Here is a 144,179-nt window from a genome sequence, read left to right as displayed (position 1 = left end):
TATCACTTATATATGGAATCTACAAAAAAAAAAAAAAAAAGTCAAACTCATAGAAACAGAGAGTACAACGGTGATTGCCTGGAGATGGGAGATGTGGGAAATGGAGAGATACGGGTAAAAGGGTACAAACTTTCAGTTACAAGATGGATAAGGTCTGCGGATCCAATGTATAACTTGGGGACTGTAGTTAATAATACTGTATTGTATAAATGAAATTTGTCAAGAAGGGGGATAAAGAAGAGAGGAAAGAGAGGGAGAGGGAGAGAAGAGGGGAGAGAAACCAGGCCACAGTGAGATAAGGAGGGAGTAGAGGTAAAAGAGTAGCAACAGTGTGTAAAAGTGAAAACTTAACTGCATGTGAATGAAACCCAATTGAATTAGCTTAGGAAAGAAGAGTAGATTTCCCAGCCCAGTTACCAAACTTGGGAGATGACTAGCAAATGGAACCAGAACCTCAAGACTTTGTCTGTGTCTCTAGTTTCTGTATCTCCTTTTATTTTGCTTAATTCTCTCCTGAATATTTAAAATTTTATTTTGGAGTAGTTCTAGATTTATAGAAAAGTTGCAAAGATAGTACTGAGAGTTCCATGTATCTGTCACCTAGTTTTCTCTGATAATAACATCTTAAATAATTATGATACATTTGTCAAAAATAAAAGGTTAACGTTGGTACATCACTATTAACTACACTAGACTTTGTTCAGATTTCACCAGCTTTTTTGGTAATGTCTTTTTTCTATTCTAGGATTCAATGCAGGAGACCATTTAGTTCTCATGTTTCATTAGTCTCCTCTGGTCTGTGACAGCTTCTCTGTCTTTGTCTTTTCATGATCTTGACAGTTTTGAAGAAAACTGGCCAGGCATGTTGTTGAATGTCCCTCTGTTTGGTTTTCTCTGACGTTTTCCTTATGAGTTGACTGGGAAGAAGGAGCACCACAAAGGTGAGGTGAAGTGCCCTTTTCATCACATTGTATCAGGGGGTACATGTCATCAACATGAAGTCCCACTGGTGGTGTTAACTTTGATTATTTGGTTACGGTTGTGTCTGCCAGGTCTTTCCACTGTAAAGCTACTTTTTCTCTTTTTCCATATTCTGTTCTTTAGAAGTGAGTTACGAAGTTCCATACTCAGGGAGGGAGTTCTATCTCCAGGAGGGGGAAACATATATATATTGTAATATGTAGTATATTATTAGGAATTCTTCTGTTTGGACGATCTGTCTCTTATCTTCTCTCCTGAGGTGTTAAACTAATTTTAAAATCAATATAATATATATTAAAAATAGTTCAAAAATAGGCTTTATAACAATACCAGCAATTTCAGAAATCCCGAGGAAAGACTCCAGATGGCCTGGGTTGACTCATGTGCCCATCTAGGTCAATTTTGGGAGTAGAGGGCAAGGTCATTTAAGAAGATGGCAGATCCCATTCAGACTGACTGTTAAGAACGCTGTGGCATAAAATTGTCCTGCTCAGGGCATGCTTTGGTTCTTTCCTCCGTTAAGTGGCCTCTCATTTAACTTTCAGTTCTCAAGTGAAGCATCACTTCATTACATCCCTGACCTCTCTAGGTCTGACTTTTCTTGTTTTGTTTTGTCTTTGTTTCCTTGTTTGACCTGACTAGGTCAAATCCCCAGATGATGGGCCCTCCTAGTGCCTGGTATTTCTCCTTTGTAACAGGTGTCACAGTTGCAAGTTTCTGGTGTGTAAATATTTGATTAAATGTCTGTATACTCCACTCAGCAGTAAACCTGGTTTGCTCACCATTGAAGCCTGCCCATAGGTGATGTTCAGTCAATATTTGCTAAGCAAATGACTGACATGAGGGGGTTTCTATTCCAGAAGTAAGAAAGGATGTTAGTGAGATAGCAGGATCAAGGACCACTACTCAGTGAGTTTAGCAAGGAGAGAAAGAATAGGTAACAGGAGGCTGAGAGGGGGAGTGGGGAAGGGAAAGACTGAGGGATGTTTGCTTGGACGTGAGCAGCAGGACCATGTTTAACACCGCAGATAAGGAGCTGATGGAGAGGCAATGGCTAGTGGAGAAAGGTCCCAGAGTAGAGAGGACGGTCTGAAGAATTAAGCATGGCTACAGGAAGGAATTGGTTTTTAACCTAGAGAGGTACCTCCTCCTTCAAGACTAAAAGGGAAAATGGGTGAGATGCAGGTAAGTGCATGTATGAGGGTATGATGGCAGTGCAGGGGGGAGGTGGACAGGGTGGAAAATTGAGGCCATCATATCTGGTGATCGCATTCTTTCTGGAGAGGACTTGGAGTTCGTGAAAATGGTCATAAGGGAGGCAGTAAGTTAGGGAACTTGAGGAAGGTGTTAAAGGAGTGGAGATACTGTTAAGAGGAATGATGGTTGGTGGCCTTGTAGACCTAAAGGACCATGGAGATGAGGATGCTGGTGAGAGAACAAAGGATATAGGCACAGCTACAGTAAAATCCTTGATAAAAAAGAGGAGAGATCATTTCATGACAGCACTGAGGAAGGCAGAGTCTCAAATAACAAGATGGTATGAGTCTCAAAGATTAGGGGGAAGGTGTGGAGAAGTACTTGTGTTTGGGCTTCAGGGAATCCTGAGTGTGGAGACTACTTCCCTCTCCTCCTCAGACATGTGGGAAAATGTGGAAATGATGTACTTAAGCAAAGCCAGCTCTCTTACATAGGATTTAGAGGCTCAGAGGCATATAAAGGGGCTGAGAATTCAGGGGGTTGTCACCACGAAATGGAGATTTCAGAGCAGGAAAGATTGGGAGGGAGGGTCCATGATGGGAAGGGCTAGAAGTCAGGGGTGTAGTGGAAGGGCAAATTAACTAGGGGCAAGGAAGGACAGACAAGTGTGGGGATGACCAAATGAGAAAGGAAAGATGACCCAAAAGACCTACCTTGGAACGATGATCCTGAATGACGTGACGGGAGGCTGACAATCCTCGCTGGCTCCGTTATTCATTTGTTCCTTCTTAGTGCAGGAGGAGGCACTGGGTCGGGTAAGTGCTTGGTTTTAGACTGCTCAAGACTTAGCCCCCCATTCAAATGCTCACGAGAAGCCACAGTCATTAGCGCTCTTCAGTAGAGCACAGCCCTGGAGAAAGTGAGCATGAGTATTTAAAAAATGGCCAGAGTCCAGCACAGTTTGAGTTGAGATCTTCCAAGAGCAAGCATGTTTTCCAGGCTCTGATGGATTTCAATTCCCTGTAGTGACTCTAGGAAAGGAAAAAGGAGACTCCCAATCCTCTCCCACAGAGCGGGAGCCAGAGAAGGCAGAACCAGATGGGATCTAGAACACAGGTGGAAGGATTAAATGTGGAGAAGAGGAAGGACTCCCATCCTCTGGGATGGGAAGTAAGAAGAGCCAGTTCTCAGAATTTCAATTCAGAGTGATCAATTTACTGAAATTCACCAATTTTGTCAATTTTCCAAAATTTTGTTTCTTCTATGTGTAAAGTTTACAACAATTTGCATGGTTGTATGGATTTTAACTACTCTTGAAAGTTTCTACAAAGTATCAGTTATTAATTTTGAAGTGCAGTTTAGCTCAGTTTAGTTTAGTTTTAACTTATTTGCAGCTGTTTCACTGAAGTCATTTTGCCATGGCTGGCCAAAGTTCAGTGTAGTCTAAGTTTTTCCTTGTTTTGAATCTATGACTTTTGAAAATGAGAATTTCTTGTGTATTTTGTTCTACAAGTATTGTGCAATGACTCAAATGTCAAATATTTTATAAACAATCTTGGGGGGGGGTCCCTCTCTTCCAAAGCATTTTCAATCCAATAATTTGCCTTTTTTAAAACTTGTTTTTTTGTGCATTTGTAATTTTAATAGGTTATATGGGCTGAAATGTGGCCACACTGTGTTTCCACACTGGTTGGTAAATGGTATAAATAGTTACTATGGTATGTGATAAAATTAATTATATCAATTCTATTATAAACTCATTAGTTCAAGATAGTTGTTCTAAAATCTCACGATGACCATTCATAAATGGGCCTCCTGCCATAGTAACATCAAAGCAATTATTTGTAGAATTTCTACCAGTCCCATTCATACCACAATAGGAAGACTGTACTTTAGGAAGATCTCTGCTTAGCCTTATCCTTGATTATGTAGTTGTTGCTATTTCTAAATACAGTTTTTACTTTTATTTTTATTTGTTTAAGCAACAGTTTTATTGAGTTACAATTTATATACCATAAAGTTCATCCTTGTGAAGTATACAATTCACAGTGGTTTTTAGTATATTCACAGAGTTGTGTATCCATCACCAAAATCAAATTCCACAATATTTTCATTGTTCCAAAAGAAACCCCATACCTACTAGCAGTTACTCCCCATTTTCTCCTCCCTTCAGCCCCTGACATAATCTACGTTCTGTTTCTGTGGATTTGCCTATTCTGAATATTTCACATAAATGAAATCATACAATATGTAGCTTTTTTGTGTCTGGCTTCTTTCACTTAGACTATTTTTGAGGTTCATCTATGTTGTAGCATACATTAGCATTTCATTCCTTTTTATGGAGGAATAATATTCTATTCTATGGCTATATCACATTCTGTTTATTCATTCATCAGTTGAGGGACATTTGGAATTTCTTTCTTTCTTTCTTTCTTTCTTTTTTTTGCCCTTTTGGGTTATTACGAATAATGCTGCTGTGAACATTGTATACAAGTTTTTGTGTGGACATGCCTTTTCAATTCCCTTGGGTACATACCTAGGAGTGGAATTGCTGGTATGATACATATTGTAACTACGTACTATAAACTGTTTACCATTTTGAGGAAATATTTGAGGAAATGTTGTCAAACTTTTCTACAGCAGCTTCACCATTTCACCTTTCTACGAGGAGTGTATAGGGTTCCAGTTTCTCTACGTCCTTGCCAACATTTGCTATTGCTTATCTTTTTGATTATAATCATCTTAGTGAGTATGAAGTGGTATCTCATTGTGGTTTTGATTTGTCTTTCTATAAAGGCTAATGATGTTCAGCATATTTTTAGACGAGATCGGGTGTGTTATGGCCGTAGACTCAGCATCTTTTTATATGCTGATTCACCATTGCATATTTTCTTCTCTGGATTCTTTCAAGGTTTTCTCTTTGTCTTTGATATTCTGTAGTTTGAATATTTTGCAGTTCTCTATACCCAGGTGAAGATTTTTTCAGTATCTACCCTGATGTCTTCTGAGCTTCCTAGATCTGTGGTTTAAATGGTGTCTGCCATTAATTTCAGAAAATTCTCTGTAGTTATTACTTCAAATATTTCTTCTGTTCCTTTCTCTCCATTGTATGTATTTTCTTATTGTCCCACAGTTCTTGTATATTCTATTCTTTAAATAATTAACTTATTTTCCTTTTGTTGTTTGTGCTTTCGGCATTGTATCTAAGAAACTGTTGTCTATTCCAAGGTGAAGATTAACTGCCATTTTTTTCTAACAGTTTTATGGTTTTAGCTCTTACATTTAGGTCTGTGACTCATTTGAGATAATTTTTGTACGTGGTGTGAGGTGGGGGTGTAACTTTAGTTTTTTACATATGGATAGCTAGCCCTGGCATTATTTATTGAAAATACTTGTCTTTCTTTTTCTTGCCATCCCTGTTAAAAAAATTGACCATAACTGTGAATGTTTATTTCTGATCTCTCGTTTCTTTTCCATTGATCTACAGGTCTATCCTTATGTCAGTACTACACAGTCTTGATTACTTTATAAAAGTTTTAAAGTCAGGAACTATGAGTCTTCCAACTTTGTTATTTTTCAAGATTATTTTGGCTATTCTGGGTCCCTTGAATTTCCATGATTTTCAGTATTTCTGCAAAAAAATGCAATGTGATTTTGATAAGGATGATACTGAATTTCAAATCAATTTGGGGAGTATTTCTATCTTAACAATATTATGTCTTCAAATCCATGAACATATGATATCTTTACATTTATGAAGGCATTTTCACATGTTCTCAATAATCTTTTGTAGTTTTCAGTGTGTAAGTCTTGTACTTTACTTAAATTTATTCCCAAGCATTTTATTCTTTTTGATGCTATTGTAAATGGAATTGTTTTCTTAATTTCTTTTTTGGATTGTTACTTGCTAGTGTGTAGAAATACAATTGATTTTTGAATACTGATTTTGTATCCTGTAACCTTGTTGAATTCATTTATTAGTTTTAATAGTTTTTTGGTGGATTCCTCAGGGTTTTCTATATATAAGACCATATCATCTGCGAATAGAGATAATTTTACTTCTTCCTTTCCCATACAGATGTCTTTTTTTTTTCTTGTCTAACTGCCTTAGTGGAACCTTTAAAACAATGTTAAATAAAAGTAGCAAGAATGGACATCCTTGTCCTGTTCCTGATTTTAGAAAGAAAGTGTCCAGTGTTTTAATATTAACTATGATATAAGCTGTGGGTTTTTCATGTCCTTTATTTGTTGAGAAAATTCCTTTTATTCCTAATTTATTGAGTGCTTATATAATGAAAATGTGTCAGGTATTGTCAAATGCTTTTTGTGTGTCTACTGAGATAATCCTGTGGTTTTGCTTTTTATTCTATTGAGATGATATGGAATATTACATTACTTGAGTTCAGAATGGTAACCAACCTTGTATTTCTAGGATAAAGCCCACTTGTTCCTAGTATATAAATCTTTTTCTGTGTTGTTGGATACAGTTTAGTATTTTGTTGGGTAATTTGTATCTATATTCATAAGGGATATTGATCTTTTCTTGCAATGGGGAAGGTGTAGCTCAGTGGTAAATGGCATGCTTAGCATGCATGAGGTCCTGGGTTCAATCTTCAGTACTGCCATTAAATAAATAAGTAAATAAACATGTAAGTTTAAAAAGCTAAAGCTCTAATCTGTTCTTAGAAACAATGATCAGTACACATGTGAACTAAAAAAAAAATGTGCTTTGCAGAATGAGTTAGAAAGTACTGTTTTAAACTTTTTTTAATTCCTAGATTTGTTTATCAGCTTGATTAAATGAGTATTATCCACTTCTTTAGGCATCTGACTCCTAAATTTCTATGAGTTTCACACACAAAAGTGACATCACATAGTTTGATTGAAATCTAGTATACAACAGATCTAATGAGAAGATTTTGGTAAAACTAAAACTAAACTAAGTCAAACTGAAATTAATTGAAAATTAAAAAAAAACCCACGAATCCATAAACTTATTAAACCTTTTCATGCAACACAATTTATAAATTTTAAAAGTTATTGTTTGAAACAAGTTTTTGGTGAATTGATAACTTTGCCAAATTGGAATTTGGTGCTCAAAACCAACAATTTTTAAAGTTGATAACTTTGGAAAATTTGGTGAATTGAGCTTTTGGGAGCCTGGTCATTGGGTGAATTGTCTTCAGTAAATAGATTTTCACCTAAATGCCTAGTTCCTGGATGTAGGTAAGGATCAGGAAGATAGGAAATTGAGAAGACCATGCCTACAGCTTCCCTTTTGTTGCTGTTATCATTGTTGAGAGTAGGAGGTGAGGTTAAGTGCTCATAATAGGAGATGATAGATGATACAAAGAATTTAAGTGGAGAAAGTTTGCAGGAGTCAAAGAGATGGTAGGATCAAGCAATCCAGGCTTGTTGAGTTGTGCTCAGGGTCCAGTTTTGTTGATCCCAATGCCAGGGGTTGTGTGATAATTTTTATTCCTAGGAGCTCTCTATGATAAGGTCACAGAAGAGAAATCTGGTGATTAAAAGGTAGATAGAAGAGAAAGATATGGCGCTGAATAGGGGCTGCCATGAGAACAGATGAAGTGTTGGATCATGACATCCACACTGGGTTGAAAAGAAAGAAAGGCCTGATGCACACAGGGAGAAAAGAGAGTTCAGAAGATTAGGGTTTCTAGAGTTTGAAAATTTGATATATGTGTGCAAAGGGATGAGCCATCCAGAGGCAAGAAGCTGGGTTTTAAGAGTAAGATTCTAGAGGGAAAAACTTCAGGGGAAAAGTAGATCTGGTCATGAAAGGTTCAAAGGCCTGGCAAACTAAGTGGGCTGGATAAATGGGCTTCAGGAGGCGAGAACAATAAAGAACTATGGGGCCAGAGTCTTGGATGGGGCATTCAAGGTTGGGATGATAAGACTCTGGGCCTAAGACTTGAATGAATGTGTGAGTGATCAGAAGCTGTCTTCCCCCACCTCCACCCTCAATCAGCCTGGCACGAATGGCCCAGTCTATTATAAAAAGTGGGTTTGGGGGAGGAGTGGTTCTTAGTGTTACAAAACTCCTCCAGAGTTTTGCCCTTCCTGTGCTTGCTTCTATCTCTGTGAGCTCCATGTTGACTTCTCATTCATGATATTTTGTCTATTTGCTCCAGCCTATTGTGTTAGGTCTCTGACTGAATTTAATGATTCATTTTGTGACTAGCTCTGGGCGATATAATGTGTGTATAAAGGCAGATATGCTTAAACTGAAAGCTTGCCAACTGACTTCATGTGCTTTGGGCCAGCAGGTGCTCTGGGCACCCCTTAGCAGCTAAGGCCAAGAACATCAGGAGGACGTGGTACAACAAAGTCTTGAGTCTCCAAAGAGAAGAGGCTTTACATAAGGTGGAGGAGCCATGAAAGCCACCGTGGGGAATGGGAAAGCTCTCCTCCATTACTTTTGTCCTCAACATGAGAGGATTTTCCCTCAAACCTATACAAACCCTTAAGTGTCTGTCGCCACAAATAAGGTCTGGCAAAAGTACTGGTTATTAAAATTGTCTTAGTCTATTTGGGCTGTTATAACCAAATACTATAGACTGGATAGTTTATAAACAACAGAAATTTATTTCTCATAGTTCTGGAGGATGGGAAGTCCAAGACTGAGGCACCAGCATGGTCAAGTTCTGGTGAGGACCTTTTCCAGGTTCACAGCCAGCGCCTTCTCACTGTGCCCTCCCAGGATGGAAGAGGTGAGGGATCTCTGTGCGATCTCTTTTACAAGAACAATAGTCTCATTCATGAGGCTTCCACCCTCATGACCTAGGCATCTCCCAAAGGCTCCACCTCCCAATACCATCAAATTGGGCATTAGGATTTCAACATATGAATTGGCATGAGGGGGATACGAACATTCAGATCATAGCAAAAATGAATATATTCATCTTCAAAATTCACTTTTAAATCTGCTTTCCTCTCAAGTTGCTCCCATATCTCTGCCCTATCTTCCCTTTTCCTTGTCTCCAAACTTCTCTAGTTGTCTTGATGGTTTCTACTTTCGTTCCTCTCAAGAGATCGCTCCATCAGACGTCAACAGTGAATATCCTAATTTTAAAGTCTAATGGCCAAAGATATTCATTGAACCACTACTCTGGAGCCTGGCCAACATCAGGTTGTAAGAATACAAAGATTATCTAGTGTCTGTCCCCAAGAACTCAGAATCTACTGAGGGAGATAACCACAAATAGATGCTTTTGGCCCCCTTTCCCCTGGATTTTGAGACACACAGTACTGCAGCTAGTGTTCCAGCTGTAGCACTTTTCACCCTCCTCAGAGGGCTTCCCTTTTACCGGTTGACCTTTGAATGTTGGCTCTATCCTAGGCCTTCTTTTTCTCTTACTCTATATTTTTCATCTGGAAAATCTCATCTAGTCCAATTGCTTCAATTCCCTCATTTATGTGTGATTCTCACATCTGTATTGCTAGCTTACATATATCCTCTGAGCTCCAGAACAACTGTTAATTAAGACATATCCTTAACTCTAATATGTTTACAACAAAGCTCATCACAGAATCTCAGATCTGCTTCTCCTCTGCCATCCTCATTCTCTGTGAACGGAATTACTCCATCCAGCTGCCCAAGTCGAAACTTGGTATCACGCTTGACTCTTAGCTTCTTTCTCTACCTCATCTTATCACACACGATGCCTAGTCTATCCTATCTCCTCTATACCTGTCCGATCTGTCAGTCTCTCTCCACCCCTCCTTCTTCTGGCCCAGTCCAGTCTTCCCTCAGCTCCCTCTGGATTCCTTAACTAGCCTCCTATTTGGTTTCCTTGCTTCTAGTCTTGACCCCTAGCCCATCTTCCTGTCAGATGCAAGAATGACCTTTCTGAAATGTAAATCTGATTCCTTTTCTCTCCATTTAAAAGTCCGCAGTGGCTTCCCCTAGTCTTCAGGATAAAATCCAAGCACTTTATCATGTCTTGCATGGCCCTTTGTAACTTGATCTTGCCTGGCTTTCCTGCTTCATTTCCTCCACTTCTTCCTCAAATACCAAATCCCAGCTGTACCAAATTACTTATTTGGAATTTCTCAAACACTCTGCTCTGTTTCATAATTCAGTGCACTTCTACCTGCAGATCTTGCTGCCTGCAATGCCCTCCCAGAGGACCTCCCCCCATGCTTGATGAATGCCTATTCATTCTTCAAGATTCAGCTGTCACATTGTTTTCTCCGAGGAGTTCCTCATTGACCTTCTTTGTTGGTACTCCAGTACGCCTTGTACATGCCACTTTTAGCTACTTGTGTTACTGTGTTGTACTCGTTCATGATCTGTCCTTCCAACTGGCCTGATGGACCCTTGAGGAGTTATCCCTGTATTCTCTACACTAGCACAGAGCTTTGAATGAAGAAGCACTTTCCTTGCTAAATCATTTGATAATTATTTTTTGAGTGTCTCCTATGCAAACACACTGTACTGGGTACTGTGATGAATTTTGCAGGTTCTCTTTCCTATCTGAAAGACAATTTCTCAGTCTCCTTCATAGATTCTGTATCCTGTCTGTCCCCTAATGTCTGACCTCAGCCTCCTTTCCCTCTGCGTACACACTCTGAGTCATCCCATCCATTTCCTTCGCTTTCATTGCCAAGAACTTCCAAATCGCTTTTCCCAGTGAAGAACTCTTTCCTAAACTCTACATGCTCCCAGGCATCTCAAACTCAGCACATACAAAACTGAACTATTTTTCCTTTCTTTTGTTCCTTCTGGGAGAAAAGGAAAAGCTAATTGTAGGAAAGCTTCTGAGACCATTTTAAGGAGAAGATATTAGAAATTAAGTCAGGACAATAGTATTGAGTTTTCAGGAACTTCTCTAGGTACAGCTTTTGTATTTTCATCTCCTTGAAGCGAATGGCAGTAAAACTTTAATGCTGTGTGTCCCATGCTTGGCTACATGGAGATGTGCCAAGGTATATGTGAAGCCACAGTGTAAACAAGGCTCATCTTCCTAGAGCATCAATTTTTACAGGTGTGTGTGTGTGTGTGTGTGTGTGTGCAATGTACGATATTAAACTTGTAAGAACTAAAAACATTAATTTAATATTAAACAGATATTGTGGAACAGAATGACAAAATGACAGAACAGTTGAAATTCCTTTCCTCAAAATACAAGCATATAGACCATTTTTATTATTAGGGCATCTCAAACTTAACTACCAAATTCACGTCTCTAATATCAGAGAGCTACAGTATGCCTCTGCATTTAAGGGCATAGAGAGGAAAGCCTTAAGGGTACTGTTGCCCAGTAGCGAACAATGGGGAATCAGCGTTGCAGGAAGTTCATTTTCAGATGAAGTAAGAGGAGACTGGGGAAGGGAGGAGTTAGTAAACCTAAAATGCAGAGCTAGGCTGAAGAACTTGGTGCAATGCATTGATTCAGTTGACCTATACAGATGCCTATTACATCTCATGTCTTTTACTGGGCAGCACAAGGTTTTATTTAGTATGTCCTCTACCCTCAAGGAATTCACCAGCTAGTGAAGGGTGTTGAACAATGTAACTGTGGGACTGCTGCAATGAAAGATGTATCCTGTGAAACTGGATCACTGGAAAAGTCTCTAACTTATGCAGAATTCAGTGAATACTTCAGAGAAGAGGTTTCAGACCAGCTTTTGGCTACGTCTTGGAAAATGTAGAGCTATTTTCTGTCTGCAGGTTGATTAGAAATATTTCAGAAAATTGAAATATGAAATGTGTGGGAAATGAATTAGACATATGCTTACATTCTTGACTGTCATTATTAACACTTAAGTCCCTGGAAAGGAAGGAACCCATTTCTTCAGCCTTGGTATACTCTGCAGTGTAGCGTAGCTCTGTCCCTGCAGAGTACCATGTTGATGGTTTTGTAAAGCTCAGCCACAGAGCTGACTCTGTTGTAGACAACATGCAGCTTACTCCTCATTTAATAAACATATATTGAGCATATACTCAATCAGGTCCCATGGTAGGAAAAGAGTTATCCAGAAGAAATGAGTCCCATTTCCTAGTTTTGGGAGCTCAGTTCAGTGAAGGAGTCAGTGAAGCAGCCAGGCAATTGGTAGTATGGTGTGATGAATGCTTTGACAGGCATATGCCGTGAGGAGTATCACCGCACCCAGGAACGGACCTAGCCCCATTTGAAGGGTGATGCAGAGTTTGCAGAAGGCCTCAAAAAAGTGACCCTGAGTAGAGATCTGAATAACCTGTAGAAGGTAACTTGAAACAGGGCAAGCACTACAGTAGAGGCAACATCATGCACAAAGGTAGATATATTCAGAGAATAACAAGTTAGTTTCCTACGAAGGCTGGTAGCAAATATCTGTAGATGAGCCCGAGGGGTGGCTGAGAACAGGCCATAGCAGGTCTTTCTGCCACGACAGAAGCCAGGATTTTATCCAGCAAAGGCAACTGCGAATCTGTAATGCTGACTGAGATCAGTGTTTTTCAAAAGCAGGTTGTAAAACATTAGTGAGTTGTAAAATCAATCTACTGGATTGGGACTATCATTTTAAAAAACTGAACTAGAAAATAGTAGACAATATTAGTGCACATGATATCTGTACAAGTAAATGCTCTGTGCTGCTTTTGTTTCATTACACCTATTTATGTCAATGTTATGTTCCAATGTAAAATGTTTTTTGACCTGTGGGTCATAGTAAAAGAATTTGGGGAAAACACTACCCTAAAGATTCAACAGTAGAAAATAAGATTACCTTTGGTAGCAATTAACAGAAAACCCAGGCATAAATGGGAATAATCACTAAAGATTATTACTGTATAGTACCTTTCAGTTGTTCTGACCTGCCACTCTCAGTGTCCTCTTTAGTCTAGAGCCAGTTCCCTGTGCTTATCAGAATAACATGTAATCTTACTCTTACTCAGCAGAGTAGAGCATGGATTCTCATGGCCTCAAATTAGTTAAGGCTTGTCCATCCCTGAACCCACCAACAGCAAGGGAATGGAAGTACCATGACTGCCTTAAACTTATCTGGGGTGGATGTTTGGGAATCAATCCACTGCAGGGAATTGTAACGCAACATGGTAAATCCAGTGTATTATGGAAATACTGTAGCCGCACCTAGGGTTACAAAGTAATGAACTTAGGTGTAGAAATGGTTACAGCAATCACCCCGGAGATGCTGAAAGTTTGTACACAAGGCAGGTAGGTAAAGGGGAGAGGGTTCTCTGGGTGATAGATGAATAAAAGGTGGTAAGGGGAGCTGTGCATAGGGAAACAGTCAAAATAAAGCCCTTCAAGGTTCTGGAGCATAGAACTAGAGGCAAAGGAAGAAGCTGGAACAATGAGCAGATGCCTACTCACTGAGGGGAGACATGGTAAGGAATGTGGATTCTTTCCCCATAGGAAAAGAGCCACTGGAGATCAGCAAGCAGAGAATTAAGATAGCAGATTCCTATCACTATGGCTGCAGTGTGGAGGGAGGCAAGTTAGGAGGCTGTTGCAGTAATCTAGGATCGAGATGTCTAGGACTTCAGACTGGGAGAGAGGTGACTACAGATTTGAGAAACATTATGGAAATAAAATCAATATGACCTGCTGATTTGACTGCAGAAGATGAGTGTAAGGAAACAGTCCCTGACTTTTGTAGTTGTATCTCCTCTGGATATTGGGCTTACACTGTGTCACTGATCTGTTGAGGCTAGACTAAGTTTGTTATCTTTTGAGGGGAGTGGGCATAACTGTGAACCTTGGAGTGAAAAACTGGAACTTGAGACAAAGAACTTTTTTTTCCCCTTAATGGAGGCCCTGGGGATTGAACCTAGGACCTCATGTATGCCAAACATGCCTTCTACCACTGAGCTATGTACAACCCCTTAAGACAGAGAACTTCTCAAAGGAGGAATTCTAGTGTATCTGGACTCCTGTCTTGGGTGTTTGGAGTTTATTAAAGAGATGCATGCCTAGATGAACTCGAGGGTATGTTTCACCCATTTAGGTGAAAAAGCTACCATTTATAGGCCAGATTAGTAAAACTGTTATATTCTTATTTCCCTTGTGTCATCCCTGAGCCTTTATTAAATTTTATAGGATTCATGTACTCCTTTTTTAATTCAAAAATTTTTTTCATTTAAGAAATATGGAACGCTTGACGAATCTGTGGGTCATCCTTGCACAGGGGCCATGCTAATCTTTTCTGTATCATTCCAATTTTGGTATATGTGCTGTAAAAGAGATGAGAACCCTATTGGGAGATTAATCTCAGACTAGGGGAGCTGTCTGAAAATAGCACTGAAATAGCACAAGAATAGCTCTGTCACTGAAGCTAGTATCTACCTGCTAGACCAGTGACCCTCTCCACCCCAACTCTTATTATCTGAGATAATGGATCAAACACCCTCTGAAGGTCTGGCCTAAGATAAACCTCTTTTTCCCACTGTACTAGAGATATGGATCTGTCAGGCCCTGCTATCAAGTGTTCAGGCAGGCATGATAGCTCTAAGTCTTCCCATGACTACCACCTTAGTCAAGCCTCTGAGTGTGAGGGATGGGCAGCCTGGCTGGGCCAAGTCTGGCTTCAAAGTAACTAGTGCATGTAAAGGAGCTTCCTACTTCTCATATGCTCTGACCATTCTGAAGCCGGATTTCCCTTTTCCAAGTTCTCAGAGAGGCCCAGATTTGCCAACAATGAAAACTTCCAGGAAATCCCCAGAGGTTTAACTTCCTAATCTTCCTCCCACTTCAAGCCTCTCCTTCACCCCTCCAAGCCCACCCCTAGAGGAAGGAGCTTATCCTGGAGTCAACATCCTCTGCTGAATGCTTCCACTCCTCTGGCCAGTGTGATGGTACATCTGAGTTCCAGGTCCTCTCCTCTGAGGCCCATTCAGGGCTCGAGGGGAGCACATGAGGGTAATATGTGATCCTGCCTAGAAACAGAGGAATGGAACTTTGAAGGTTCCTAGGGTACCCGATTATTGCAGAAAGTTCACTTCTAGATGTTCACTCTCCCACCTCCCGTTAGGAAGTAATCCTTCTCTAAGAAACCCTAGGGGCTTAGTCTCTATGTAGACATCAAAACACTTTTGGGGGCCAGTTTGGAATTTTAGGATACATGCCCCATATAATGTGGCATTAAGAAAAACAAAACTGTGCTAACCCAACCCAACCCAGATTTAAGAGCCAGAAACACACAACATGGATTTACTGTCTTACAGAGACTGAATACTTGGATAGTTCTCATTCTCCAGAAATCCTCAGAGGAGAAAAAAAAAATCAGTTTACATATACTCATACAATGAATTTATCTATTATGCAAAGAGGGTTATCTGACTCCCAGAAGGTTCTGGGCTCCAACAAGATGGTCCATCTTACAACTCCTGCTCCAGTTCTTCTTAGAGATTAAAAAAGCTCCCAAGGCCTGTGATCATGGGCACTGATGAGGGCCACACACTCTTGGCTCCCGTTAAATCCCCTGTGTTTGAGTTGTGTGGGTGCTTGCTTCCTGGTCCTGCTGCAGTCCCTGAAGCAGCTGGTTTAGGAGTGTAAGGTTGCTGTCTCTGCGAGGCAGGGGCAGGGGTGGCAGACAGTTCCCTTTATACTCAATCACTGCCATTTTGGCCCGATCCTGCTGACTCCGATTTGGGATCTGCAGCATTCTTGTGTAGCCCCCATTCTGACCTTGGTACCGAGGGGCCAGTACTTGAAACAGCTTTGGGATCAAGTCTTTCTCCTAGAAGGGGAGAGTTATCCAGGAGAGAGAAGTCAGGCACCACCACAGAAACATTTAACTTTCAGCGCTCCCAAAGGCAGGGTGTACACACACACACACGCACGCACGCACACAACTCTGTCACCCACTGATATGGTAGAGTCAAAGTTGCAGAAGGGTTCATTTTACAGGCAGTTGTGCGGATTCAGATTCATATCGAATTCAACTAACTTAGGAAACACATTTCTAATTTAGTTCACAACATGTGTCCATAAGTGAGTGCCTTACAGCTTAATTCTGCCTAGTTACCCTTCCTCTAACAATCCCCTCCTACTTAGAGAGCAAAGGATGAGATTTGGGAGGAAGACAGGATGCACTCACCGTGAGCCAGAAGTCAGCCATGCGCATGGCTCGTTCGTTGGTGTCTCCCAGCTTCCCATAGTCGATGAGCTGTGAAGACATAACATTACTGATCCAACCCGAGCAAAAAAGGAGGCGCCAATCCTACTCCTCTAATGCCTCACTGCAACCCATGCATTCCACTGGGAAAGCATCTCGTTAATTCAGGCCACCTCTAACTCCACAGCCCTAACCAGGCTTCCATTTGAAGGGCCGGAGGAGTGGGCTCAGCTCACGGTACCAGGGGAATCAGACTTCGGCTTACCAGGACAGCTCCAATTCTTGCCCCAATCCGGCCGGATCTCGCCCCCGTCAAGCCAGACTCGTGCAAGGAACCAGAGGGCCCCGACCCTCACCTTCTCGGCGTAGCCCCTCAGCTCGTCCACGCGCGCCCATGACGCCTCGATGCGTTCGTGTCGCACCAGTGCCGTAAGCAAGTTCTGCAACAGGTGGATGCGGGACTCGGGACCAAGGCCCAGGCGGCGGAATACGCGGCCGTGGGAGATGGCGGCGGCGACCGACAGCCGCATATTCTCGGTTACCTCCCGCCCCTACGAGGCCGGAACTGGAAACTCCAGGGAAAACGCAGCAGAGAGGCGGAGCTGAGAGGACGCATGCGCCGTAGGTAGGCGCGTGGTGGACGTGTTTGCGCATGTGTAACAGAGCCTGCCTCGTTGGCAGCCTGGGGGAGGGCGGAGCCGGGGCATCGACTTCTTCCAGCCGAGGCGAGCGGGGCGGGCTTTAGGCCTGCGAGCGCTCCCTGTCGGCTCGGGAGCCAGGCGCCCCCTGGTGTAGGGTGAGCCGGCCGTCGGCTTTCTCTGCTGCTGCGTCAGTCGTCCTGTGGCCTGAGGGCGCTGGGAAGCTCTGCCCGCAGCGGGCTCGGAAAGTGAGTACCTACCTGAGGGGAAAGGCGCCTGAGGGGTCGCGCTCCCACAGGCCCTGCCGCGCCCTGAGCCGCGGCCAGCCGGCGGGGGTGACACCCTGAGCCTGTCATTTTCTAACAAAATTATTTTCGGTAGTAATGGTGAAATGAATGGAATAACAATGATGAACAGAAAAGAAACGCAGATGGTGAGAATTTTCTTTCGTTGAAGTACATCCCAGTTCACGAAAAATTAGTTTACTCAGAGGAAAAGTAATGGATTAATACTTTAAAATTACATCACTGGTTTTTGTTTTAAAAGGGAAAAACGTACCTATGTATTTATGTGTTAAAGTCATGAACCTTATAGTTTCTGGTTTCGAGCCTTCGTGTCTGTCGATTTGCAATGACTTTGACAAAATTGATCCTTGTTCCAGATTTAAGTTGTCCCCCATTCCAAAAAAGATATGCTAAGCCCCCTCCTCCTCATGCACGCATACACCCCACACCAAACTGGACTTTATTTGATAGAGGCCTTGCAGGTGTAATTAATTAAGATGAGATCATACTGAACTAGGGTGGGCGCCTAATCCAAAATGACTGGTGTCCTTAGGAAAAGAACACCTGTGGACAGACAGAGACACACAGGGAGAACGACATGTGACTGAGAAGGCAGAGATCAGAGTTGTCCAGTTGCAAGCCAAGGATGGCCAAGGATTTTTGGCAAACATCGGAAGCTAAGAGCAAGATATGGAACAGATTCTTTCCTAGATCCTTCAGAGAATGCATGACCTAGCTGACAGGCTGATTTTGGATTTCTAGCCTTAAGAACTATGAAACAAATTTCTTTTGTTTTAAGCTGTGCAGTTTGTGACATTTGGTTACCGAAGCCCTAGGCGTATACCCATGTCCCTTAGATACCATATTTAGGTTTGTCATTCTGTCTTCCTCTTAGGTGACCAGAGAACACTTATTGTTAATTTTAATTTTGAAAAGTTTCTTTTGTCTGGAGCAACATACATGCAAATAAGAAAAGTCTTAAACACATGGAAAAGTTGACAGAGATTTATACAAACCACACTTCACAGTAAATTTCAGAAGTTACAGTACTGTTCGTGTCTTGTTTCTTTGGGATCAATTCTTGCAGCTTTCAGTTATCTACACATTTCACTATAACATTGTCATCAGATAATTCTGTTGATATTTCTGTTGATAAAAACTTGGGAAAATGATCATTGACACTGGTGTTATTTGATTCATTATTTTAGAAGGAATGTCCACTTGGTGAAAACTTATATCAAGCATCATCTTTTTAAATTTTGTTGGCTATATGAGATTGTCATCTCTTGTCTCTTCTGACAGTATTCAAACTCTGATTCTTTTTTCTATGTCAATTTCTTTACATTTTTGTTGTTGCATAGTTAATGGCTTTCTCTACAATTTCAGTGGTTTGGTGTTCAAAGATCAATTTAGAAACTTGGTATCTTACTGTATGTTGTTCTGTTACAGAAACAACAGGCCAGCCAAGAAACAAGCACCACTTGGAGGGTTGGAGTACTCAGATGTATTATGCTGGCAGGCTCAGAGCGGCTTCTGCTCCGAAGCTCTGAGCACCTCCAAGACGTGCGCATGAGGTTTTATAGGGTAAAGTACAAGCTTGGGGTATTCGGCCAATAGGCATGGAACAGCTTTAGCAGCATCATTATCACAAAAGTGGAGGCAGGGAGGCAGCAAACCAACATTCCAAAGCCAGATATATCTCTTTGAAAATCCAGCTGGCTAGTAAAAAAGATGAACAGCAAATCACCACTAATTAACTTAGATTTACAAGTTAGTCCAGCAGAACTCAGATCAGTATTCCATACTTAGATTTGTGAATTACCTTGTTAGCCCAGCCCAGCTTTTCTTTCACATTCTTAGACTTGTGAGTTATCTTGTTAGCCCAGCCCAGCTTTTCCTTCACAGTTCAAGGCTAATTCTGGCTAGCAAAATTATTTGCAGATTTTTTTTGTATGATTGACCTTCATCATCATCGTCGTCGTCGTCGTCATCATCATCATCATCATCATCAAAACCCACAGAAAAGAACAACCACAAACAACTAGCATTGTTTATTTTATATGAACAGTTTAAAAGCAGGGCTATGTTCTACCACAAGGGTTAAAATCATAAAATATACCTGAAGTGAGCTTGAAAAGTCAGAAATTCTTATGAATTTACTATGGAAAGTAATATATGTGGCTGAATCTGACAGTTAACTGATAGTTTTTCAAATTAACTTGCATGTAGAATAAAATATGTTAAGGTGGATTAGTTTTAAAAATTGAATTTGCTTACCCTTGTGTATTTAGATGTGTGTGGAATACCTGTATCTGTTAGTGAAAGTTATTTACTGTGATGGAGGGAGAAACAATATTACTGCTTATGGGCCCTTGACCCCAGTTAGTTATTCTTCCCATTGCATGCATCTGTCCACATGGCTAACTTTTAATATGTATATTTTTACATTATGCAAATTCTTAATCAGCCTGTCTTGTTTAGATGTATACATCATTATCTCTGACATTATTGTAACTACTGCATGATCAATAAGATTCCTAAAAGAAATTCTGCTTTTTAAAGAAAAATACCAGGCTCAGAGGGGTGACTTGTATCCCAGATTAGTAGATGGTCACTCTATTTAAAGGATCTTTAAAACAAGTACATTTTTAATGAACTAAGGCGAATAAAGGCACAACTAAAAACTGTTGGAAAAAAGTGATAATTTGAAGCTAATGTATATTTTGTCATAACTCAACAGTAACCATATCAATTGTTTAGAACTTCGACTAACAAAAGATTCTTGTTTGAGGGTTATTGTATCACTAACACTATTTAGCATAGTCATGCAATGTGATAAAGATCAGACTGACTTTTATTTAGTTTTATTACTATTTAAATTTTTTTTTTTACAGACAATTCACCTCCTTATGCTTGTATAGGGCCGGCTACTTCTACCTCCCAACTCTTGGTACCCACTGGCTCTGAGTGTCCAGCTGAGCCCCGAGGGAAGGTGCTCAGCCAGATCTGAGTGTTCTTGGTGGGTCAGGACTGGGAGTAACTCTGATAAGAGCCTGGGTTGAGCTTCTGAGATGTTGGTAGTGACTAAAGTTAGTTTGGCAGAGGTGAGGAAAGTGATCCCAAGCAATGTTTTGGAAAGCAGCTAAAGAAGAAAGAACCCTGTCTGTAGAGAAGTGTTGTACATAAGATTTGATAGCTTCTGTTGGGAGAAGGGAGTTGGACCTGCCCACCTGCAGAGAACCCCTGTGTGATGTTGTGATATAATAAGAAATGCATATTTGATCTTCAGTCCCAGTTCTTGACACAAAGTTCCTAAAGTCCTTGGAATTTCCTCAGTAATAGGGATGAAGGGGCATCTTTTGTTATTCATAAGTCCCTTACAGCCACGCCTGAGTTTATGCTCACAAGGTGACTCTTGGAGGATGGAGGCTAGTTACTAGAGGAACTAACCATGGGAATAGTGATTGGAGGGTTGAAGTTTTCAGCACCTCTCCCTCCCCCTCCTCTAGGGAAAGGAGAGTTTGGAGATTGACATAGTCACCAACAACTAATGATTTAATCAATCATGCCTTTATTAAAACCCCTAAATTGTAGGGTTTGGAGAGCTTCTGGGTTGGTGAACACATGGTGGTACTAGGAGGTTTAGCATGCCCAGGGAGGAGCTCTGCACCCCATACGCTGCCCTATGCATCTCATACATTTGGCCGTTCCTGAGTTGTGTCTTTGTATAAAGTGAAGAGCATGAACTCAGATCAGTATTTATAGCCAGTTGTTTGGAAGTACAGGTGACAACTTGGGTCTTGCAATTGGCATCTGAAGTAGGGGACTGAGCCCTTAATCTGTGGGGTCTGCACTATTACTAGGCAGTCAGTATCAGAATTGAATTGTAGGACACCCAGTTGGTGTCCACAGAGAATAGGAGAATTGCTTTGCTGTCAGAAGCATTGTAAATGGAGAAACAAGCTTTTCCCTTTACTATGAATGACTGCATCCTATTTTAGCTGATTCCTCCATGAGCAATGTCTGGGAGCCAGTACAGGGATCTCAGCAAGTATTCAATCAGGGATTTACTGATGATGGTGAGAAACAATTGTTGATTGGACCCCACGCCAACTTTTGGTTTGATCCCTAGAATCCTGAATATCCAGAAATATCATAGGGACTTTTTCATTCTTTAATTTTTTTGTTTTGTTTTTTACTCTGAGGTCAGGGTCTTAACACTTCTCTGGATCCAGTATTCTGGGAAACATACTGGACAAAGACATAGCCTCTCTCAGTATCAAGTGGAATTGTGATCATATTGGGCTCAGTTAAAATGCGCTTCCCACATTTGAATCATTAGGATATTGAAGAAAACAATCAAACACATCCCAAATAGAAACAAGGAACCTTATAAGCAGTTGAATTTAGGAAAATAAGTTCCTTATCTATATGCAAGTAAAGTTGAGGTGGTCCAGGGCTGTAGAGGGACATGGTGTTTAGGTTGAAATCAGCATAACCCTTTATGGTGATATTTTCCTCTGGAAACAATGATTAGCTAATTCCAACTTGGCTTACTCTCTTCATGGGTGTTCTTTTCCCTCCCTGCTTCATTTCCTTGTATTATTAGTGAAATACACTGCCTGCTGCTGAAATTATAAGGTCTTTCAAGGTCAGAGAGTGCCTCTGATTTATGCATCCTATCTCGTCTTGCTCTCCTCTACCTCCAACGTAGTACTCTGCTTTTTTTCCTTAAAGTCTTTCAATACAAGTTTGTAAAAAAGAGAACTTTGATTATGTATATATGTATGTATGTATGTATGTATGTATGTATATATGTATGTATGTATGTATTTTGGTTTTGTGTCCTTTGATGATTTCACCTTTGTCATCTTTACTTGGAACAATTGTTTGTCCTCCCCTTTCTCTTTCATTTGATAGATATTTGTTGAGAATTTACTATATGACTAGGTACATTGCTTATTAGCTACCTTTCATGACACATCAACACAAAATATCTCACTAATTGTGCCTCTGCACAATACATCCCTTTCTCTGTGACGTTTTGGTACTGACTCTGAATTATTAAAAAGATTTCTCTATCCTATTTCTTCTTATAAACCTGAACTCAGACATGTCACTAACAGTACTGTTTTCAAAGCATCTGACTTGCTTTTGCTTTGGGTCTTTCTCTCACCCTAGCTGACATATTTCTTCATCACTGGGAACTGGTTCATTGTTTTATTCCCTATCTACTTATCTTAGAAACTCTTGAATCAGGTAAAAGTTGGACAATTGACCCATTAGAGGAGACAGTGGGTGTAAACTTGATCAGTTTGGAAGGAGTCTTGCTGAGTATCCAGTCCAAGGGTTTTTAACCTTTCTGTGCCTTTTGACCAAGACTGACGAATCCCATACTTCTGAAAATGTTTTTAAATGTGTAAAATAAATTAAAAAGTACTACAAAGGAAGTTAATTATAGTGAAACACATCAAAATATTTTAAAAATGCTCCAAATTGGTGACATTGTAATATGTGTTTTAAACTGATGTTAGCAGATAGAGGGACCCCTAAATTAGGAGGACCACCGAAGCGTGGGTCCTTGCTACCGACTGTGAAAGTGATACAGGAAAATGGGGTGCGAGATGATGATCGTGTCCCAGGTCTTGGTTGAGTCCCTGGGACATGCCCTACCAAGTGAGGGTCCTTGGCATCCCCACAGGAAAGAATTGAACAGCAATCCATAGTTGAGTAAAAGCAGATTTATTCAGAGAGATGTACACTCCATAGACAGAGTGCAGGCCATCTCAGAAGGCAAGAGAAAGGCCATGAGGTTCGGTGTTGCTAGTTTTTATGGGCTCAGTAACTTCATATGCTAAAAAGAGAAAAGATTATTCCAACTACTTTGGGGAGGGTCTGGGATTCCCAGGAATTGGGCCACTGCCCACTTTTTGACTTTTCATGGTTAGCGTTGGAACTGCCATGGCGCCTGTGGGAATGCCATTTACCATGCTGATGTATTACTGTGAACATACAATGAAGCTCCAGGTCTACTGGAAGTCAATCTCCTGCCATCTTGGGCCTCAAGATCTACTGGGAGTTGAATTTTCCAACCATCTTTGTGCTAATCGCTGTGTCATTCCTTTAATGGCTGTGCCCTGCCCCCTTCCCTCCTGTCTCAAAAAAATTCACACAGCAGAGGCAGAAGGATGAAGTAAATAGCTGCTTTATTGCTCAGAAGGGGAAATGGAAGGAAAATGCTTGAGGAGAGAGAAGGAAAGAAAGGCAGTCAAGCTGGGAAAGGAAGCACTGGAGTGGGGACCTGTCAGCCAGGATGGCTGATAGAGACAGCTCCAGCTCCCCATCCGGCTGCGGGGTCTTTTGTTAGAAAACTCTGCTGTTGTTATCTTCATTTCAGTGGTGGTGTTAATAATTTTCTGCTACAGGCTCCTTCCTCCCTCTGAGAACAAAGGAAGAGATACTGAGGTATGTCCCTGGATTTTAAGGAGCCAGCTGTGGGGTAGGAGAAATGTCCTGCCTTTTTATCAGTTGAACAGTTTTAACCAGAATGCCTGCAATCTAGTGGATCCAGCATCCCCCACCCCTCTAAAAAACAAAACAGACACCCCCTCAAACGAAAAACTGTCTCTAAAGATTTTGTTCAGCCATGAAAGTTTTAAAGGGAAATAGGAAAGTAATCTCAGTTAATCGTGGAGATGGGTGGTCAGAGTTGTTGCCATCCCCCAATGCTTGCAGGCTTGTCCTAAGCAACTGCCTGAGCCTACTCCTCTATGACTTAGAGAGGCTTGGGAGACTTCAGCTTTTCTATAAACAAGAGGCAGGGGTTGGGTAGGAGCACAGGGTCCTGTTCAGTATCACTAATACATTAAATAAGAAAATCTAGTGGTAGGTTTAATAAGTATCATAATTTTCAAAGTAGTGATGAATATACATGATATTTTGAGGTGTTTACAACACTTGTAATGTGATATGAAAATACCTGTATTTTCTGCTAATACTACTGGGGTTTTCTGCCTACATACAAGTTGAAAAAAATTGCTACATTTCAGTAATAGTTCAGTGAAAATAAAGGCATTTTTTCCCCCATCCAAGTTCATGGACCCCCTTAATTTTATTCATTGATCCCTTGGGTGTCTGTGGCCTTCAGCTTAAGAACACTTGATTTATTCTGCAGGTGAGGAAGCTGAGGAGGGCCTCTGTGAAAAAAGTGAGGAGATTTCTACTCTTGGAAAAAGAAGAACAACATTTGAATTCCAGTGTAGCTCTGAAATGAGTATCAAGTCAGTACTTCCATTCCGACCCTCAGTTTCTTTCCTTATTCAGTTAGTATGTCTTGAAACTTACTATGTACCAAGCACTGGCCTAGGCTCTAGGGACTCACTGGTTAACCTTACAAGGATAGTAGATGTCCTTATAAGGTATATAATCTGGTGAGGAGTTAAACATCAAACAAACACAAAGAAGTGTGTTTACATGTTTACAAAGGGACAGTATGGGTTTTTGTGGTAATCTATAATAGTAGAAATTCAAATTAGCTTGGTAGGTCAGGGAGGATGTTTGTATAAGCTGGGACCTGAAAGATACCAGGAGCCTGTGTCAACTGAAATAAAATGCACAACCTAGAAGATGAGAGTTACATTTAATTCGGCAGACTTCCTGAAGATTCGAGCCTGGGACATAGCCTCAGATTGCTCTAAGAGACTGTTGGACTCAGGCAAGGGAGAAGCCAGGATATATAGGAGTTTTTTTGCAATGAAGACCAGGTAGTCAGAACATAAAAATATTACTCTTAATTAAAGAAAATCAAATATCTCAAGTTACGGAATTTAGCACTTTTCTGTATATGGGAAGGTGCAAAGGTCTGGGCTCATTGAAATCATTCCTTTGATATGCATGTATCTATCTAGGGCAAGTATCCTGTTCTTCTGCACCCTGAGTTCCCTCAAGTGCACAGTTGGGGGTAGCTGCAGAGGTCAGGCAGCCTGCTTCTCTGCATCTTGAGTTCCCTCTGCTCACTGTGAGAGGTAGGTGGCAGTAGTGGCTGATGACTTGATGGCCACAGCATTCTTTGTTTACTGATATGTTGGCAATATTTTTCATTCACACTATCTAGCTGAAAAAGTAGAGGAAGGGTGTTCTGAGTGAAAGGAATGGCATATTTGAAGACTCAGAGGAAAAAGAGCATGGGGCATTTCTGAGATGGAGGCATTCACTGTGGTGGAGAAGAAAGAGTGCATGGAAAGTAGGGAGCGTTGAGTCTGGAATGACGCACAGGACTGATTGTGAATGGGTATATGATTCATTTAAATAATTTTAGGTTTTGCGTTAAAATGCAGTAGGAAGCCACTGTAATGTTTTAGGTAATGACAAGATCAGATTTGCATTTTAAATAGATCTCTTTAGCTTAGTTTGTGGAAAATGGATGGAAGGAGCAAGAGCAGATTCAGAGAAATCAGTTAAGAAGCTCTTGTGGTAGCATAGGTAAGAAGATGGTGGTTTGGAAGAGGTGGGGATTCATGTATTCCCTCAACAAATATTTATTGAATATTTGCAAGATCTTGACAGAAAACGTCTGGCACATTCAAATTATGAAAGATGTTGGTTGGATTTACAAAAATGAACAAATGACATCAGGGCTAGCAATACTTGTGCCATTACCACATTTAGGCTTGAAGGGGCAAGGGTGGAGAGCAATTCCTGGAAGCTGGAGAGGGGAGCTGTGTGGTGGGATTGATACGCGGGGAGGGAGAGATATGAGGAGAGGAGGGTTGATGCACAGGAAAGACCTGGGGAACCAGTAACCAAACTAACTCTCCTTTCTCCTTAACACAAGAAATGAACAAAACCATACCAAGTCCTGGATTCATAGAGTTTATATTCTAGGAAAGCTATTTTAAATAAGGTAGGCACACCCCTGATGATATACAGTGACTTTGCAGGAGATACACATGTATATATAATTTTAAGGTAGTTTCGGCCAGGTCCCGAACTTCCATGTGTCTCTTTTCTAAAATTGATCTGGCAAGAACATGTCTGTAGTAGAAATAGCATATTGCTGCTTCTTCTCCACATCACTTTCACATTGACTTTTCTCTCATTTAAAAAAATTTATCTATTTCTCTATTTATTTATTTTTGAATTAGAGTTTTATTTATTTTTTATTGAAATATAGCTGATATGCAATATTATGTTAATTTTAGATATACAGCATAGTGATTTGACATTTAAAAACATTATGAAGTGATCACCATGATAATTCTAGTAATCATATGTTCACATACAAAGTTATGTACTATTGACAATATTGTTATAGTACTATTGACGATACTGTTTATGCTGTATAATACTTCCCTGTTACTTATTTACTTTCTAACTGGAAGTTTATACTTCTTAATTCCTTTTACCTATTTTTACATCCCCCACCCCCTCCTGTCTGGCAACCAGCCATTTGTTCTCTGTATCTATGAGTGGTTTTGTTTTGTTTCATAGTTTTTTTTTTAGGTTCCGCATGTAAGTGAGCTCATATGATACTTGTTTTTCTTTGTCTAACTTACTTCACTTAGCATAATACCCTCTAGATTCATCCCTATTTTTGCAATGGCAAGGTTTCATTCATTTTTATGGCTAATATTCCATTATATATATAAATATCACATTTTCTTTATACATTCATCTGTCATTTAGATTGCTTCCATATCTTGGCTGTTATAAATAATGCTGCAGTGAATATAGAGATGTATATATATTTAAAATTTTTTGTTTTTGTTTTCTTTGATAAATAACCAGAAGTAAAATTGCTGGATTGTACGGTAGTTTTATTTTAAATTTTTTGAGTCCATACTGTGGCTGTACCAGTTTACAGTTTCACCAACAGTACACAAGCGTTCTTTTTTCTCCGTTTCCTTACTGATACTTGTTATTTGTTGTTTTTTTGGTGATAGCTATTCCAGCAGGTGTGAGGTGATATCTCATTATGGCTTTGATTTTTATTTCCCTGATGATTAGTGATGTCTACATGTACTCTTTGGAAAAATACCTATTGAAGTCCTCTGCCAATTTTTAAATTGGGTTTTTTAATATTGAGTGGTATGAGTTCTTCATATATTTTGGATATTAACTCCTTATCAGATATGTTATATGCAAATATCTTCTCCTACCTAATAGGCTGCCTTTTTGATTGTTGATGGCTTCTTTCACTGTGCAAAAGCTTTATTTTGATGTGGTCCCATTTATTTATTTTTGCTTTTGTCTCCCTTTTCCTGGAGAGACAGATCCAAAAAAATATATTGCTAAGAGCATACTACCTGTGTTTCCTTCTAGAAGTTTCATTTCTTACATTTAAGTCTTAAATCTATTTTGAGTTTATTTTTGTATATACTACAAGAAACAGATCTAGATTCATTCTTTTGTATGTAGCTGTCCAGTTTTCCCAACACTGTTTATTGAAAGGACTTTCTTTTTTTATTGTGTATTCTTGCTTCCTTTGTTATAGATTAATGGACTACATCAGCATGGGTTATTTTTTGGGCTGACCACAGTTGATGCCTGACCAATGTGGGATTGAGGGGCACTGACCCTCCACACAGTCAAAAGTTTGTTTATAAATTATAATCAGCCCTCTGAAACTTGATGCCTCTGTATCTGTAGTTCCACATCCATAGATTTAACCAATACAAGATTGCATAGTACTGTACTATTTATAATTGAAAAAATATGCACATAAGTAGACCCAAACGGTTCAAACCCACATTGTTCAAAGGTCAGCTGTATTCTGTTCCATTGATCTATGTGTGTTTTTGTGCCAATACCATACCGTTTTGATCACTGTAGCTTCATAGTATAGTTTGAAATCAGGGAGGATGATATCTCTAGCTTTGTTCTTCTTTCTTAAGATTGTTTTGGCTTTTTTGGGTCTTTTGTGGTTCCATACACATTTTGGGATTATTTGTTCTGGTCCTGTGAAATATACCATTAGTATTTTAATAGGGATTGCATTGAATCTGTAGATTGCCTTGCTTAGTATGGACATTTTAACAATATTAATTCTTCCAACCCATGTGATTGATATGTCTTTCTATTTGTTTGTGTTATCTTCAATTTCTTTTACCGGTGTTTTATAGTTTTCAGAGTACAGGTCTTTTATCTCTTTGGTTAGAATTATTCCTAGTACGTTATTCTTATGATTCAGTTGTAAAGGGGATTGTGTTCTTAATTTCTCTTTGTGATAGTTCCTTATTAGTGTATAGAAGTGCAGCAGATTTCTGTATATTAATATTGCAACTTATTTATTTATTAGTTCAAACAGTCTGTTGCTGGAGTCTTTAGCATTGTATGTGTATAGTGGAATGCAGTTAGCATACAATGACAGTTTCATGTCTTCCTTTCCTACTTGGATGCCTTTTATTTCTTTTTCTTGTCTGATTGCTGTGGTCTGAAGTTTCAATACTATGTTGAATAAAAGTGGTGAGAGTGAGCATCTTTGTCTTGTTCCTGATCTCAGAGGAAACACTTTCAGCTTTTCACCACTGAGAATGATGTTGACTGTGGATTTGTCATATATAGCGTTTATTATACCGAGTTATGTTCCTCTGTGCCCACTTGGTGGAATTTGTTTTTTTTTAAATAAGTGGACATTAAGTATTGTTAAAAGTGTTTTTTGTATCTATTGAGATGATCCTATGATACTGATTCTTTGTTAATTGGTGTATCCCATTGACTGATTTGTGGATATTCAACCATCCTTGCATTCCTGGTATAAATTTCACTTGATTGTCGTGCATGATCCTTTCAATGCATTGTTGGGTTTAGTTTGCTAATATTTTTTGAGGGTTTTTTTTTTTTTCATTTATGTTCATCACTGATACTGGCCTGTAATTTTCCTTTTTTGTGGTGTCATTGGTTTTGGTATCAGTGTGATGCTGACTTTATAGAATGATTTAGGGAGCATTCCTTCAGTTCTTTGGAGTAACTTGAGAAGAAGAGGTGTTGAATTTTCTTTAAACGTTTGGTGGAATTCACCTGTGTGGTCCTGGAATTTTGTTTGTTGGGTGTTTTTGATTACTGATTTAATTTCAGATCTAGTAACTGGTCTCTTTATATTTTCTATTTCTTTCTGATTCAGTCTTGGAAGATTTTACATTTCTAGGAATTTATCCATTTTCCTATGTTATCCAAATTTTTAGCATATAATTGTTTGTAGTCTTCTCTTATGATACTTTTTATATCTGTGATGTTATTATAACTTCCTTCATTACTGATTTTATTTATTTGGGCTTTCTTTTTTTTTTTCTTGATGAGTTTGGCTAGAGATGATCAATTTTATCTTTTCAAAAAAACCCAGCCCTTAGTTTCATTGATCTTTTCTGTTGTTTTTTAGTTTGTATTTCATTTATTTCTACTCTGAGGTTATGATTTTTTTCCTTCTACATACTTTGAGTTTTATTTGTACTTCTTTTTCTAGTTCCTGTAGGTGTAAGTTTAGATTGTTTATTTGAGATTTTTCTTATTTCCTTAGGTAGGCCTGTTTTGCTATAGACCTCTCTCTTAAAACCCCTTTTGCTACATTTCAGGTTTGGAATGTTGTGTTTCCACTTTCAATTGTCTTAAGATATTTTAAAAATTTCTTCTGATTTCTTCAGTAGCTGCTGGTTGTTTAGTAAAATATTATTTAGACAACATGTTTATATTTCTCCTAGTTTTTTTTTTTTTTTTTGTAGTTATTTTGTAGTATTGTTCTGTTATGGCTGGAAAAAGATGTTTGATATAATTTCAGTTTTCTTAAATTTGATGAGACTTCTTTTGTGGCATAGCATGTGATCTATCCTCAAGAATGTTTCTTGGGCACTTGAAAAAAATGTGTATTCTGCTATATTTGAATGGAGTGTTCTTTATATACTTCTTAAGACAATCTTATTTAATGTGTTGTTTAAGGCCTATGTTTCCTTATTGACTTTTTACCTGGATGATCTATCCATTGATTTAAGTGGAGTTTTAAAGTCCCCTACTATTATTGTATTACTGTCATTTTCCCCTTTATGTCAGTTAAAATTTGCCTTATGTATTTAGAGACTCCTGTGTTGGGTGCATATATATTTACAAGTGTTACATCATCTTGTTCTATTGATCCATTTATCATTAAGTTTAATTAGGTCCCATTTGTTTATTTTTGCTTTTATTTCTATTTCTTGGATAGACTGCCCTAGGAGAATACTGCTCAAATGTATGTGAGATAATGTTTTGCCTATATTTTCTTCTAGGAGTTTTATTGTGTTTTGTCTTATGTTTAAGTCTTTAATCCATTTTGAGTTTACTTTTGTGTATGGTGTCAGGGAGTATTCTAGCTTCATTGATCTACATGCTACTGTCCAGTTTTCCCAGCACCATTTGCTGAAGAGACTGTCTTTATTCTATTGTACGTTCTTGCCTCCTTTGTCAAAGATTAATTGACCAAAAGTTTGTGGGTTCATTTCTGGGCTACCTATTCTGTTCCATTGATCCATTTGTCTGTTTTCGTACCAATAGCTGGGTAGAGTATTCTTAGTTGTAGGTTTTTTTCCTTTCACCACTTTGAATAGATCATGCCACTCTCTCCTGTCCTGCAGAGTTTCTGCTGAAAGTCAGCTGACAGTCTAATGGGAGTTATTTTTTGTGTAACTAGTTGATTTTCTCTTGCTTTTAAGAGTCTCTCTCTACGTATAATTTTTGCTATTTTTATTGTAATGTGTCTTGGTGTGGGCTTCTTTGGGTTAATCTTGTTTGGGATTCTCTGTGCTTCCTGGACCTGGATGTCTATTTCCTTCTCAGGATATGGAAGTTTTCAGCTATTATTTTTTTCAGTTATGTTCTCTACTTCTTTCTCTTTATTATCCTTCTTTGACCCCTATAATGCAAATATTAGTATGTTTGATGTTGTCCTAGAGGTCTCTTAAAGTATCTTTATTAAACATTTTTTTCCTTTTTCCTGTTCAGCTTCACTGATTTCCACTACTGTGTCTTCCAGATTGCTGGTCCATTCTTTTGTATCATCTGATCTACCTTTGATTCCCTTTAGTGTATTTTTATTTTAGTTTTGTGTTCTTTTCTTCTCATTGTTTCCTTCCCCCCCTAACTTTTGTTGACATTCTCACTGTGTTGATCTGTTCTTTTCTTCAGATTGTTGAGCATCTTTACGATCATTATTTTGAACTCTTTATTGGGAATGTTGCTTATTTTCATTTTGTTTAACGGCTTCATTAGTGGGCCTGCCTGACTCCCTGCATGGCTGCTGTTGCCTGCTGGTGCTCTGGATAGTGCTAATAGGCTAGAGGGAGGATTCCAAAGTGGAACTTGCCAGCACTGATGTCAATGCAGTGGAAAAAGATCCCCCAAATTGCTGCCACCAGCACCTCAGTCTCCAGAGGCATCCCAACTGCCTCCTGCCTTTCTGGGAAGCTCTGCAAAATCAAGTGTGTCTTACATAAGCACCTTTTAAACTACTGCCTCTATGCTAGAACTTGGAACATGTGAAATTTTGCACATATTCTTTAAGAACAGAGTCTCTGTTTTTCTATAGCCATCTGTCTTTCCCACATCCCTGCTGGTTTTTACAGCTTGACTTTCTGGGGGTTTGTCTTCGCAGTGCAGGAACCCCAGGCTGGGTGGCTTGATGTGTGGCTCAGACCCCTCACTCCTTGGGGATGACCTCTATAGTTATGATTTCTCTCCCATTTGTGGATTGATGACCTGGGAGTGTGGGTCCTGGCTATACCATGTCTCTGCCTTACCTACCTGTCTTATTGTGGCTCCTTTATTTCTTTAGTTGTGGAAAATCTTTCTGCTAATATTTAGGTCATTGTCACAAATCATTCCTCTGTAAATAGTTGTAACTTCTGTTTGTCTGTGGGAAGAGATGACTTAAGGGTCTTCCTACTCTGCCATCTTGATCTTCTGACCATTCTCCCATTTTGAAAAAGAAATCCATTTATTTTACCCATCATAAATCTTATTATGGTATATTAATCCCAGAGGGAAAAATGCTGTTTAAATCTCTTTTAGAAATTGAATATTTAATATTTAGAAAAATTATGCTGGGAAATAATCTTTTACAACATGTGCTCTCTCAGGATTTTCATTAATATCAGTAATAAGAAAAAGCTTAAAGTTCTTTCATTATAAAGTTCTTTCATTAGCTTTTGATCAAGATTTGACTACTGTACTTACATTTCATTTTTTACTTTGCTGAAGTGTTTTACTTATTGTTGCTTTCAATGAATTTTGTGGTCATATTTTTCATTCCTACCATCTATTTAAAAGATTACTTTCCTTGGATATGGTTTCAGTTCTCCTGTAAGTCATGTCTTATACAGCAATAATCAGTACAGTCTTTTAAGGTCTTCACTTCTGAGTGGCTGAATACCTTCTTTTCTTTTTCTGTTAATCTCTTCTGAACCTCATCTCATTTTAACAGTGGGCATTATTCATCTAGGAATACACAAACTAAAAATCCCTGCACCAACCTAAGGTTAGCAGAAGGAAATAAATGATAAAGATCAGGGAAGAAATAAATAAAGGGAAACACTGGAAAAAAAATCATTTAAACCAAGAGCTGGTTTTTTGAAAGAGTAAACAAAATTGACAAACCTGTGGCCAGGCTCACCAGGATGAAAAGAGAGAGGACACAAATAAACAAAATAGAAATGAAAATGGAAAAATTACAACCATCACTACTGAAATACAAAAAACCATAAGAGGACACTCTGAACAACAGTCAACAAATTGGACAACCTAGAATAAATGGTCAAGAGTCTAGAACATACAGTCCACCAAGACTGAATCAAGAAGAATTAGATAATTTGAAAAGACCAATCACTAGAAGTGAAATAAAATCTGCAATAAAGAAACTCCCTGCAAACCAAAGTCCAGGACCAGATGGCTTCACTGGTGAAGTCTACCAAACATACAAAGAAAAACTCACACTGATCTCCTTCTCAAACTCTTCTAAAAGACTGAAGAGGAGGGAATACTCCCAGACTCATTCTGTGAAGCCACCATCACCCTGATACCAAAACCAGGCAAAGACACTACCAAAAAAGGAAAATTACAGGCCAGTATCCTTGATGAACATAGATGCAAAAGTCCTGAACAAAATATTTGCAAATAGAATCCAGCAACACATAAAAAAATGTCATACACTATGATCAATTTGACTTTACCCCAAGGACACAAGGATGGTTCAGCATATGCAAATCAATCAATGTGATATGCCATATCAGCAAAAGAAAGGACAAAAATCACATGATCACATCAATAGATGCAGAAAAAACATTTGATAAAATTCAACACCCATTTATGATCAAAACTCTTACCAAAGTGGGTATAGAGGGAACATACCTCAATGTAATAACAGTTATTTATGACAAACCCACAGTCAACATAATACTCAATGGTGAAAATTTGAAAGCCTTCCTGCTAAAATCTGGAGCAAGGCAAGGATGCTCACTCTCACCACTTCTATTGAACATACTATTGGGAGTCCTAGCCATAGCAATCAGATAAATAAAAGAAATAAAAGGATCCAAACTGGGTGGGAAGAGGTAAAATTGTCATTATATGTGGATGATATGATCCTATATATAGAAAACCCTAAAGACTCCTCACAAAAACTACTAGACTTGATAAAAGTACCTGGCAAAGTAGCAAGATACAAGATTAACATATAGAAATCAGTTGCATTTCTTTACACTAACAATGAAATATCAGAAAAGGAAAGTGAAGAAACAATCCCTTTTAAAATGGCACCCAAAGTAATAAAATACCTAGGAATAAATCTGACCCTGGAGGTAAATGAAAGACTTGTATGTGGATAACTACAAAACATTGATTAGGGAAATTAAAGTTGATTTAAAGAAATGTAAAGATATTCCATGCTCTTGGATTGGAAGAATTAATATTGTTAAAATGGCCATACTACCCAAAGCAATCTACAGATTTAATGTGATCCCTATCAAATTACCCAGGACATTTTTCAGAGAACTAGAACAAATAATCCTCAAATTTATATGGAATCACAAAAGACCCAGAATTGTCAAAGCAATACTAAAGAAAATGAATGAAGCTAGAGGAACAACCTTCTCAGACTTCAGACAGTACTACAGAGCTATAGTAATCAAAACAGAGTGGTATTGGCACAAAAACAGACATATGGATCAATGGAACTGAATAGGGAGCCCAGAAATAAACCCAGAGACTTATGGTCAATTAATCTTTGACAAAGGAGGCAAGAATATACATTGGAGAAAAGACACTCTCTTCAGCAAGTGGTGTTGGGAAAACTGGACAGCTGCATGTAAATCAATGAAGTCAGAACACTCCCTCATACCCTATGCAGAAATAAACTCAAAATGGCTTAAAGACTTAAATATAAGACAAGACACTATAAACCTACTAGAAGAACATAAATCTGACATAAATCTTAGCAATGTTCTCCTAGGACAGTGTACCCAGGCAATAGAAATAAAAGCAAAAATAAACAAATGGGACCTAATTACACTTAGAAGCTTTTGCAGGACAAAGGAGACTCTAAGCAAAACAAAAAGACAGTCTATGGAATGGGAGAAAGTATTTGTAGATGGTGAGACTGACAAAGGTTTAATTTCCAAAATATATAAACAGCTCATACAACTGAATAATTAAAAAAGCAACAATCCAATCCAAAAACGGGCAGAAGACCTAAACAAACAATTCTCCAGTGAAGATATACAAATGGCCAATAGGTACATGAAAAAATTCTCAATATCACTAATTATCAGAGAAATGCAAATCAAAACTACATTAAGTTGTCACCACATAGCAGTCAGAATGGACATCATTCAAAGGTCCACAATGATAAATGTGTGGAGAAAGGGAGGGTGTGGAGAAAAGGGAACCCTCCTACCCTGTTGGTGAGAATGTAGTTTGGTGCAGCCATTATGGAAAACAGTGTGGAGATTCCTCAAAAAGCTGAAAACAGACTTACCATATGATCCAGCTGTGCCACTCCTGGGCATATATTGGGAGGGAAGTCTAATTTGGAGAGATACATGCACCCTAATGTTCATAGAAACACTATTTACAATAGTCAAGACAGGGAAACGACCTAAATGTCCATCAACAGATTCCTGGATAAAGAAGTTGTGGCATATTTCTACAGTGGAATACTACTCAGTGATAAAAAAAGAATGAAATAATGTCATTTGCAACAATGTGGATGGACCTGGAGATTGTCATTCTGAATGAAATAAGCCAGAAAGACAAAGAAAAAATACCGTATGAGATTGCTTATATGTGGAATCTGAAAAAAAGACACAAGTGAATTTATTTACAAAACAGAAACAGAGTCACAGACATAGAAAACAAACTTATGGTTATCCAGTGGAAAGGGCATGGGAAGGGATAAATTGAGAGTTTGAAACAAGTTTTTGCTGTGTAGCACAGGTAACTGTATTTAATATCTTGTAGTAATATATAATGAAAAAGTATATGAAAAGGAGATTGCAAGCTGCTCAAGGGGTTCCTTACCTTAACTCTTCCTTTCCGCATTTCCAACCTCATTCTTCAACATGAAGGCGCTAAGTCCGGTCCGTGGCTGCTATGAGGCGGTGTGCTGCCTGTCGGAACGCAGCCTGGCCATCGCGCGGGGCCGCGGCAAGGGCCCGGGAGTCGAGGAGCCGCTGAGCCTGCTGGACGACATGAACCACTGCTACTCGCTTCTGCGCGAACTGGTACCGGGGGTCCCGCGAGGCACTCAGCTTAGCCAGGTGGAAATCCTGCAGCGCGTCATCGACTACATCCTCGACCTGCAGGTGGTCCTGGCGGAGCCGGCTCCTGGACCCCCAGACGGCCCGCATCTTCCCATCCAGACAGCCGACCTCGCTCCGGAACTTGTGATCTCCAGCGACCAAAGGAGCTTCTGCCACTGACCTGGCCGTCCTGGCGCCTCCAGAACACAGGTGCTGGCGCCCGTTCCGCCTGGGACCCCGGGACCCTCTGCGACCGGAAGCCCGAGGGCATGGATGGGCCCCAACCTCGCCCTGCCCACTTGACTTCCCCAAACCCCTGCCTCGAGGCTGGACTTGCGCCCGGGAGCGAAGGACTGTGAACTTGGGTGGCCTAAAGAGCCAGAGCTAGCTCTGGGCACCAGCTGGGCAACCTCCCCCAGCCCCCCCCCACCCCCCCCACCCCCCCTCAAGTTTTAAAGACTGTCTTTCAGAATATGGAGGTGTGTGTGTTGAGGAGGGTGGCTGCTCTCCAAACTCTGCCAAGGCAGCGGTAGAGCTGGTCTTCTGGTCTCCTTGGAGAAAGGCTCTGTTGCCCTGATTATGAACTCTATAATAGAGTATTTAGCTTTTGTACCTTTTTTGCAGGAAGGTAACTTTCTGTAACCACGCAATGAATATTAAACTTTTTATAAAAGTTAACTTTTTGCATAATAAACAGTTTAAAAAAAAAGTATATGAAAAGGAGTATATGTATGACTGAAACATTAGTCTATACACCAGTAATTGGCACAACATTGTAAACTGGTTATACGTCTATGTAAAAATAACTTTAAAAAAGAATGTAAAAAAAAAGTCAACACAAAATAAATATGGATGAAAGGCTTGAGCAGGTACTTTGTAAAAGAGAATATCCAAGTAGTCATAAAACATGAAAAGATACATGATGTTCTTAGTCATCAGGGAAGTGCAAACAATATTGAGACAATACTACATACTCCAGAATGGCTAAAATAAAAAGACTATTAATTGTAAAAGTTGGTGAATATGAGAAGCAACTGGAACTGTCATATATTGCTAGTAAGGGTCTAAACTGATACTGCCACTTAAAAAATTAGCTGGTATTCTCTATTGAAATTGAAGAGATACATAGATATATAGATATATTATAACCCAGAAATTCTCCTGGTAAAAAAAGCTAATGGAAATATATGTATAAAAGCAACAAAACACATGTACAAGCATGCTTATTACAGCAGTATTTAAAATATGACCAAGCTGGAAAAACCCAAATGTCTTTCAGTTGTACAGTGAATAAATAAATTGAAATATAGTCATACAATGGAATATTATACAATAAGGAAAATGAACTAGCCACAGCTTCATTTAGTAACAGAGATGAATCTCATGAACAGTATTGAGTGAAGGAAGCCAGACACAAGCAACAAACTGAATCATTCAGTTTGCCTGTTCAAAAACAGAACTAATCTATGGTGTTGAACCTCTGGAGTAGAGAGTTACAGTAATTAGAAGAGGGTATGTTGTGGTGGTGAGGGATTCTGGGAGGTTGGTGATGTTCTATAACTTGTCCTCTGTAGTGGTTACCCTGGTGTGTTTGTTTTGTGAAAACTCAGTGAGCTGCATATGTGCAATCTGTATTTTTTTGTAGTATAATTGTTATTTTCCATTTTTAAAAAGTGAAAAATAACTAGCCACATCTTTTATAGCCTTCTGATTCACCAAGAATTCTTTCTTTCTGGCTGTCTGGTTGAGTATGGTATTGATGAATAAAGACACCCTTCACCCTTAAATATATATTTGTGATCTCATCCTCAGAACTTGTGACTCTGTTGCCTTACATGGCAAAACAAACAAATAAATAAAAAAACTTTGCAGATAGGATTAAATTAAAGATCTTGAGATGAGGATGTTATACTGGATTATCCAGTTAGGCCCAATGTAATCAGAAGAGTCATAAGAGGGGAGCATGAGGGTCAGAGGTAGCATGATGTAGTATGAGAATAACTTGACTAACCACTGCTGGCTTTGAGGATGGAAGAGGGTTATGAACCTAAAAAGGAGGGCAGCCCCTAGAAACTGGAAAAGGCAAGAAAATGGACTTTCCCTTAGAGCCTCCAAAAGAAATGTGGCTCTGCCAATAATTTATGTTTAGATCCATAAGACCCAATATTGGACTCTACACCTCCAGAACTGTAAGATAATTAATCTGTTGTTTTAAGACACCAAGTCTGTGGCAATTTGTTACAGCAGCTGTATGAAACTAACAATGGGTTATACATTGTACCTGTCAGAGTACTTTGCAAATAATAGCTGCTTTGTAAGTGTGTGCTGAATGAATGGTCAAGCTTAAAAGATGTGATTCTTAAGTATGATGATGAGATTTTAGAAATAAATAAGGATGTCTCTGAGAATTCAAAGCCAGCATGATGTGCTCTGATCAAACAGGTTTTTTTTTTTTTTTTTTTTTTTTCCCCCAGTTTCCCTCTGATCTCCAAACCTCCTTAAACTTTCCAGGCTAAAGGTCTGGGGGTGAAGTAAAACGAGTACAGGTTTTGTAGTCATCAGACACAACAATATTGGAGATGAGGATGCAGATGAAGATGGCATGATTGGGGCTTTTTATTCCATGAGAGACATCTATTTGTAAAGAGGGAGATTAAAATTTTTTTTTATAAAAGAAATGTGGAAAGAAATAAGATGGAGGTAATATTGGTCTCTGATATCCCATAAGGAATTTGCCATGTGTCAGCTTTAAGATTCAGCCACAGAAATGTAGCACATTATGGTAAAGTAGAGAGAAGTGCTGGGGTTAAGCATAACAAAGATGCCCTGAGGTTTTGTGTGCTGTGGATGCTCAATTGAAACCTAGTGGGCTGCCTTAGGCCTACCCTAGCAGAGTGAGTTGACTGAACCATCACGTGGTGTGGACTGCTGGGCCAACTTTTAGAGTGGAGGATGTGGCAATAAACTCGGGTTCTGCAGGCAGCTGGATCCTTGGCACAGTGTCAGCAATTCAGGAACATTGACCCTGCCAAAAATCTAGACCCCATGTTAACTAGGCAATTTAGCAGTGGTATCCTGCAACATTATCAGTGATTAGGTGCACAGACGTGAGTGCTCCAGAGACCAGCAGGTGGCAGCCGCCACATCAGGAAGAACCAGCATGAAGCTAGAGTCCCTTCTCAATGCCAGGAGTTTGGGAGCACACTCTTTCCACCCTACTTTGGGGAGACTCAGGGGAAACAGAGGCTTTCTGAGTGATTAAGCATTATTTTATCCAATAGAACCAAATGCTTTCTAAAAGTATATTTAAATTGTCAGATTGTATTACGTTTAAAGTAGATTGAAACTTTAGCTCATTTTTTTTTCTCCTGCTAATCAGTGGATGGGGATTTGGGAGGGATATTAATTATAGACTAACATAAGGAGAATTAAAATACTTCTCTACATCATCTGAATTGATGAAGCCATTCAGATTTCTTCCTGAATAAGCTTTTTTGGAGAAGAAAGAGAGATAGAGAAGTACATAGCAACTTACCTTTCTCTCTTCCTCTCCTCTCTCTTTCCCATCACCGTTTCCTGGTCTGTCTCTGAGTTTGGAAAGTTGGGAGGGAATTTAAACTTGCAGCCATAGCACACTGACTTCTATGTGATTCTGTCTTCTCTTTCTTTAGGACAGTGCTCTGCAGGCAGGAAAGTTTCTAATAAATATCCCCATTCAGTAGGTACGAGACGCTGTGCTAAATACAGAGTATATAAAGATGAAAAAGCTATCCATGGCCTGCGCACAGGGAGCAGGGGGAATTGAGAAATAGGCATTTAAAACAAATGGTTATTACGAAGAAAAAGGAGCCAAGACTCACTTTTATACTGACTCTTTCTAGACCTGTGACTGTGAAGCCATCCCTAACCCCCAGTCAGTTATATTTTGTTCATCTTTTGCTCACATTTCCACTTTGCATTTCTATGCCACTAAACGCATTTTATTTTGTCCTGTGCTCATGTTTCTCTACTAGTTTGTGTATGTCTTTGGGACGAGATCTATGTCTAATTCACTTTTATAAGGCTTTGGGTCCTGGCAAAATTCTAGATACACAGAAATGTTGAAGGTGAAAGAATGTCACTCAATCTCAGGTTGTTCAAAGATTTTAATTGCAATGCTATGTATAAGTAGTGAACATTTTGAAACCTAGTTTTCTACCAGTAGAGACCTAGTGAGTTACATAAGAGGGCTGTTGTGCCGGCATTAAACTTAATTATTTAAATAGACCAATATTGTTGATCTCAAAAGACGTCCATAGTAGGTTTTGAGTGGAAAAGAAGATTATAGGAGAAAACATATACTACACATTACCATGTATGCAATTTAACTGTGTCTGTATGCCAGGAAAGATGATCATAAAAATGTTCACAGAAGTTAATCTGAGTGGTGGGATTTTGTGTGTTTTTAATTTTCTTTTTTATATTTTTCCACATTTTGGTATTTTTTTTAAAGGAATAATTGTTATTTTAAAAATATAGAACTTAAAAAAAATTTCATCAAAATCTGAGTCTCTTTTTCTCTCCTAATCAAAACACTTCAGGATCTCACTGCATTGTGTTCCTCAGCCATGACTGTCCAAATATCTCAGAGACATTGGCAATGTCTGGGCTAATCCTTGGATTTTATGACTACAGGGTATGCTACTAGCATCTAATGGAAAAAGTCCAAGGATTCTGCTAAACATCCTATAAGGCATAGGACAGTCCCTTACAACAAATTATCTGGCCCCAGATGTCAACAGTGCAGAATTTGAGATGACCATCAGAATTAATCTGATAAATTTCTTTACCACCATCTTTACCATGATAATTGTATGGATTTTCTTTTTTTGATCTTTTACCATAGGAATTTGTATGAAAGTACCCTCTATTCTTGTTCTGAAATTCTGTTATATTTTGCTTGTCAATTTTTTTTAAAGAAAAATTTTCTGTATTTATAAAGAGAGATTTTGTGTGTGTGTGTGTGTATGTGATATTGTATGCAAAACGTCCTTGTTCCAGCTTGTTATCAGTTCAGGCTTATGGAATGATTTGGAGGCTTCCATTCTTTTTTCTGCTCCCATACTTAAAACCAGTGAAGAGGTTATCTGTTCTTGGTAGGTCTGATAGAAGTTTCTTTAAAAACTACTTAAGGCTACTGCTTTTTTGTGAGGTGATCTTTGACTTCCTTTTTGTTCTTTTCTCTATTATTGTTCTCATTAATATTTTAAACCGATTATAATCCATGTTTCATAATTTATATTTTCTTGAAATATATGTATTTCAGAAAGATTCAGACAGTATTATATCCTATTTCTCCTTCCTAATATCTATGTCTTTCCCTTATATGTTGTTCAGACTTGCCAAAAGACTTTTTCTGTGTGTGTTTAGTTCTTTTCAATTATATAGTTTTGTAGTATTTATTTACTCTACATTTTTAATAAGTATATTATATATTTTTTCTTATTTGAACATTTTGTCTTTATTAATTTATTTTGTCTTTTATTTTATATACCTACAGGAACAAAATGTCCTTTGAGTGATCCTTCCCCTCTAACTTGTATATTTTGTTATTCCCTGTAAAATGTTTCAGTTGTCAATCATTTATAAGTAGTCTGTGATTTCAGTTTTGATTTCTACTTTATAGAAAATGATATTTAAAATGTCCAAATTGTTAATGGTTTGGGGGCATTTGTTCTCAACTTTAGATAATGTCTACAGTTTCTATATTTTGGGGCATGTTACATTTTGTTGGCCTATTATGAATCAGTTTTCCTTTAAATAGATTTATTGAGATATAATTTACATACCACAAAGTTTACCTATTTAAAGTGCATAGTTTAGTCATGTTTAATATATTTAGAGTTATGTAATCATCACCATACTCTATTTTTAGATCATTTTGTCACCTTTAAAACAAACCTTGTACTCATTAGCATTAACTCCTGCCTTCCCCTCACCTCTGCCTCCCAACCCTAGGCAACCACTATTCTACTTTCTGTCTCTATAGATTTGCCTCTCCTGGACATTTCACATAAATAGTATCATATAATATATCATCTCTGTGTGTGACCTTTTTCACTTAGTGCAATGTTTTATCTGTGACGTCATAGTGTGTATCAGTACTTCATTTTTTTTTATTTCTGAATAATATTCCATTGTATGAATCCTACTGTATTTTATTTCTCCGTTCATCAGTTGATAAATATTTGGGTTGTTTCCACTTTGTGGCTATTGTGATTAATGCTTGTATGAACGGCTGTGTATAAGTTTTTGTGTGGACATAGGTTTCATTTCTGTTGGGTATATATGTAGGAGTAGAAATGCTGGGTCATATAGTAGCTCTTCATTTAACATTTTGGGAAGTTGACAAACTGTTTTCCAAAGTGGAAATGTGTCCCACTTCACATTCCCATCATCAGTGTATGGAGGTTCTAATTTCTCCACAATGTCATCAACACTTAACATTATCTGTCTTTTTGATTGTAGCCATTCTGGTGTGTGTGAAGTGATATCTCACTGTGGTTTTCATGTGCATCTCTCAAATGACTAATGACATTGAGCATCTTTTTGTATGCTTATTAGCCATTTCTATATCTTCCCACTTTCAACCCTGGAGGAGCAAGGGACAACACAGTAATGAAAGAAGAGTAAAGGAACAGGGTGGGAACATAGTGAAGAAGCTAACCTCTCTACCTTTCTCCATTGGCAGACTGATGCAGGCCTGGCATTGGCAGGAGATGGGCTTTCAATTGAATATGAGATTTCATTAGATGGTTATTAAATTTTTTATAGGCTAAGATTCACTGAGGAAACTATGAGACTTACCTGATATTTCATCCAGGGTTGTTAAGAACTGGGTTTATAGAACAGACTGAAGGAGACAGTCCTGAGAAGAATAAAATTGCTGTTTGCTTGTACCCTACTGATTCCAACTCATTCAGTAAGCCAGTTATATTTGTCATAAAAAAGGCAAACCATTTCTAGGGTAGAAATAAAGGTGGATAATTTATGTCATAAGAAACAAAGAGATAAAGTTTGATTCATTCAGCAAATTAGGAAAGGAATGAAAAGAAAGAAACAAACAAAAAACCCATAAAAAAGCCACTTATATTTGACATTTTTACTCACTATCATAAAGTTTTAGTCACCGTCTCCACACTAGTCCTGGTCTGGAAAAGATCTCTAGTTTACTCCAAATCACCAAGATCTTTGGACACACTTCAAACTTATTATTTTGATCTCTCTGCAGCCATCAAAACTGATCAGTCACTTCCTTCTTGAAACTCTTCATCCCTTCATCCCTTGACACCACTCTAACCTGGAGGTTCTATTTGTCTCTGTCCTAAAGCTCAGTCGTGGGCATCAGAATTATATTGAAAATACCTGCTGCTGCTTTGATTAATATCCTCTGTGGGGGTCCTACAGTCAACAAATCAAACAGAATTCATGATCTTCACCTTTCCAAGCATCTCCACCTCAAAGTCTGTTCTTTCTTTTGTGTTTCCATTCTTGATGAATGAAACTTCCACCTGCTGAGCTTATTAAAGCAGATGGGAGTCATTATTGATCCTTCATATATGTGTTTGAATCCCATTGTTTTGACTGCCTACATATTTCTTGAATTTATCTTTCCCTCTATATCCTTGTTAAGGCTGCCATATTTCTGTTTGTCTTTTTTTTTCCCCCCCATGAATTAATATAGCAGCTTCCTAATCAGGTCACTTTCCTCTTGTCTTAGATTTCTTTTTTTTTTTTTTTTTAGGATTTAAAGTAATATTTTATTTATTTATTTATTTATAATATTTTTATTGATTTATAATCATTTTACAATGTAGTGTCAAATTCCAGTGTAGAGCACAATTTTTCAGTTATACGTGAACATATATATATATATTCATTGTCACATTTTTTTCTCTGAGATACCCTAAGATCTTGTATATATTTCCCTGTGCTATACAGTATAATTTGTTTATCTATTCTGCAATTTTGAAATCCCATTCTATCCCTTCCCACCCCCCGCCCCCTTGGCAACCACAAGTTTTGGTCTTAGATTTCTAATTTATCTTTCACAGGAAAGTCAGAATGATCTTTCCAAAGGCAAATCAGAACATTTCACTCCTTTGAGCAAAACTCATCAGTAGTTCTCCATTGATTTAAAATTGTACTCCAGACTCTTTTGTACAGCACAAAATGACCCTTAGAGTGATTAGCTTCCTCAGTTTTCATTTATGCTTGTCTCCTTTATGTATACTTTGGAATTTTTTAGGTCTCCAAATATCTACATCTTCTTTTGCCTTTCAACCAGGTTGTTCCTTCTGCTTAGAACAGTGTGACCAATTGTCCTAGTGTGTCTAGAATTTACCTGGTTTTAGCCCTGAAAGTTTCCCCCACCCCCTGCAACCCAACCTTGCCAGGCAAACAGGGTTGGTTTATCACTCTAGCTCAGAATGTCTCTTTCTCTTTAGTCTTCCTGATTTGTTCTTCAAGAGTCTGCTTAAACTGACTTCTTCTAAAATCCTATTCTAACACACTTTTTCCTCTAGGCTGAAATGTATCTGCATACATGAAAAGGAAAGGGATTACCACATTCTACTTTAATCTGTTTCTGCTACACTGCGTTCTTTGAAGAGAGACAGTATTTTATTCATCTCTACATCTCTTCAAGTCATGCACACCTAGCATAGTGTTTAGCACATAGTAGGCCACTGATAAATATTAGTTGTACAATATTAGAAAAACCCAGGGCATCTATCTTAATGCTATATTTGACAAATATCATAAATATTTTGCTGATTAAATTAGTCTAGTATTTCCAAATGTTTCTATTGTTTCCACATTGAAATAAAATGTTTTATTTTTACTCATCTAAAAAAAAAGCTGCCTGTTAAATAGGACTGTCAAAATGTGATCAATCTTATCAATGCTGACAAGAAAGTTGACTGAGTACAATCAAGTGGTAAAAGATGTACTATTTCAGGGGAAAACTAAAATTAATAAAAGATAAAATCTAACAAGAAGAGCTAATAGCAATAAAGCAAAAAAATTACTTAAGATATACAGGTAGGGAAAAAATAACCAAAATTCATAATGGCACTTTAACATATCTTTTGGAAACAGAGTCAAACAGGCAAAAATAAATAAAGATAGAAAAAGTTAAAATAACACAATTGACCTGTTACATCCCATATTCTCCCGCTGCCTACTCAGTTTCTTTCCCTTCACAGCAAATTGATCAAAAGAATTGTGTACTCTTGCTATCTCCGTTTACTTACCTTCCATTCACTCTTCAACCTAACTTAATCTGACGAATTCCACCATAGCTCCAATGAGACAACAATGACCAAGGTCAACAAAATCTTCTATGTTGCTAATCCAGTGGAAAGTGTTCAGCATTACCTTATTCTCTCAGTAGGATTTGACATGGTTGACTAGTCCCTACTACTTGAACCAATCTCTTCCTTTTGGCTTACAATATGTCATCACTATTCCCTACCACCTCTTTCTGGTTTTCTTATGCCACTCAAGTGTCTCTTTTCCTCACATTTCTTTCTCTTGTTGATTTCTAATGTAATTTCATTGGAGAACATGTAAGCAAGCCATAGAATGCTATCAGAGTGTTCAAATGGGTGAGGGTGCTGACTTAATTCTGGGAGGTCAGAACAGGTCCTTGGAGAAGTGGCTTAATCTGAAATCTGTCAGGCTAACTAGAAAGGACAGAAGTGTGGAGAGGAGTATTATAAACAGAATAAATGGTGTGCACACAGGTCCCATGGCGAATGAGAGAGCACAGGGCACTAAAGCAAATGGGAAAAAAAGGGGGCCTGTGTGCTTCCATAATGGTGTATAAATGGAAGGGTGGTGGAATATGAAGCTGGAAAGATAAGCAGGATCCACTCCATTGTGGGCTTCATCAACCATGTTAAAGGTTTGGTCTTTCTTCAGAGACCTTTGGGAAGTCAGCACTCTCATAGCATTCTATAGTTTTCCTACACAGTGTTAGTTGCTTCTTTCTTATGTAATTGAATCATTTCTGTTTGTCTAACAAGATTATAAATTCCATGATGGTGGAAATTATGCCTGCTTTTGCTCATCTCTGTATCCTTAGCACATTAGGGTTGGATTGGCAAGAATGAATGAGGAACTTTAATTACTCGTCCAGGAGACAGATGATGATAGTTTGTACCAGGATGTTGGTAATGGAAAGATATTAGTAGATCTGAAAGATATTTGTGTAAAGTTGACTGATCATGGTGGTGGATTAGACATAAATGGTGAGAGTAGGAGCATATTAAAGATGATTCTTTATGGAAGCATCTTGTTTTTGGATAATCTCTCAAATTTCTGTGGGAATACCACATTTATTTTACTATATTGTCTTTTTCAGCATTAACTGTTTCCTTGGGGATAGTATTTTGTTCAGCTTAGTTTCTCTTTCTGTTTTCTTCAACTGCTTTTTGTCTCTGCCATTTTATCATTCTGTCATTGCATTGTCTCACATTATTAAGCATTCTTTGAAAATGCAGTTTTTCATGTCTGCCTGTGTATTTGCATTGAGTTAATATATCATAATTGATGATTTCTTTACTATTGGCCATATATTCTGTTCCTAATTTTTGCTTTATAAGTAATGCTGTTTTGAACATCTTTATGCCCATGTCTAATTGCTAATTTATTCCTGAGTATATATTTTTAGAGCTGGATTTATGGGCTGTGGATATATATATATACACACACACACACACATACATACATACATGTATGTATATAATTGAAGTAACATTGGTTTATAACATTATATAAATAACATTATATAATTTCATGTGTATAATATTGTATTCTGACTTCTTTATACACAACAGTGTGTTCACCTTTCATTATTCAGTCTTTCAAGGTTGTACAATTCTAAGAATTTTTTCATTTCTTCTAGGTTATCCAGTTTCTTGGCATTATCTGTTCATTGTATTCTCTTATAATCCTTTGTTTTTCTATGGTATCTGTTCTAATATCTCCTCTTTTGATTCTAATTTTATTTTTCTGAACCTTTTCTCTTTTTTTTCTTAGTGAGTCCAACTAAAGGTTTGTCAGTTTGGTTTATCTTTTCAAAGAACCAGCTCTTAGTTTCATTGATTTTTTTTCTACTGTCTTTTTCTTTTCTATTTTGTTTATTTCTTCTCTGATCTTTATCCTTCCCTATACTGACTGGGCAATGTTCTTATTTTTCTGGTTCCTTTAGGTGTATAAGATTAGATTGTTTGAGATTTTTCTTATTTCTCGAGGTAGGCCTGTCTTGCTTTAAAACTTCTTTCTTAGTACTCTTTTGCTGCATTGCATAGATTTTGATATACTATATTTTCATTTTAACTTGTCTTCAGGTAGTTTTTGATTTCTCCTTTGATTATTTCATTGACCCGATAGTTGTTTGGTCTCCACATACTTGTGAGTTTCTAGCTTTTTTCTTGTAGTTGATTTCTAGTTTCATACCATTGTGGTCAGAAAGATGGATGATATGATTTTAGTCTTAAGCTTATTGAGACTTGTTTTGTATTCCAGCATATGGTTCATCTTTTAGAATGTTCAGTGTGCATTTGAGAAGAATGTGTATTTTGTTGCCTCCATGTAGAATAGTCCTTGTAAATCTATTAAATCCATCTAGTCTAATATTTCACTATGGCTGCTGTTTTCTTGTTGACTTTCTATCTGGGTGATTTATCTATTGATGTAAGTGGGGTTTTAAAGCCCCCTAAAATTGCTGTGATGCTGTCAATTTCTGCCTTTAGTTCTGTTATAATTGCTTTATGTGTTTTGGTGCTCCTATGTTAGATGCAAATATCCTAATAACTGTTATATATTCTTGATGACTTGTCCCTTTTATCATTAAATAATGTCCATATTTGTTTTTGGCTTAAATTGTATTTTGTATGGCTACACGCACTTTCTTTTAGTTGCCATTTGCTTGGAGTATCATCCTCCACCCCTTCACTTTGAATCTATGTTTATCTGTAAAGCTGAAGTGAGTCTTCTGGAAGCAGCATATTGTTGGGTCTTGGTTTTTTCGTCCATCCGGCTACTCTGTGTCTTTTGATTGGTGAATGAAGTCCATTTACATTTAAGGTGTATTGTTGATGAATGAGAACTTAGTACTGCCATTTTATCTCTTGTTTTCTGGTTGCTCTGTGTTAGTTGTTTATTCCTAGGCTGACTTAAAAATTCTCTCTTTGTCATTGACTTTTGACAGTTTTACTATACTATGTCTTGGAGAAGGCCTTTTTGCACTGAGATAATTAAATGTTCTCTTAGCTTCATGGACTCATAACCCAGTTTCTTCCCCAGATTTGAGAACTTCTCAGTTATTATTTCCTTAAATACAATCTTTTTTTCTTTCTCCTCTTCTACTGTGGGATACCACTATCATTATGTTGCCCTTACTAATAAAGTTATAGTTCTCAAAAATTTTCTTCATTTAAAAATTTTTAGTTCTATTTCCTCTTCTACCTGTATCATTTCTAGATTTCTGTCTTTGAGCTTGCTTAATTCTCTCTTCAATATGGTCTGTTCTATTTCTAACGCTTTCTAATGTGTTCTTTGTCTCATTTATTGAAGGCTTCAGTTCCAGAACTTCTGTTTGGCTGCTTTGTAGAGTTTTAATCCTTTTGGTAAATTATTCCTTCTGCTCATTAATTTTATTCCTGAGATCACTGAGTTGCCTTTCTGAGTTTTCTTATACCTCACTGAGTTTCTTCATGACAGCTATTTTGAGTCCTCTATCAGTTAGATTACATTGTCTTGTGTCTTTAAGTTTGTTTTCTGGAGAATTATGTTATTTTTGTGATTCTGTGTTACTGTGGTTTTTCACGGTGCTTGATAAGTTATTTCTGTGCTGGTGCATTTGAAGTAGTGAATACCTTTCTGGTTTTTCTTACCTCAGCTACATGGGAACATTCACACTTTTCACCCTCCACCTCTTCCAGAGGTTTTGTCCTGTATCTCATTGTTGTTGCTTGTGCCTCTGTGGTTGCTGATGACTTGCTGCTGCTAGTGTTGCTATTGTCACTGAGATTGCCACCTGGGAGACACTGCTGGCAGGTACTTCTGGTTTGTCTGGAGTCATCATGTTCAAGGACTCTGTCATAGTAAGAATAGGTGGGGGAGGGGAAGCTTGGGTTGTGGGTACCTCTGCCATGTTCAAGTTGTCAAATTTGTGGGTGCCAGCACTGCAGGTGGAGGAGCCAGAGTCCTGGGCGCTTCCACTGCTGGAGAAGCAAGGTCTCAGGCTCTGTTGACGCTATTGCCAGTTCCCTGTGGCTGTGGGCACCATCATGGTTGGGAGGCTGGAGTCATGTGTGCTGCTCCACTTCTGCTACTGCATTGTCTGGGGCTATGGGCTCAGTTGCTGTAGTCGAAGATCCAGGATTGCAGGCACCACTTTCACTGTTAACCTGGTCTACCTCCTGTATGTGTTCCAGTCCACCTACCTTTTGATGAACAGATGTGTGGATGTCTTTGGTATCCTGGAGTGTTGGTCAAAGGAAACCTTGTAGAGTTATGGATATTTTACTGTTGTAGATTGAAGAGAGGAGACAAAAGGAGTGTGTTTTGCTGCCGTGATGCTACATCACCTGCCTCTTCAGCTTTTTTGGTGATTTTCAGCTGGACTGTCCTGTACTTGTAGATGGAATGTATTTCCCCAGTGAATGTGAAAATTACAATTTTCCTGAGAACAAATGCAGAGGCTAATTATGAGAAGACAAGTATACTCATCAGATGGGCTTCTCTCCTGGTTACCCAGCTACTTAGATTCTCTGTATGAGGACTCAGTAGCCTTTGTGAAGGCTGGAGGTTATTTGAGAGAATCAGTCTTTTTCTGTTTCAGTCTCTGATGCTGCCTCTTGGAATTTTACATACAACTATCTCACTCTCTTTAGTGAGAGAATTTTTTTTGTGGCATTATCCCAGAATCAAATGCTGCAGCTCTGATCACTTGTACTGGTCCAGTTTTTCTGTAGCTCTTTAATTTCTACCCTGAGCACAGCATGAGCATGCCAGTTCCCTGATCCAGCTGTCTCTGATCTTAGGGATTTTTCAGGATATTGTTGGAAAAATTCTCTTAAACAAACTTCCTCTTTCACATATACTGTTTCACATGTCTCTATCTATATCTATCTGTATAATCTATCTCTATCTCTACATATATTTGTATTAGGTTTCACATATATTTATATATATTGCTGTCAATTATAGGCCATATATTTTACATTGCCTAGAAATTTCTCAACCTTTTTAGTCCATGGAAAATTTTGTTTGAAATGCATAATGTTTGAGCCATATACATTAAAGGAATTATAACTTACGTGTGATAATTGTCATGAAAGTAATTGAGAAAGTTGTCCAACCATTGCCTCCGGTCTTTCTGCCTTTCCTTACAAATGGAGTGGAATGAGATAAATGAATCAGGCCCAGATGGTTAAAAAGGGAATTCTATGACACTTCAAAGAAAAATAATGCCAATGATAGAAGAACAATTCCCAAGCTTATAGACAGAAGAAAACCCTCTGAATTATTTTTATAAATGCTATTGTGTTTAAAAGTGAGGGTTTTGGAATCAGGCCACCTGGATTCAAATTCTGGCCTCATCATTTACTAGTAGTACGATATTAAACGAGTTATTTAACCTCCCTGTGCATCAGTTTCTTACTATTAAAAAAAGAATTATAGCACTGCTTATACTGTTACTATAAGGCATAAGTGAATTAATACATCTAACATTCTTTGGATGTTTGGTACAGAGTTAAGTGCATAAGAGATATTTGTTATCATTATTTTTGCTGTTACTATTATTATTACTACTGCTCCTACTACAACTGACAAAATATTAAAAATAAATGTGCATGTTAATCTCACTTATAAATAACTAGGGCACCTTTCTAATTTCAGTTAGCAAATAGAATTCAGAAACATTACAAAATAAAATACACAAGTGCCAAGTATGGCTTGTTTCCTATTAAGAAATATTAATATTGTCTTCAGCAAGGATATAGGAAGTGCATTTAATAAAAGTATATATCCATTTATGACTAAAATTCTTAATAGAGTAGAGATAAGTAGGTACTTTTATAGTATGGTAAAGATACATTTCTCATGTCATATTTAGTGGTGTAAAACCTAAAGTATTTTCACTAAAGCTATGAAAACAGATACCACTTTACTGTGACACTAAATCCACTTTGCTTAATATTGTTATGTCTATGTAAATTCTTGAGATATGAGTAGAAAAAAATGAGTTATACAAATTGAGAAAGTGGATGCCTGCTTCTTTGCAAATGATAAAGTATCAAACCTGAAAAACCAAGGTAATCAATTGAGAAACAGTGAATAAGTAAAATTATTCCATTATTTTGTTATAAGGTTAATATCCAAAAAAAATCAGTGCTTTAAAAGTTTTTTATCAGTATCAATGATTGATATTGATAACAGTTATCAGCGATTTTTTTATACATGTGAACAATATGTGGTCAGCTAATACAAAAGAAAAGATGATTTCATATGCAATGGCAACTACAAAAAGATAACAAATTGGGCTGGATTTAACAACAAATGTATACTGTTGATCTGAAGAAATCTCTAAAGCCTTTGCCTGATGTATAAAGACTTGAATAAATGAGAAGATGCATTCTTCTGAGGAAGACTTATTACTGGAAAGAAATATATTGTTCTTAAATTTGTTCTTAAATTTAAGTATACATTCAAGTCAATCTCAATACGTATATGAAGTTTATGTTTGGAATTGGTCAAGCTGATATATTCAGGAAAATACATGTCTGAGTAGTCAAGAAAATTACAAAATAGAAGATATGAGCTTGTACTATTCTTGCAAGATATTCACAAAGAAGAAACTTTATATTTAAAAAGAATTGGTGCTAGTTTATTAACAGGAAGAGTTAAAAGTAAGGGAGTCATACTGACTTTGCCTATGATTAAAATGTTATTTAAAATCAGTGGCAAAATAGGTTATTCAAAAACTACATGGCTGTAAGAAAATAATATGACGCTCTACCTTACTTATTCTACCAAAATAATTTGCAGAAGGATACAATTTAATAAAAGTAAAAAAACTGATAAATATACTAGAAGAAAATGAAATTTATTATTATTATTCTTGGTAGTGCTGTTATTATTACTGATATGGAGAATGCCATTTTAAGCAAGAAACAACCACATACCAGAAAGGAAAAGATCTGTACATGTGACTACATAAAACTCATTTCTGTAAATGAAGAAATGTTTTATATGAAGTCAATAGAAAGGTGTCAACTGTAAAATAAATATTTGCAGCTCCTTTGTGAGATAGAGTACTAATTCATTTAACATATGAAAAGTCTTACAGATAAATATTCAAAAAAACCTAACAACTCAATAGAAAAATAAGGAAATGACCACAACAGACTGCAGAAAGAATAAGAAGTATAAATAGCTTGTAAATAAGTGAAAAGATCCTAAAATTGCTAACAATTAAATAACAGCACATTTTCAAATGTGAAATACTATTTTTTACAAAATTTGATGATTCAAAGGGATTCATGAGGGTGTGAAAACAAAGACAAAATGAGTTAGATACTCCAGTATCTAACAAAATTAAAATTTACTTACCATATGATAATTCTGCTTAAATGAAAACTGTTCTTTAGATATATTTATCATTCCAGAATTTTTATTTTTGTAATAGTCAAATTAGGAGATAACCCTAAGAACCATCAGCATCTGGTTAAATAAATATTGTATATCAGTGAAACCAGTGAATAAAACGAAACAGCACATATATGCTGGTAATGAAAAATCTCTAAAATAATTTAAGTGAATGAAAATGTAAGGGGCTGCATGTCAATTTGGTCATTCAGGAAGCAGATACCAAGATGGAAGTAGACATGTAAGAGACGTATTGGAGGAAATGCACATGATATAGGAGGAGAAAGCAATAGGCAAGGAAATCCTTCAGACCACCATGCCTATCTGACACCTGAGAAGGTAGAAAGGGAAGGAAGGATGGGATAAAAAGAGTCTTAGACCACTGTGAGTTTAAAGAAAATTTTGGCCAGACATACAGGGAATCCTGAGGAATGGTTGCTAGTTGAAGGAACTCCATAATGGGCTAGACTGTGCCTTCACATGCCTCAGTCATTGAGGGCAGCCTGGGGAAGGTGTAGCCTCAGTGTGAGCATCCTGGTAGATCCAATCAAGTGGCAGGTGGAGGCTGTCAGTCAACTCTGTTCACAGAAGGTTTTCTTCAATAAGATCTAAGTGGTGGATCTCCATAAGGCCAGCACAGTCTATTTCTTATGCCATGTAGATTTACTTTTCCAAACATGTTTGGAGGGCAATTCCTTCTTGATGTCTGTGGGCCTCTATTTCTGAAGGGAAATTTAGAAGACGAAAGTTAGAGGTGAATTATAGCCTACATTGCTTCCATTGGTCCTTGGGATATAACCTAAGGCAATTTCTTCCTTCTTCACTATAAATTCTAGGTTTCCCTTACCCTCAGCTGTCAGGATACCATACCTGTGGATCAGGCATTCTGTAAGCCTCTAGATACTAGTGCTGATCAAGGCTCTGCAAGCAGAAAAGGCAAACCCATACCTAGGATAGGTATCAATCCCCATATGGATGAAGTGTTGGACGTTGCAAGATGGATGGATTAAAATGAAATTAACTTGCCAACAAGTGTCCATTTGACTTCCTTGAGGAATTGTGCCATATTGATGGACCAGCATAGGTGTCTGTTGTTGGAGATTGGACATGCAGAGGGAGCAGTAGGTAGATTAACCTTGGTAAGTGGAAGTTCCTGTTATTGGGTCCATGCATAGCCTACATATCTATTGTGACCATTTCATATATATGCCTGTCATGCCAGTTCTTGGGAGGCTGATGAGGAAGAACAGTTAACATGAACTGGTCAAGTCATTTTTCCAACCTGATTGTTTAGGATCTCTTCAGTGGTGGGTGCTTTCTGATGGGTATGTGTGATATAAAGATGTTCACACTTCGTGCCCACTGCCATCTGTCCCTCCACATATTCTACCCAAAGCCTCCTTATTTCTGATCTTTTAGTTTATTGCTTTTTGGCCAGCGAGGTTATTGGCGATTGCCTAGGAATCTGCACATATTCTCACCTCACGCTACTACTCTCTGCATACAAAGCCAATGACTAGGAGCAACATTTGTAGTTTTTCCATTTGGGAAGATTTTCCCCTCTCTACTGCTTTTCAAGGCTATTTATGAATGTAGCTTCATTGCAGCTACCATCCATTCTCTGGTTGTACCCAATATCAAGCTGACCTGTTCAAAAATCAAGCTTAGCTTTTTCTTCTTCCTTTAGCTGTTTGTATGTCATCTCCCTCCATAAAGCTATAAATTGAGCTGGGAGAGGGTTCCTGGTGCAACCATGGTAGGTGACATGTGGGTTGGGGCTACCTGCTCATGAGTAATACTGTTTCCTATACCTGAACAGGTTTGACCTTGGATATACCATTTCCATTTTTGAATGGATTACTGCTGGGCCTTTGCAACAGCATGCCTTGGTGGATCCAACATAACCCAGCTCATAATGGGCAGTTTCATTCACATGTTCACCCTGTGCCTCATGGTCAAACATTTCATGACTACCAGGAATCAGTGGCAGACCAGAAGCTGCTATTCAAAAGGCATATAATTCTCTGTTGCACATGGCATGGCCTTATTCCCAAACCCCTGCATTATGATTCTCTTGCTGGGACTTACCATTAACCAAGCATAAAAAAAAAAAACAAAAAACTTTTCCTATAATGAGCCATAGTGAATTTTCAAGACTTTGTCAACCATATGTTCTTTGTTTGAACTACTCAACTCTGCTTTTGTAGTGTGAAAGCATCTATAGACAACATTCACATGAATGAACATGGCTGTATTTTTATAAAATGTTTTTTCCAAAAATAATGGCATACCAGCTCAGCCCAGAAACCATGATTTGCTTATCTCTGCCATGAACTCCACAGTGAATTGTTTATCAAAATTGACAACTCCAGCTGCATAGGGCCTGCTGGGTCATATGGCTCAGCAGTTGGTCAGCTTGTATCACAGCCTGAACCTGTTGGAGAATCCTTCCCCCTCTGACCCCATTCGGAGACGGCAGACTTCCTTGTTACCTGATACATGGGCCAGAGAAGTATTCCTAGGTGTGGAATATGTTGCTTTCAGAATGAGTAGTGGCCCACCAGGTGCTGTGCTTTATTTTTCATTGTAGGGAATGCAAGATGCAGTTATTTGTCTTTTACTTTGAACGGTATAATTTGACCACTTAAAAATCTTTTGTTATGGCAAATCCCTAAATCTTTGTAGGGTTTATCTCTCACCCTCTGGACACATGTCTTAACAAGGCCATGAACTCTCTCAGCACTTCTTACTTTTCCTGGTCAATTGACAGGATGTCATCCTATAAATGATCAAAGTGATATTCTGTGGGATTGTCCCCTTTCCTTACCATTATCTTATAGCAGAAAGTGGGAGAGTTAATAGAGCCCTGGGACAAAACTATAAATAAATATATTTGTGCCTTTAATGAATATAGTGTTTCTAAAAGTGCCTTATCAGTGAAAGAGAAAAAAAATGCATTTGCCAAATCGATGGCAAATACTATGTACCTTAGGCCTTAGCTCTAGCAGTATTACCTTGGCCAGTACAGAACCTACAGTAGGGGCTACTACTGGTTGAGCTTGCAGCAGTTTACAGGAATGTTTTAGGATCCATCTGTTACTGCAGGAGCCAGACTGGCAAATTAAATGGAAATATGATAGGGGCAACCACTGCTTTAAGTCTTTAATGGTGGTAATAATCTTGCGTTCACCTGTGTTGTGATTTTTTACAAAGATGTATTAACTTGCCAGGGTGTAGGGGAATTTTGAAGGCTTCTGCCTACCCTTTCTCATTATTATAACACTTACATCATAAGACAAGGACCCCATGGAAGGGTTAGTCCCACTGACAATTTTGTCATTCCTTGATTACACACTCGGGGACTGGGGACAGACCACTCTGTGGATCTGTGGGCCCAGTGGACTGACTGTAAGCTTGACTTTAGCCAGGACCCCAGTTATTACCTAGCCCCCAATTATGAATAATGATACTTTGTTTCTCTAGATGTCAGTGTCAACACAGACCTCGTGTGCAATAATTCTGAAAATGTCTGGGTACTCCACTTTCCCCAGTGTATATTTATCTTTATAAATACTGGTAGGTACTTTTAGGAACCATTACAGTATATATTTGCCACAATGCTGCAGGGACCTTAATCCTGAGGACTCAGTCATCTTTTGAGAATGGCTGGAGTGAGTGACCAAGGGGGACAGAAATAGACCAGAATGGCAACTAAGGGCCATATCACATCATATCACATCACATTGTATAACACCTTGATGACTCTTGTGGTGACTTTGACTTTCACACTGAATGAAAATGGAGCTACTTCAGGGATTTGAACAAAGGATTGAAATGATCTAGGTTACATTTTAAAAAAGCTTTCTGACTGCTATGTTGGATGTGGTTGTGGTGATCTGTTTGGAGGCTATTGAACCTCAGTGCCTGCAGTGGAATGTTGGTAAATGGTTGGAGTTAGGATATATTTTTACAGTAGATTCTTCAGTATTTAGCAATGAATGAGTGGTGAGAAGAAATATGGTTGCTTTAGAGTATTTTTTTGGCCCAGGGGATTGAGACAATGGATTTTCCTTTAATGGCAAAGAGGAAAGCTGTGGGTAAAAGAAGGGTATGAGTGAGAGGATATTTAGAATCCAGTTTTGAGCATGTTAAGCTTGAGATGTCTTGAAGATATCCAAGTGGAGATGGTGAGTAGGCAGGTGTTTGACATTTGGTGAGAGATGTGGTGAGACATATGTATTAGGAGTCATCGATGTGTAAGTGGTACTTAATATGATGGGGACTGGTAATTCCTTAAGAGAGACAGAGAGAGTCTAGTTATAAAAGGAAGACCAAAGATTTAGCTCTTGGGGTAAAGCGCTGAGAGACTGATGAAAGTGGAAGAACCAGCAAAGAAGAGTGATGTAGCAGAAGAGAAGAAATTCATTTATTCTTCCTAACAGTATAATCAGAAATGCACCCTAACCTACAGGGCACTTGAACATAGAGAGGTTAAAGTACCTGCCTAAGATGTCACAGGCACTAATACTGCAAAGATACCGAATTAATAATGATCATGATACTATTAGTGGTAATACTCAACACTTTCCTTCACTGTTTTATCTATCCAGGTGTCACTAGACTACTAGAAAGGGCTGAATGGCTTTTTTAGACCTTCCTGAAGTACTCAAATGATTAAAGAGAATTACAGTTTTGAATGAAGGGTATAAAATAAAAACTTGTTTGCTTCATATGCCTTTTTCCATGGGAAAAGCATCCCAAACCTTAAGGGGGCCAATTTTCAGACAAACCCTGTCTTAGTCAGTTTTGGCTGCCATAGCAAAACACCATAGAATAGGTGCCTTAGACAATGGACATTTATTCCTTACAGTTCTAGAGCATCTAACATCAAGATACAGCTGATTCCGTTCCTGATGAGCGGTCTCTTCCTGGCTTGCCTTATAGCAGTGTGCTCACATATTCTTTCCTTGATATTAGAAAGATCTGGTGTCTCTTCTTATAAGGGCATTAATCCAGTCATGAAGACCCTTCGCTCATGAACTCATCTCACCCTAATTATCTCCCAAGATCCCCTCTAAAAATCACATTGGGAATTAGGGCTTCAACATACGAATTTTGGGGTGACACAAATATTCATCCATAACACACCTCTTTCAGTTGACTTTCCCACGTTTATATCCACTCTTTCTGAGAGAGAGACCTAGTTGAAAACTTTTTAGTGCAAATTTCCATCTTCATTAAAGCAACTCACATGTTATTCATGTGGTTTGAACTTTGTAACAATCCATCATCCTCCTAGCCCCATCCCTACAGGCCTTGTGCTCTCTTGCTTAACTTACTTTGGAAATCCCCTAAATCTACTGATTTGGTGACTCCTAATTCCTGTGTTTCTGTGATCCCCACTTTCAGTGACTCAGGGAGACCCATTCCACTGCCCATGTGAACGCTACCTCTATTGACCTTACAAATCTGGCCATCTCTACTCCTGTGACCTATGCTGAGCCCTTGTCTCCCACTTTTGATGATGATATAATTCTCATCCCTACTCACTCCATTCACTCTACTCCACTGTTCCTAAGATCTTTCTCAGGGACCATAACCCGCTGACCCTTTACTCCTGACCCCACCTTGATAGCACTTTACTCTCCACTACTGTTACCAAAAACCACATTCACACATAGCCTTCTTCACTCTATCCCAACTTACTTCTTGCCAGTTTTGGGGGGATTCTTGACCACAGCCTCTGGATTTCATTTAATAATCACTCTGCTTAAATGCCTGAGGAATTTATAAAATTTTTTTATTTGTACATGATACTTTCAACTTCAAAATCAAAGTTAGTGAATGATACATAAAACTTCTTAGTTAAAAGCTTAAATGGTTCATTAAACAAATATGAAAAACATTCAGCAAGTGTTAATATTGCACAGTTTTCAAGGATGCAGTGATGTCAGACACAGGTGCTATATTATGCGTGGGTTCTGTTTTTATCACTATTTCAACTTTATCATATTAGGAGGTCCTTCCAACTCTCAGTGAGACTACTTTTTAGGGAACAAAAGGAAAAGCTTACTGTGCAAGAACATCAGTTTCCCATATAATGTTTCTGTTCCAGGATTTCTTCTGGAGACATGGTGATTTGACCAGAAACAGAGTATGCTGGATGCCCTTGAGGGTACAAAGATAGCACAGTCAGCACTCCTGTCTCCCAGCTCTGAAGACCCAAGTCCTTTGACAGCTGTTCTTTGGACTGTCTGTCTTCACTGGCTGTGGAGGGTAGAGAGTGTGCCCTTAAATGGAAGGCAATGGAAGCCCTTATGTCAGGTATGAAGAAATTTTCTTCTTAGTATCAGGACTACTTTAGATCATCACCTTTGAGAACCTAGCGTAAGTCATGTTTCAGAAGGTATAGGTTTGCAGAATGGTGATTTTTCCCCCTCTCAGATCCTTGGTTGGCTTTAGGGTGCTTTTCATGTTTATTTGTGACCATGATTCTATGGATCAAATAGTGTGAAAAGTCACAAGGGTGCCTAATTTGGAGATAAGCATTTTCTTATACTTTAATACTTAAAAAGCATGTCTTATCAAAATATCACCATGTTAAAAACTATATATTTTTGATATTTTAATCTTGAAGGAGTAGTTTTTAAAATCATTAATAGATTAATCAAATTTGACCTTGTCCAAAGCCTTGATTAAAATGGCCCTTTTCACCTGGTCATAAATTTCATTCCATAAACCATTCCTACTCAGACTTGTATAAGCTCCTGTGAATGTTTTCTTTTTCTTTTCTTTAAAAAAACATGCAGAGGCAAGTGCCAAGTTGCCAGGGAAGAAGAGGGTGACGGTTAAATGAGGGAAAAAAATTATATAATTTCTACTTTCAAAATTTGTTTGATAATGTTTCCTGAATTGATGCAGGCACTATTCTGGTCAAGTTTCTGTTTTTTTTCTTAACAGTATATACCTAAATAGCACTCTGTTTTGGAATTGGGAATCATGAAACTTTCACGAGTGTTTTTGCACGCAAGCATTAATACTCTTCTTCACAGTTTCAGAGTATGAAAAAAATACAGTTAAAAGAGAAAACAATTTGTAGCTTGCAGTCAAGAAGTGTATATTAATTGAAATAGCCATATATTTATTCTGTACAATTTGTAGCAGTGTACAATGATTTTAACTTCCTTCTATGAAAATTATTTACCTGAGACTTTATATAACATTCTATATTAAAAATAAAAAACAACATTCAGAATAATAGTTTAAAATATGAAGTAGGTACTTTAAATGATTTTATTTGAGTGTATCATGCACTCATATATTTTAGTAATTTGTTTTTAAAGCAGAAGGAATTGAGGCAGAGAAAAATGAAGTCCTTTCCTGGCAAATCTTCAACTCTTGCTGTTAATTGACATAGTTTTAGATGCTTCATCTGAAAAATCTACAATGAGGGCTTTCATTATGTGGAGGTGGTATTTTAAGATTGTTTGGGTAATGTGCCTCTTTGTTCAGATACTGGGTCTCTTTTGTAGTTATTGAGTATTAATTATTTTTCAAGTAATCAAGCACCTCCAGCTTTGTAATTTTGTTCCATGCATCAGGAATTGCACCTTTACCTATAAATTTACTGTGATATTTTTCTTCCAGCTGTGATCTGAAGTGAGAGACAAACCATTTCCAGTATGGCTGGGTGGATGTGTCTGGGGTGATACTCCATTTGGCATACTCCCCTCCTGCCTGTCGATAGTTCTTATATGGAATTTTCCTGCCATCTTCGAAACGCAAGAAACAATCACTTGCTACCATGCTAGTACAAAAATTAATGTTAAACTGATCTGTTTGATGCCAATGCCTTCCACTGAGAGCCTCTGGACGGTGGAAGGGAACACTATGGTCTCCTTCATGGGTGGGGATTGTGTTTGTACAAATTGCTGTACATAAGGGACACTGTTTCCAGCAGCCACAGAGATGTTCAGAGAGCATTTTCTGGATTTCAGGAACAATGTCTTCTACAAGCGTACACAAACACTTCTGTGCTGCTTTCTCCATTTCAGGATCCAAAGCCTTACTCATGGCTTCTTTGAGAAACTCAATGTCTTTTATCTCCTGGTGTTCAATGCTTACCAAGTCTTTTCGTGGAAAGATCAAGTTACCCCCCAGGTGATCACAGAACAAATCCAACCACTCAGACACTGTGCTGCTTTTGTCTTTAGCTATTGCTGTGGATGCATGAATGGCTGAGAGGATGGCATTCTTGATGTCATCTAAACTTATTTTTAAAAAAGTCTTCATTTTTTCATTTCTTTGCTCAGAACAATATCTTTTAATACAGTTTTCAATGTAATTCTTAAAAAATGATTCTGAATTACGAAGGTACTGCCAGTAGTTATCAAAATTTTCCTCTTCTGCCAGAGAGATGAGAATGTGTTTCTCCAGATTAGCCCTGTTTCCACTGAATGCTGGGCAGGTAGCTCGCATGTCCCCACCAATTTTGGGGGCCATGGTTTTCCTTACAGTGGTGGAGATAGCAGGGGTGAGTTTGTGCCACAGAAAATCAACAAATGTTTTGATTGAGGTTGCTCCTTGACAAGAGATCTTAAAACTCATGAAGAAATCATCTTTCTTGCTTTCTAGATAGTTCACAGGATCATTTGCTCTCTTGAATGCCTTGTGTATCTCCTTAAACTTCATGGCTGCACTTCGGAATAAACACAATGATAAGTCAATTTCATATTTTCTTGTAACTGTGTATCTTTCCTGAGTGGGAGCAGATTTCACCTCCTCATCTATGATTTTCAGGATTTCATAGAAATAACTTGGATGGTAATCATGCCTTTGCCTACTAATGCTGTTAATAGCTTCACTAAATTTTGAAATAATTTGGTCAGTAGTGATATTTATAGACTCCATATCCTGGGGCTCTAATGTCAGTGGATAAATGTTTAAATATCTCTTGTTCATCTTGATATGTTTGTCATATTTGATTTGAAACTTTTCTCCAGAATTTTTCTTCAGTCTGTCCATCAGCATATATTTCTCCTTTTTGAAATAATCCAAGAGGATGCTTTCAGAATCCACTTCAATATTAGGCTCTGTAACTGGCGGGAGATTTGAGGACACATCACAGACCCATTTTTCCCAAAGTGGGTTGAATTTCTCATGTAGTTCTTCCTCACTCAGTTCTGTGCCCTTTACAGTTAAAGCCAACTTTCGGCTTTTTTCCAATAATTCCTTTTCATAACCAGATTTTTTGTTATCCAGTTTTTCTTGATTTTTTTTAAAGCTAATAAGTTCTTGGACTTTACTTTGGCTGTCTAAAATTAGTTTCTCTTTAAGGTTCATTAGCTTGTTTTCAAAATTTCCTTTCCACTGAACCAGTACTTCACTATCCGGATCTTCATTAAAGAATTTTTCAAGTTCTTTCTTGATGGCTTCATATTTTCCTGTAACTGGAGCCTTAAGCATGTGTGTTTCTGGTGTCTGGATTTTTCCGTTCTGAATCTGGTTGATCAGCTGGTCCTGCAAGGTCAGCACATGACTCCTCAGCTCCCAGGTCCAGTAGTTATACATGGTTTCCAATTTGCTCATGGCCATGACCTCTCTTGTGTTCCTGAAACTGAAAATAAAGTTCTCATTCAACAGGGCTCTCCACAAATCTTGAATTCGGAATTTTACATCTGATATCTTCATGATGCTGCCCCTACACTCCTGTTTGGCAGCCAAAAGAATTCTGCTTTTCAGCTCCTGGACGTTGTGGCTGTAACGAGGGTTGGGAGGGGCCATTGGAGGATTGCCATCCCAGAGGTGAGCAAAGTAGTAGACGTGAGTATTGACATCAAACTTAATGACATCACTAAAGCGGGTTACATCTGAGCACTGTTCTTCTTCAGCAGCTGTTGCTGCCATTTCATCTAGCCTCTGCTCTAGCCACCTTCGTCCTTCCATAGTTTGGTCTTTAGCTGTAACTTCCCCCACATTCTGATGGACAAAGAGGCAACTGGGAGAGATTTTTACTTGTTTCATCCTCAGAAAAGCTTGGACGACTATTTGTAGAATATCCTGCATTTCTGATGGATTTTCCCCAAAAATATTGATCAGAGTCAAGTTTCCAAGTCCAATGACAAAGGTTGCCAGCTCATTGTCCCGATTCTGGGACTTGTTGCTGAGTTCTGGGGCCCGAAGTCCTTCTGTATCGACAACAAGCATGAAGTCGAAACCAAGTTCCTCTGTGAATGTCTCCTCCACCTTCAGGAGCTGCATATAGGCCCCCCGGGTACACCTCCCAGCACTGACAGTGAACTGCAGCCCAAAAAGGGCATTCAGCAGGGTGGATTTCCCTGAGCTCTGTAGGCCAAGGATTGAGAGAACAAACAGCCGTTTGTTTCCAAGTTTCTCAGATACCTGGTCGAAAACAGCTGCCACCCACTTTAGGGGTACATATGAAGCATCCCCATCCATCAGCTCAATGGGAACCCCAGATATCATCAGATCTGCAGCAATGTGGGGAAGGGAGAGAAGGAGACTATCAATAAAAGCTTCCCCCAAAGTAGAGGAAGCTTCCTCCAGAGCTTCATAGATCTGGCCAACTTCTCTGAGAATTTGCTCAGTTCCTAAGGAACAGTCACTAATCTCTCTGGAGATAGCTTCTATCTCACTTTGCCAGGCTTTCAGGGACTTACTTTTTGGTGCCTCTTGCTTTTCTTTTTGGACCAGTGACCACAAAGCCTTTTTCTTCTCATTTAGCTTTTCCAAGTGTCCTGCAGTCAATTTGTCTAAAAACACACTCAGCCATTGCAAGAAGTAGAGTTTGGTGTGAGTTTCTGAATGATTTTGGAGAATTTCAAGGACAGAATGTATTAAACTATTGAGAGGAAAGGCTCTGTTCAGCTGTTCCTGTCGTATTAATTGTTTCTCCATCTCAATCTCACTCTTGTGTTGTTCGATGGTCCGATTCCCCTTTTCTCTTAGATGATAGAGTTCTTTGTCCTTTTTACACCAAAGTTGCCACAGTTTTCCCTGAAGGGGTAGTAAGTTTTCCTTCATCTGAGATATTTTCACTTCTTCCAGTAGGGCCATTAGAACCTCTGCCTTTTCTTTGGCTTCTTTGCAATCTCTCTGGTCTTCATCAATAAGCAGTCCTTGCTTGCGAGCAACTTGGGCACAATCCTCCAGGCTGAGAGTGGTGTCAGAGAGCTCTAGCAACCATCTGATTGTAATTGTGAGCTCCTCTATTAATTCTGCTTCATTTCTGTTCCTAATTCCAATTTTCACCCTTAGGCCAGAAGTATTGGCCATCAGTTTTTCTTTATCATCAAGCAAACAGATTAAAGGTTTTGATGCCTGACACAGGTCATGGATAATTTTTCGGTTTTCTTTATTGTCATCAGAAGTTGACATGAGGACCACAATGAGAGAAGAGACCTCCAGCAAAAATGTGAGTTGCTTCTTATGTTCCTTTGCATCTCCGTGAAGATTGGTGAAGGTCAAGCAGTTGTCAAATCTGTCCTCATCTTCCCCGCCAGGACAGAACCAGGCAACTTCCACCACACCTCCCATCAAGAGAGAGTTCCTGCTGCTCCCTTTGCAGTGTCGGTGAAAAAAGACATCATGCTTTCGTTTAGTGAGAAGACAGTTCATGATCTGAGATTTGGAGGCAGAGAAGTCATTTCCAATTCTAAGAAAGGACACAATGGGGGTAGAGACACGACACATCTGCTGATTCTTGTAATTGTCCTTCTGCTCCTTTGTTGATTTCCTTGCTTGCTGCCAGCTCCTCCTAATTTGACTGAGAGACCAGAGGGAGAATTCAATTTGAGAATTGCAGGGATTAGGTATGAGGAGGGGGAGGGCAAACTGACAAATGGAAAGTTTGGCCAAAATATATTGTCTGGAAAGAACATCTGCACAGTAAAGAATTGCCATCTGAATATCCATAGGGTGAATGTAGGGCGTCACATTAGGTGCTGAAGAATTAGTGAGACTATCATTGTCTTCAAAAAGGTCTTCATATGGATCAAAAGTGTCATTTTCTTGATTTGAGGTGCTTGGATAGACTTGCTTCTCTGTGTATCCACCATCTTTGATGATCAGGTATCTAAGCCCATAATCCAGCATCAGTAGCTTCTGTAGGAAATAGAAGGGAAGCTCCCTTTCAGAGCAGGGCTGGGTATTGTGCACAGACTTCTTGTAGATCTGATGGAAGTTAGCTGTGCTCATTTTTTTTGGGTAGTAATGTTCTAGGTTTAGACGCTGGAGTAATTCTAGGAAGGTTTGATTCTCTGTGACCTTGTGTTTGTTATTTTCATTATCATGTGATTTATGGGACTGTTTCTTTTCATAGAAGAGACTTTGCAATTGTTTTCTCACCTCATCCCTTTGCAATGAAGAGATGGTGTCTCCATAATCCCCATCAATGAGCGATCTCAGGTCTTTTTCTAGGTTTTCCCAATTATGATCTGCTCCAGGTTTGGAGAGGAGTTGTACAACTTCTTTAGACAAAGATTGTGCCATGTGATGTCTTACCAATGCTAAGCGTTGTGTTTTCTCCTCTGGAGAAACAGCTTTGATGCCAGCTGTAGCTGTCAAACCTGTGAGTACCAGGAATGCATGAGCCCTGTAGTCACAAATATTTTTGAGCTCCTTGTATTTACCTTTGGCACTTTGCATTTTATTCAGTAGGAAGTCTAACTCATCACACCCCAGGAGATACTGAAAAGTATTGTTTACCCCATGATATCCTGCACCAGTTGCAATGGAAAGTAGCAAGATGTGTGTGTCTTGCTGCCCTGTTTCTCGGAGGTAATTCAAGAAGCAGCCAAGGGAAACGCTGACCTCATAAGTAGCCTTTACTTGAGCTTCTTCCACTGATTCTGTGGACTCAGATTTGGCCTTCCCTTCCATAAGGTCATTCTTGTTTTTTTCAAGGATTTTAATCAATTCAGAAAATTTGGTGATGTTGACATGCTCTTGTTCTGGCTCTGACTGGAAGATCCACTGCATAATGGAATCAGCCTGTGGAAAGTTTGACACTCTGTAGATGTGAGGATCCAAAAGGCTGCGCAACTGAGATTTGATAAATTCAGTTCCATAAATAGAAGATTTTTTGCAAAAGTTGACAGTATTTATTAGAAAATTTTGTAGACCCCAATCTGTGAGGCATCTATGAATCCAAAAGTCATAACTTTTTATTTTCTGAGTCAACATTTGCATGAAATGTATCAGCTTTTTCAGCTGCTCTTCAGGATCGGAAACCTCCCAGGATTTCACATTGTCTAGGAAAACAGTAGCTGTCTTCTCAGCATTCAGTAATTCTTCTCCCTCCTGGATCTGGGCAGTGAGCCCAGTCAGAGCAGTGTAGCTCTGTTTCAGGCAGTTAGCTACCTGAAAAGGATCCTTGAAATCACTTCTGTTGCTGGAAAGGATGATATCCCAAATGGGCACCAGCTGATTTCCCCGGTCAATGACACACCAGGTTTGATTATTGGCCACCAGGCCAGTTTTCCACTGTAAAAGGCCATTTGCTTCTGGTGGACCACCTGTCTGGACCACAGATAATTGCACTTTGGTTTGGAGATTTTGTAAGCTTGAGCTCTGAGAGGCTATTTTTGAATGAGACTGTGACACATTCACACCTGCAGCACCTTTCACTCCAAAGCCAGTGTAGCTCCCCGTTATATAAATATCCAGGGCCTCTGCTGTCTGCTGTTTGACTGCTTCCAGCTGCTCACTTTGGAAACCCTCTGAAATGGCTTTCCACCAGTAGATTCCTCCCAGGTGGAAAGGGCCCTGGTTAGCATGAGAGCCAAACCTTTGGAAGAATTCTTCAGTCCTGCGCCTCAGCAAGGGAAGTCTATCTGAGTCTGTGGGCTGACCCAAAAGATCTTCAATGCATTTCAGTTCCTGGAGAGCAGCCTTGGAGAATTGGAGCTGATCAACAGCAAAGTGGCAGGAGGCCAGCGGGATGTAGTTGAACTTGGTTGAGCAGAAATAAGAGTGCTTAGAATGTGACTGCCGTCTTTCCTCAGATTCTGAGTCTTTCTTCTGATCCATACCAGCTTTTAGGCTTAATCCCCAACCTCCACCCTTTGCTAAGGCAGTTGCACTGAAGCCCAGCTTCTCTATAGTCTGAGTGAACATGGATTCTGCTTGAGAAGATGTAAATTCTATTGTTTTCATCTGTGTACCCTGCTGTGGGCCACAGAGTGAGAACTCCTTGGGGACACTGAGTAGCTCCTCTCTCTTCTCTATCAGGCTCCCTTTGTCACTAGTTTTGTAAATTCCCTGCAGGGCTAGTCCTCCAGATGCATATCTCACCAGCTCTCCATCTGGGAGGTTTTTCCTGTGAGACAGTGTCCCCTCTGTGTGGTTGAGTTGTTTCTGCAGGTTTTCTGTGACTTCTTGGAGGGACTTTTCAGGAGGTGGCCAGTACTCTTTGGGGATTTCCAGTGCCTGCCTCAGCTCTTCCTCCTTTTTCCTCACTGCTTCTTCCTGCCTCTGCCTCCCTTCTGAAAGCAACTCTTCTAGCTCCTGCAGAGTCTCTTCTGCCTGCTTCTGTTTTTTCTGTATTGTTTTCACCTGACACTCCTGTAACTGTGAAAGACTATTCGAGTGTGACTGGTTAAGCAACCTCTCCAGGGCTTTCTTCTCCCAAGAATGTTGTGTCAGGGATTTCAGCTTCTGGAGATCTTCCTCTTCTAGGTGTTGTAAGGCCTGGGCACAGGTCACACCCAGGTGTTCCTGCAGCTTTGGCAACCAGAACTCGACTGCCAGTCCTACTTCTCTCAGCCTCCCTTGGAGATCTTGCCCCCTTTTGCCTCTGAGCAGGGGCTCATTATCATCTCCTGTGTCCATGGCTGGGGGAAGAAAAGACACTCAATTAGCCTATGTCATACTATTATACAGAACTCTGTGATCAATTTTCAGAAATCTGTTGCTTTTCTATACACTTCTAATGAGTTATCAGTAAAAGAAATTGAGGGAACAATTCCATTTTTGACCACATCAAAAAGAATAAAATAGCTGGGAATCAAATTAACCAAGGAGATGAAAGACATATACTCTGAAAACTATAAAATATTGATGAAGGAATTTGGAGATGGTACAAAGAAATAGAAAGATACCCTGTGTTCCTGGATTAGAAGAATTAATGTTAAAGTGTCCATAGTACCCAAAGCAACCTATAGATTTAATGCAGTCACTATCAAACTACCTAGGACATTTTCTAAAATGTAGAACAAATAATCATAAATTTTATTTGGAAACACAAAACACCACAAATTCCCAAAGCATCTTGAGAAAAAAAACAAAGCTGGAGGGGTCACGGTCCCTGATTCAGACTATACTACAAAGTGACAGTAATCAAAACAACATAGTCCTGGCATAAAAACAGACACATAAGTCAGTGGAAAAGAATAGCCCATAAATAAACCCATACATTTATGGTCAATTAATCTATGACAAAGGAGGCAAGTATTCTATGGAGAAAAGAGAGTCCTTTTCATAAGTGATGCTGGAGAACTGGAGAGCTACATTAAAGGAATAGATTAGTAAAAAATAGGCAGAAGACCTACATAGACATTTCTCCAAGAACACATACAGATGGTCAACAGGCACGTGAAAAGACGCTCGGCATCAATGGTTTTTAGAAAAATGCAAATCAAAACCACAATGAGGGATCACCTCACACTGATAAGAATGGGTATCATCAAATAGTCTATAAATAATAAATGCTGAAGAAGGTATGGATAAAAGAGTATATATGTATTTATAAAGAAGAAGTCATACACACACACACACACACAATCACACACACATCAACTATTACTCCACCATAAAAAAAAAAGAATGAAATATTGCCATTTGCAACTACATGGATGGACGTAGAGAATATTATGCTAAGTATAATAAGTCAGATAGAGAAGGACACATGCTCTGTGTTATCACTTATGTATGGAATCTAAAAAATTAAAGAAATGAATGTATATAACAAAATAGAAACAGGCTCATACACATAGAAAACAAACTAGTGGTTATCAGAGGGGGGAGGGAACAGGTAGGAGCAAAACTGGGGTATGGGATTAAGAGATAAAAACTACATAGGGAACTGTATTCAGTACCTTGTAATAGCTTATAATGAAAATAAAAGATACAAACTACTATGTATAAAATAAATAAGCAGCAAGGATATATTGTACAGCATGGGAAAATATAGCCATTATTTTATAACTTTGAATGCAATATAATCCATAAAAATGTAGACTCAGTATGTTATACACCTGAAACTAATATAGTATTGTAAATTAAATATAATTCCATAAAAAAGAATTTGGCCATAAAAAACAGCAAGAAGAGTGGAGCTAATGTACCCATAGAAAGAGAAAACTCCAGATATACCACCACTAAGAAACAGAATACCTCACATGTAGTCAACTAGCAAAGATTTAAGGAGGTGTCTACTACTTCAGATGGAATGTCAACAATGCTAAGCTACATGGATATGAAAAATCAAGGAAACATGTCATCACTGAAAGATAGTAATTCTCTAGTAACCTACCACAAAGGCATCCGATTCAGCAACCTGACTGATAAAGATTTCGTAACAGCTATTTTGAAGAAACTCAATGATCTTATAAGAATACTCAGAAAGGCAGTTTAATGAAGTTGGGGAAAAATAGGTGAACAAGAAGAGATAATTATTAAAGAGATAAAAATCATAAAAAAAAATGAGCAAACAGCATTTTGGGGGCTGAAGAATTTAATGAATGAAATGGAAAATGCAAGAGACAGCAAGTGCGTCAGAGTAAAGGGAAGACCCAATAAGCGAGTTAGAGGACAGGAATTTGGAAAAAATAAGCAAAAAAGAAAAAAGAAGCAGCGTTAGTAATGCCAACATGATCTATCAAATTCAGTTAAAAAAATTGGAATATTCAGGATTTCAGAATAAGCAGGGGAGAAGGGTGCAGTACTTTTATTTAAAGAAAATCAACTGAGAACATTCTACATCCAAGAAGAGAAAAGGCTCTCCAAACTCACTAAACTAATAGGGCACCCTATTATCTCAATGCAAAGAAACATTCTCTAACACATTATTAAGAAACTGTCAAAAATCAGAATACAGTGAATTGAAAAGCAGTCAGGAAAAAAGATGATAATGTGTAAGTTCCCCCCTTTAGGCAAACAGTGAATTTCCCAGCAGAAACCCTACAAGTTAGAGAGAGTGGAATGACATATTCAAAGTGTTGAAAGAAATATAAATTGCCTGCGAAGGATATTTCATCTAGTAAAGTTATCCTTCACATATAAAAGACAAATAAAGTCTTTCCCAGACAAGCAAAAGCTCAGGGAGTTGATGATCACCAGACCGGCCTTGCAAGAACTCCTTAAAAGAGTTCTTCAAGCTGGAACTAAAAGACACTAATTAGTGAAATGAAAACATTCAACTCCATTAAAGATATATTTAGAAGTATCTACCTCTGTACTGGGATGATGTGTTAACCATTTAACTATAGTATGTGGTAATGAAAAAGAGTATAAAATATAACCATAGCTATTATAATAAATACACAACATAAAATATGTAAATTGTGACATTAAAAATAAGCAGTGGGGTGATGAAAGCATAGAGCTCTTGTAGGTGAACAAAATTAAGTTGTTATCAAATTAAAATGGACTATTTGATTTATGAGCTGTTTTTATGGAAGCCTGAGGATAATCACAAAGCAGAAACCTAGAGTAGATTCACAGAAGATAGAGAAAGTGGAAACAGCATGTCCCCACAGAAAATCACCAGTTTATGAAGGTAGGCAGAAACACAAGGAAAAGAAAAAATGTAAATATAAAACCACAAGAAAGCAATTGAATAAAATGTCATTAGTAAGTCCTTACAGATCAGTAATTAAATAGAAATGGATTGAATTCAGCAAAAGGCACAGAGTGCCTTGATAAATGAAAAAACCAAGACCCAACTGTGAAATGCCTACAAGAGATTCACTTTAGCTTCAAGTAGATAAACAGGCTCAAAGTGAAGGGATGGAAAAAGATAATCCATGCAAGTGGAAAGCAAGAGAAAGTAGGGGTAGCAATTCTTATATCAGACTAAACAGAGTTTAAGGTATAAATGGTACTAGGAGAGAAAGAATGTCAATATATAATGATAAAGGGATCAATTCATCAAAAGATACAGCTATCATAAATACATACACACTCATCATCAGAGCACCTAAATATATTAAACAAATACTAAAAGATCTGAAGGGAGAAATAGGCAAAAATAGAATAACAATGGGATTTCAGTACCCCACTTTCAGTAGTGAATATATATCATCCAGACAAAATCAGTAAGGAAATATTGGATTTGAAACATATATTAGACCAAATGGATCAAACAGACATTTATAGAACATTTCATGCAACAGTAGCAGCATACACATTCCTCTGAAGTGTGTGCAAAATATTTTCCAGGATAGAAGCTATGATAGGACATAAAACAAATCTGAGCAAATGTACAAAGACTGAAATTACATTAAGTGTATTTTCCAACACCGATGGAATGAAACTAGAAATCAACACCAAGAGGATGTGTGGAAAATTTACAAATACGTGGAAATTAAACAGTGCACCCCTGAACAACCAGCTGCTCAAGGGGCAATGAAATGGGATAGAACAAAAAATCTCAAAACAAATGAAAATGGAACCACAGCACACACACCATAAACCTATTGTATACTGCAAAAAATGTTCTGAGAAGAATGTTTTTTTTTTAACAATAAATACATATATTGGGAAGAAAAAAAATCTAAAAAGAAACCTAACAGCATCTCAATGAACTAGAAAAAGAACAAATGAAGCCCAAAGTTAGCTGAAGTAAGCCAGTAACAAAGATAAGAGTGAAAATAGAGACCAGAAAAACAAAAGAAAAAAATCAATGAAACAAATAAATGGTTTTTTGAAAAAATACACAATGATTAAATTTTAGCCAGACTAAGAAAGAGACTTATATAAATAAAATTATTAATGAAAGACACTAAAATTCATACCACAGAAATACAAGGATTCATGAGAGACTACTATGAAATAATTACATGCTAAGAAATTGGGTAACCTGGAAGAAATGGATATATACTTAGAGACATATAGCCTACTAAGACTGAATCAGGAACCATTAGAAAATCTGGACAGACCACTGAGTCAGGAGAGTGACTTGGTAATCAAAAATGTCTTTCCACAGGCAGCCGCAGGACTAGATGGCTTCACTGGAAAATTCTAGCAAATGTTTAAAGAAGAATTAACACCAATCTTTTCAAACTCTTCTAAAAAAACTGATGAAAGAATATTCCCAACCTCATCTTATTACCCTGATACCAAGGCCAGATGAGGACACTGCAAACAAACTATAGACCAATATCCCTAATCATATAGATGTAGAAATTCTCAGCAAAATATTACCAAATTGATTTCAAGATCACATTAAAAGGATTCCATACCAGGACCAAGTGGGATTTATCCCTGGGATGCTAGCAAGTTTCAACATATACCAATCAATAAGTGTAATATATCACCTTAGTAGAATGAAATGTAAAAATGACATGATCATTGCAACAGATGAAGAAAAAGCATTTGATGAAATAAAACATCTCTTCATCATAAAAAATCCTGAATAAATTGGGCAGCAAAGGAACATAACTCAACATAATAAAGACCATGTATAACAACTCACAGGCTACCATTTTACTAAATGGTGAAAAATTGAAATGTATTCCTCTAAGATCAGGAACGAGTGCTCACTCTCACCACTCTCATTTAGTATGCTATTTGAAGTCCTAGCTAGAGCAGTTAGGTAAGACAGAGAAATAAAAGGTGTCCAAATTAGAAAGGAAGAAGTAAAATGGTCATGATTACAGGTGATATGATCTTATAAATCCTAAAGCCTACTAAAAAAAGTATTAGGACCAATGATTAAGTTCAATAGATTTGCAGGATATAAAGCAGCATAGAGGAATCAGTTGTGTTAATATACACTAACAATGAAACATGTAAAAGAAATAAAGAAACTATTGCAATCACAATAACATCAAAAACAAAAAAATACTTAGGAATAAATTTAACCAAGGAAGTGAAAGATTTATACGATGAAAATGACAAGATTTTGTTGAAAGAAATTGAAGGTGCAAACAAGTGGAAAGACACCCATGTTCATGGATTAGAAGAATTAATATTGTTAAAATGTCCATATCACCCAAAGCCATCTATAGATTCAGTGCAATCCTTATCATAATTCCAATGGCATGTTTCATAGAAATAAAAAAAAAATCCTTAAATTTGTGTAGAACTACAAAAGACCTCAAAATAGCCAGAGCTATTGTGAGAAAGAACAAAGCCAGCGACATCACAGTTCCTGATTTCAAACTATAGTACAAAGCTGTAGTAATTAAAATCTTGTGGTACTGGTATAAAAAAGACATAGACCAATGAAGCAGAGTAGAGATCCCAGAAATAAACCCTTGGATATACAGTCAACTGATATTTGACAAGAGAGCCAAGAACACTCAAGGGGAAAGTTTAGTCCTTTCGAAAATGGTACTGGGAAACTGGGTGAGCACATGCAGAAAAATGAAATTGGGCCCATGTGTTACAAAAATTAACTCCAAGTGGATTAAAGACTTAAATATAAGACTTGGTACAGTAAATATTCTAGGGATAAATGTAGGGAAAATCACATCCAAATTGGAAAGGAAGAGGTAAAACAGTCATGGTCACAGGTGTGAAGTGATCAACATTACTAATCACCAGGGAAATGGAAATCAAACCAGAATGTGAAACCACTTAACACCTGTTGAAACGGCTTTCATCAAGATGACAGCAGATAGTGCTGGTGAGGCTGTGGAGAAAAGGGAACCTTTGTGTACTATTGCTGGGAATGCATGTTGGTCAGCTGCTGTGGAAAAGATGATGGAGTTTCCTCAAAAATTAAAAATAAGACTTCCATATTATCCAGCAATTCCACTTCTGAGTATATATCCAAAGGAAGTGAACACAGAATATTGAAGAGATATATGAACTCTCATGTTTATTGCAGCATTATTCACAATAGCGAAAATATGGAAACAGCCTAAGCATCAGTCCATGGCTTAATGAATAAATGGGGTGTGATACACCCCCCTACACACACACACACAATGGAATATTATTCAGTCATGAGAAAGAAGGAAATCCTGCTGTTTGTGTGTGACAACATAGATGGACCTTGAGAGCATTATGTTAAGTGAAGTAAGTCAAACAAAAATCCTTATATTTAGAATCTAAAAAAGCCACATTTGTAAAAACAGAGTAGAATGGTGGTTTACAGGGGTTGGAAGTTGTGGATTAGGGAGATGTTGTTCAAGGGTACAAAGGCCCTCAGGTCCTTGCAGTTTGGGAGGAAGATCACAGATTTTATTAACTTTGGTAGCTTTTGTTAAGTAAAATGTATGTTGCAATTTCTAGTATAATCTCACATAAAAGAGTAAAGAATGTGTAACTGCCAAACTATCAGAGGAAAAGTGAAATAATAAAAACACTTGATTATACAACTTTTCAGAATTTGTAGGATACAGTGCAAACAGTGCTTAGAGGGAAATTTACATTGAATGCATATACAAGAACAGAATAGAGATCTGAAATCAGCAATTTAAGTTTCTACTTTAGGAAATGAGGAGACAACTAAATCCTAATAAACAGGAGTATGGGGAGGGTGTAGATCAGTGGTAGAGCTCATGCTTAGCATGGACTAGTTCCTGGGTTCAATTCCCAGTACCACCACTTTAAATGAATGAATGAATGAATAAATAAATAAATAAATCTAATTACCTTCTACTGCAAAAAAATTATATTAAATTGAATTAAAAAATACAAACAGGAGAAAAGAAATGATGAAAACTAAAGTAAATGCAAAATTGAAAAGAAGAAATCAATAGAGAAAAACAATAAAACCATAATTTGATACTTTGAAAATGTGAACAAAACTGATAATTCAGACTATGAAAAAAGAGATAAGACACAAATTTCTAATATCAGAAATAAAATGGGTGTAATGAATACTAATATTACAGACTTTAAGAGGATGAAAAAAGGAGTACTATGACCAACTGTTTGCTCACAAATTTGATAAAGTGTGCCAGTTCCTTGAAAGACATAGGTGCTACAAAGAATATATGAAAAGAAATAGATACTCTGAATAGGCTTTTATGTATTAAAAAATTGAATCAACATTTAACAACCACCACAACAGAAAGCATCAGTTCTAATGAGATTCACTGGTGAACTCTACCAAACATTGAAGGAAGAAATTGTACCAAATATCTATAATCCCTTTCAGAGGACAGAAGCAGAGGGAATACTTCCTAATTTAGTTTATGAGGTCACTGTTACTCCACAATCAGTCAGGGACATTACAAGAAAGAAAACTACAAACCTGTATCTCTCATGAAAAAATATTAACAAATTAAATCTAACAATGTATAAAAGAATTATACACCACAGCCAAATGGGATTTATCTCAGGTATGCAAAGTTGATTCAACATAAAGAATCAGTTAATGTAATATGGCACAACAGACTAATAGAAAAATCACATGATCTTATCAATATATGGAGAAACACCATTTGACAAAATCCAACACATAAAAATCTGAGAAAACTAGGAGTAGGGGGGAGATTTCTGATCTTGCTAAGAGACATTTGCAAAAAACCTACTGTTAACATCATACTTAATGTTAAGAACCTAGAAGCTTTCCTTAAAAAAGGAATAGGTGAAGATATCCCCTCTCATCACTCCTATTACACATCCTGTGGAAGATAAGAAACTGAAATGAAAAATACAGATTGGGAAGGAAGAAATAAAACTGTCTTTGTTTGTAGATGACAGCATGATTGTCTATATAAAAAACTCCAGAGAATGAACAAATTTCCTGTAGCTGATAAGTGAACGTAGTAAAAATTGCAGGATACAAGGGTTAACACAAATTACTGTTTTTTTAAATATACCAGCAATAAACAATTGGAATTTGAGATTAGAAACCCAATACCATTTACATTAGCACCCTCCCCCTCCAAAAGAAGAAATACTTAAGTATGAACCTAATAAAATATGTGCAAGATCTATATAAGGAAAACTACAAAACTCTGATGAAACAAATCAAAAGACTATCTACATAAATGGAGAGATATTTCATGTCTAACACTGAGACATAAGTTTTTCCCAAATTAATCTATAGAGACAATGCAATCTCATTCAAAACACCAGCAAGTTATTGTGTGGATATCAACAACTTAATTCTAAAGTTTATAAGGAAGGCAAAAGACCAAGAATAGCCAACACAATATTGGAGGAAGAACACAGTCAGAGCAGTGACAACCCCAGACTTCAAGACTTACTATAAAGCTATAAAGTAATCAAGGAAGTGTGATACTGGCAAAAGGCTAGACAAACAGAACTGATGAACTGCAAAGAAGATCCAGAAATAGACCACACAAATATAGTCAACTTCTCTTGAGAAAGGAGTCAAGGCAATCCAATGGGGTAAAGGACAGTCTTTTTAACAAAGGGTGCTGGAATAACTGGACATCTACATGCAAAAAACTGAATCTAGACACAGACTTGATATTCCTCACAAAATTAACTCAGAATAGATCATAGACCTAAATACAAAGTACAAACTATAAAACTCCTTGGAAATAACATAGGGGAAAATGCTGGTGACCTTCAGAGTGACCATGACTCTTTACATACAATATCAAAAGCACAATGTATGAAGGAATAAGTTGATGAGTGGACTTCATTAATTTTAAAAACTTCTGTTGTATGAAACATACTGTTAAAAAAGGAAAAGATAAGCCAAAGACTGGGAGCAAGTCATTGCAAAATGCATATCTAATAAAAGGCTGGTATCCAAAATGTGCAAAGAGCCCTTAAGATATAACAATGAGAAAGCAAGCAACACAGTGAATAATGGTACAACATTTTTGAGCAGATAGTTCACCAAAAACATGTACAAATGGCAAATAAACATATGTAGAAATGCTCACCGTCTTTGTAATTAGAGAATTGCAAATGAAAACAACAAGATACCACTGCACACCAATTAGGATGGCTAAAATGCAAAGCACTGACATCACCAAAGACTGATGAGGATGTGGAACTCTCCTCATGCATTGCTGGTGGGAATGCAAAATGTTAGAGCCACTTTGGAAGGTGGATTAGCAGTTTCTTATAAAAAAAAAAACACATACTGTTATCATTTGATCCAGCAGCCGAGCTACCTGGTATTTCTCAAGTGAGTGAAAACATGTCCACACAAAACCTCCCCATGATGTTTATAGAAGCTTTATTCATATTTGCAAACCTGTATGTAAACAAGAGAAACTTCAGTAGGTGAATGGATTAACAAACTGGTACATCCTTACAGTGGATTATTATTTAGCAAAAAAAGAATTGAGCTATGAAGATCTGAAAATACATGGAGGAACCTTAAATTACATTGCCATGTAAAAGAACCTAGTTTGATGGTGCTACATACTTTATGATTCCAACTATATGACATAGAGGAAGCCAAAACTATGGAGACTGTAAAAAGGTCAGTGGCTGTGAGGGGTTGGAGAGAAGTAAAACGGTGCCAATAGACTTGCTTGATGCAGGGTTGCCACTACAAAACTACAACTTATAAAACACACAGTATCTGTGAAACACAATAAAATGTAGTACTCCTGTATAGTATTAGAATGGTCAGAATCGAGATCACCGGCAAACCAATTACTGACACTGGTGTGATATGAAAGGAATTCTTACTCATTGCTTCTGGGAATGCAAATGGAACAACTACTTTGAAAGCCAGTTTGGTTTGTTCTTACAAAATAAAATATTCTTTTTCCATATGATTTGCTCTTATACTTCTTGGTAGTTACCTGAATTATGCCTCACAAAAATAGGCACACAGATGTCTATAGCAGCTTTATTTATAATTTCAAAATCTTGGAAGCAACCAAGATATCCTTTAGGAGGTGAATGGGTAAATAAACTGGGGTACATCTAGACAATGGAATGTTGTTAAGTTCTAAAAATAAAAAAAGAAATGAAATTAAATGAAAATGAATGAGAAGACATGGAAGAAAACTGAATATGTATTACTAAGTATAAAAAGCCAGGCTGAAAAGGATACATACTGCATGATACCAATTGTATGACATTCTGGAAAAGACAAAACTATGGTGCCAGCAGAAAAATGAGTGGTAACAAGGAAAGAATGAGTAGGAGGAGCTGAGAGGATTTCTAGGGCAGTGAGCCTACTCTGCATATTAAAAGGTTTGTTGCACTTCATTTGACATTTTTCAAAACCTATAGAATGTGGAAGGCCAAGATCAGGTCCCAATATAAACGATATACTTTGGGTAATATTGATGTGTGAATGCAGGTTCATTAGTGTAACAAATGGGTCACCTTGGTAGGGGATGTTGATAATGTAGGAGACCATGCGTGTATAGGGGCAGGAGCTATATGGGAAATTTCTGTAATTTTGGCTCAATTTTGTGTAAACCTAAAACTGCTCTAAAAATATCAGTTCATTACAAAATAAAGTTTACAGAATTACTTGGTTCAACTGACTACTTTAGGAAAGGTTTAGTATGTTTTTTAGTACCTGATAAAACTAGCCAACAAAAAAATCAGTAATTACAAAGAGCACTTGAACAATATGATTAACAACCCAACCTAATGCCTACATGTAGAACACTGCTCATGACATTGTTGCCATTGTGTCTCTAATGACTTCTAGGACACCTTCCTTCTGGCTGGGCACAATACAACTGCTCATCTGGGCAGGGCACAGCCCCATGTTTGGGGATTGTTTGTGAATAGCTGAGGAGAGGATAGAAGAAAGTAGAATATCTGGGATGAGGATATGAAGATATTTATTTGGACAGCCAGTCTAGGGATTAGCCCAAGACAGAGATGTAGTCTTCACCAGTCAGAACTCCCCATGAGTGTGGATCAAGACAGGATGTCCCAAATTGCATTCCTCACCTGATTTACAAACTTCCTCCTTTTGTTTTCCCATCATAATCATCCTATTCTAATTTTTCCCCAAGTGTCTTAGGGACAAAATTGTCATCTTTGACTTCTGTTTCTCCTTAGATCCCTTTGATGAGATATCATAGTATCAAATTTTTCCATCCAATTCAAACCCATGCATATACCATGGAGTATGTGTCAGGTGTTCTGTTAGAAAATGGTGTTACAGACATGAATAAGACATGGTCAGAGAGGTCCAGCATCAGTGTAGGAAGAAGGAAAATCGTAAGAGTAGTCTAGGAGGAGGGAGAAACACAACTTTAATTGGAGGTCCTCTAATCCTCACTAGATGAACCTCACTTCTTCGTTCTCTAGGGAATGTATAAGCTCCATTCACCTTTTTTGGAGCCTTGCTCTCTCACTCATCCTTCTTTCATACCTTGCATCTATCTTGCTCCCCTGGTTGTTTCACACCAGCCTCCAAACATGCTTAGGTATTCCCAGTCTAAATAAATGCAGGCTGGGGTTTGTCTCCTCCTTAAGCTCCCAGTCTCTTCATTCCTTTCACTGTAATATTATAGTGAAACATTATCTCAACAAATACAACTATATGATGGCTAAATAAACTAATAAATGTTCACTATCCTATTTTTTCATGAGTTTCAACTGACAGTTTTCCACAGTTTGCACTGAGGGCTTTTCACAATCCTGTCCTTCAAGCTCTAGTTACCAAATTAAGTAGCATTTTTTGGATACACTGTCATCATCTTACTGGTCGTTAAACCAGTGAAACTCTTCATTCTTGTGTTTATCTAAGCTAGTCTAATGCACTTAAGTATCATGGGCCAGAGATAGCAAACATAAACCAAGGATGCCCCAACATTTATTTCACAGTGTTTACCAATAATGGCCTTCTGCCAAGTAGTGTTCTAGGTGCTGTGGATTGCTTGCTGAATTAGACAGAGATGTCCTTGCTCACACAGTGTGGGGAGACAGATGATTCACACATAAATAAATACACAAAATAATTTGTGATTCATGCTATGAAGGAAGTGAAAAGAGGGAAGTGATGGAGAGTAACTTAAGAGGAAATATGGCTACTTTAGAGTCAGTGGTTAGGCAATGCCTCTTTAAGAAGATGACATTGGGTGTCATGAAATGTAGTTCTAGTGCTGATCATGGGAATCTTTTGAGGCATCCCTCATTTGTTTTTATCCTTTCCAGTTTCTGGTAGAGTTTTATTTGGTTTGGTGTGCCCACTTTGTTATCTGTGATCCACTTCCTCCATTTGAACTTGGTATTGGTGTTTTCCTGATTGGATTAAGTATCATGGGCAGAAATATGTCTCACTCTAGTTAGAAACTCATTTTCAATTCTGACCCCTGCCCAATTTCCCCTTTAGGACTGCATATATGCCCCAGTTGTTTTTGTTTTTGTTTTTGTTTTTGTTTTTGTTTTTTCACTTAATATTAGATTTTATTTACTTTTTAATTTTTAAAAATTTAAAAAAAATTTTTTTATTGCTTTGTAATCATTTTACAATGTTGTGTATGCCCCAATTGTAATAGAGGGATAGTGATATGGGCACACTTGTTTTCTGGACACCTGACACCTTATTTCATTGATCTACATCTATAATTTTGCATTTTTTGTTGGGCTTCTAGTGTAGATGAGGCATAGATTATCTTATATATTAATCTAGATCAGTTTGGTCATGAATCTGTTACCTATTTCATATCTGCACTGCCATTGGGTCCTCACCTTTGCTCTGGTAAATTCAAATTCTTTTTCCTCTCTTGTAATTCCTTTTCCACAGTACATCCAGAATCATCCTTTTGACATTTAAATTTACATCATTTATTGCCTTGTTTACAAAACTTTGAAAACTCTATATTGCCTTGTAATAAAATTAAAACAACTTCCTCTGCCATTCAAGACCCTTATAATTTAATAAGAATCATACTCTACAATTCCTTTCACAACCACTCCTTTTCCTTTTCCTAATACTTACCTCCTTCTCTCCCTTAGAAACCACACTCTGCCGTCTTCCTTCATTCTCATGGGATTCTTGACTCTAAATATTAGCTTACATGAACCTTTCCCCCAACCTTTCCTGCCAGGCTCCCTGTATTCCTTCTGCCCTAGTTTAAGTTCCTCCTTTTTTGTGAAGCCCTCCATTAATCTGTAAGTTGAGTTAGTAGCTTTCTTTTCTGTGCTGTTAACAGTACTCGGTACTTATATAAGTTTTCAAACTGTTTCTTAATTATCTGATTAGATTGTGTACTCCCCTTCTTCCCATATTTGTTACTATTAATGGATCAATGACCATGTCAAATTCATGTTTTGTCCTTTACAAGTCTTACATCTATCCTTGTGTCTGTTTTCAGCCTCTGCTCCTTTTGACTTTTTTTTTTTTTTTATCACTGTTTCTTTTTCAGTATTTGTGTCACTTCTTATACCCCTTTTTCTTCCATTTCTTTTTTTCTCCTCGGCTTATTTCTTCAAGCCAGGCTCCTGTTTTCAAGCTGTTCCAGAGATAACATGGATATTGAGTTCCTTCCCTGAATGTCTCAGAGTTTTGGCCCATAGCTTTTAGTTTAGACTTTGGCTTCCTGTGAGGTAGAGGAGTGATTTTAAGATAAAATGAGGAAGAAGGAAAAAAAAAAACCTCAAACCAAACTGGTTTTACTGTGTTTTAACATTTGTTATTATCTTGTTAAGGCTTAAGGATCTTGAATTATATGTTTAATCATAACTCTCAAGTTTAAAAATCATCGTAAGAAGGGGACTACTGATTATAAAATGGGTTGTCCTGTGTGTGTATGTGTGTGTGTCCCCTGGGTGGAGCCTCACACCTATAAGCCCTATTCATCACCCAACTGTCAGGGTCAGCCCTGCCTCTTCTACCCACTACTATGGAAAGGCTTTCAGTTTCGTTTCTCTGTCTTGCTCTCATTTCCCAGAAATAGTAGTTGGTTTTTTTGTTTTGTTTTGTTTTTAAAATCAGAAGTGCCTTGGCAAGGATAGAAAGCTTTTCCACATAAGGAAATGTTGCAGGGTATTATAGATCCTGACTTGACTTCATTCTTGCAACAGAATTTTAATTTGGGGAAGCTTGCATTGGGGAATGAAAGGAATGATCAAGACAGAAGGGCCTAAATTAAATCCATGCTTTTTCTTTTCTTTTTACTTTGACGTGAAACTACATACCACAGCTGTAGTCAGGAATGCTGATCCTGTAGGTTACCTTTCAGAAGTAGCTTTCTGTCTCCTGGTGTTCCTGCTGTGAGATAATGGGAAATATTAGCCATGGAAATTGCTGCAACATGGAGAAAGACTTTCATCATTTTGGTAGAGACTGAAAGTTAAGGGAGATGCTGTGTCCCTTTTCTGCTAATGTTTTAGCAAATCCTGTTATTTTCATGTTGTCTCAAAATGGGGAGACTCTTTAGGAGACGTGGGCAACTGTGGTCCAAAGAGGGCCTCTTCAGCCTTTGAAATCCCATAGCTGTTGACCTCCAAATAAGTTAGGAAGGAACCAGACAGGTGGGACAGAAGCTGCAGCTGCTTTTTCTTTCTAAGACTTAGGACTAAGCCTGTTGAGCTAGAATTCTCATAGTTGTCAATTCAAAGACATAGACAAAGTCATGTAGACTCCTCAATGATAGACAGTTTGCTTCAGATTTGGATAAATGTTGTCACTGGGAGCTGAGGAGGGAGTCAGTGTGTGTCCTGTTACACTGTCAGGCTCCCTTCCCTCTTCACTCTTCCTGAGTAAGCTGTGCTGGGTGTTGTGTAGGAGTTGAGCATTCCAGCAGACATTCTTCAAGATGACCTTCCCTGAAGGGAGCTGGCAGATTACTGATATATCCTCATATTAGGAGATGATCTGCCAGTGACTTGGGAGCATCAGTTTTTACCCCAATGGACACAGCCTTTGATCACGAAGCAGAAAAATACAAGTAAGATTTTTATATTGATTAGAGAAAGTATGATATGGAAATCAATCCATGTATTTAGTCCTTGCTAAATACTAAGTCCCTGGATTTATGTAACCTAATAAGATGATCTCTGCTCAAGATAATGCAAAGGCCTTTAATAGGTGGTAGATCCAGAACACACTATTATCTTCCTTAGGAGGAAATCACCTTTAAAGCTAAGGTGTGTACCAAGATCCCTCCTTTCCACCCCTGGCTAGAGTGTCTGAGAAGAAATCCTTTGAAGTCACCTAAAAAGTCAACTTTGTCAGTTCTAGCAAGGATCTATTAATAGCCACAGAAGTACATCCTTATTCAAGACCATGTTTTCTCTTTTCACTGACTCATTCTCTATGAAAAATATATACAAAATAGTGTGTATATATGAGCACTGTGTGTAAGGCATTTGTTCTGATAGTTTCCAAAGACAACAAGCCATTCTTTGTGGTTTGTGTGCCTCAGAGGTGATGTTGAGGTTATGTGAATGAAGAAAAAAATTAGAGACATGGGTGGTAGGAAGAAAGGTAAAGAAGACAAGATGTCCTTAATTCTTGTCAACTTTACTGTTGCCTACAGAAGAGGACTTGGGGGTTGGAGGTAGATTATTTGCCCACACTTAGCAGTGCTGAAAAGATTTTGACAGTGGATTCTTCTCGTAGTCTATCATACAGTTTTAGTCTATTTCAATGACAAATTATAGAAATAGATTTAAAGAAGACATGCATCTATTCAAAGAAAGGCACAGATTTCAGCAAAGTAATGCACTGTTAAGGATTATAATGTCCTCACTGCTCTGCCTGATTGAACTGGACTGAGTTTTAAACCAGTTTAGAGTTAAAAGTATGAGTTAATATTTCAGAGTAGTTGTTCTCAATCTTCATTTTGCATAAGGATCACCAGAGGACATCTTAAAAATGTGGTTTCCTAGCCCCATTCATGGAGAACCTGACATGAGAAGTCTAGCTTATTGCTGAGAAACTATGGCTTTTATAAACACTACAACTTTCATTTTATAAACTCTGCCAAGTGTTCAATCACAGTGAAAAAACACTATTCTACAAAGCTATTTTTAGTGGAGAAAAGGTAGGAGCGTAAAAAATAAGCCTGCTGTTCCTGATGGACTGAAAATGAAGATGACTCATTTGAGACATTTTGCTTCTTAGTTTCCAACTGAAGTATTCTTTCTGTCTCAGTATTTGAATTAATACACCTGATGGTTCAACTATTGCATGCTGGAATATTTAACTAGGGATTTTCAGAATTTAACTTCAAAGGATAAAGAACTGGAAAGTGTTATAAAGAGCTATCAAATTCTTCAAGGAGGCAGGCAGGCTAGGTCCAGAAGTGCTGCCAACATGTGACCAACTTTAATATGGTCTCCAGAAAGAGAGATCAAAAAGGATGTTGGAGAAAAATCATCAAAGAAACAACAGAAGAACATTTCCCAGAGCTTCCGTATGGCCTAATTCTTTATAATAAAATTATACATCAAGTGTTGTGCAGAATTAACAACAACAACAACAACAACAACAAAACAACAACAACAACAACAACAACAACTCTGTTTAGATATATCCTGGAAATTTTCTCATACTCTTAGAATAAAAAGTGAAGTGTTTAAATATTAAACAGATGATGAAACTGAGTTGTTCACACATAAATTATAAGCAGACTGATGTCAGAATTCCCAGCAGCAGCACGCTATGACTCCATGATATTACAGCAGTATTTGTAGAATTCTTAAGGAGTATGATTTGGAACCTAAGATTATCTGTCAGCCAAGTTAGCAAAGGACAAAGTAATGCCGATAGTATAAATAATTGTTGTAGAATGTAAAAATTAAAAACAATTGTAGTTAAAATTCTACTAGTTCAATATAGGAAGTGGTGGTATAGCTGACGATAGTGTATGTGTGTGTGTGTGTGTGTTATGTCTGTGTGTGTTTGGTGGTGGTGAAAGTTATTATGTACCAAGTTGATAGAAAATTATTTTTGAATATATCAGATAAGAATGATGATTAGTTATGACATAATGGTGATTACATTCTAACTGGTATAATAATACAATGAAATAAACCTCAGTAGGTATCACAAACGTAGAAAAGAAAAAAGTTCAAACAAAACAAGAAATTATGGATACATATAAAATAAAATGACAATAAGCCATGTCTTCCATTCCTTTGCCAATAGAACTGTGTGCACATATGCACCAAGACATATACACTAGAATGTTTATAGCAGTACTACTCATAAAAGTCAAAAACTGGAAACAACTCAGATGTCCATTCACAGCCAAATGGGTAAATGAAGTGTGGTATATTCATAAAATAAAATGTTTTACAGTAATTGGAACAAATTTCACAGCAACACACAACAATATGGGTGACTCTCACAATTTTAAGTTTTGAAAGAAGCCAAGTACAGAAGAATGCATACCATATGATTCCACATGAAGAAAGATAAACACCTGGCAAAACAAACTTATAATATCAGAAGTCTGAGTAGTGACTAGTGTAAACCTTTAGGAAGTAGAGAGGATTAATGATAAAAAGTAGATAAGGGTATGAGAGATTGTTCTGGAATATAGGCAGTGTTCTAATAGTCCATTTGGTCATGCTTATGTGGTCATTCATTTTGTGATACTTCACTGAAATGTAAATGCTAGTATGCTCTAATCAGATAGCATGATATTCTGTCTGGTTTGAGAAGTCATTGGCAGGTGGAGGAGGAAGGATCAAAGAGACCAAGAGAAAGGACCAAAGCAGTCTGTATTGTCCCTATGAGGATGGTCAAATCAACCTGTGTCCTTCCGAATTAAGTAATTTTGCAGGCAAATTTTTTTTGGATATTGGACTCATTTTCTGTAATGACATAAACAGAAAGCAGACAATCTCAGACCTTAAATGACGAAGCCCCTGAGAACTTGCATGTTATTTCTTGAGTGGTCTGAGAAGCCTGGACATGGTCAGTCTGAGTTAGATTTGAAGGTACAGTTGGACAGGAGTAGAGAAAGACTTGTATTCCTTTGGAATAAGAGTCAGGCCACTGGGAAGTAGTGACTGACTTAGGCTTATTAATTGACTTATCCTCTTTAAAATGGAGCACACAATTCTTTCGTTAGTTTCTTACTGTTTAAGAAACACACAGATAAAGTAGTGTGGACATCAAAGTGACAGAACATGCATCATTGCATCAGATAAGAACTTGTATTTAGAAATCTTCTCTGACGTCCCCTAACTCAAAGTTTCCCTTCTAACTATTACACGACCTCAGGTTCTGGACCTGTGTGAGTAAAGAGGGAAAACTGGGAGAACAGGCTTCTCAGCTATATTCAGAAATTTGTTGTGGAAGGTATATAATTGCCCATGAAGATGTTATAAAAGCTTAGATACTAGTTCATTTTTCTAACCTATATTGACCTCTGTCTTGTTAAAATTCATGAAAACTGTTAATTCCAACTTACTGACATCACCAAGAAACTTTGAGGAATTCATAAGTCAAGATGTCTTCTTTCAGAGATAGGAATTTTTCCTTGACTTTGTTCGAAGTAAATTGCATATGCATATGTTTAGGTGTGCATGTAAGAAAAAGAAAGAGGTCATTACATTGCCTGATTTTAAGACTTACCCTAAAATAACTAAGAATAAATCTAACCAAGGAGGTGAAAGAATTATACATAGGAAACTATAAACCATTGATGAAGGAAATTAAAGAAGACTTTAAATAATGGAAAGATATCCCATGCTCCTGGATTGGAAGAATCAATACTGTTAAAATGGTCCTACTGCCCAAGGCAATATACAGATTTAATGCCATCCCTATCAAATTACCCAGAACATATTTCACAGAGCTAGAACAAATCATATTAAAATTTATATGGAACCATAAAAGACCTAGAATTGCCAAAGCATTACTGAAGGAAAAGAAAGAAGCTGGAGGAATAACTCTCTCAGACTTTAGACTATAGAGCTACAGTCATCAAGACAGCATGGTATTGGTACAAAAACAGACATATAGACCAATGGAACAGAATAGAGAGCCCAGAAATGAACCCACAAACTTTTGGTCAACTAATCTTCAACAAAGGAGGCAAGAATATACAATGGAATAAAGACAGTCTCTTCAGCAAACGGTGTTGGGAAAACTGGGCAGCAGCCTGTAAATCAATGGAGCTAGAACACTCCCCTACACCATACACAAAAATAAACTCAAAATGGATCAAAGACTTAAACATAAGACAAGATACAATAAACCTCCTAGAAGAAAATATAGGCAAAACATGATCTGACATACATCTCAAAAATGTTCTCCTACAACAGTCTACTCAAGCAATAGAAATAAAGGCAAGAATAAACAAATGGGACCAATTAAACTTACAAGCTTTTGCACAGCAAAAGAAACCATAAGTAAAACAAAAAGACAGCCTACGGAGTGGGTGAAATTTTTGCAGATGAAACTGACAAAGGCTTGATCTCCAGAATATATAAGCAGCTCATACGACTTAATAAGAAAAAACAAACAACCCAATCCAAAAATGGGCAGAAGACTTCAACAAGCAATTCTCCAAGGAATACAAATGATCAATAGACACATGAAAAAATGCTCAATATCACTAATTATCAGAGAAATGCAAATCAAAACTATGATGAGGTATCACCTCACACCAGTCAGAATGGCCATCATTCAAAAATCCACAAATGACAAATGCTGGAGAGGCTGTGGAGAAAAGGGAACCTTCCTACACTGCCGGTGGGAATGCAGTTTGGTGCAACCACTGTGGAAAACAGTATGAGATTCCTAAAAAGACTAGGAATAGACTTAGCATATGACCCAGGAATCCCACTCCTGGGCATATATCCAGAAGGAACCCTATTTCAAATTGACACCTGCACCCCAGTGTTCAAAGCAGCCCTATTTACAATAGCCAAGACATGGAGACAGCCTAAATGTCCATCAACAGATGACTGGATAAAGAAGAAGTGGTATATTTATACAATGGAATACTATTCAGCCATAAAAGCCAACAACAGAACACCATTTGCAGCAACATGGATGCTCTTGGAGAATATCATTCTAAGTGAACTAAGCTGGAAAGAGAAAGAAAAATACCATATGAGATCGCTCATATTTGGAATGTAAACAAAACAAAACAAAACAAAACATAAATACAAAAAAAAACAGACTCATAGACATAGAATACAAACTTGTGGTTGCCAAGGGGGTGGAGGGTGGGAAGAGACAGACTGGGATTTCAAAATGTAGAATAGATAAACAAGATTATACTGTATAGCACAGGGAAATATATGCAAGATCTTAATGGTAGCCCACAGAGAAAAAAATGTGACAGTGAATATATATATGTTCATGTATAACTAAAAAATTGTGCTCTACACTGGAATTTGACACAACATTGTAAAATGATTATAACTCAATATAAAATGTTTAAAAAAAAAAGACTTAACCATAAAGCTACCAAGAAGATGGTATTAATGAAGACAGATACAGATCAGTGGAAATAGAACAGTACACAGAGTCTAGAAATACATTCATACATGTATGGTACATTGATTTTCTAAGAGGAAAGGGAAGTCTGTTCAACAGTGGTGCTCAGACAATTGGGTATCTGGGTGGAAAAGCATGAACACTGACCCTGCTTTACACCACACCCAAAATAACTCAAAGTAGACCAAAGGCTTAAATGTAAAAGCTAAACTATTGTACTTCTGGAAGAAAACAAACTGAAAAATATTCAGAACCTTGCAGTGGGCAAAACTTTCTTAGGACACTAAAATCATGACTCATAAAAGAAAAAATTGATCAATAACACTTAATCAAAATGAAAAAATTTTGCTCCCTGAAATGTACAGTGACAATTAAAAATTATTTAAGTATAGTCACTTACAACGTGTCAATTTCTGGCCTATTGCTTAATGTTTCAGTCATACATACTAAAACAATTTAAGGCTTCTGCTCCTGGTGGCCCCTGGTGGCTTCATCTGGGTTGGGCAGAGATGTCAACTTGGCCCCTTGGCTGAGACCAGTGAGCCTGGGAGGAAGTAGACCATTAAACTCCTAGTAATTTAGATGTGGAAAGCATTCCCTGTGTACAGGATTCTATCTTAACATGGTTCATTAAGATCTGTTGTGGCTGCCCTTGGATATTTTTTAACTAGTAGAAGTAGAAAATTGTGTGATGTTGGAATAAGAGGATTTATCTTGGTGACTTTAGGAGGCTGATTCCATTGTAGGTATAATTATGCAAAGCTAAGAATTGCCAGAGAATGGATTGAAAATAAGATTTTATATGAAAGAACCCATCTTGATCCTGAAAGAAAACAAAGCAATGGCAGCAGCAGTGGCAGCAACTGAGCAGTCTCCAGCACAGAAAATGCAGATAAAACTCACTTCAGCAAAGCTGAGATCAACTACAGAAAACATTTTATGCACCATAAGAAGGCTTTCAATCAAGTAAAGTATGTGTAAGTTGTTAAAAGGAAAAGAAAATTTAAAAAGCTAACTGAAGAATAGGAGAAAATATTTTCAATGGGTATACCCAACAAAAGACTGTTATGTAAAGACTCTTCCACTTCAGTAATACATAAGAGGATGCAGTAAGATTGAATAGACAGTTCATAAAACAAGATACTGAGTGGTCAATAAGTGCATGAAAAGATGTTGAACATCATTAGTCATCAGGGAAATGTGGACTAAAACTGCAGTGATGAAACAGTACACACTCATTAGAAAGTCTCAAGTTAAGGCTGACAATATCAAGTGTCAGGCAGGATGTAGAGCACCTAGAACACTCGTCACTTGTGGCAGTAACTACTTGTTTGGCAATTCTTTGAAAAGTGAAACATGCACACACCATACAACTCAGACATTTCACTTCCAGATACCTATCCATGTGAAGTAGAAATAAATGTCCACGCAACAATCTGTGTATAGACGGTCATAGCAGCTGTTTTCATAATAGCCAAAAACTAGAAATACCCTAAATGTCCAAAAATAGATAAGTAGATAAACAAAATGTAATATTCAATAAACTACTACTTAACAATACAAATGAATAACTACTCATACCTGCAACAACATGGTTGAATTTAAGTTATTATGCTGAGTGAAAGAAACCATCAACAAGATCATACTTATTGTATTGTTCCATTTATATAAAATGAAAACTAATTTATAGTAACACAAGGTGTATCAGTGGTTGCTTGGGGCTAGGGCAGAGGGAGGGATAGAGTGTAAGGGCCACTAGGAATCTTTTGGGATGATAAAATTATTTTGTATCTTTATGATGACAATGGTTTCAAGGTTCTAGTGGTTTCAACTTGGCAAAATTCATCAAAATGTATACTTTAAGTGGATGCATTTAGTTGTGCATAATTTAATTTTCAATAAAGTTGGCATAAAAAATAGAAACATTAATTTTAAACCAGGATAGAAGAAATCACATGATACCTTCTTCTAAGGGGCCTTTCAGTGCGAGAACATAGGGCACATTCACGTGGGAGTATATGCTCACACTTAGACAAGACATTCCTGAGACCATTTCACCCCCATATTCGAACTGGCTTTCAGACCAGTGAGACTTCTGGGACTTACTTGAACTACTCTGAAGCCATATAGCAGGAGACGAACTTTCTCCTTCCCTTGGTTTTTACATTTTTGTTCTGGTGTGTCTTGTGATTAGTAGTAAACGCCTTAGCTACAGTTGAAACATGAGGCATTGTTTTGAGGACAGAAAGGGACTGAACTGGGACCTGGACCAGGGGCAGCCAAGTGCTAGGCAGGTGTTTGGGGATAAGTGAGGAGACTGACGAAAAAAGTGGAATCCATGGGGTGCCAAGGGAATGAAACTAGCATAGGAACAGCCTCGGACAGAGTTGTGCTTCTCACCAGCAGGGGCCCTTGAGCTACAGTATAAATAATTTTATCCCAAATTGGACTCACCGACTTCTTTCCAAACCCCTTCATGCTTTTGTTTTCTCAACACACTCATCCTACTCTCATCTTCCAAGCATCTCAGACCCAGAGAAAGTCTAGTTTGACTCTTCTTCATTCACTCCTTCATTCCCCACAATCAAACAACTCATGTTTATAATTTTACACCTAATTTACACTGACTGGTCTACTCCTAAGTGCCAGGCACTTTGCTAGACAACGGAGTTAGAAAGATAAGTAAGAAAAGGGTTGAGTGGTCCGTTGAACCCACAATACAGAAGCATTGAGAGGAGAAGAGGAGTGCAGGAGAGATTACACGAAACAGAGTGTTAGTTGAGGCTCCTCTCACTTTTGGTGACCCCCTTCTGCCTGCCTTTCTAATTGTAGAGTATAGAAGCCACGTTGTCAGAACTTTCTCACCTTCAAAGATTTTCACCGTCCAGTTAAGACTCATATCCATCCTTGTGTTCTTCACTCTTGTCCCTAAGGAATAAACATCCCTGACCTCTTTGCGATACTACTCTGTCCTCTAAATCCTGCCCCTTCTCACCTCCCCTTGGGCTTTTTTTTTTTCTCTATCTCAAGTCTAAAATATCTTGAGTATCTTACTTTTGTGGTTGACTCACTTTGGACAAGAAAACATAGTCACTTCTTCCCATTCTGTTTAAATACAGGTTGGATATTGCCTCCTCCATAAGCTATTATCTTCTTTATATTTCCTTTATTGCCACATTTCTTAGAAAAGAATTTGAAATTTAGTACCTGTAGCTCAATAGAAGTTTGTTGATGAAATGTGTTACTGAATGCATCCTATCCATTTCTTATTCTTTCGTCTCACTTCTGCCCTCATCTTTTCCTAGAAAAAATTCTCCATAAGCCTGTTACTCCCATTCTAATTAGCCAGTCCAGGGAGCCTCTCTAACTTTTTTATCCTCTTCAGTCTAGGGAGCTCCTTTTATTGAGTGTCTCTGACCTCTTGTACCCATCATGATAATGTGCCTTTGAGTGAACTAAATCATACAAGTACCATGGATTGGAAGTTTGGCAAAGATTTAAAAAATATCAGCATTATTTCACACATATCTTTTGAGGGCTTTCAGCATGCTGGGAAATGTTCTAGGTTCTATATGTTGATGGATGAATGAGACAGGCTATATCCCTGCCCTTATAGTGTTTACCTCCAGTGAGGGAAGCAGATCATAACCTTGGAAGTATTTGAATGAGCAAATAATTTCAGATTGTTTTAAGCGGTAGGAAAGAAATAAGCAGATAATGGGATGGAGAGTAATGTGGTGCTGCTTTTGATCATGCAGTTAGAGAATATGTGTTCAAAGAGTTGTGACTCTGCTGCTAATTGTGAGCTGCTTTAGGCTCTTTATGCAGTGTCCAGCCTTTTCCAGTTTCTATCAAATATAATGATCCACCAATTCCAGCTCTCGGTATTCATCTAAAGGGGAAAAAAGTGCCATCTTGGAAAGCTCTCCCTTGTCCCCTGCCAGGTTCAATCCAGCATTATTTACAATGGCCAAAGTTGGAAACAACATAAGTATCCATCAACAGATGAATGGATAAAGAAAATGTGGTATATTTATAATGGAATGTTAATCAGCAGCAAAAAAAAAAAAAAAAAGAAAGAAATCCTGCCATTTGTGACAACATGGATAGACTTGAGGTCATTATATTAAGTAAAATACATCAGAGAGAGAAAGATAAATACTATAGGATCCCATTTGCTTTTGGAAACTGAAACCAAACCAAACCAAACCAAAAACAAAATCACAGATACAGAGAACTGAATGGTGGTTCCAGAGGTTGGGGGAGGGGTGGGCAAAATAGGTGAAGGTGGTACAAAGGCACGCATTTCCAGTTATAAAATGAATGAGTCTTGTAGGTGTACTGTACAGCATGGTGACTATAGCTGATATTACTGCTTTGTATATTGGAAAGCTGCTAAGAGAGTAGACCTTAAAATTTCTCATCTCAAGAAAAAATTATAACTGCATGTTGACTAATGTTAACCAGTTATTGTGGTGATCATTTTGCAATATATACATATATAGAATCATGTTGCACAACAAACAATTATTAAACTAATATATGTGAATTGTATCTCAAGAAAAAAGAAAAAAGAAGTAACAAAACTTTAGCTTGCCTCTTAGTCCCTGCTTCCTATCACGCTTTATTATTCCTTTAGCTCCTCTTTGGACTCTTGTGTTGAATGGCTTATTCAATTAGAAACTCATCCTAAATTCCTAACTCTAGCCATTTGGTGGTATTCATTCCACTTTGATGGGGAAATGATGATGTTGGCACCTTTTATTTCTTGGAAGCCCATTTTTCCTACTTCTTCCCCTAAATTGTGGTCCCTGTTAGATGCCTATTAAATGCTGGGCATGAGTTTGCTGGGCATTAGTCTGCTCTGTATGAGAAGCTCTTGAAACTGTTGCCTCTATCCCTGCTGTGGTACATCTTTCACGTTGCATCTTTTTTTTTTTTAACATTTTTTATTGATTTATAATCATTTTACAACGTTGTGTCAAATTCCAGTGTTCAGCACAATTTTTCAGTCATACATGGACATATACATACTCATTGTCACATTTTTTTCTCTGTGAGCTACCATAACGTTTTGTGTATATTTCCCTGTGCTATACAGTATAATCTTGTTTATTTATTCTACAGTTTTGAAATCCCAGTCTATCCCTTCCCACCCTCCGCCCCCCTGGCAACCACAAGTCTGTATTCTCTGTCTATGAGTCTATTCCTGTCCTGTATTTACGCTTTGTTTTTGTTTGTTTGTTTGTTTGTTTGTTTTTAGATTCCACATATGAGCGATCTCATATGGTATTTTTCTTTCTCTTTCTGGCTTACTTCACTTAGAATGACATTCTCCAGGAGCATCTATGTTGCTGCAAATGGCGTTATGTTGTCGGTTTTTATGGCTGAGTAGTATTCCATTGTATAAATATGCCACATCTTCTTTATCCAGTCACCTGTTGATGGACATTTAGGCTGTTTCCATGTTTTGGCTATTGTAAATAGTGCTGCTATGAACATTGGGGTGCAGGTGTTATCCTGAAATAGGGTTCCTTCTGGATACAAGCCCAGGAGTGGGATTCCTGGGTCATATGCTAAGTCTATTCCTAGTCTTTTGAGGAATCTCCACACTGTTTTCCATAGTGGCTGCACCAAACTGCATTCCCACTTTCACATTGCATCTTGAAACTCATATGTAAATCAACTTCTTGTTTTCAAAACTTGAAAACTCTTCATTGGTTTATGATATGATCAAATTACTTAGCCCTGACATTCAAGACCCTTCATAACCTGGCAATAATCAACCCAGTTCCTTTCACAATCACTCTTTTTCCTTTCCCTTCTTTCTAGTTCACCGTCTTCTGTTAGAAACTACAATCTGTCATCTTTCCTCAACCTCATAGTTTTCTTAACCCTGTATGTTGAAGGGGAGCAGAATATGCTACCCTTAAATCTGCCACTTTGGCATGTGGATTGTTTTGAGCTGAAGGCAGTTAAGACTCAGCAGCCTCAGGAAAAGCTTTTTACGTCCCCTTGTACTGCCTAAAAGAATTTATATAGAGGGCCTATACCAGAAAGAGCTATTGCCAGAGATAACTTTTTGTATCAGCAAGGTGTAGCTGCATGGCATGGCAAACATTTATTTACCAGTCATTTGCTCTTCTCATCTTCCTGTCAGCTGTCTTTCTTCCCTTTGAAGCCCTAGACCCCTACTTTCTACTCCTTAGCTTGGGATGGTATAAATACTTCAATTGCCTGACTGCCTTTGATTCTTCTGTCTTGATCAGTATCCTGTAAGTATGTAATTACATTTGATTTTCTCCTGTTAATATGTTTTACATCAATTCAATTATTAGACCAGCCATAAACTCTAGAAGGTAAATTGTTTCCTCTTGAATTTTCCATTACATGAGTGCTTCCCAGGACACTATACTAATGCAATTCAGGTTTCTCCTTATTTGTGAAGCCTTTTATTAATCTTCAAGCTCAAGTTAATATCTCTCCTCTCTAACAATGCTAAATTGTTCCTGAGTCCTTTATTCCTGCAAAGTAGTGACAGTTAAAGAATTCCATCCACACTTTTGTGTTTTGGGAATTAGTTTACTGCAAGGAGACACCTTTTTCCGAGGTGACTTGGATAAGACTCCCTTGTGTGTTCCTTTATTACTTATAATGAGTCTGGACACTGACCTTTTAAATTCCCATTCCTTGCCTCATAAATGGCTAGCTGAGCTGTTTGTCCACCTGATCGATTGAAACTGCTTGAAACTAAACGTTAGTTAAGCTTCTCTCCTTTCCAGTTCCCTTAACTTTGACCCACCCTCCTTCTGACCCAGCATACAACCTCTCTTTAATGATTCTTACTAAGAAATCATTCCCTAATCATCCCACTCCCACTACATTGTGTTCTTTCTAGACTTCTTGATCTTTTACCATAAAAGAAAATTCTTTTCTGCCTGGCCTTTGAGATGCTTGCAGCTCTATGTTTGGATCTTTTCTCTGTGACAGTAGTCTCTTTCCCCTTATTGCAATAATGCTTTCAAATAAAGTCTGTTTTTACCTAAGCCTAGTTGTATTTTTATTTGTTAATACAAATTACTGAATTATTTAATTGTTTGTTTCAATAACATACTCTGTTTCCGCCAGATTTGAAGCTGCTTATTGGAGCAATGAGAATGCCAGGTTCATATTTATGTTCTTAGCATGCCTTAATCTGCTTTGTCTCTGACTGTTCCCTATGCCTATTTCCACCAATTTCTGTTTCTGTTTTAGTCTCTGATTCTGTAATTGTGTCTCTCTCTGTCTACCCCATTTCCCTCCTTTTCCTTCACCTACCTGTCTCCTTGAGGCCAAGCTCCTGTCTTCAGGTTGCTCCAGAGACTAACAAGAAAGTGGAGTCGATTCCTTCCCCGAGTACGGTAGTTTGCTGACTGAAATCTGCAGCCTAGATTTCCGCTTCCTCTGTGGTGGAGAGGACTGAATTTATACTTCAAGCAGGAAAGAAAAAACTGGTTTCACTTTTGTTTTTGTTTTTTTTCTTTTTTAATTCAGCTGATTTAAAGGAATCCTGCTTGCTTACTTGTGTATTTATTTATTTATTCATTCATTCATTCATCTATATTGTGATTCTTGGGTGTTAAAATTACTGCAAATGGAACACTAATGTTGTTATGTGTGTGTATGTGTTTGTGTGTATGCCTGTCTGTCTGTGTGCACATTAGTGGGTGGGTGGAGTGAGCACAAAATTATCAACATTGTAGAAACAGGATAGGGAACAAATTTGGGAGGAGACAGGGGTACATGTCCTCAGGGAAAATGCTTTAAGTGCATTACTGTTCTAGTTTTAAAGTCACTCAAAGACAGAGGCATGCATGCTACCAGTGCTAATGGAACTTGTCAGGTTTTATTTCCTGTAAAAGACCTTTTTGCTAGAATTAGCTGGGTTTTGTGTGTGTGTGTGTGTGTGTGTGGTTGATTTGAAAAGTAAGAAAATTTTTAACATTGTATCAGCTGATTTGAATAACTTAACCGTAAAGTGAGCTAAACTCTGAAAAACAAATTATTGTTTATAGTGATTAAGAGAATTTCACTGTTCTCTATATTTTATATGAAAGCTTTTTAGTAATGTTAAAAAACTGATAGTGTTCCCTCGTGCCTGAACTCCATGTAAAGCATTTTGTTTTGATTCTTATCTTTCTTTATGATTTAATTCATTATAATACTGCTTGTAGATCAAAACCTTCTGTCCCATTATTCTTCTTCTATTTCAAACTCTGTATGTCTGACACACACGTCTTCTTCCAGGTGAATTGATACCTGTTTTTCCCAGTTCTGCTGGAAATTCTACTCACATCATTTCACATTTCCCCTTCCCACTCCCAGTACAGCCTCACATCTCCACTACATGGACTTACACTGAGCTCTTCTGAGCTGTGCTCTCAGAGCACTAATTCCACTCTTATGATGTGCCTGTCACATTGTGCTACATTGTAGATTGTCTGTCTGATTTCTTTCATCCCCCAAACCTCAAGCATCCCACCTCCCTGTGCTGCTGCCAGTTGTGCAGGATCTGTCTTATCCACCTTTATATTCTTAGTTCCAGACATAGTGCATGAAATACATAGATGAGCAACATGTATGATGATTGAAATAAGGAAATTAGCATATCTATCTGAGGTTGTTTCCTCAGTTGTATGTGAGGCTATTAGTAGCTATTTCAATGAGTAGACATGAAGCACAAAGAAGGTGTAAGGAGGGCTGGCATGGTGTCCTACCAATAGGACTTACCTTTTCCTACTTTTAGAGTAGGAACACAGGTGTTATCTAATAAGCAAGAGTCTTAATGTCAGTCATTAATTTGAGTCCGGGATCCAATAGTTACTAGCTATATTAGCTTACGTCTTGGGTGTGAGGAGGGTGACCTAAGTAAGGAGAAGCAGATGAGTGGTGGAATGAATTTGTGCCAGTAGCACAATCTCCCTCACGTAACATTAATGAGGCTAAAATGGGATAGGTGAATCTTGCCCAGTGCTTGGCCTGAAGCAGATATTCAAATACGAATTCTTTTTTTCCAAGCATGTAATTGGTTTGAAGATCAAATCTATCAGAAGAGACATCAAGGGGAGTGTCTCCAGCTGCAGTGTTCCCTTCAGTGTTTAATTTGAACCTCTGAGTATTTCCAGTGTATAAATTAGTGAATGGGGTAAGGCAATCCCATAGACTGAAAATCAGATTCATGAAAAAGTTCATTTCACCACATAGCTGCCTCTTATTACTCAGGTCAACCCCCCATACAATTCACAGTTGGGTTTCAATTCCAAGAAATGTTTGTTTTTATCATGAACAACAGTTAAATGATTATTGAATGTTCTTTGTAAGATATTTTCTCTCAGCCTTTTTCCTTTTTTTTTTCTTTTTTTACTGCCAGTTTTTAACTTAAGTTCTCTTTGAAAAATTCTAGCCTTATTCTGAATAAACTGAGGGAAAAGGAATTCACCCAGACCTCCCCAGTGATACTAGAGAGAGCCAATGACCCATCCAGGGGCCCATCTAAGTTGGAACTCAGGTGAGCCAAGAGAGGAGCCTCGGGTACAAGGGAACTCAAGAGTGAGGGAGTGTTCAAATTTTGCAGTCTAGGTGCCTCACTTGCTTCACCCTAATTTCAGACCTGCTTTTAGCTTTGACTGAAAATCCTGAGGAGTGGGCCACTCCATCTCTAGCCATTGATTATAGAGAGAAAGGCAGCTGATATCACCGAGTCTCTCCTGCCTGCCCTTTTTCACTCCTTCTTTCCTTCTAGCTGGCTCATCTTTTGCTAGGAGAATATATCTTTTAAGGGACTGTGTTAGCCTCTTCTGAAATCTGGTGAGTGACTCTTGCCAACAAAGTAAGGGATCAGGGAATATTTTTCCTCTTTCCCTCTTCTTTCTTTTAGCTGGTCAAATAATTAAAGTGATATAAGACAGATTAACAGGAGAAAGTAAAATTTAACACATGTATATGGAGAATTAAGCATAAGAAATTCAAAAGACAATAAGGCAAGATGAAGTATTTTTATACATCATATTGGACTAAGGAGAAGGAGATAGGGGTCTGAGACTGGAAAGGGAAGTAAGGTAATTCACAGGGAGATGTAGAGATTTGATATTTGTTAGAGAATGTTTGCTGGGCCATCTAGGAACAATGGGACACAAAGAGGACTTTGATCAAACTGGCCTTGCTAAGTCCTCCCTGTCTACTGCACCTAGTTCATAGTACACTATAGTTATTTATAGTGATACCCCTCCTGGAACAGGATGTCTATTAAATTCATTTAGAAAGTTAAGTGGAAGTTCAAAGGTTCTTCCTGAGTCTTTTGGGACTTGCTTGTTTTCAGCTGAAAATAATCTGCCTGCCAGAGTGGTACTGCTTTGAGCATGCTGCCCTAACCCCATGAAAAGAGTGAGACCAATAAAAATCAGATAGTCCTGGTGTTTTAGTAAAAACCCTTTCCTCCTTTGTTTCAACACCGATGTGTAGGGGCTTTCCCCACACCAAGCGATTCTGCAACACCGGCTGGGTGTCTTACAGTTTAACTTGATTCTGACACTATCTTCCTGGAAATATCTTCCCTTATAATTTAAGGGCTCAGTTCCAGGAGACCCCTGTTGGCTTCAGATGTCAATTGCAAGCAGTAGGTCCCCTCAACTTCTATATGACTTGGTTACAAATCAGAAGTTCCAAGACCTCCACTCCGGGTTTGATGAATTTGTTAGAGGAGTTCATAGAACTTAGGGAACAGTTACTTATGTTTACAAGTTTATTAAAGAATGTGATAAAGGATACAGATGAACAGTCAGATGATGAGATATGTAGGTTGAGGTCTGGGTGGGTTCTGAACATCAGAGCTTCTGTCCCTGTGCAGTTGGGGTGCATCCTCCTCTTGGTATACAGATATGTTCACCAAACTGGAAGATCTCCAAACCCCACAATATCATGATTTCTTAGAGCCTTTCTCATGTAAGATTCATCTGTCATTAATTCTATTTCCAGCCCCTCTCCCCTATCTGGAGAATTGGGGTTGGAGACATGAAATTACAAAATTTCTAATCATGGCTTTTGTTGTGGGACACAGTGGGGCAGCCAGTCGGTGACATGGTGATGTGTGGGTTTGTAGAAGAATTTACCAGATAAAGTATGGAAATAGAAAGGAGTTTATTAGGGTGCGCTGTCATGGACAATAGCAGACCACACAGACAAGCGATGCTGTGTGAGTGCCAAGGCCAAGAACAACGGAAAAGTTTAATAGTTATGCTGCTACAGGCAACAGTGGACCACACTGGCAAGGGGTGTCTGTGTGAGCACCTAGGGCTGGTTTTTGGGGTAGTTTATAAGGTCAGGTCACAGGGTTCCTGATCGGCTTGTGCATGAGTTGCTGATTAGTTGTAGGTAAGGTAAGAGCTTTAGGGTCCGTGAAAGGCAGTGGGGTTTGACTCTGATAAGGTAGGCGTTACCTGAGGCTATTAGTTTGTTAGGGGAAATACACCCAGTAAAGAATGTCAGACAGCCCAGGAATGGGGGTTGTTGGACTTTGAAAACATCATTTGGCCCAACATTCCTCCCTGACAGATTGGCAGGGACAAATCTTTGGAACAGGGGCGAAGGCCTCTTCTTCTGTATCTACCTCCTGCTGAACTCTGGGCATTGTGCCATCCCTGCCTATCGTGGCAATCTTTTTGGGGTTATGGAGCATCAACATCCCGACAGCCTCAAAGGTGAGAGCAGGAGACATCAGTGGCATCCAAGGGCTGCATCACCAGGATGTTGGCTTGGTTCATGGTGGCAGTTGGGTGTATTTATTCCTAAGTTCAGGAATCTTGGACTTCAAAGAGAGACAATCATTTTTGTAAGAGGAATACAACACAAAAGTAGGCGGATGCCAAGATAAATAGCTTAACCCAGTAAAACAGAGGATATTTGAGAATGTCTGAAAATAAAGACCTTATCCCTTCAGAGATCTAGGAAAAGGCATTGGAGAACCAGGCAGAGACCTGTTCAGTGACTACTTTTCTGTAAGCATTGACATACCTGACTCATTGTGGGTAAGAGTGTAGCACTCAGTATGTATAACTGTGAATGGGCCCCTTTGGGTGGGATGTTAAAAGCCATGTGGTTTTGTAAGACAGCTTTCCTTAATAGCCAAAGTAGATGTCACCATTAATGATCTTAGTGTTTTTCTGGATATAAGGAGATGCAAGAATTTGGGTTCATAAAATCTCCTCAAAATGTCTATCTGAAGGCCTCTTTTGCCAGTTTCCCCAGAGTACAGAGTGCCTCATTCTTGATTTCCACCCTGAACTTTCAGGCTGCGCTGAAGGTCAGCAACTTTAGTTAATCCTTGTGGAGGCAGATGGCAAGTGCCCTCTTGATCATGTAGTTGACCATGGCTTGGAAAGCATTTCATGACCATTTCATCCCATGGTGCTAGGAGTGCTCATTCCTAGGTCAGGCGAGGATTTTGTTGATAAGCCACTCAATGTGCTATTACTGGACTAGGCCTTATTTACAGTAGCAAAAATCTCTGGACCACCTGTCTTGCTGTCTGTTATGGGCCAGAAAAATATCCCTCTTTTTGCTCCTTCCTATATCTAGAGTTACACCATTATAATCAGAAATCTCCCATAGAACTGTATATCTGGTAACTGCTTCAAGTCATTACTTCTTGCTCTGATTGAGCTTGAGTAACTTTTTATGCCCAGAGTTAGAGAAAGTATTAATTAGCCAGCTCAGGGAATCTCACCTGTTGCCAAAAGATCAGCCCCTGTCCCTAAGGAGTCAGATTGAAACTCAGAGACAGGATCTTGGAGCTTAGAAGAAAAGAGAGAGCTTTATTACTTTGCCAGGCAAAGGGGACTCACAGCAGGCTAGTGCCTTCAAAACCGTGAACCCACCTTGGGGATGGGGTAGGATGATTATAATAGCCATAGCTCAAACAATAAAACATCGATAACAATCAACAGAATCATTTTCTTGTCATAAGACTTAGAGTTGTGTCATGGTGCCGCCAGGTGACCAATTCTGTTGAGACTAGTGGTTGTCACTTTTTCGATCTCTTTATCTCATGAGCACCTGGGGCATGGTCTTTTTTTTTTTTTTCCTCCCCTAATTTAGCTTATTTTGTAGGTTACAGTTCCGTGACCTTCTCTCTGGAGAAAGACTCAGAAACCAAGCATGATTATTACTTTCAATTACTGCAATAAAGTAGAAACAGTCACATTAATAGCTTTCGTTTTAACAATGGGCCTGGAACTGTGAGTAGCAACCGATCAGTCAGATCAGTTCACCATTTTAAGCATAAAAGTAAGCAATCTGCTAGCCTAAATGTGACCATTTTATTGATTCTCCTTCAAATCCCCACTGTCAGTTTCTCTCATTCCATTTCTATGGAAATAGGGAGATGGGTGTTGTATCTGTCTGACTGCTTCGTGCTGAACGGGGGCATTGTCTGGGAGTTTTTAATGGAACGAGCGAACCTGATCTTGTCATGTGGCTGGGGTTCAAAAAGAGCCTTAGTTGCTATTTTCCACACCTTAGACAACAGAAAACAATTAATCTAAATATTACATATATACTTACTCTTATTAACAGAAGTGATAACAGTAACTGTAGAATTCCCATAAGGATGGATCTGAGACCTTGGGGTGAAAAGAGGCCAGAAAACCAAGTATCGACTTGAGATGTAACTTCTTGCACATACGCATCTGAGTCCCCTCCATTATTTATTTGTTGTTTCATGTCCTCCGGAGCAGTTGTGATGTTCTTGGATTCATCTGGTATGAAAGTACAACAGGCAATATGGATAACAGCATGAGTTGCTCCTTGCATCACATATCAAGAGCCATTCGGTTTTGTAAGATGGCCCTTCTCATTAGTCACACCTCAGCGTTGAGCAGGGAGATTCCCCTTTGACTATCACTGAGGGCCTTCTGGGTGAATTTAGCTAAAGTCTCAATATGGAGGGTTACACTTTCCAAGCCTATGTTAGGTAATAAGCAGGTGATCATACCATTTGAAAACAGACTGGCTCCAGCAGGAACGAAGGTATGGCAGGTTAGCAATATGAGTGGAGGGCAGCGTTGTGTACCGATGATCCTGAGACCATGGAAACCCAAGGGTGCATCTTCCTATCCAACTGGGTGGCAACCAAGGCCAAAGATTATCTCCACATGGCCATAATGTGCCATTAGGGGCATTCCATGTCTGGTCTCTGTTTCCAATTTGTGGTGAGCCAATCAGTCTTTTTAAGAATAATAACATGAGTACAAGCTTCTAGAGTTATCCATCCCATATGTTGGGTGGAGCTCTTGGATGTTTCTAATAAATGATGTCATTGTTCTCAGCACAATGGAGCTGGCATGTTGAGTCTCCCAAACTCAGGAGTGAGCCAGCAATTGCCACCCCAAATTTGATTAAACCTTTCTTTTATTCTGTGGGGATTATCTAGGTTGGGATCCTGTTTATGTTCTTTTTGAAATTCCAGTAGGTACTCATTCGCTGTGTGACAGTCTCCCTATAGGAGAACGAAAAATTGTGGCCTGGTATTTCAAGAGTGTTATTAATGGGCCAGCCTAGGGGATCATAATTGGTAATTTGTTTTGCCTATTGTTCAGGTTTTAATGGATGGCTAGGGTCATACCAAAGTAGCATGGCCATTCTTTGAGCCTGAATATATTTAAATAATTCTTTCCAGTCAGTTCTCTGGAGAGGGGATACTCACCAAGTGAGACCAGAGTCTCCTGAGACTGGAAGTTGGCCACAGATCCAACAATTAAAACATTTAAATGAGTCTGCATATGAGAAGGCCCATTGCATGAAAACATTACTAGTTGTAAAAGGAAATTGCATAAGCATAAGAAAGACAAATTTAAGCAGAAACATTTTTCTTAAACAAATGTTTAAGTCCCCCTAAAGGTTGGATACTCCATTTCGTTGCGTCCGCAGGAGTTTCTGGTGTGTAGTTCTCTGGGGGCTTCTTGACTCGAGTGTGGTAGATCCACATTTTGATTCCGTAACATTTGAGAGATGAGTGAGTGGTGAGCAGTACGTCGTAGGGTCCCTTCCACTTCTCCTCAAGTTGTTGATCTGGCCCCTGTTCTTTCCAGACCTTTGTAGCACCTGGTCTCCCAGTTTAAATGGATGTAAAGGAGTGTCGTGTGGGAGCCCATGATTGGGTTAACAAATTGTAACAGACCCCAGCCGCCTGTCACCTTTAAGAAGAACAAATGTGCTTAGTAACTGCTTTGCAAGCAGACACCTGTGCAGCTGCACTCCTGTCTCCTTGCTGTAAAAAGCAGAGACAGTGCCTTGCTTGCATAGTTGAGGTTTTAGATAGCACTCGGCTCGTTGCAAAGCAATGACCCAGGCCCTCAGCTATAAACGCTGGACGTGCTTGCTGTTATATAGTCTGTTATCCCCAAAACAAGGAACTGGCTAGTCTGGTGGTCTGCTTTGTAATTAATATACTAAAGAATGTATCTTGTTCCCCTCTCCCCATGACTTCCCTAAAGATAAACTAAGCCTTTATACTCATTGTGGATTCTACAATCTCTATCTCATCCTGTCTTTCTCTAAGTTCCTGCATACCATCACACAACTGTTAATGATTTTTTCCTTTGATTATACTCAATAAATGTGGGAGCATTTGGGAGGCTCATGGAGTTGGCTCCCAACTCCCTCTCGCTCTCTTGACTTTTTCCACAGAGTCTCAAGCAATTCATTCCATCTCGGTGGGACTTCTGCTGGCCAGAACTCAGTGTCGAGCTGAGGTGGAGACCTGGAAGAAACAAACTCATGCGTAATAGTTAATATTTGAGCAATCTGCTGTACATAGTGCTTGACCCTGGTTTCCTGGGTCAGTTGCAAATTTTCCCTTTTGCTTTAGGGCTTAGAAATGGTCTCCCACAAATAATTTCATCTGAGCTTAAACCAAGCCTGCTTCTTGGGGCCACCCTTACCTGCAGCACAGCAATAGGCAATACCTTACCCCATTTTAGTTGGGTTTCTTGACATAACTTGGCTAAAGTCTTCTTGAGTGTATGATTCATTTTTTTCCTGTTTTTCCCATAGACTGAGGCCTCCATGCAGCGTGTAATTTCCATTCAGTTCCCAGATGTGTACTTACTTGCTGTGATGTTTCTGCAGTAAATGCTGGCCCATTGTCACTTTTGGAGGGTAGACTGAGGTCCGTACCAGGGGATGAGTTCTTTCAGAAGTATCTGAGTGACTTCTGTGGCCTTTTCCATGCGAGCTGGTAAAGCGTCAGTCCATCTTGAAAAAGTGTCTACAAAAATGAGCAAATAACGAAGGCTACCTGTGGTTCGAGGCACCTGAGTGAAGTCCATTTGCCAGTTGTCAAAAGGGTGGTCTCCGATGTACTGAGTTCCTTGAGGGAGATTTTTCTCAACAGACTTTGGGTTGTTTTTAACGCAAATTGGGTATCATTTAATGACTCACTGCATGGTTTGATGAAGTTTGGGGCCTCTAATCCAAGGCTTAATTAAGTCCATTAAGGCATCCTTTCCATAGTGGGTATCATCATGTAAATGTTTGATTATGGGCCATACCAAAGTCTGAGGCAACAAGATCAGTCCAGTCCGTGGTCATTTATTTTCCAATTGTTGGAGGGGTCTGTTTTGTCAAATCCCCATTCAATGGCCCTTCTGTTATCTTCTTCTGAATACTTAGGCTGGTATTGAGTTAAATTTAACTGAGGAATTAGCACCTCTGGTTTGGGGGTAAATATCCCTGGAGGGCAGCTGCTTTTGCCACCCAATCTGCCATATGGTTTCCTGGGGACACATAGGATGTAAGCTTCTGGTGTCTAGGGCAATGCATTACAGAAACAGCCTTTGGTTCAGTTATGGCCTGTAGGAGGGCCAATATATCCTCAGGGTGTTTAATTTATTTCCTGAGGTTAAGAGGCCCCTCTCTTTCCAAATTGCTCCATGGGCATGGACCACCATAAAAGTATATTTAGAGTCTGTGTAATTCTTAACCCTTTTTCCTTTTGATACTAGGAAGGCCTGGGTCAGTGCTCAGCCTTCTGGGCAGGGATGCCTGAAGGCAGTGCAAAAGCCTCAGTTATCTGGGACTTGGTGGTTTCTAGGTAACCAGCTTTGCATTGTCCATTTTTTATGTAGCTGCTCCTGTCTATAAATAGTTCCCGGTGGAGTTTTGGGAGAGGCTTGTCAGTTAAATCTAATCTGCTTGAATAAACAGTTTCTAGTGTTCCTAGGCAATCATGATCTAATTTATTGCTTTCAGGTTCTGCTGTGGGTGTTGGCAACAGAGTGGCTGGGTTTAAGGTCATCATAGTTCTCAAGGTGACATTTGGGTTGTCTAGTAAAGTTTCTTGATATTTTCCCATTCTTCCCGCAGTGAGCCAGTATCTCCCTTTCTGCTCTAGTAATACCGTGACCTGATGAGGCACATAAATCACAACGATTTGCCCAAGGGTGAACTTTTCTGCTTCCTGCAGCAGGTCACAGGTGGCTGCAACTGCTCGGAGGCAAGGGGCCATCCTTTTACTCTACTGTCCAGCTGTTTGGACAAGTATGCAACTGGGTGAGGGAAAGTTCCAAGCACCTGGATTAAGACACCCAGTGCTATCCCCTGCTGCTAATTCCTTCTTTAGGCCTGGCAACACCAATGCTGGGCTGAGAGCAATCGAGTCTTAAGAGTGGTGAATGCCTGCTGACATTCCCCAGTCAATACCAAGGGCTCTGTGTCTGTGCCTTTTAGATCGTTGTAAAGGGGTTTGGCCATCAGTCCAAAATTAGCTATTCAAATTCCACAAAATCCGGCCATTCCCAAGAATCCTCGCAACCGCTTTTTGTTTCTAGGGACCTTTAAGTTTCAGATGCTATCTTGCGGTCGTGTAAGAGATTGTGAGATCCTTGGGATATCTGGAACCCTAGGTAATTTACTTGCTTCTTGCAAATTTGGGCTCTATTAGGAAATACTTTATATCCACAACAAGCCAAGAAATTAAGTACCGTTACGGTATTTTCCTTACAATGATCAAGGTCTAAGCTTGCAATTAACAAATCATTCACATATTGTAAGAGAACCCTTGATTCAGGTGTAGATTTCAAAGATCCAGAGCAAGTGTTTTATTAAAGATGGTAGGGGAATTTTTAAAACCCTGGGGAAGCACAGTCCAGCAGTATTGAGTCTTGACCCTGGTGTTAGGGTCTTGCCATTCAAAGGCAAATAATAATTGTGACTTTTTCCCAAGAGGTATGCAAAAGAAGGCATCCTTTAAATAGAGGGCTGTAAAATATTCAAATTCTCCAGGAATTGTAGTCAACAGAGTATATGGATTTGGCACTGTTGGATCAATGTCTTGGACAATGTCATTGATGGCCCTCAAGTCCTGCACAAACCGATACTCTTCAGAATGAGATTTCTTAACTGGCAATATTGGGGTATCATAAGATGATCTTCATGGCTTAATCAGTCTATAGTGCCTCCTGGTCCTATAGTAGTGCCTCTCATGATGGAACAAAATTAAAAGTTTAAAAAAATAAAACTCAATTGTAGCCTGTATATAAACTCAAAATACTGCTATTGGGAAGAGAGTAGGTGGGGAAGCAAGAGGCGGCATAACTGAGCACAAGGCTTACCTATTAATGACAGGATGTCAATGAATAATATTGATAATGATATTGATCATGATAAAATAATGGAACTTATAAACCTAATGTTGATAAACCTATGGAAGAGTGGTGAAAGCATGCTATTCAGAGATAACGGTAGTCACCACCAAAAGAAAGATTGAATTAAAAGGGGTAATTTTGTGAGAGAAGGGTCAAAGTAATGTTCTGTGTGCTTTAATTTTTAACTGTATTCGTGAATTATTTTATTAAACAAATTGCAAATGAATATTTAAAAATATTTTTAAAGTGTTAACCCTCTCCCTTACAAATTAAGGTTTAAAAACTACTATGCTTCATGCTGCTGACTGTGCAGTAAGAGGGCCATGCTCATACACTGTATGTGACTAAGTTGGTGCAGTAGCTGTAGAAAATTATTTGGAAATATATTTATATTTATATTCATACCCTTTGACTCCTGTATTTCAATTTTAGTAATTTAAGGGAATGAAATAAAATGAGCACTAAGATCTATCATGAAGATGATTTTTACAACATTATTCATAATTTGTATATTTTGGAAACAACAGAATGTCTTTTTTTTTTTACAGTAGGATCTTGCTGTTTATTTATTTTATATATAATAGTTAGTATTTGCAAATCTCGAACTCCCAATTTAAAATTTACAACTCCCATTTACAATTATGCTCACATCTAATATCAAGATGAGTTCCGTTCCAGGAAAGTCAAATGTTTTGATAGTGTTGGATAGCAGAGGACAGCCTAAAGGCATTAAAACTGGGATGAGGAGATTAGGATAGAAAAGATCCCTGGAAAGGAGATGGAGGAGCTTTTCAGGGATAGCCTTGTATGCTGTTAAGAGTGGAAAGGATTGGTCCATAGCTAGGATATGGTAACTTCAGTGGTTCCAGAATAAATCAAGGAAATAATTACCTGGAGTTTTTGAAACATCAATCATTAGAGTGACATCTAAAATTGATTCAAGCATTCTGGTCCAAGATGGTGGCATAGGAAGACCTTGAACTCACCTCCTCCCATGTATACACTGAATCTACACTTACATGTAGAACAATTTCTCCTAAAGAAGAACTGAGGGCTGATTGAACAGCTTCTGCACAACAAACAATAGAGAGACTCACAGAGATGGGTAGGAGAGACAGAGACACAGTAGTGATGTGACATGGTGACCTCCAGTGGGGAGGGATATTACTGAGGGTCTGTGAACAGACTCACCTACCCGGGGGCACAGGAAAAAAACAGCAGTTTAAAGGGCAACTAGACTACACATGAAAGAAATCCACTTACTAACCCTAGAGCATCTGCAAACAGATGCAAAACTGCTAGAGTTCTCTCTGGGGTCAGAGGCACTAGAGAGCACCATCTTTCCTCCTCCGCCTTGGTATTGTGAGTGGGAACATGGTCCAAGCACTCTAGCCAGTCTGCCAGTGCTGCCCCAGCACACCCTAGGCTCCTGGCCCAGCTGTCCTGCCAAGGAGGCCCTGGGACCCCCTAAACCCTTGTCCACCAGGGCAGCCATGGCATGTCATGCCCTAGGCTCCCTGGCCCATCCTCACTCTGGTTCCGGCTATCCTGCCAAGAAGGCCCCAACCCTTAGATCCTGCACAGGAGGGACAAGTGCCCTAAATGTCTGGCCCTAAAAACCATTGGCAATTATGTTCAGGAAAGCCATAGAACTGTAGGGGATGAAAAGCTCTCTCTTAAGGGAGTTAGAGTTAATTCACTTACCCCAAGACTCAATCCCCAGTACCTCTCTTAGAAAAGAAAAGAAAAGAAAAGAAAAGAAAAGAAAAGAAAAGAAAAGAAAAGAAAAGAAAAGAAAAGAAAAGAAAAGAAAAGAAAAAATTCTCACTGGTAAATCTCACTGGTAAAGACATATACATAGTAAAGGTAGTGGATAAATCACTTAATAAGGCCACTATGAAGGTTAAAAGACAAAAGTAGTAAAATCAGCTATAACTACAATAAATAGTTAAGGGATACACAAAATGAAAAGGTGTAAAATATGATGTTAAAAATATAAAATGTTGGGAGGAGTAGAAATGTAGTGCTTTTGGAATGCATTTGAAATTAAATGATTATCAGCTTAAAAGAAACTGATATATATTTTCAGTATATATGAATATATATATATATATATATATTCATATTCATAAACCTCATGGTAATCCCAAATCAAAAACCTACAAAAGATACACGAAAAATAAAGGAAAAGGAACCCGTACATAAGACTTAGAAAAGAAATCAAACTGCAAGAGAAGAGACCAAGAGAATAAGAAAGTAACAATGAAGAACTACAAAACAACCAGAAAACAATTAACAAAACGGAAGTCAGTACATGTCTATCAATAAGCACTTTAAATCTAAATAGATGAAATGCTCTAATCAAAAGACACTGGGTGAGTGAATGGATAAAAAATCAAGACTCATCTATATTATGCCTACAGGACTTCACATCTATATACACACAGAGACTGAAAGTAAAGGTATGGAGGAAAAGATACTTCATGCAAATGGAAATAAAAAGAAAGCTGGGGTGACAATACTCATATAAAACAAAATAGGCTTTAAAACAAAATCTGTAACAAAATGAAATGACAGACCCACAGCTAACATTTATACTCAACTGTGTAAAGCTGAAAGCATTTCCTCTAAGATCAGGACCAAGACCAGGATGCCCACACTAGCCACTTCTATTCTTCAAAAAGCAGGGGAAGCTGGTCACTCACCTGCTGTCTCTTTCCCAATGAGGGGAACTCTTTTTAGCTGGAGACTTCCTTCTTGATGCTGAACAGTGCCAGCTTGGGGGATGGCAGGCAAAATAAAGCTGCTCTTCTTTTCTTTTTTGTATGGATATTCTCAAAATTTCTGTTCCACTCTGTTGCTGAGGTTTCTTAAGTGGACCCCAGAGCTTTCCCAGCACTGTTTTTGCTTATGGACAGTTGCCTAATTATTGATCTTTGTGGGAGGATGGAGACTGGAATCTCCTAGGTGATGTCACCATTAGATTCTTTCCTCTAGTTTCCACCTCTCTGCTGAAAATTTCCATATGTTGGTGCATGTCGTTCTTGTTTTCCCCCACAGCCTATTATTTTGGGGGCCCAGTCTTCCTCTCAGGCTCTGCCACTGCTGCTCAGTGCTCTTGTCTGATCTTCTCCTGGAGGTTCCAGCTTTTATTTGATTTTTGACTATTTGGTTGTCTTCTGCCCTCTGCACTCTGATTGCTTCAAGAAACATAATTTTTATATTTGTGATGAAAAGGACACTCTAGATTTCTATAAATACGAGGAATTTAGAACTTCAACTATTAAATTTATTTTGGCATTTGTCTTACTTGTAACTTATCATTGCAACTCAGACAAAATATGGATTCAAATGCAAGGAGTGCTTTGTTTTTAAAAATTGTATTTTTTTTTCAAACCAATCTATCATCGTACAAAGATTTTTGATAATATACAGATGGTAAACATTTTCAAGCATCTATTTATAAAAATGATCTTTTTACTGTTACTTTACTCGGAACATTAATTTAATTTTCCTCAGTGTTAAAATGTATCAGTCAACATCCTGCCTGGGAAACTTGAATGCTTCAAAAAATTTAATGAAGCAATTGCTTATAGAGGTAAGAACAGAATTAAGGAAATCACCAAGGGATATTTAGACATACAGAGATGCAACAGCAGGAAGCAATTACTAACCTAAGTTAGAAGGGGAAAGGGAGAAAATTATGTAGTACTATATTCCAGAGAGCAATGCAGTCTGCAAGAGGGACCTACTGCAAGAGTTGGGACATAGATGCTCTCAGAAAACGGGAAGCGAGCAGGGAAAAAATACTCAGTCTCTGTTTCTACTTCTGTTTTGTCCCCTACTGGCATTTCCCATTGTCTCCATCCAATTGAGAGCCAGCCAGCAAGGGAACCCAGTGATAGATTCCTTAGAGATCAGCCTTCTAGATCAGGGCAGAATGTAGAAGGACTTTAGAATGTTTCAATGTAAGTAGGTGAATGACAGAAACCAGTATAATCATCTTTTCCTTAAAGGGAGATTTTACAACTATTTATTTTGTTATACAAATCTCTTGTGCCATCCTAGGGGCATCCACTGCTCCTCCAAACAAAAGTCATCAAATTTTTGTTTTGTTTTTGGTACTTTGCAAGCTAAGTTACCAATCATTCTTTGTGTTGTGCAAATGTTTTAAGGTTGCTTGCCATCACATAAATACTTGTAAAGATTCTACAATATGCTGAAGGTTTCTATTTCTAAAAATCTTCATATTGATGACATATTATGGAAACCTGTACATTCTGACTTAAAGTGACTTAAAGATACTTTGCTTCAGTATCTTTGTCATCAATGATACGCTGAATGAATTGCACGTGAGTTGCTATTTCCCTAATTTATTTCTGAATTCCTCCTATTTTTAAATTGGCATACAGATTAGATTTTTAGAAAATGAATTTCATGAATTATAATTTAAATATGATAAAATAAACCTATTTAAAACATATAGTTAAATTAGTTTTGACAAATGTATGCACCTATGTAACCAGCTCCACAGTTAAGGTATATAATATTTCTCTGACATCAGATAATTCCCTTGTGCCCTTTTGCTGTCAGTTCCTATACACTGATCCCCAAGTAACTACTGACCCAATTCATAAAACTACTACACCGGTCCCCAAATAATTATGGACCCTAGAATTTCATAAAAAGGGAATCTTACAGTATGAACTCTTGTTTAATTCATTTGTTCAGTACAACATTTTTGAGATTCAACCATTGTGTTGCATTTATCAATAGTTTATTATTTTCTGGTGAGTAGTATTCTATTAAATGGATGCTGCATAGGAATACATCACAGTTTATTTGTGCATTCATCTATTGGTACACATTTGGGTTCTCCTCCAAGATTTTGGCTAGTTTGAATAAAGCTGGTAAGAATAATCATAAGTTTCTGTGTGAGCAAAGGCTTTCATTTCTGTTGGGTACCTAGGAATAGAATTGCTGGGTTGAATAACATATGTTGGATTCCATATGCTCATTTAAAATTTGGTCTCTTTAATAGAATTTGAAACCAAGAGAGACACAAAGATTCCAATCTGTGTCTATAAGCATAATATAAAGGGCTTCAGAGGATCTTAACAAAGTCAGACTCATGGGAGTGCACTGTTTACTTCAGCTCTCAGTACCTTAATTTTAATAACTTCCTCTCAGAAAAAGCCACTGTTCAGGCCCTTAGAGAATTTAGGTTGGTGTCTTCGAGACAAGTGGCAAAGCTTTAGGATGGGGAAATATTCTGTCTAGGAATAAAAGTCCTGTGAGAAATGCCAAGTGGGATTTGTATCTTCAGGCTGCAGATTTCACCATCCTGTTTTTAACCCATGACCCACCCCCTCACCAGTGACTCTACTGCTCTGTACTTAGCTCAGCTCAGCCCAGCAGGTGAGAGTGGAGAATGTGTCAAGGGGGCTGCATCTCTTCAGGAGTTTCTGCAGAGTCTCTAAAGAATTGGCTTTTCTTCTTCAGCACCACCTTCCTACCTGCCTGCCTCCTTCCTTCCTTCCTTCCTTCCTTCCTTCCTTCCTTCCTTCCTTCCCTCCTCCCTCCTTTCTTCTTTGCAGAGGCCTTATCTTTAACTCTCCTCACATAAAACTCAGTATAGAAATCCTGTTTCAAGATGCCTGCAGGGATCAGATTCTACATGGAGGAAAAAAATGAGTATTTTCACCCTAAAATCTCTAGTGTGATAATCTCCCACATTAACCTTATCTTCCAAAAACTGGACTCTGTCAGATACTGACCATCCTTTACTGACTTTGTGTCCCATCCTTTCATATTTTTCCCATAACCACAGGCAGGAAGCTACAGGAAACCTGTGGCCCTGGGTCTAGAAATTGAGATGAATACGTCAGCTGTTTGAGGAGTTTTGCTGCTGTAAGGCCCAATACCTTGCCCTATCACCTCTGTCACAACTCATATGGGAGGTAGGAGCTTTGCCCACTTTGTAATCTTTGCTTCTTCTTGAGCTCAGGGTGGGAAGGAAAAAGACCTATTGTTTTTACAACTTTACTTACTCCCATGCCCAGGTAAGCATGCCTCATCTTTCCTGCTGGTCATTTCTGTGGGTTCACTGCTAATAGATATTGTGTCTTATATACTTACCTCACATTTTGTTGTTCCTGGTTGAATAAGTGTTCGTGTTGTGGTATATGAGTGAAAATATGTTTAAATTTGTATATGTGATAATGAGGGATATACATTTATTGATTATCTCAACAGGTATTTATTGAAAAACTTATCTGTGTCAAGCAATGGGGATATGAAACTGATGGTATTTATCTTCAAATAATTCATGAAATAGAAAAAGACAGAGTGGCTTGAAAATAAGTATATATTGTATGATAGAAAATGTATTAATAGTGGCGGGAATGAAATCTAGAGGAGCAGAAAAACAGAAAATAACTTAGCTTAATGGAGTCCATGAAAGCTTGGGTGAAGATATTAGAGCAGATTATTGAAGGATGACTAGGAGTTTATCTAGTTGGTAAAGCAAGAAGTGAAGTTCAATACAAGAAAGGGTCCAGGCAAATGCACAGCTTTATGTCACTTTACCTATGAGGGGCATGAGTTAAGAGTTAGGGAGTGGGGAGAGATGGCATTGCAGGCCTCTGTAGTCAGGCAGAGATGCTCTAGGACTGCAGGGATCAGATTCTACGCAGAAGGAAAAAAATTAGTACTCTTACCCTAAAATCTCTAGGGTGATAATCTCCCACATTAACTTTATCTTCCAACAACCGGACTCTGTCTGATACCCACCGTCCTTTACTGACTCTGTGTCCCATCCCTTCATAGTTTCCTCATAACCACAGGCAGGAAGCTACAAGAAATGATTATGCATTTGACTATAAACAATGGAGAGTTGTTGAATTGGGGTTTAATGGGGAATGCAAAATAATACAATTAGCATTTTCTGAAGATTATTTTATTATTTGAAAGAGCAGTACAGGAGGCAGAGAGATCATAAGAGGTATGACAAGTAGAAAGCATGGGGCCAGAAAATAGTGGTGCTAGGAATAGAGAGGAGAGAGATTTGAGATCTTCTGAGATAAAATCCAGGGACCATTTAAATTGTCCTGTTGATGGAAAGAAAAAGAAGGAAGAGAAAATGACTCGTTTTCAGCCTGAGAGAGTGACTTAGTAGACATAACAATATAAGGGGAAAAAGGAGCGTTTATTTAGAAAATAAGTGGTAGAAAAAATAGAGATGTGTAACAGTTTCAATTTTGGTCATCTTAAATTGGAAGTTAAATGAGAAAATGCATGTAAAGTGATTGGTTCATATGTGTGCATGAAGTAATACATATTTATTATTATTTTAGATAATTAAAATGTCATGTACCAAATAATAACTGTGTTTTTATGAATTATTTCATTTAATCTCTATAGTAAAGAGAGAAATTAGATACTAATATCCTTATATTACAGATGCAGAAACTAAAGCTTATGTGCCTTAAATGACTTGCTCAAGATGATCTATTTATTAATTTATAGAGCTCAGATTCAAACCAAGTTGTCCACAAGATTTATTCCATTGCTGTGAAAGTCATCATTATAATCATTACTTTTGTCATTATTATTTCTATTATATATATAAGGGAACTGTCAGTGAGGTCCAGTAGAAAGTCTGATATGTGAATCAGGACTCTGAAAGAAAAAAACCTCAGTTGCATATAGAGATTTAGGAAATATCAACAACTAAATGATAGCTGAAGTCAGAGGAGCAGATGAGGTCACGCGGAGAGAGGGTGTAAGCTCAGAAAGTGAAGGGAAAAGGAAAATGCCAATATTAAATAATAGGCAAAAGGAAAAATATGATAAAGGAAAAGAAAAGGAGATGTCATCAGAAGATAAAAGGTCTAAGAGCAGGCAAGGGAGAATACAGCTTCAAGAGTATCTCTAGTTTTAAATATGACTGCGTGATCAAGCAAGAAAACCAAAGGCAAAATCAATAATCTTGGGCATTGAAAGGTCACTTTGAATTGTGCAGAGCAGACTTATCAGAGAAATTAAAAACACTATTTTGAGAAGCTTAGAGAGGAGGGTAAGAAGATAAATATATTTATTCCTTTGTTGAAGGAAAAGCCAAAAGCACAGGAGATAGGGAAGGTCAAAGAAAAAAAAGAGGTTATGTAATTGTTGGGAAAATAGCCAGAGAAGAAATACTTGGAGTTAGGAACACAAGGGAATACTCTTATTATAGCTGAGACAACTCTTCCCCTGAGGGGAAATGATGGATTATTGTATGTTTGTAGGGATCTGTGTCTGGAGAGGTAAGCGGTTGAACCTGTTTATGTTGAGGTCTTGCATTTCTCTGTGATGTGATCAAAGAGAAACTCCTGGTTGATGAGGTTGAACTGAGCTGAGTTAGGGCAGGGAGCTTGAGAAGAATAATGTTCCCCTGGCTATGATGGGAATACTGGAATGACACAAGGAAAAAGTAAAGAAAAGAAGCCAATATTGGTGGAAGCACTGGCTGTAATAAGAAACTTTTGCATTTGTTGTGCTTTTTCTCAAACTTACCCTAACAACTGGAATATACATGAGACCAAATAAAGTTAATAAATGACTTCAGATTCAGGAAGTTATATTTAGATTTAACAGAACCAAATGGAGAAGAGTTTTGAGGAGTGTCAAACAGTGGCCAAAACAAACAATTAAGAATGCACCTTAAAAAAAAAAAAAGAATGCACCTGAAAAGGGTCATATTAGGTGAGTAGCAAATTATGAAAGATTTTGGAATGGCAGTTTCAGTAGAGTCATAGGAATAGGAGTTATAGCGGAAATGGATAAAAAGAGAAACAATGGATGAGAACTTTTAGTCATAAATGAAAGAAAAGAAATGATTGAAAAGTTTGGCAGCAAAATGAAAAGAAAAATTGGGCAGTGGCTAGAAGGAATAGCAGGACCAAAGAAAGTCTGTGTGTGTGTGTGTGTGTGTGTGTGTGTGTGTGTGTTTTAATATAAAGGATGTTTTAACATATTTGGGTATAATAAATGGAGGTAAAACCAAAATCAAGAAAAGCAAAAGAAATTCAACTTGTATTGACAGCTCCAAAAAACAGAAAAAGAAGCTTTCTGCCTTTGTCACCATTTCTTTAAAAGTAATGATGCTTTTTTAGAATATGACACTTGATGATTGCCCCTTGAATAAGTGAAGCAACAAACATGTAGTCAGATGCCTATCTTTGTGGCCAAAGAATCTGGTGTCCTAATTAGTTTTTTTTCTTATCCCAAGACCAAAAAAGAATTCTTTGTACTTTCTGTTAAATTATTTTTTTTTTGCCACTGTGTGTGTTCTCTTCATCAGATTTTTGCATTGGAGTCTGGCAAGTGTTGTAAAATAAAGTGGAAAATATACAGCTGATTTGGATATTTGTTGGCTATCTTTTTATCTTTTTATTGAGGTATAGTCAGTTTACAATGTTGCGTCAATTTTATTGGCTATCTTTTTTAAATCCTTTTTTCTTTGCTCAAAATTCCCTGATTTTTTTGTGGATATGTATTTTTGCAGGAAATCTGACCCTATTCTACATCTGACTTTCCTTCAGTACCTTTGGTGGGAATGTTGTTGCAAAGAAACTATTTTTATTGTTAGATGAGAGCAAGAAATCACATAGCCCTCATACTTGCTAGGATGCAGTTGACAATGAAGACTATGTAGGAGGCTATAACGTGGAGTGTTTGGATAGAATCTCACTTGAAGCCAGCCTTGCTATGGATTTTAGGTAATTTAAATCTATCAATTACCACTGTTACCAGTGTTAGTAGTAGCATGCTCTACTACCCTCAGACAAGGCCCTTGACACAATAGTTAGGCTCCTATATCTCTCACGAAGTCTTCTACATGGCAAATCTAATCCAGAAATCTGAGTCTTAAAGGTAAAGGTGTGATAACTGTATAGTCACCAATGGCACCAGATTCAAATTGACCTTTGATGCATGTTGGCTTTGCTAGCGCCCAGTAAATGTTCATTGTTATCATCAGACACAGCTGGGGCTCCCTGGCTGAAGAAGGCAGCCTAGCCATAGTGCCTTCATCAGACTTCCATCTCACGTCCCATACTTTTATAGTCCTAGAAAGCAGAGCCTAAGAGCTTGCGTGCAGGTAGTTTATTTTAAAAGTGATTTCAGGAACTTGGGAAAGAAAGCAGTAAGAGTGAGACAGGAAACAATTAAACACAAATAAAGCGTGGATTATTGGAGCTGTTTCTGTAGACCATGCATTCTCTGTGGGGGCAATATAGACCCCAAGGTTCTTGGAAAGAGAAAGAAATCTTAGATATTGCAATGGTTTGTGAGCCTCCAAAGGGGAGTACATAAATAGATATACAGTATATCTGTGCCATTAAAATTTCATGAGGAATGAATTAGGGAAAAAATTCTAAAAAGCTCTTTAGGGGAAACAATAGTTGTAGTAGTCATGGTGGTGGTGGTGGTGGTGGTGGTGGTAAACACGGCCTGGACAATGGGGGCTTAACCCTAAGAACCCAACTTCTGAGAAGCATACAGAGTGCATCCCAGAGATGGCTGGTGCATCTATTCATCAACTCCCATTGCCCATTGGTTGGGCAGTGGCTGCCTTTCAGGCATTAACTTGCTCAGACTTCCAGCACCCTGAGCAGAATGCTTAAAGACAGGCAGGAGCTCTCTGAGGTAGCATGTTAGTGCTGCCAGGGGAATCAGAACCGCCCACCATAGCTGAAGCTAAGATCAGGGGCAAGCTGAGATTGTGTCATGGGGCTGTGAAATATGCTAATATCCAGTTCAGAAGTTCAAGCTCTTGCTTGGTCCTGGCTTTGTTCACTAGAACAAGGCCCTGGGCATGAAAATCTCATTATATTTCATTTATTAAGTTCATTCATATTTTATACTACTTTTTATCATGTGAAATATTTGTACAAGGGTCAGGATATAGTCCATGGACATTGACATTGACATTAACCTCTATTTTTTTTTAATTTTGAAATATAAAAGCCAAAGTGTTTTTTTATTGACTAAAGAAGTTCACTTCATTCTTAGACTGCTAATCCAGGTGAGTACAAAATATTTATTGGGAAGAAAAAATGAAATTGAACCAAAGACAATTCCCTTAATGCATCTTCACAGTAATTTAGCAATATACAAATTATGTTGACATCAGGATTAGTCAAGAAGCCATTTATAGTATGATACTCAGCCTACCAAGTGGATCAAGCAAGGAAAAACGTGTAAAAAGCAAGGAAAAACCTATGTAAATTGGTGAAAACAACAACATGCATCCTAATGCTAACTGGCACCTGTTAGGAAGCAGCTGAAAGCAAATAGTCCACCAAGGTTAACATTGCGCTTGTTTATAAAGCTTGTGAAATCAAACATTCAGAATGCATCTGCTCTCTTTCTAATGGCAGGTAAACAACAATAAACATCAATGGGAGAAGGAAACCAAACTTTTGTGGCTGAATTTATCTTGCTGGGATTATCGCAGGATCCAAAGATTCAGATCTTGCTGTTCTGTGTTTTCCTGATCGTTTACCTTCTCTCTGTATTTGGAAACCTGCTCATTATAATCCTTATCCAAACTGATTCTCGACTTCACACTCCCATGTACTTTTTCCTCAAAAACTTGTCCTTTGCTGACCTTTGTTTCTCTACAAGCATCGTTCCCCAGATGTTGGCCCACTTCCTGGTAAAAAAGAAAACCATTTCCTTTGCTGGGTGCTCACTCCAGTTAGTTGTCTTCCTCCTGGTAGGGTGTACGGAGTGTGCACTGCTGGCGGTGATGTCCTATGACCGCTATGTGGCTGTCTGCAAGCCCCTGCACTATTCTACTATCATGACCCAGAGGGTTTGTGTCCAGTTGGCCATAGTGTCCTGGATCAGTGGGGCATTTGTCTGTTCAGTGGACAGTGCATTTACACTGTGTCTGCCCTACCAGGGACAGAATGTAATTAATCATTATTTTTGTGAACCTCCTGCCCTCCTGAAGCTGGCTTCGGCTGACACCTACGATGCTGAGGTGGCCCTCTTTGCCATGGGTGTAATTATTCTCTTGGCACCTGTCTCCCTCATCCTGGTCTCCTACTGGAATATTATCTCCACTGTGATTTGGACGCAGTCAGGGGAGGGGAGACTCAAGGTCTTCTCTACTTGTGGCTCCCATCTCACTGTTGTGGTTCTCTACTATGGCTCTGGAATATTTGCCTACATGAGACCCAATTCCAAGACAATGAGTGAAAAGGATAAGGTCATCTCTGTGTTCTATTCTGTTATGACTTCCATGTTGAACCCCATGATTTACAGCCTGAGGAACAAGGATGTGAAAGGGGCTCTGAGGAAGCTGGCGGGCCGATAGTCCATGTTCAGAGGCAGTGATTTCTGACATTTTCAAAAAAGTACTTAGGGCGTTGTGATTGACAACAATAGATCTACTAGCCCCAGGTGACCTTTCCTCTCTTTGTTTTATTTCTCTTCAGTTGATTTTCTTCCCTACAGGTATTCATTAAATGCCTGCTCTGCGCGAACAGCGCACCCAGAACCTCACAATACAAGTAAAACAGTGTCTTTCTTAAAATAACTTGAAATCCACAGGATAACACAAATATAAAGGTAATTGTTTTAAAGGTTAAATAAAGAAGGAATATTTTAAGATGAAATAAAAATACTGTAGGGATCAAAAGCAAGGACAATAGCTTATTTGAAGATCAGGAATGTTTTGTGAAAGTGACTCTACTGAAAAGAGGTCGATTTATTAGTAGGGGATATGATTTCAGCGAGCAGCAATGGGGCAGAGAAAATGCCTAGAGAAAACTATTTCAGGAAGAAATGTCTGTGTGCGTGAGTGTGTCTGTTGTCTGAGACAGGCAAAGCTTATCTGTGTGAAATTCTCTGCCAATAGCACTGACTGATTCCTGCTCACTCTCTGACTAAACACCACTTTATCTCAGGCCAGTCTCATCCGTCTCCTAATCGTTTTCCACACCCTCCTCATCCTTCTCTCTGCAGTCTCACACTCAACCAATACATTGTGGGAGTGCTTTCAAATGTATTGCTCTTGTTTCTTTTCTGAAAGCGGGGGAGGTGAGATCCACACTAAGAAATAAACTTAAACGTTTCCTTTTCTGATTACAGAAGGGATAATATGAGAAGTATTTTAAAAATACAAATAAAATCACATCTAATCCCCCACTCGAGAAATAAGTCCTGCCAACATTTTGATTTTTATCCTGTCAGAATTCTCTGTTTCTCTCTCTTTTTTTACATACGAGAGCATACAGTGATGGTGAGGTAGTAAGACTTTAAATTGCTCCATGCACACAAGGAACAAGGATTAGGCTCATTGCTTTGAATGGGGCTTCTTTTCCCTCACACATTCCACCAAGCCCCCAGTGAAAGGAATCTGAGTAACATTGCTGCCAGACTGCTTTCTAGTACTATGGATGTATAAAAAGCTGTTAGCCCAAGAAGGCTGGAGAAAGACAACATAACATTTAGACCAAATATAGAAACTTTAGTTTAATTTGATGACCGGGACAGGAGTTACAAAAATGCCATTATAAGATTTGGTACTAAAAGTGGCTGGTGTGAACAACCACCAAAAATATTTGGGGGCAGGAAAAAGTAATCACTGAACTGGGGTGAGGATGGAAAGAGAGATTCTTCCAGTGGGAAAAGAGTGGACACCAGTTAGACTGAATTAGGGTCTACCCTAAAGGCCTCCTTTTAACTTACAATGTAGCAAATGAGGGCAGTGCCCTACACATATGCTTTTGCCCCTTATTGTTTCAGGGCATGCTGACTTCCAACACCAATATCTGTGTCTTTTGCATCAGGACTTTCTTTGGCTGACATGTCAGTTCTTCCCACTTGCCCAGAAGGCCAGAATGGCCCAGGGACTTAATGTCCCATGCACCAACCAAGCCCTAATTGATTACTGAGGAGAGTTGGTGTGTAGATATCCCAGATCCCTCCCTTATAAACGCTTTTTAAGAAATTTATTGCAAAAAATTGGAGGAAGTTAGAGAAATGGTCTGAAAGGAAAAGAAAATGAAAGGTTTTTTTTTTTTTTTTTTTTGCACAGGGAAATCTTGATTATATTCAGGAGTTAAATCAGAGGATTACAGGAGAGCTTATGATACAAGAACATGTCAGTGAAGGAGCAGAGGGATAGAGCAGGCAGTGAAGATAAGAAAGACAGAATATGAGTAATAATTGGAGAAGTCAACTCTAAAGTGGAGAAGGCATACTTATGCCTCTGAATTAAAAGGCTGAAGAGTGAAGATAGTTCCTATATAAGATAATAAATGTCTGAAGAATTTAAACACCTGTGCTATCTTTATCTATGAAGTTAAGAGCAAGATTGAAAGTCAGGTATGTAGGGACTAAATTCATTATTACCATAAATTCACCAGTCAAAACAAAAGCTAGAATCCCAATTATATCCTTATTTGGCTCACCACCATCCTTCTCTCTGCCTCCTTTCAGTGTAGTAACTGTTATTCCGAATTCTATGTCCATCATTCCCTTTGCTCTATTTTACATAGTTTTACTGAATCCACAGAGGTATTCTTCAAACAAGATTTTTTCTTTTGAGTTTTTAACTCTATAAAAGGCGTATCATGATAAATCATCTTTAGGACTGTTTTTTCCACTTAATATTAGATTCTTGAGTTATTTGCTTCATTTGTGTGTCCTTCTGGTTCCTTTGTTTTGATTACTGTATGATACCTCTTAGTGTTAAAATTTATCCATTCCACTATTGATGGACCTAAGGGGTATTTCTAGCTTTTGTCCTGTTGTGAATAGTGTTGCTCTTACATTTTATATGTCTAAAACCTTCTTTTAGGTAAGTTTATTTTACAATAAGAAAAATTAAAAGAGCTTGTATTTTCTTTCTTTTCTGGTACTGGTACAATCATTTTCTTGAGGGTATTCTCTTTATAATCAGAAAATGAAAACTTATCTTTATTTTCTTGAAGTTCAAAGAAAGAATATATAACTTCAGCAGCAGTTTCAGAACTAACTGGAAAATAAGTGATTATAGAGAGACTAAAGCATGAGGAGGACCTGGCAAAAAAAAGTTGGATGAGACAATGGCATGAATTAAAGAGTGATAGGGAGAGGCAGGTGCTGGGTCATCACCCCAGAGCTCTGAGCAGCTGAGCCCACAGGACACAGAGAGCAGAGACATGTATGCATTCATGCATATATGTGTGCTTATGCATTAACGGGAGAAAAAAGAGTAACAAATAACTTAAAGGTATAGAAACGTCCAATAAATCAGGCTTTGATGCTAACTGAAGGTCAAGGAAGGAAGGCTTGATATGAACAGAAGCGCTGCCAAGTTCAGTTCCCTCTAGCTGGCAATAGCCCAGGCTAGAGGCACAAATTGGGAGATGGGGAGTGGCAGTGTTGACAGCACCCATAACACCTACTTTATAATTTGGACAGAGAGCTAGCCAGGGGCCCTTGCTTCTTAGGTAATTCACTGACTCTTTTTAGTCAGCGCTTTGGAAACAGCCTCACTAAATCCATATGGGGGGAAAAGCCCTCAGGCCTCAGAGCTTATTTAGTGGGTCAAGTTTGCAAGACTTGGAGGCGAGGAGAAATGCCTGGGAGATTCATTAAAATCTTGTTTCCTGGAGCAACATATTCAGGGGAGGTCATGTCAACTAAGAGGATGAGACCATGATGCCTCCCCCAGGACAGGGCCCCACTTCACTGTGGCCCCAGGGACAGTGAGGCTGGTGTAGCATCTCCTTTGGGCAGCATCTCTCATACCTTTTTATCCCAGTGCCTGCTGTGCTCATCTTTTATCATGGATCCCAGCAGGATAGGAATACATGAAAGTCTGAGTCCCTGGACTCAAGAACTCAGCCAAAATGACGCCAAGGCTGTGAAGGCTTTCTCACAAGGAGAATGGACAAGGGAAGTTAGCAGAGATTTAGCTCCTTGCTTCCCTGGGATCCTGCTCCAGGTTCTCAGTTGCCTGTCTGCATCCATTTCTACCCTGAGAGAGGCCTTGCAATGCTAGTGACTGGAGGGGTCTTTGATCTCTAATCTCAGACACACATATCTACATCCTACCCTACCAGAAGAGCCACCTTCTCTATCTTCATCTTCTTGAACATCTTCATCCCTCAAAGGATCACAGGGCAGTAGGTGTGCTTAGGTGGCTAAGCTCCTCCCCATCTGAGGTAAGGGCTCTGTCTCTGTTTTAAGGAAATTAAGTGGAGTCTGGAAGTCTTGATAAATAGAGTCAAGACCTCACTGCTCTGTTTCTCAGATTCTCTAGTCCCTCAGGCTTTATAACTCACCCACTCCCTTCTATATTTGAAGTACTCTTACATGTAAGTACACCCACAACTGATCTGTTCCGCCGGCCAGGCCTGGGTTCCTGTACTTGCTGACACTGGCGTCCTGGCTGAAGTCTCAGTACTACCTCTGGACCTAGATTATCCTGGCCTCTAATAGTCTGATGTGTGCCTCTAAAAGATTGGTACTTCAGAAGAGGATCATCTAGAATCAGTTGAAGTATCTCTTCTGTATATGTCTGCTTGACACTAAAGTCCAAAGCCACAGAAAAAGCCAATTGACGTCCATGACATTTTTCAGATACACTAGCAATGATACAGAGAAATAATTTATACAAATGTGCTTCCAAATTTTTAGCTCCATCTTGTTCATTGGCTTTGTCCTACCATCTCCTATGAAGTACGACACCCCTCTGCTAATCTCAGTCTCTCTTGGCTTCTCTTGGTCTGAGGTTTTCGCTCACCACCCGCAGTTTTTCAGAAAGGGGGCTCATCATCTGTAGGCACAGTGTGTGATCTCTGACATTTATCTTCAGGTGGCCTGGGGGAGAGTAACTTGGGAATGGATGGAGGGAAGGCAGGGGTCTGAATCAAAGGGGAGAAGGCAGATAGGAAAGATCCTGAGTCTTAAAAATCATCACTAGAGTCCTGGTTTTTCTGCTCTCTGAAATCCTGTCCAAATTCCTGCTGCAGAAATCTGGATAAATGTGACCAGCTAATTATTTTCTTCCCTTAATTACTCTCTCCATTCATCTTTTTAATACAACAAAAACAAAAGTACTTCAAGTCAGATATTTACCAGGAACAGTACTAAGAATTGTTTTTGAATTTGTCTTTTTGTTGATGTCAATAGGGAAAGACGTTCTTCCAGCCAGTCTTTCTTAGCTTAAACCTATAATTCTGGTTTTGTGAAGCAAGAGACAGTTTTATAAGAGGTTGTTTTTCTGGTTGGCTTCTTGCTTAGACTTCACTGTGGCACACGTGCACGGAGGATATTCTTGTGCTGTTTCAGTGTTCTGACCTTCAAATGCTATTCCCTCTCTCTGTTATGATATGCTGACCCTTTTTTCTTAGCCTCCTTATATTCCTCCTCAGCCTGTAGCTTGTAAAAGTGATTATAAAAGGTTTCCTTTCCTGAAACCTCACTTACATGGACTCACAGTATGTTATAGATTCCTTGACGTATCAGTTATTGCCAGCGGATGTCTGTAGGTGTTTGTGTAATGGGCTCTTCACATCTATGCAATTTTCCTAGCAAATAAAGTGCCTGATAAATTGTTGGTCCTTAGTAAATATTGAATGAATGAAAGGAACTAGATCAGATGGACTTTCCAATTTAAGGATTTTATCATCCAACTACTTAAAGATCCCAACTCTAAGTTGACAAGGATGATGACATAAACAGAAGAGAGGAGGAGAAGGAGCAGATGATATGAGAGAAACATGGAACATTTGGTTGAGAATTCTCTTCTCTCTGAGTTCTTCCTAAGTCCTCCATCCAACTATGAAAGGTCTGAATTTATCTAGAGGAAGCTGGTGAATATTCTTCCACACCCCACATATTCCACATCCTCTCCTCCTCAAACCTTTCCACTAGTACATTAACATAGATTCAGGGTTCAGCAGGACCAGCATCCTTCCTCATGTTGTTAGTATTGTGAGATAGAGGAATCTCCTTTTGAAGTTCAGGGTCTTACTTTGACCTCTGAGGTGATGAGATGGCTTTGGGACTTCCTTATAAAATCCCCTCTGTTATAGCTCACCTCCCCTATCATGGACCCTAAACATAAACACCTTGTGTACCTTTTCAAATTTCATCTATTACTTTTGTTTCCATCCTGATTCCTCCTAAGCAAACACCTTATTATTACCTGAAAATAGGCAAACACCTTTTGTACTGTTCCTACAAGTTTACCTCCAAAATCTATAGTATACTGACCATTCAGTTCAGTCCAGAATTCTTTCTCCCTCCAGCAGAGTAGCAGTTTGCAAATCAAGGATGTGAAGACAGTTCAAGAACACAAGAGATCGAGTGGTACAAGAGCAAAGAAATTCTTTTTTGAGAAATCTGTCCAGAACACTGAGACTGGAAAGTGAAGGAAGATGTCACTTCTAGGGGAGCAGGCACTGTAGAGTTTTATTATTAAAAAAAATTCAAAAATTGAATTAGAATCCCAAGTATGTTTAAAGCAGAAAACCAACTGGGATTTTAAGCCAATGTGCAATGTATTTCTTTATTAGGAAGATAGATGTTTTTATCAATCTGCAAAGGTGTTTGTTTGGGTTCATTCTCTTGGGTATCTTATTTAAAGATGATAGGCTACTACCAACATGCTTCTTTCCAATTTAGATGATGCTTTATGATACTTCAATGAAAAGATTCAGAAGACAGAGGGCAGACTTAGCCACCAAGAGGAAAAGATATCATCCTATTAGCTACCCCAGAGTGACATAGAAACAGTACAAAATGAGGGTATTTGTCCCTAGAAAGGCTTTCATCAAGACCACTCGGTTCTAGGCAACTAAAGAAACAACACAGAATGGAGCACCGGAACTCCACCCTGGGAAGCGGCTTCACATTGATGGGGATTCTGAATGACAGTGGGTATCCTGAGCTGCTCTGTGCCATGATCTCAGTCCTGTACGTGTTGGCCATGACCAGCAATGGCCTGCTGCTCCTGGTCATCACAGTGGATGCCCGGCTCCATGTGCCCATGTACCTCTTGCTAGGGCAGCTCTCCCTCATGGATCTCCTCTTCACATCTGTTGTCACTCCCAAGGCCATCGTGGATTTCATGCTCAGTGACAACACCATCTCCTTTGGAGGATGTGCCCTTCAGATGTTCCTGGCACTGACACTGGGTGGTGCAGAGGACCTCCTACTGGCCTTCATGGCCTATGACAGGTATGTGGCCATTTGTCATCCTCTGAACTACATGGTCCTCATGAGGCCGAGGGTCTGCTGGCTCATGGTGGCCATATCCTGGGTCCTGGCATCCCTGAGTGCCCTTGTATATACCGTGTATACCATGCACTATCCCTTCTGCAAAGCCCGGGAGATCAGGCACCTGCTCTGTGAGATACCACCACTGCTGAAGTTGGCCTGTGCAGAAACCACTAGCTATGAACTCATGGTGTATGTGATGGGTGTGACCTTCCTGATGCCCCCTCTTTCTGCTATCCTTGCCTCCTACACACTAATCCTATACACTGTGCTCCGCATGCCCTCAAATGAAGGGAGGCAGAAAGCCCTGGTCACCTGCTCTTCCCACCTGACTGTGGTCGGCATGTTCTATGGAGCTGCCACGTTCATGTACGTCCTGCCCAGTTCCCTCCACAGCCCCAAGCAGGACAACATCATCTCTGTCTTCTACACGATTGTCACGCCAGCCCTGAACCCCCTCATCTATAGCCTGAGGAATAAGGAGGTCATGGGGGCCTTGAGGAGGGTCCTGGGAGAATACTTACTGTGGACACCCTCCTGACACAGTTACCATGTAGACATTGTAGGGGACTAAGTTTCAATCTCAATATCATGTAGCGGCAGTACTGATACAGCTTGTAAGAGACTGAGCAAAGTTCAGTAGCCTTTTAACAGCAGATGAGGACTGCTTTCATTTGAACAAGATTCTTAGATGGTTATAGAGAGAAGTATCCTCAGAAGATATAGTGGGCTTCTTGTCTGTTAGACAGATGGTTGTTCAAGCAATTGGTAAGAATAACTGATTTGTGACTGCATTGGTACTGCAGACTTAAGGAGCAGTTTGCATTGATTACACAAATAAAGGCATATACCTCTTCTGGGATAGTGGAAAAGGCTATAAAAGGGGCATTTTTATACTGCCTGAAATTAAAATATAGAAACCAATAGAATAGAATGTGGAAGTTCCCAGATTTCAAGTGAGAATTAGAGATACAATAGCAGTGGGAGTCATGTGTTGTGTACATTGCTTGACTTTTTAAAAAATGTGATTTACATATATAGAGACCTGTTTTGAAACTTCAAAACAGTTGTGAGGTTTGTATATGTACAAGTCTGTGTCCACAGGAAAGGAGGGATACAATTTATAATTCATTTTTCTAGCTAGCTTGAATATGCTTTATTTGTATCCTTTGATTTATCAATGTGGCAAGATTTATAAGAAAAGCTGAGCACTTAGATCTGTTTAGTTAAGAAGCTCCAAAACACCCTGGCTCACATAGTTGGAATTTTTTTCTGAGGATAGTGCTTTGTAAAAGCTCAGAAATTCTTTCTTTGTGGAAACTGTCTTAAATGACTTAATCTATTAAGATCAACCGTAATATAAAAGCTAAAGCTAACCTGTGGAACTAATCCAAGTTCATTATAAAAACAGAAAATTCAGAAGTTGAGAAAGAAGCAAAAATCACCTATTAAGTTTTCCTTTCATTTTTTGGGGTGTCCATATGTTTTACTGAATAGTTATGTACATGTTGGTTAAAGTCCTGCTTTTTTGTCATTTAAAATTTGGTGAACTTTCTTTCTTGTGTAGAAGGGACGTTTTTGTGTTTTTCAGTAGAGGGAGAGGGGCAGGGAGTGAGGGGGCCAGAGTGCTGAGTGTGATGTCTGCTCCCCCTTTATCATTTGTGCATCTCTGGACACTAAATCTAACCATTTGTGCCTCGGTTTGCTCATCTGAAAGGTGGTGATAATATTAAGACTCATGATGATCTCATGATGTTTTGAGGAGAATCAAGTAAGATGATTAGGCACTTAGACCAGAGCCTGGCAGATAGTGCTTTACCATGCTAGCTGTTATATGAATAACTAGTAAATAGTCTTGAAAAACATTCAATTTGATCATATGACTATGTAATATCATCATATGAGTCCTCTGTAATGTATTCTGGGATTTGCTTACGTTTTATTTTGTTCCCCCAATTTTCCTATGTGAGGGTCTGATTTTATGTTAGGTCTAATTCTAGAAGTAGAAATATTGGGATATAAGCAAAGAAAGGATATAAATTCTTATTACAAAGAGTCAAATTGCTTTTGGAAAGTTACAAATTCTTTGCATGCTGCCTAGGATTATATGGGAATGCCTGCCTCAGGGTACTCCTTCCAGAGTTGTCTCATAAGGACTCCCTTTGCTAATTTATTAAACATAGCAATGAAAATGTAACAGATGTTTTTGTTTATACTGCCAATTTGTTTTATCTTATTGATTTTTGGTAGCCCTTGATAGACAAATGTCCCAAACAATTTGATGATTATAAATGTGGCAACATTTATTTTCAGTTTATTATATATAGGTAGCAAGATATGTTAGATAGAGTAGTGTTATAATATTTATATAGTTTCATATATTCATTTTTTCCTTTGTATTTATTAGGCATTTTTACCCTTACAATGCACATTTTTACTTCTGAGGATATTTCCATATTTCTTCTAGATTTGCTTAACAACCTTTAATCTCTCGGTAATTTATTTTGGTATGATATCTATGGTGAGCCTTTAAGTTAATTGTGTTTCTAAATAGCTGAATTTCCTATTAGCATTCTAAGTAATACTTCCATATTATGGATTATTATTACTTACAATTGCTTGACTATATACTGTCTTCTTATACGTATAGCAGTAAGGTTATCTCCAGGCTAATACTACTCCATTTTTCAGAGCAAATAGCCCTGAAAGATTTATCTGTACCTATAGCTTCTGGTCCTTTTCTACTATTCGCGACTCATCCCACTGTAATCAGGCTCCCCTTCACACTCACCCCCTAGTCCTGCAGTTGTGCTTGTCAGCAGTGACAGAGATGTATGACTCATCTGTCTGACAAGGGAATAATAGCTTATATATTTTATAAAATGGTAAATGTGAATTTTAATATCATTATATGTGATTACCAATGAGTCTAACAGGGCTTAGAGATTAACATTCCATAGGAGATACAATAAATCTTTATAATCCACATACCTCAGAAAAATTTTAATCAATTTTATAAAAATATTTCCAGAATTGCTAACTAGACAGGATTTACTTATCATTAAGTTTTCCAGTCTCCAACTTTAAGAGTGTCTGTGTGTGTCCTTGCATGATTATCTGTGTTGAATTTCACCTTCTTTACTTGTGTAAATAATCCTGCTCATTTCCTAAAACTGCTTTTTTAAAAAATGCTAATTGGAAAGACCAGGATTTAAAATTTTCAGGCATTATTACCTTCATTTTGAATAAAAATTTTAAAAGCCTCTACTTTACAGCTTAATAATATGCAAAATGAGAATAAAATTGGGAATGAAAATGGTTCAGTCACTATGGAAAACAGAGGGGCAGTTTCTAATCAGCTTAAACACATATTTACCATACAGCTAAGAAAGTTCACTACAAGATATTTACCCAAGTGAATAACACTTTATGTTCACTCTAAAACCCATACATGAAATCTGACTAAGGAAGTGAAAGACTTATATGAAGAGTACTACAAAACACTCACTAAGGAAATTAAAGATGACTTAAAGAAATGGAAAGACATCCCATGCTCTTGGATTGGAAGAATTAATATTGTTAAAATGGCCATACTACCCAAAGCAATCTACAGATTTAATGCAATCCCTATCAAATTACCTGGGACATTTTTCACAGACCTAGAGCAAATAATCCTAAAATTTATAAGGAATCACAAAAGATTGAGAATTGCCAAAGCAATACTGAAGGAAAAGAATGAAGCTGGAGGAATTAACCCTCCCAGACTTCAGACAATACTACAGAGCTACAATAATCAAAACAGCATGGTATTGTTACAAAAACAGACATATGGATCAATGGAACAGAATAGAAAGCCCGGAAATAATGGTCAATTAATCTTTGACAAAGGAGGCAAGAATATACAATGAAGAAAAGACAGTGTCTTCAGCAAATGGTGTTTGGAAAACTGGGCAGCTGCATGTAAATCAATAAAGTTAGAATACTCCCTCACACCATACACAAAAATAAACTCAAAATGGCTTAAAGACTTAAACATAAAACAAGGCACAATAAACCTCTTAGAAGAAAACATAGGCAAAACATTATCTGACATAAATCTTAGCAATGTTCTTCTAGGGCAGTCTACCCAGGCAATAGAAATAAAAGCAAAAGTAAATAAATGGGACCCAATTAAACTTAGAAGCTACTTCACAACAAAGGAAACCATAGGCAAAACAAAAAGACAACCTATGGAATAGGAGAAAATATTTGTAAAAGATGAGACTGACAAGAGCTTAATTTCCAGACTATACTAACAGCTCATATAACTTAAGAAAAAAAACCAACAACCTAATCCAAAAATGGGCAGAAGACCTACCTAAACAAGCAATTCTCCAAGGAAGACATATAATAGGCACACGAAAAAATGTTCAGTATTGCTAATTATCAGAGAAATGCACATCAAAACTGCAATGAGATATCACCTCACACCAGTCAGAATGGCCATTATTCAAAAGTCCACAAATGATAAATGCTGGAGAGGGTGTGGAGAAAAGGGAACCCTCCTACACTGCTGGTGGGAATGCAGTTTGGTGCAGCCACTATGGAAAACAGTATGGAGATTCCTCAAAAGACTGAAAATAGACATATCCTATAATAGCAATTCCACTCCTGGGCATATATCTGGAAAGAACTCTAATTTGAAAAGACACCTGCACCCCAATGTTCATAACAGCACTATTTACAATAGCCAAGACATGGAAACAACCTAAAGGTTCATTGACAGATGACTGGATAAAGAAGTTGTGGTATACTTATGCAATGGAATACTACTCAGCCATAAAAATAATAAAAATAATGCCATTTGCAGCAACATGGATGGACCTGGAGATTGTCATTCTAAGTGAAGTAAGTCCAAAAGAAAAAGAAAAGTACCACATGATATCACTCTTATGTGGAATCTAAAAAAATGACAAATGAACTTATTTACAAAGCAGGAACAGACTCGTAGACATAGAAAACACACTTGTGGTTACTAGGGTGGGGGAATGGGGTGGGAAGGGATAAATTGGGAGTTCTAGATTTGCAGTTACTAAGTAATATGTATAAAATAGATAAACCACAAGTTTATCCTGTATAGCACAGGGAACTATATTCAATATCTTGTAGTAACCTGTAATGAAAGAGAATATGAAAAAGAATATATGTATGTATATGTATGACTGAACTATTATGCTGTACACCAGAAATTGACACAATATTGTAAACTGACTATACTTCAATAAAATAAAATAAAAAGCCATACATGAATGTTTATAATGGCTTTTTTCAGAATCAACAAAAATCAGAAAGAACACAAGTGTCCTTTAACTGATGAGTAGATAAGTATGATACATCCATACAATGGGATACTACTCAGCAATAAAGGAATGGACTACTAAGAGCAGAATTTGGATGTATCTCAAACATATTATACTAAGTGAAAGGAGCTAGACTCAAAATGTCTGACGCCATTTACATGAGGTGATGAAAAAGGCAAAAATAAAATCAAAAGTAAACAGATCAGACAGTTGGCAGGGGTTTGAGTGAAGGCGGGATATGGTTAGCAAAGGGCACCAGAGAATTTGGGGGATTGATGCAACTTCTAGGTCTTGATTTTGGTGGTAGATATATACTCTACACATGTCTAACTTGCAAAACTGTAAACTAAAAAAGGCAAATTTTACTGTATGAAAATTGTATCTTAATAGAAATGAAAAGAACTGTAGGGAATGATAATTTTAAATAAATGAATATGAAGCTTTTAATGTTCTGCTCCTACAGACTTCTTTACGTGCCCATAGAAAAATTCCCCTGACATCTTGTTATTTTGTCAAGAATGTTAGTTTTACTGTTTTGAAATACAAATATACATATTCTTTGTCAATTGAACTTGCCAACTCATGTATTGAACCAAGTCCTGTCATCACCATTGCTCCCTGTATTATATACACCCGAGGTATCATTTTTCTTCTTGCTGAAGTTATTTTATTAAAGGGGTCTTTGATAGTAAGCCCACGGCCTCCAAGCTCATTTAGTGAGAGAAGAGTACAGGGATACCAGGCCAGGAAACGTGTCCAAAGGGATTCATTACCATCTTGTTTCCTGGACCAGCATTTCCAGGTGAGGCCATTTCAGCTGGGAAGATAAGTCCCTGTGAACACAGGGGAGAACAGAGCAGAGGGGATGGGTCATGGGATGAGGAAACTGAGCAGCCTCCCTGAGGACAGGCCCTGGCCCACTGTTGGCCCCAGGGACAGTGAGGCCAGGCAATGCAGCATCTCCCTTGGGCAGCCCTTCTAATATCTACTTCCCCCAGATTTCTGCTGCTTTCATCTTTTCTCCCAGACCCTAGCAAGTATAAATGAAAGTCTGAGCACCTGGACCCCAGAACTCAGTCTGACAGATGCTGCAGAGCCAGATGGGCATCATTCTCGAGGAGCTCTGTGAGAGAAGCAGTTTCTCCTCCTTCTCCACAGGCTGGAGAACAAGAAACCCATCTTCTTGCTCCATAGAAACTGCCCAAGGACTGTATTAGCTCTGTCTATATTTACTGCATCTCCAGAAAAGCCCTGCAGAAGAAAAGAAGGAACAGAAGGAGCCCTACACCTGCCTTGGTCAGACTCCTTAGACTTTAAAACCAACTCAACAAAAATGTAACCAATTGGATACTGCTGGAAAAGCCCTATCTTCCTTCTCCAATTCTACTGGAACTTCCTTGAACCTCAGTCTCCAGGATACCCCGTGTGGTGAGGCATCTGAGCTTCTCACCACCTGAGGTAAGAGCACTGTCTCACTTTCAGGGAGCTATGCAGCCCCTAGCAATGTTGGGTTGAGAGGCAGAGCCCAGTGCAGACCCCAAGAACTTCAGCTCTACTGTCTCCAGGTTCTCTGGGGCTTAGGCTCTGTACCCCAACCCAATTCCCTCTATTCCTCATTTTCTAAACATGAGGAGGAATCTCTGAGGACTGATGGAAGAATCTGTGCTACACATCAGTCCTGGGTATCTGCTTCCTGGTGGAAGCATCAGGACCTGTCTTTACATCCCATGGACTTTGTTGGCCTCTGATAAAAAGTGTCTATACCTGTGTGATAATAAATGCCTCCAAAGGGACGTCTAAGAGCAGATGATCGTCTTGTAGATGCTCTAATACATTTCTACCAGTAAAATTCTGTGGACCCAGCAGAGGCTAATAGAAAGGAGTGAAATGTCAAAATATGTATGATGCAATAGAATGAAGTGATTTACAGAAATACACTTCACTTACAGATTCTTTAACATATGTTCAGAGTTGGATTTATCTGCCTGGTTCCCATGATGCATGATGCTGATTTCTGCCAATGTGACATCCCTCCCTTTTCTAGCCTCTCTCTGGGATTGGGTACCACACACCAGCAGCAGCTTCCTGACATAAGCTCTTCTTCCATCTCCCTCTTCCATCCAGTGTGGAGACCCTGGCCCTGCAGGAGGGAGAATGGGGATCTGGGTCAGGGACAAGACAGGAAAGCTAGGATCATTGAGGCTGATTACAGCGTACAACAGTGGACAGCTCTTTTGTTTCCACATCTTTCACTATTTCTCCCCAAAACAAATCAACTGATCATTCTGATCAGGTCCTCATCTTTATCATATTTCTGAGTAATCCCAGGCTCACATTTTATCATTACCTGTTTTAAAATAAACACCTATGTTTGCATTGATCCTAACGGTTTACATCTGAAAGTGACACCACCTCAAACATATCATTTCGTAGTGTCAGACAATCTAGAATCCCTTTTCTCTCTGGCACTTGGAGAGTGTGGTTTAGCGAACTGGCTAAGGTGGACATACTTTAGTTCTTCTGTGGATGCTTGTGTCTGCAGCTTTGAGAGCTGCAAACAAGTGTGGACATAAGTTAAATGGAGAAAGATACCAAGATGCATTATTAAAATCAAATTTCTGTTCTTATTTTAGAATTTCATATTCAAAATAGATACACCCAATACTGACTAGATATTTAAATCATCTGTCAAATGTTATGCTTAAAGCATAGGTTCAATTATGATCAAGGGCATGGGTGCCAGAACACTGCTTTATTCTTTGAGAGAGATGATTTGATCTTTCTGGGAAGAAACATGTTCAGGTTTGGTGTCCTGAATAATGTTCTCATGCAGAGATCTCCTGATGTTTAACTATTACTGTGATGCCTGTCCTCCGTTTAGATGGTTCTTTCATCCAGACACTATTAAAAGAGTCAGAAACAGAGATCAAGAGGTAAAAATAAGTCACCAATGGGAAAGGCATCACCTCTTTGGACTCATGTTGGCTTCTTATTTTGGCTTCTTATGTTACCGCACTAGGGTACCAGCTTAACAAAAATTTGCTGAGGATCTATTTGCATTCTAGGCAACTAAAGAAACAACACAGAATGGAGCACCGGAACTCCACCCTGGGAAGCGGCTTCACATTGATGGGGATTCTGAATGACAGTGGGTATCCTGAGCTGCTCTGTGCCATGATCTCAGTCCTGTACGTGTTGGCCATGACCAGCAATGGCCTGCTGCTCCTGGTCATCACAGTGGATGCCCGGCTCCATGTGCCCATGTACCTCTTGCTGGGGCAGCTCTCCCTCATGGATCTCCTCTTCACATCTGTTGTCACTCCCAAGGCCATCGTGGATTTCATGCTCAGTGACAACACCATCTCCTTTGGAGGATGTGCCCTTCAGATGTTCCTGGCACTGACACTGGGTGGTGCAGAGGACCTCCTACTGGCCTTCATGGCCTATGACAGGTATGTGGCCATTTGTCATCCTCTGAACTACATGGTCCTCATGAGGCCGAGGGTCTGCTGGCTCATGATAGCCACACCCTGGGTCCTGGCATCCCTGAATGCTGTAGGACATACCTTGTATACCATGCACTTCCCTTTCTGCATGTCCCGGAAAATCAAGCACTTGCTCTGTGAGATACCACCACTGCTGAAGCTGGCCTGTGCAGATGCCTCCAGTTATGAGCTCATGGTGTATGTGACAGGTGTGACTTTCCTCTTGCCCCCTCTTGCTGCTATCCTTGCCTCCTACACACTAATCCTATACACTGTGCTCCGCATGCCCTCAAATGAAGGGAGGCAGAAAGCCCTGGTCACCTGCTCTTCCCACCTGACTGTGGTCGGCATGTTCTATGGAGCTGCCACGTTCATGTACGTCCTGCCCAGTTCCCTCCACAGCCCCAAGCAGGACAACATCATCTCTGTCTTCTACACGATTGTCACGCCAGCCCTGAACCCCCTCATCTATAGCCTGAGGAATAAGGAGGTCATGGGGGCCTTGAGGAGGGTCCTGGGAAAATATATGCTGTGAACACACGTCACCATCTAGGAAGAGGTTATGGCTTTCTGTCAAAATTCATTCCCCCTCAAAATCTGAAGATTCCTCCTGAAAGTGAAATACTTATGTCCCATAGTTCAGATATGTATCTTAATAGAAAGTGAAGGAGTGTAGCTTTACTCGTCATATGCTCTTTTAAACCATCTTACCACGTAGTAACTAATGACATTGTATTAAATTATGGATATTGACATGCAAGATGGCCTTGAAAGCTCCAGATGGCAGAGCTTCTGTCAGCTTGGGTCCACAGACCTGCCCCTCTATCCCTCAGCTAAAATTTGTGTAAGTGAGAAATAACCATCTACCTGTTATATGTAACCTTCTAAGCCACTGAGATTTGGGGTTTATCTGTTAGAGCATGGGTCAGCAAACACCCCTGGGGCCCTGTTTACTTACAAAAAAGTTTTAGGGGAATACATTGATTTTTATGTTGTCCATGACTGTTTTCCCACTACAACGGTAGAGTTGAGTAGCTGTGATGGGACAGTATAGCCTGCAAAGCCTAAATATATTTAGTTTCTGGCCATTTACATAAAAAGTTTGCTGATCCCTATGTTAAAGCAACTAGTATTATTTTACATAAAGGAAAACTATAAGCATATAAGGTAGGGGGTCCACGAGAAAGAAAAACAGGCATGGCTCTCTTGACATAAGAAAAGCCACATTTGGCTTGAGCGGTTTTGTGGTCTAAGCCTGATTACAGTACTTGCTCTTGAACAGGTCTCAGTAATTAATGATCTTAAGGGAACAAAAGAATGCAGAAACAAACAACCTTTATCAGGCGAGAGAAGTAACAATAGCAAAGATAATATGTCATTTGTAAAGACTGCCAGTTCTCTTTCAATGGTAAAGGTTAACCTGAAGCGCTCAACCACCAGATCAAATGGAACCTGCGGGAAGATGATGTTGACCTTTTCTGACCATGTGATTTCAATCAGCTAAAGCTTGGACTCTCAACCTTTGCCCCAATTCTATGCTGAATTCTCCTCAGCTCAAGCCGTTTCATCAATATGCATGTACCCTTAGCTTAAAACTTCCCCAATGTTCCCATTCTCTAAAAAGCAGTGTACAATTTTTAGTATGCTTAAGAAGCACTTGGGGTTAGTTACAAATGAAGCTTCCTGAGATCAACTTCCCTACCCCATCCTGTATTGAAAAAAATTTTCAAAAAACAACCCAGGAATCACTTCAAGTCATGATATTCAAAATTATGATCTGCATTATAAATCCCTTACCAAGGGATAAAACAGTGCCCCAGCCCCCCCACCTTCTTAACTTTATCTTCGTTTTCCATACTGTCCCATAAATTCTTCAGTCTTCAGCATTTTCAGAATTACATGCTGGGAAAATTCTTTAGTACTGAAAAAAAGCGTTTCTCATCTAGATTCTTTGTCTTACTTTCAGCTTTATATCTCACTATTTTCTTAATGTTACACATACTCTTTGAAAAATTCTGCCATGTTTTTCCTTAAATATGCTCTCTTTTAAGTTTTAGATACTGTTAAATCTAGAATTCAAGACCATGTTAGAAATATAACACATGAAGACTTTACTTTTTGTATCTATATCCTCAGCTTCCAGAAGTGTGCCTGGAATATATAATGCGTTCAAAATATATGTGATGAATGCATGCAAGTATGAAGAATGATTTCATTTGCCAGAAATGAATTCTGGCATTTGTGATAGCTTTGTTTATTTGATTCTTTGTTTTTTAATGTATAGCTATTATGTCCACTTGTTTTAATTTCCTTATTAGCTTTAATGGGCTTGGAGAGTACTGAGTGTTTACTCACCAACTTTTCATTTCCTTTCTATCTTCTTTCCTTTTTTTCCTTCCTTTCTTCCCTCTTTCCCTTCCTTCCTTTATTTTTCCTGTTTTCCTTTCCTTTCTACATTACTTTCCTGTGTCTATCAAGGCACCTTACTTTGAACAGGCAATTTGTTGAAGTTATCTGAGAAAATAGGTAGGCAAATAGGAGAAGAAAAAAGGTGGAGGAATGGGATGAAAATGGGAAATTTTTGTATTAAAATTACTTCTCTCTATATCCTTAAAATCGTGATCATAATTAGAGATTTCCATTTTCAAAAAGACTGTTTTGCCCTCTCCTGAGAGCCTCTTTGACATCCTTGTTCCTCAGACTGTAAATGATAGGGTTCAGCATGGGTGTCACTGCTGAATAGAACACAAGAGATCACTTTATCTCTTTCATTCATTATTTTGGAGTTTGGTCTCATGTAGGCAAATATTGCTGACCCATAGAAGAGGATAACAACAATGAGATGGGAGCCACAGGTAGAGAAAGCCTTGAGCCTCCCCTCCCCAGACTGCATCCGGATCACAGTGGAGATGATATTCTAGTAGGAGATGAGGATCAGGGAGACAGGAGCTAGGAGGATGGCCACACCCATTGCAAAGATGGCCATTTCTGTGCTGTAGGTGTCAGCCGAAGCCAGCTTCAGGAGGGCAGGGGGTTCACAAAAAAAATGTTTAATGATACTGTTCCCTCTGTAGGGCAGCCACAGTGTGAATGTGGTGTCCACCAGAGACACAAGTGCTCCACTGGCCCAGGACCCTATGGCCATCTGGACACATACCCAATGTGTCATGATGGTGGAGTAGTGCAGCGGCTTGCAGACGGCCACGTAGCGGTCATAGGACATCACCGCCAGCAGTGCACACTCAGTACACCCAACCAGCAGTAAAACAACTATCTGTGTTGAGCATCCAGCAAAGGAAATGGCCTTCCTTCTTACCAGGAAGTGGGCTAGCACCTGGGGAACTGTGGTAGTAGAAAAACAGAGATCAGCAAAGGACAAGTTTCTAAGGAAAAAGCACATGGGTGTATGGAGCCTGGAGTCTACGTGAGTGAGCACAATGATGAGCAGATTTCCCAGCACAGTCAGCAGGTAGATGATCAGAAAAAGGAAGAAGAGCAGGACTTGTGTCTGTGGATCCTGTGAAAGGCCCAGGAAGACAAATTCAGTCACGTAAGTGTGGTTTTCTTCTCCCATGAACCTTTAGTACTGTTTATAGGTTAGCACCAAGGAGGGAAAAAACACGTATTGGTCAGTTATTTTTTTTTAATCTGAGAAACTTAAGTATTTTATTAATCAGTATCCCAGCTGGGCCACTGATGTCCACCTCTTGTTTCCATGTGGTAGAAAGCAGGATTCTTTTTGCTCCGTAGTTCAGATAATGGAAAGCTATTTCTGATTTTCTCTACCGTTGAATCTTTCAGTACCACCAGAGGGGCAGAAATCATCCTGAATGACCCTTGGCTGGAGTATGTATAGTTCTGAGGAGACTATAGTGCTGCTCACAATACCAGGTTTTTTTTTTTCCCTGTAGGTTTGGGAAGCAAATATACTGAAGTTGCTTTAAACCAGTTAGATTTTTATGCTGCAAACTGACAACATTTATGAAGGCTGATTTTTGTCCTTATATTTACAAATTCTAAACACGTACTCTGAGCAAGGAATGGAATATTAAAGGAGAATATTGTTGTCTGTGATCCTGGCCCTTAAACAAATTCTTCTGTCATTTGTTCTCAGTGTGAAGTGGGTGGGTGCTGCGGAGCATCAGTAAATATTGCTGCCTCATTGGTCTTGTACTCAGTGGCGTCCTTTAAACATGCTCTAATCTGTCCTCCACGCTCTTATCTCTCCCTGCACAAGGTCCTTTGGCAATAATAATACTAATTATCATGTGTTGGGCAGTCTCCTGGTGTCAGTCCTTATTGTTTCTTTACACTTTTATTTTAAATCCTAAGTCCAATGAGCTAATGATTATCCCCAGTATAGGTGATGAAACAGATTCAGAAACTTCCAAGCTGGTTCCTCCTAAGCCTTCCTCACTCTTTCTATAGCCTGTAATTCTTTTTCTTATTACTAAAAAACTGGTTGTAGAGAAGGTTAAACTTTAGCCCAATTCTCTCCATTCCTTAAAGACAAACCCACAACTTTTTCCATTTTAAGGGCTTTAGAGCCAATCCACGATGGCAGAGCTCTCTATGTAGGCACATAAATAAGAGTCAGGTGTATTTGAACATATTTTTAAAGCACCCTGGGGGGTCTTGGCCAAAGGACAATAGAAAGAATTAAAGGAAAAGTGGTAAAGATTATTGTGGCTATTTGACTGCATATTTTAGAAAAACTCAAAAGGGAGCCAATTCAAGCTTAATAGGACAAGTAAGTGAACAGTCTTATACTGTATACTGAAAATAAACAAGTAGAAATTTTAGTAAAAAAGAAAAAAATTCCTTCACCATTGCTAAACTTAACAAAGTGTACACTTAAAAAACACTCAAGCTGTATTTGAAGAAAACCGTGAAACACAACATCTGAATAAATGAACATGCACACTAATTTTATGAATAGGACAATAGTCTCATAAAGACGTTCATCTCATCTGAATTAATTCATATATTTGCTGAAATTCCAACCAAGTTCACAGAGAATTTTTGTAATTAAATTTAATAATTTTATTCTAAATTTTATCTAGATTAGTAATTGTATGATAGAAAATGAGCTGTGGAAAAGAAAAATGAGGGAGTAGAGGAAACATATCCTACCAGATATAAAATATACAGTCGATTTTTCCTTCCTTATTAATATTGTGTATACTGAGCAGGCATAAAACATTTGACCAATAAACATATTGTGGAACAGAAACATATCCCAATATTTATGAAAATTTAATATATGACAAAGGTGGAATGTATCACTTAACAAAAGATATGGAACAATTGTCACAAAAGTCTGAGATTAGAACCTAGCATTTCCCCGAAGTTCAAACTTAAAAAAAATTAAAATAATTGTGTTTAAGGATTCTTAGGAAATCTATTGTGCCATAAAAGAATAGTCTGTACACGTGATTTGTAGATCCACGGAAAATAACCCGTTGATGGTGATTATGCCCAGGAAGTGGGGTTCTAGTGGGATTAGAGTGAGTGGCTGAGGGGACACTTTCATGTTTTTATGCTTACCTTATTGTCTGCCTTATATAATTTAGTTTGAATTTTCTAAGTGAAAAAAGAAAATTTAAATTATTTAAAATAAATAAATATGTAAAATAAAAACATGAAAGAATTACAACGATGATCTAGTACATACAATACAAATTGTAACAATGAAGATAATATTAGAATAGTGGGAAAACCAAAAGACAAATCACTGGATCAGAATAGAAATTAGAACCAGCAAAGTCTGCATAATAATTGTGTAAATGCTTCCAATAAGCCAGAAAAGCACATATTATTCAACAAATCATGCTAGGAGAATTGACTACAGGCATACCTTGTTTTATCGTGCTTTGCTTTATTGTGCTTCACAGATACTGTGCTGTTTTTTTTTTTTTTTTACAATTAAAGGTTTGTTAAGAAAAAACCTTCCAAAAGCATTTTCTCACTTTGTGGATCTGTGTCATATTTTGGTAATTCCTACAATATTTCAAACCCTCCACCAGTAAAAAGGTTACAACTGGCTGAAGGCTCAGCTAGTAGTTAGCATTTTTTGGCAATTTTTAAAATTAAGGTATGTACATTATTTTTAAAGACATAATGCTATGCACACTTAATAGATTATAGTATAGTGTGAAACATAACTTTAATATATGCTGGAAACCAAAAAATTCATGTGACTCACTTTATTGCAGTATTTGCTTTATTGTGGTGGTCTGGCACTGAACCCTTAATAACTCTGAGGTTTACCTATAAATAGTTGACAAACAAATTAAATGTGTCTACTTTATCCAATATAGAGAAAACATTCCAAAAGGATTAAGGATGTGTGTCTGTCCATTACACACAGACACACATATATAAATAACCTTAAGCATTTAAAAATAAGGTGATTATTCATTGACCTTGTGTGGCAGAATAATTTTTTGAGCATTACAACAAAAGTATAAACTGTTTAAAAAAAACACCGATTTATTTGACTTCAAAACTAAGATGAATAAGTTCTGGAAATCTAATGAACAGCACAGTGATAATTAATAATACTGTATTTTATACTTGAAATATGCTGAGAAGAGATCTTAATTTTTCTACCCCTCCCCCCAAAAAGGTGGCTGTGAGTTGATACGGATATATTAATTAGCATGATTGTGGTAATCATTTCACATTGTATATATACATCAAAACATCATATTGTATTTCCTAAATATATGCAGTTTTTGTTTGTCAATTATACTTCAGTAAAACTGGGAAAAATATCTTGACACATTCACAAAATAAGATTTGAAAGTAAATGACAATACGGGAATAAAACTGTAACAAATGTAAGAGATCAAAGACTAATTATCTTTAGTACAGGAATCCTAATGAAAAATTAATGAGAAAAATTATGAACATTACAGGAGAAAAGGTATAAATATGAAATGACAATTTATAATAAATAAATTTCAATCTCAGTACAAGCAAAGTCACATTAAAATTAAATGACTTTTTTTAACCATCAGATTGGCATGAATTTTAAAAATGTATAATATCCAATGATAATAAGATTCTCACTTTGTTGGAAACAGATTATTAAAACCTGGCTGAGGGATAATTTGTCAATATATGGAAAATGTTCTAAAATGAGCAGTATACTTTGATAAAGTAAATTCAAACTTACTATTCTGTCATAAATAAATATAATAATATTTTGGCCAAAAACAAGGTTGGTAATGCCACAAAAATAGAATTTGGTGGGAAATTTATAGCTTTAAATGCTTACATTAGAAAACAGCAATAATTTACAATCAGTGCTCTAAGCTTTTACCTTAAGAGACTAGAAAAAGAAGAACAAATTAAATACAAAATAAGTACAAGGCAGGAAATAATAAAGATAAGGGTAGAAATCAATGAAGTAGTAAACAGAAAAACAATAGGGTAAATCAATGAAACAAAACATTGATTTCTTGGAAAAGATCAATAAAATTGATAAACCTTTAGCAAGACAGCTTTAGGGGAAAAAAAGACAATACAAATTGCAGATGTCCATAATTAAATACACATGTCTCTTGTCCTATTGACTTAATAACAATTAAATGTTATAAATAATATTTTATAATAAATTTAACGATTTAGATGAAATGAACAAATTCCTCAAAAGATATAAATCACCAATACTGGTATAAGAAAAATGAGCAACTATCTGAATAGATCTACATATATCAAAGACAGTGAGTCTGTATTTAGTAACAGTCCCATGGCAAGGGATCTGTAGAACCTGAGGGGCAGTTGGTATAAGTTTTTGCCTGAGTCCAAAGACCTGAGAATCAGGAGCCCTGATACCCAATATCCAGCCTGAGAAGAGAGAACAAATTCACTCTTCCTTCTTTTTGTTCTACGCAGGACCTTGATGGACTGGATGATTGGTGAATGTGATTTTCTTTATTCAGTCTACGAATTCAAATGCTAACATATTCTGGAAGCACTCTCACAGACACACCCAGAAATAATACCTTATCAACTATCTGGGCACCCTGTAACCAGTGAAGTTGACACATAAATTTAACCATCAAACCCTGTGAAAACTCATATGCGAAAAGGAAAATAAGCCTCAACTCCCACTTCACACCATACACAAAAGTTAATTTGAGATAGATCTTACACTTAAACCTAAAAAGCTAAAAAATATTAAAAATTTCTATAAGAGAAAACATATCCATAACCTTGGAGTAGACACACAGTTTTTAAAAACCCTTCTCATCAAGGCACATTTCTGAAAATGAACAGACAAGCCCAGAGCCTGGGAGAAAATATTTGCAATCTTATATATAACAGACGTGTATGAAGAATACATGTAGAATTCCAGTAATTCAATTAACAGACAAAAGAGCCAATTAAAATAGGCAAAAGACAGGAGCAGACATTTCAAAAAAAGAGCCAATTAAAATAGGCAAAAGACAGGAGCAGACATTTCAAAAAGGAATATGTTCAAATGGTCTGCAGGCATGTGAACAAGTGTTGAACATGATTTCTGGGGGGAAGACTAAAATAAAAAGATTGACAAATTAAACTTTAACAAGTATAGGGAAACAGAATTCTCAAATATTGCCGATAGAAATATAAAATTCTGGCAATTGCTTATAAATTTAAACACATACTTACATTGCAGCTCAAGAATTTGCCTCCTAGGTATTTATCCGAGAGAAATGAAACATATAGACACAAAGACTTTTACAAGGATACTTATAACCTCTGTATTCATAATAGCTCACAATAAGATATAACCCATATATCCACAAATAGGAAAATGGATAAACAACTGTGGTATATCTGTATAATGGAATATTACTTAACAATAAAAAGAATTACTGATACAAGCAAAACCAAGGATGAATCTCAAAGCCATAATGCTGAGGTAAAAACGCCTGACACAAAAGAGTACATATCATATTTTTCTATTTATATGAAGTTCTGGAATAGGTAAATCTGATACAGAGTGGCAAAAATAAGAATAGTGGTTGCTTCTGGAGAGTGCAAGGGTAAAGACTGACTGGGATGGGGCAGGAGGAAACTTTCTATGGTGACAGAAAGGTTTCCAAATTCATCAAACTATACCCTGTGTAAATTATATCTCAATAAAAAGTTTTTAATTTATATAAAAAGAAAAAACAAGGTGGGTAAAATGAATCTGTGAGAGTTAATTACAATATTAATGATAACTGTAAATCTTTGAAAAAAGAAAAATATTCTTAAATAA

At 38.3% G+C, this 144,179-nt stretch overlaps 6 protein-coding genes, 1 non-coding gene and 1 pseudogene across 12 annotated transcripts; 4 read left to right on the top strand and 4 right to left on the bottom strand.

Moving 5' to 3' along the window:
* Window positions 1-14,286: 14,286 nt before the first annotated feature.
* On the bottom strand, window positions 14,287-14,396 carry LOC116155533 (U6 spliceosomal RNA). Its single transcript, XR_004139419.2, has one exon. It is a non-coding gene; the product is annotated as a U6 spliceosomal RNA (small nuclear RNA).
* A 928-nt stretch (window positions 14,397-15,324) lies between these two features.
* Window positions 15,325-16,839, bottom strand: MRPL17 (mitochondrial ribosomal protein L17). The gene is made up of 3 exons (XM_010990534.3): window positions 16,617-16,839; window positions 16,243-16,311; window positions 15,325-15,882 (listed from the first exon to the last, which is right to left on the bottom strand). Exons 1-3 carry the CDS (start codon window positions 16,788-16,790, stop codon window positions 15,616-15,618), a joined length of 510 nt encoding a protein of 169 aa, XP_010988836.1. The 5' UTR covers window positions 16,791-16,839; the 3' UTR covers window positions 15,325-15,615.
* Window positions 16,840-35,739: 18,900 nt separating this feature from the next.
* Window positions 35,740-36,680, top strand: LOC105097983 (DNA-binding protein inhibitor ID-3-like). Its single transcript, XM_064492616.1, has one exon. The coding sequence runs from the start codon at window positions 35,758-35,760 to the stop codon at window positions 36,115-36,117; it is 360 nt and encodes a 119-aa protein (XP_064348686.1). The 5' UTR covers window positions 35,740-35,757; the 3' UTR covers window positions 36,118-36,680.
* Window positions 36,681-58,421: 21,741 nt separating this feature from the next.
* On the bottom strand, window positions 58,422-95,602 carry LOC105096171 (interferon-induced very large GTPase 1). Of its 6 annotated transcripts, none has more exons than XM_031460134.2 (4): window positions 95,471-95,602; window positions 81,886-81,958; window positions 76,902-77,014; window positions 58,422-67,490 (listed from the first exon to the last, which is right to left on the bottom strand). In XM_031460134.2, exon 4 carries the CDS (start codon window positions 67,486-67,488, stop codon window positions 60,181-60,183), a length of 7,308 nt encoding a protein of 2,435 aa, XP_031315994.1. In that variant the 5' UTR covers window positions 67,489-67,490; window positions 76,902-77,014; window positions 81,886-81,958; window positions 95,471-95,602; the 3' UTR covers window positions 58,422-60,180. The 6 variants fall into 6 exon arrangements, with proteins under 6 accessions (XP_031315994.1, XP_031315995.1, XP_010986762.1 ...); XM_031460135.2 differs by having other exon boundaries at window positions 81,886-81,955; window positions 95,471-95,594; XM_010988460.3 differs by lacking the exon at window positions 76,902-77,014.
* A 22,477-nt stretch (window positions 95,603-118,079) lies between these two features.
* LOC105096172 (olfactory receptor 2D3) lies at window positions 118,080-119,291 on the top strand. The gene has a single exon (XM_010988465.3). The coding sequence runs from the start codon at window positions 118,274-118,276 to the stop codon at window positions 119,195-119,197; it is 924 nt and encodes a 307-aa protein (XP_010986767.1). The 5' UTR covers window positions 118,080-118,273; the 3' UTR covers window positions 119,198-119,291.
* Window positions 119,292-125,443: 6,152 nt separating this feature from the next.
* LOC105096177 (olfactory receptor 2AG1) lies at window positions 125,444-128,043 on the top strand. The gene has a single exon (XM_031460133.2). It carries the CDS (start codon window positions 125,696-125,698, stop codon window positions 126,638-126,640), a length of 945 nt encoding a protein of 314 aa, XP_031315993.1. The 5' UTR covers window positions 125,444-125,695; the 3' UTR covers window positions 126,641-128,043.
* A 6,083-nt stretch (window positions 128,044-134,126) lies between these two features.
* On the top strand, window positions 134,127-135,843 carry LOC105096173 (olfactory receptor 2AG2). The gene has a single exon (XM_010988466.3). The coding sequence runs from the start codon at window positions 134,526-134,528 to the stop codon at window positions 135,456-135,458; it is 933 nt and encodes a 310-aa protein (XP_010986768.3). The 5' UTR covers window positions 134,127-134,525; the 3' UTR covers window positions 135,459-135,843.
* A 1,708-nt stretch (window positions 135,844-137,551) lies between these two features.
* LOC135322610 (olfactory receptor 2D3-like) lies at window positions 137,552-138,497 on the bottom strand (annotated as a pseudogene).
* Between the last annotated feature and the right edge of the window lie 5,682 nt (window positions 138,498-144,179).

The sequence above is a fragment of the Camelus dromedarius genome, chromosome 12, assembly GCF_036321535.1.
Source record: "Camelus dromedarius isolate mCamDro1 chromosome 12, mCamDro1.pat, whole genome shotgun sequence".
NCBI lineage: Eukaryota > Metazoa > Chordata > Mammalia > Artiodactyla > Camelidae > Camelus > Camelus dromedarius.
The sequence above is the reverse complement of the archived record's forward strand: the minus strand, read 5'-3'. Positions and strand labels throughout refer to the sequence as shown.

What these genes read in the sequence shown, in the direction of transcription:
- LOC105096171 (XM_031460134.2), bottom strand. Translation starts at nt 67,488, where the DNA reads ATGGACACAGGAGATGATAATGAGCCCCTGCTCAGAGGCAAAAGGGGG.
- LOC105097983 (XM_064492616.1), top strand. Translation starts at nt 35,758, where the DNA reads ATGAAGGCGCTAAGTCCGGTCCGTGGCTGCTATGAGGCGGTGTGCTGC.
- MRPL17 (XM_010990534.3), bottom strand. Translation starts at nt 16,790, where the DNA reads ATGCGGCTGTCGGTCGCCGCCGCCATCTCCCACGGCCGCGTATTCCGC. An exon ending in TGAGGGGCTACGCCGAGAAG is followed by an intron (nt 16,312 to 16,616) that starts GTGAGGGTCGGG and finishes ATGTCTTCACAG; the next exon opens with CTCATCGACTATGGGAAGCT. An exon ending in TGGCTGACTTCTGGCTCACG is followed by an intron (nt 15,883 to 16,242) that starts GTGAGTGCATCC and finishes CTCCCCTTCTAG; the next exon opens with GAGAAAGACTTGATCCCAAA.
- LOC105096177 (XM_031460133.2), top strand. Translation starts at nt 125,696, where the DNA reads ATGGAGCACCGGAACTCCACCCTGGGAAGCGGCTTCACATTGATGGGG.
- LOC105096172 (XM_010988465.3), top strand. Translation starts at nt 118,274, where the DNA reads ATGGGAGAAGGAAACCAAACTTTTGTGGCTGAATTTATCTTGCTGGGA.
- LOC105096173 (XM_010988466.3), top strand. Translation starts at nt 134,526, where the DNA reads ATGGAGCACCGGAACTCCACCCTGGGAAGCGGCTTCACATTGATGGGG.